This window comes from Dama dama, chromosome 14 (assembly GCF_033118175.1).
Source record: "Dama dama isolate Ldn47 chromosome 14, ASM3311817v1, whole genome shotgun sequence".
NCBI lineage: Eukaryota > Metazoa > Chordata > Mammalia > Artiodactyla > Cervidae > Dama > Dama dama.
Genome location: NC_083694.1, coordinates 36,122,306 through 36,241,521, shown reverse-complemented (window position 1 = coordinate 36,241,521; position 119,216 = coordinate 36,122,306). Strand labels below are relative to the sequence as shown.

General features: G+C 40.6%; 1 protein-coding gene, 1 long non-coding RNA gene and 1 other non-coding gene across 5 annotated transcripts; 1 reads left to right on the top strand and 2 right to left on the bottom strand.

Annotated features, from left to right (window-relative positions):
- Positions 1-38,987: 38,987 nt before the first annotated feature.
- LOC133069139 (uncharacterized) lies at positions 38,988-116,318 on the top strand. Of its 2 annotated transcripts, none has more exons than XR_009695784.1 (3): positions 38,988-39,130; positions 65,558-65,921; positions 116,067-116,318. It is a non-coding gene; the product is annotated as an uncharacterized LOC133069139 (long non-coding RNA). The 2 variants fall into 2 exon arrangements; XR_009695785.1 differs by lacking the exon at positions 38,988-39,130 and adding an exon at positions 65,239-65,318.
- Positions 69,767-109,355, bottom strand: FMO4 (flavin containing dimethylaniline monoxygenase 4). 2 transcript variants are annotated; one of them, XM_061160302.1, is made up of 9 exons: positions 109,100-109,355; positions 105,172-105,311; positions 100,671-100,859; positions 99,887-100,049; positions 86,768-86,910; positions 85,446-85,645; positions 84,007-84,359; positions 81,335-81,404; positions 69,767-74,514 (listed from the first exon to the last, which is right to left on the bottom strand). In XM_061160302.1, exons 2-9 carry the CDS (start codon positions 105,301-105,303, stop codon positions 74,109-74,111), a joined length of 1,656 nt encoding a protein of 551 aa, XP_061016285.1. In that variant the 5' UTR covers positions 105,304-105,311; positions 109,100-109,355; the 3' UTR covers positions 69,767-74,108. The 2 variants fall into 2 exon arrangements, with proteins under 2 accessions (XP_061016285.1, XP_061016286.1); XM_061160303.1 differs by having other exon boundaries at positions 74,372-74,620.
- On the bottom strand, positions 69,831-69,937 carry LOC133069780 (U6 spliceosomal RNA). Its single transcript, XR_009695993.1, has one exon. It is a non-coding gene; the product is annotated as a U6 spliceosomal RNA (small nuclear RNA).
- Positions 116,319-119,216: the final 2,898 nt, after the last annotated feature.

Genomic DNA, 119,216 nt, shown 5'->3' with positions numbered 1-119,216 from the left:
GTTCAGTTCAGTCTCTCAGTCGTGTCCGACTCTTTGTGACCCCATGAATCGCAGCACGCCAGGCCTACCTGTCCATCACAAACTCCCAGAGTTCACTCAGACTCATGCCCATTGAGTCAGTGATGCCATCCAGCCATCTCATCCTCTGTCATCCCCTTCTCCTCCTGCCCCCAATCCCTCCAAGCATCAGGGTCTTTTCCAACGAGTCAACTCTTCACATGAGGTGGCCAAAGTATTGGAGTTTCAGCTTCAGCATCAGTCCTTCCAATGAACACCCAGGACTTATCTCCTTCAGAATGGACTGGTTGGATCTCCTTGAAGTCCAAGGGACTCTCAGGAGTCTTCTCCAACACCACAGTTCAAAAGCCTCAATTTTTCAGCACTCAGCTTTTTTCACAGTCCAACTCTCACATCCATACATGACCACTGGAAAAACCATAGCCTTGACCAGATGGACCTTTGTTGACAAAGTAATGTCTCTGCTTTTTAATATGCTGTCTAGGTTGGTCATAACTTTCCTTCCAAGGAATAAGCGTCTTTTAATTTCATGGCTGCAGTCACCATCTGCAGTGATTTTGGAGCCCCAAAACTAAAGTCTGACACTGTTTCCACTGTCTCCCCATCTATTTCCAATGAGGTGCTGGGACCAGATGCCATGATCTTAGTTTTCTGACTGTTGAGCTTTAAGCCAACTTTTTCACTCTCCTCTTACACTTTCATCAAGAGCCTTTTTAGTTCCTCTTCACTTTCTGCCATAAGGGTGGTGTCATCTGCTTATCTGAGGTTATTGATACTTCTCCCGGCAATCTTAATTCCTGCTTATCCTTCTTCCAGCCCAGCGTTTCTCATGATGTACCCTCCACATAAGTTAAATGAGCAGGGTGACAATATACAGCCTTGACATACTCCTTTTCCTATTTGGAAACAGTCTGTTGTTCCAGGTCCAGTTCTAACTGTTGCTTCCTGACCTGCATAAAGGTTTCTCAAGAGGCAGGTCAGGTGGTCTGGTTTTCCCAACTCCTTCAGAATTTTCCACAGTTTATTGTGATCCACACAGTTGAAGGCTTTGGTGTAGTCAATAAAACAGAAATAGATGTTTTTCTGGAACTCTCTTGCTTTTTCGATGATCCAGTGGATGTTGGCAATTTGATCTCTGGTTCCTCTGCCTTTTCTAAAACCAGCTTGAACATCTGGAAGTTCACAGTTCATGTATTGCTGAAGTCTGGCTTGGAGAATTTTGAGCATTACTTTACTAGCGTGTGAGATGAGTGCAACTGTATGGTAGTTTGAGCATTCTTTGGGATTGCCTTTCTTAGGGATTGGAATGAAAATGGATCTTTTCCAGTCCAGTGGCCACTGCTGAGTTTTCCAAATTTGCTAGCATATTGAGTGCAGCACTTTCACAGCATCATCTTTGAGGATTTGAAATAGCTCAACTTAAATTCCATCACATCCACTAGCTTTGTTTGTAGTGATGCTTCCTAAGGCCCACTTGACTTCACATTTCAGGATGTCTGGCTTTAGGTGAGTGATCACACCATTGTGATTATCTGGGTCATGAAGATCTTTTGTTGAATGTCAGGAGGTATTTCTGTGAGGCCAGGGTTTATGATTTCAGTCTATTTACCATTCGAGGGGTAAAAATAATGCAGTTTTCTTATCGCTGTTTTTTGGCTGAGTAGGATTGTTGGTGGCTGCTTGGGGTGGAATGGGGTGAGGTCACACAGATCAGAATTCAGTCAGCATCTGTCTAGGTCATACAATACAAGTTGCAAGATAGAAGAGACTAGACCTTATCTGTACAAGAGGGATGAGATCAAAGGTTCTTTAGGAAAGTTAAATGAAATCATACATGTAAAAAAAAAAAAGAGAGACTAGACCAGTAGATCTTGGGTGTGGTTAGAACTCAGAGAGTTGCTGATTTCCACAATCCTGACTTATTCATTCATCAAATACATGTCTGTGTGTGTGTGTGTGTGTGTGTGTGTGTGTGTGTGTGTAAAACATTTGTAGGGTGTTTATAGCCCTGGTGGTCCAGTGGCTAAGACTCCACCCTCACAATGCAGGGAACCTGGGACCTGGGACCTGGGTTTGATCCCTAGTCAGGGAACTAGATACCACATGCCACAATTAAGACCCAGCGTAGCCAAATAAATGTTAAAAAAAAATTATATAAAGTAACTGTATATAGAGTGATATTCTGGGCCGTGATTCTCACACACTCTTGGTGCTGGTCACAGAAAAAGCATCTGAGGAACTTAAGATCACAAATTCTTGGGTCTCACACTTTGGGATTTGTGATAAAGGGCTGGGGGTTCCTGGGGATTCATGTTTTTAAAAAATTATTTCTGTGATTCTGATGTAGTGTTCTAAGAAAGCAAATATACCGAAGGCATTATTCCTATTCACAAAGATGACTGAGAAAGGAGCATAGCTGTAATAAGAAAACCTTAGTCAAGCCACATCAGTTTTTTAAAAAAATTTATTCAGTTAGTTGTTTTTGGCTGTGCTTGGCCTTCGTTGCTGTGTGCAGACTTTTTCTAGTTGCAGCGAGCGGGGACTAGTCTTCATCGTGGTGGTTTCTCTTATTGTAGAGCACAGGCTCTAGAGTTCATGGGCTTTAGTAGTTGCAGCTCCTGGACTCTAGAGCACAGGCTCAGTAGTTGTGGCACATGGGCTGAGTTGCTCCACAGCATGTGAGACCGCCCCACCAGGGAAGCCCAAGCCATATCAGTTCTTGTTGGTTGGTTGGTTGGTTTGATTTTGGCTCTGGGTAATATAAATTGTTTTGCCCATATCATCCCTCCTGCAAAATTCAGCCTACAGCTTCAGAGAGAGGCCAAGTGCTATTATTGTTTTATTCATATTACTGTTGGGAGTAAAGGTGTGCTGCCAGACTGATAGGTGGGCTGATGGAATCTGTTTATATATAAGCTGGTATGTGATTAGAAGCATACATGATAATGTAAAGTCTACTTAGGTCTAGTGAATTCTAGGTCAGGAAAAGATGAAGCAGAATTGTCTGGAGAGGTCTGACATTCTTACTGAGTAGACTTTCTATCCAGAAGAATTAGTGTAAAAATAAATGTTGACAGGTACCTTCATATCAGTGTCCAGAAAATGCCCCCATTATCACCTACCCCGTGGACAGTCCTCTGACTTTCCTGAAATTTGGGAGTGGGGTTGAAGTAGAGATGCTTCAGTCTCCATCCACACAGATGCAAATTCAGCACGAACCCTGAATATGAATGTATACATTGGGGACAGCAGAAAAAGTGCTGAGTGCAGAGCGAAACATGTATGAGAAAAAACTTTTCTCCTACTTGGCTCTAGAATGTGAAGTAACACATATCAGTTGCGTTTTACATAATCAGGAATTTAATAGTTACTATGTTGAAAAAGTTTGGTTCCAGTGTTAAACCCAGTCAGCAGGTATTCTTGAGCACCTTCTGTGGATGGAGGGGTCTTCCAACGGAAGTAAAATGCTGATACTTTGGCTCTAAAGTTTACTCAGAGCCAAAGTTTTTTTTTTTTTTACAAGCTATCTCAAAATTTCTGTTATTAGCTCTGCTTTTAGTATGGACGGTATTGTGACCTCTCACCCAATTACCATTAATTTTTTGTGACATTTTTACATTTCTAGGTGTGAATATTTTGAGGGTGTTTTGTGCTCTCTCTCTGAGGCAGATAGTTGAGTCATAGGACAGATTATTAATACAAGACTTTCCAAGTGACTAAGTAACACTTCATCCAAGGTCGTGGATACAGAGTCTGACAACCACCCTGATTTAGCTTTCAATGTATCTTTTGGTCAGAATTTTCCACCTCAACCTAAAATATTTTTTCCCTGAAATAAAAGTGTGATTAAACATATTAAACTGATTTTGAGTTAAAATATCAGGAAGAAGCATAACTAAAAATAACAGGATATGATTAATGGTTTTGATTCATAGACTATTTTTATCTTCTTCTGGAATCTGAGTGTCCAGATTTATATTTGCAGAGCAGTACAAGAAAAAAAAAATGAGATTGCAGTCTTTAGTTTTGAAGTTCTTTTCTTCTGAATTCTTAGCCTTATTGAAAGCTTATCAAGCCTTATTGAAAGACTTGCAATCTTGATTCATTCTTGAAAACTTCCATACAGCTAAATTTCTCCTCAACTAGATGTTAGCCTTTTAAGGGTTTATTGTTAATTTTAAGGGGTATGATAATATTACTGTGAAACCATGCAATTCAAATTGGGACCTGAACCCATGGTTTTTTAACTGAGATCACACACCTGGTTTCACTACTTAAAGCTCAGTTGATGTCTCATTGCAGAAAGAATTCAGTGAGAGACTAAGTGATAAGTAAGAAATGGATTTATTTAGAGAGAAACACACTCCATAGAGTGTGGGCCATCTCAGAAAGTGAGAAGTCTCGAAATATGGCTTTGTTAGTTTTTATGGACTGGGTAATTTCATAGGTTAATGATGGGAGGGTTATTCCAACTGTTTTGGGGAAGGGGCAGAGATTTACAGGAATTGGGCTGCCATGCATTTTTTTTTTTTAAATCACCCGTTTTTTGATCTCTGATGGTTATACTTGGAATGTCTTGGCAATGGTGGGTGTGTCACTTAACTTATGCTAATGTATTATAATGAATTTATAATGAGGCTCAAGGTCCACTGCAAGTCAGATTTTCTGCCATTTTGGACCTAGTTGGTTCTAACCAGTTTTTTTCATGTCCTGTGTTTATGTCGGGCTTCCCTGGTGGCTCAGGGGTAATGAATCTGCCTGCAGTGCAGGAACCGCAGGAGATTCCAGTTTGATTCCTGGGTTGGGAAGATCCCCTGGAAGAGGGCATGGCAACCCACGTAAGTATTCTTGCCTGGAGAATCCCAGGGACAGAGGAGTCTGGCGGGCTGTAGGCCATAGGGTTGCAAAGAGTCCGACATGACTGAAGTGACTTAGCCTGCATGCATGCATTTTTATGTCATTCTTTTAAAGGTTGTTCCTTGCCCCCTTCTCTCCTGTTTCTTTTCTTAAAAAAAAAAAAAAAAAATTTATTTATTTATTTATTTTTGGCTGCACTGGGTCTTCATTGCTTCAAGGGCTTTTCTCTAGTTGCAGAGAGTGGGGGCTACTCTCTAGTTGCTATATGAGGGCTTCTCATTGCAGTGGCTTCTCTTTTTGCAGAGTATGGGCTCTAGGGCACATGGGCTTCAGTAATTGCAGTTCCTGGGCTCTAGAGCCCAGACCCAATAGTTGTGGCACAGGGGCTTAGTTGCTCTGTGGCATATGGGATCTTCCCAGACTAGGGATCATATCCGTGTCTCCTGCGTTGGCAGGTGGATTCTTTAACAATGAGCCACCAAGGAAGCCGCTTTCTGTTTCAGTTGTGGTTATGTTGTTCAAAAATCCTCATCTGTTATAGATACATATAGAAATACTTATAAATAGAATGATACAATGTCTCAGTGTTGCTTTAAAAATATTCTAGCCAAACAAAGCAAAAGAAAAAAAAAAACAATACATATTGTAATAAGAATGGCAGAATGTCAATAATTATTTAAGGTGGTGATGGATACATAGACATACATTGTATTCTCTTTTCATTAATTTTTAAAAATTTCCACAATAAAAAAATTTTTAAGGTTTTTCTCAGTGACACATTCTATGTCATATTCTTGCTTTTCCCTATTTTAGAAATCTTTCTTTTGGCAAACCTTCTTCCAAAAGAACAGCTAGAATATAAACATCATGAGAATGACCCTTCCCATCCTTTTTTCATGAATATAAATTTAGCACATTTACTGGATAACTTATGCTTGGTGCAGTTGCTGCTGAGGTTAGGGGATTCAAAAGGAGCACGTGATCTGGCTACTGAGAGCAAGTCACATTTCTGATCTTCAGTTTCATTTTTGGAAAACGAGCAAACTAAACTGGATGATCTCAATAATCCCCTTCCAGTTCGAAGTGTCTTTGAATCTAGCTTCTTGGGAATAATGACCCTAGTGATCTTTTGGTTGAGAGTGTAAACAATTAGATTTCATATACATCTGCATTTAATAAAGGTGATTTGGAACCAGGTGCCTGATCCTTCATCTGATGATAGGATACCCTTCATAGCAGTCCTTTCCCTGCCAGTCACCCTTTATTTTCTCTTCCGATGCTCATTTCTTTTCAAGGATAATATGGGTTTTTCAGCATTCAAGAACCTACCCTACAATATTTATGTTACTTAGATGAATCTTTGGAATTAGCTGGCAATAAATATTTATTTATAGTAGAAGATGACCTAGTTGTTGCCACGTAATTTATGTTCTAGCTTCCAAAATTCATGACATTCTAAAATATATTAAAACTTTTTATAATTTAATTTAGCCAAGTTTTTTTTTTTTTAATAAGGGTTAACACTTTCTCAAACTTAATATGATTATTTTCCTTACCTGCAAAGAGTGAGATCAGGATGCAGTAACATCCTGGTATTAGGACACTGGGAAAACTTAAAACTTCAATTTTACATACTATGAAAAGAACAAATGACAAGGGTATCCTGAAGAAATGAATTCACAGTAAGTGTGGAAAATGTGTTTAGCAGAAGCATGTGGTTTACAGGGTGATAGCTTATGGTGAACAATGTTGGATTCATGATCTCTGAAGAAGATTTAGCTTTGGGACCAGGGACCAGGCTTGATCACTTAAGAACTTTTGTGTAGCAGAGTTTTATTAAAGTGAAAAAGGGGCAGAGAAAGCTTCTGACATAGACATCAGAAGGGGGACGGAGAGTGCCCTCCTCACTAGTGTTAGCAAGGGAGTTATATACTTTTTAAATTAGTTATTACAATAAATCAAAAGAATGGCTCAAGGTTGTAAAGATATTACTAGACCCACTCCCATAACTTACATTTTAAGATAACAGGATTAGCCAAAAGGTTTTCAGGAAGGAGAAACTGTCCTCAAGCAGGTTACATTGTTGTTATATAATCCTTAGTACAGAGTTTAAGCTGAGTTGTTTGTTGTGTAATCATCAGTTCCAGGCTTAAAAAAAAAACCCTTTTATGTGACTAGGAATGTAGAGAAAACAACAACAACCACCTTTGTCCTTTTCTTCTTGTTGAGAATTCCAGACCCCTGTCTCCTTGAGACCTCCCAGACCCCTTTCTCCTCCTTGGGGGCCCTGGACTTCTTATCAACCTGCCTAGGAATTAACTGTCTCAAGAGTCATAAGTTTCTATGGAGAATTCAGAAGTTAACTATATATATTACATATATATATATATATATATGTAATATATATATTTGTCACCACAGAAAAAGATAAACCAATTCCCACAAACCATGTTTTCTTTGAAGTTTTCCAGAGTAAATCAGAATTGTTTGTCTTTGTATTCTTTGGTTGGGTTTTGTTGGTATTATTACATATAATAAACACTTCTTTTAAATACTGTCCAAATAGTATTTTACTGGAGAGGATTAGAGATATATTTTGCAACCAACATGACTAAGTATGTGTCCTTTTACAATCTTTTTCTGGGAGCTAGGAATACAGAATGCAACTGTATGCCTTGGTTAACATTTTTATTTGCAGAAAATGTGCAGCTGGGCTGACAGGAATAAACTTAGGTAAGTTGGTAACTTCAGTTTTCCTCTGTTTTACAAATGAAAGAAAATGCCTGTTTGTTTATTTTTATAGATCTTTCACCCATTGTTCCTTTTTTTCTGCAAACATTTATGAAATCCTTTCTATGTGTCAAGTTTTAGGGATTTAAAGAAGTGCAGATGGGGTTGTGGTAGAGAGGAGGTTCTGACTTTCCAGTCATGAAGAAAGTTATAGGGCTTCCCTAGTGGGCCAGTGGTTGAGACTCCACCCTTCCACTGCAGGGGGCACAGGTTTGATCTCTAATCAAGGAACTAAGATTCTACATGCCCAGAGATGCAACAACAACAAAAAAAGCCATGAATTGTAAGACAGAGCTGTGTACCAATGCCTTTCCAATCAGCGGCTCATAGTTCTGTTTCTCTCCTCAGCTCTGTAATTGTATTTCCAATTTTTATTTGGATATTTTTCTAGCTAATGATTGCTAACAATTAATATTGAGCTTTATGTACATTTTCTCTTTAAATTCTCCTAAGAAACCATTAAGATGAGTTCTCCCTGCTTTGTGATAAGAAAATAAAGGTTTAGAACAGTAAAGTAAGTGGCTGAACCTTGGATTCAAATTAAGTCTGTTTGATGGCAAGCATCCATGCTTTTTTGCCATCATCACTCTGCTTTTACCAGGATCCCAATCCCAAATGTCTGTTGGAATGAGGGTCCAGTTCAGACTGTGGAGAGTTGGGGAACTCCTGCTACATTAAGTGGTGGGAGCTGTTGATGGGTTCTATTCAACTGAGGCCAGACAGAAATGTAGTTTTGATGTAACAGTTGTCCTGATCTTTTGAAAGAAGCTGAATGTAGATCTTTAAAAAAAAAAAAATAAGACCTCCCAGCTATCAAATAATGTTATTTAATTACACACACATTTAAAATAATGTGAGGGTCAAAATATGTCTACAGGCACCGAAGCCTCAGCATTTCTGCAGCTATAGGCATCTCTTCAAAACCTGTTCATGCTCCTGTCCTTATCTCAGTAATGGCACCTCTTGCCACAGAATGTGCTGGATTCAAAACTGAAGTTGTTTCTGGCTCCTTTTTCTCCTTCATTCCACATTTCCAACCACCGATACATCTCTCAAATCTGATGCTCCTCTCTACTCCCACCCGCAACTGTCACACTACTGTCTTGGTCACATTCTTATTTCTGTCTGGACTGTGGCAGTATTTCTTACCTGGACATCCCTACTTCTAATCTCTATTCCCTGCAGAACTGCCAGTTAGCTTAAAAAAAAAACAAACAAACAAATCTGTTTTGCTCCCAATAAGAGAAAGAATGGATTGTTAAAAAGATAATTTGGGGGAAATTGGCTCATTATATGGGGAAAATTAAAACCTACTTTCACCTAACACCATATAAAAGAATGGACTATGGATGGATGCTATGACCAGTGCGTTCTCTTGGCAAAACTCTATTAGCCTTTGCCCTGCTTCATTCCGTACTCCAAGGCCAAATTTGCCTGTTACTCCAGGTGTTTCTTGACTTCCCACTTTTGCATTCCAGTCCCCTATAATGAAAAGGACATCTTTTTTGGGTGTTAGTTCTAAAAGGTCTGGTAGGTTTTCATAGAACCGTTCAACTTCAGCTTCTTCAACATTACTGGTTGGGGCATAGACTTGATTACCATGATATCGAATGGTTTGCCTTGGAAATGAACAGAGATCATTCTGTCATTTTTGAGACTGCATCCAAGTACTGCATTTAGGACTCTTTTGTTGACCATGATGGCTACGCCATTTCTTCTAAGGGATTCCTGCCCACAGTAGTAGATATAATGGTCATCTGAGTTAAATTCACTCATTCCAGTCCATTTTAGTTTGCTGATTCCTAAAATGCTGACGTTCAATCTTGCCATCTCCTGTTTGACCACATCCAATTTGCCTTGATTCATGGACCTAACATTCCAGGTTCCTCTGCAATATTGCTTATGTCACCAGTCCCATCCACAACTGGGTATTGTTTTTGCTTTGGCTCCATCCCTTCATTCTTTCTGGAGTTATTTCTCCATTGATCTCCAGTAGCATATTGGGCACCAACTGACCTGGGGAGTTCCTCTTTCAGTATCCTATCATTTTGCCTTCTTATGCTGTTCATGGGGTTCTCAAGGCAAGAATACTGAAGTGGTTTGCCATTCCCTTCTCTAGTGGACCACATTCTGTCAGACCTCTCCACCATGACCCGACCGTCTTGGGTGGCCCCTACAGCATGGCTTAGTTTCACTGAGTTAGACAAGCTGTGGTCCTATGATCAGATTGGCTAGTTTTCTGTGATTATGGTTTCAGTGTGTCTGCCCTCTGATGCCCTCTCGCAACACCTACTGTCTTATTTGGGTTTCTCTTACCTTGGACTTAGGGCGTTAGAAAGCATTACTACGAACAAAGCTAGTGGATGTGATGGAATTCCAGTTGAGCTATTTCAAATCCTGAAAGTTGATGCTGTGAAAGTGCTGCACTCAATATGCCAGCAAATTTGGAAAACTCAGCAGTGGCCACAGGACTGGAAAAGGTCCATTTTCATTCCAATCCCTAAGAAAGGCAATCCCAAAGACTGCTCAAACTACCATACAGTTGCACTCATCTCACAGGCTAGTAAAGTAATGCTCAAAATTCTCCAAGCCAGACTTCAGCAATACGTGAACCGTGAACTTCCAGATGTCCAAGCTGGTTTTAAAAAAGGCAGAGGAACCAGAGATCAAATTGCCAATATCTGCTAGATCATCGAAAAAGCAAGAGAGTTCCAGAAAAACATCTATTTCTGTTTTATTGACTACACCAAAGCCTTCAACTGTGTGGATCACAATAAACTGTGGGAAATTCTGAAGGAGATGGGAATACCAGACCACCTGACCTGCCTCTTGAGAAACCTTTATGCAGGTCAGGAAGCAACAGTTAGAACTGGACCTGGAACAACAGACTGTTTCCAAATAGGAAAAGGAGTATGTCAAGGCTGTATATTGTCACCCTGCTTATTTAACTTATGTGGAGAGTACATCATGAGAAACGCTGGGCTGGAAGAAGCACAAGCTGGAATCAAGATTGCCGGGCGAAATATCAATAACCTCAGATAAGCAGATGACACCACCCTTATGGCAGAAAGTGAAGAGGAACTAAAAAGGCTCTTGATGAAAGTGTAAGAGGAGAGTGAAAAAGTTGGCTTAAAGCTTAACATTCAGAAAGCTAAGATCATGGCATCTGGTCCCAGCACCTCATTGGAAATAGATGGGGAGACAGTGGAAACAGTGTCAGACTTTAGTTTTGGGGCTCCAAAATCACTGCAGATGGTGACTGCAGCCATGAAATTAAAAGACGCTTATTCCTTGGAAGGAAAGTTATGACCAACCTAGATAGCATATTAAAAAGCAGAGACATTACTTTGTCAACAAAGGTCCATCTGGTCAAGGCTATGGTTTTTCCAGTGGTCATGTATGGATGTGAGAGTTGGACTGTGAAGAAAGCTGAGCGCCAAAAAATTGAGGCTTTTGAACTGTGGTGTTGGAGAAGACTCTTGAGAGTCCCTTGGACTTCAAGGAGATCCAACCAGTCCATCCTGAAGGAGATAAGTCCTGGGTGTTCATTGGAAGGACTGATGCTGAAGCTGAAACTCCAATATTTTGGCCACCTCATGCAAAGAGTTGACTTGTTGGAAAAGACCCTGATGCTTGGAGGGATTGGGGGCAGGAGGAGAAGGGAACGACGGAGGATGAGATGGCTGGATGGCATCACCGACTCAATGGGCATGGCTTTGGGTAGAGTCCAGGAGTTGGTGATGGACAGGGAGGCCTGGCGTGCTGCAGTTCATGGGGTCGCAAAGAGTCGGACATGACTGAGTGACTGAACTGAACTGATGGATGGATGAAAAATCTAAAAGTAAAGGTTAAATGGCAAAGTTAATAGAAGAACATGTAGGTAAATAAATTTGTGATTTCAGGTCAGAAAGGACTTTTTTAAATAAAAGCTTCAACTGTAAGAAAAAAAATTAATAAATGTGATTGTATCAAAACTGAGTAGTTCTATAAATGATGTTAACAAAGGAAAGAATAGGAAGAAGTATTTGTGATGTCTAAACCTACTTGAGGACAGTAGAATGTAGACTATTTTGAAAGTATTCTTACAAAAGACCAGCAGCCCCAATGGGAAAAAATGGCTAAGAATTAAAAAAAAAAAAAGGCCAAAGATGTTTACAGAAGAGGAAACTTGAAAAACTAATCAGTTTATGCAGAGAAGCTGGTTGTTCATAGTCAGAGAAATGCAAATAAAAACAGGAATGAAATATCAGTTTATACCAAATAAAGTGGCAAACACTAGAAAGTGTAGGCAAGGGGGGTGAATCTTTTTTTTTAAGGGGAGGAAATTTACCCTCATTCATTACTGGTGAAAGTGTAGCCTAGTGTAGCTTACTTTGGAGAGCAGCCTGGCATGATTTAGTCAAATTAAGTATATGCATGTTGTACAGCAGAAACTTAACACAACATTGTAAAAAAACTATACTCCAATTTAAAAATTTTAAAAATATTAATTTCAGGGGAAAAAGTATATGCATATCCTGTGACCAGTAATTCTGCTCTTGAGTATGTTTTTAGGGTTTTTTGGGGCAGTGGGGTGGGCGTGCAGCATGTGGGATCTTCCCCAACCAGGGATAGAACTATTTCCCCCTGCGTAGCAAGCATGGAGTCCTAACCACTGGACCACCAGAGAAGTCCCAGCTCTTGAGTATATATTCTGAAGGAATTCTCATACAGATGTATGAAGGACACATAAGGGGACTTTTCATTGTAGCTTTTTTTTGGTATGGTAGTAAGAAGTTGGATGTTTATCATCTGAAGAGTGGGTAGTAAAATGTAATGACTGCACACCCTTATGTACTATATAGCAATTACAGTAAACAGATTAGATATACACAGAGCCATATGGATACATTTTAAAACCATAATGTTTAGTTAAAAAATGCTAAAAATGGCAGCAAAAAAAAAACAAACAAACAAACAAAACAAACCCACTAAGAATGAACTATGTGACAAACTATCATTTACATAAATTAAAAGTGTGCACATATTGTAAGAACACATAAAACAAAAAAATACTGTTAGAGCTTCCTTGGTGGTCCAGGGGTTAAGAAGTCAGTGCCAGTGCAGGGGAGTTGGGTTCAATCCCTGATTGGGGAAGATTTGAAAGGCTGCTTGGCAGCTGAGCCTGTGCTCCACAACTATTTCATAATGATCTGGCCCTAAGGTCTGCCTCTTCTACTTCTCCCTGAAATTCTTGCCATTTCTGAGTACACCTTTCCTGTTGCTCCTGTCTTGATAGTTGAGTTCAGTTCAGTCGCTCAGTCCTGTCTCAGACTCCTTGTGACCCCATGGACTGCAGCACTCCAGGCTTCCCTGTCCATCACCAACTCCTGGAGCTTACTCAGACTCATCCTCTGTCATCCCCTTCTCCTCCTACCTTCAGTCTTTCCCAGCATCAGGGTCTCTTCCAGTGAGTCAGTTCTTCGCATCAGGTGGCCCAAGTATTGGAGTTTCAGCTTCAGCATCAGTCCTTCCAGTGAATATTCAGGATTGATTTTCTTTAAGATGGACTGGTTGGATCTCCTTGCAGTCCAAGGGGCTCTCAAGAGTCTTCTCCAACACCACAGTTCAAAAGCATCAATTCTTCCATGCTCAGCTTTCTTTATAGTCCAACTATCACATCCATACATGACCACTGGAAAAACCATAGCTTTGACTAGACGGACCTTTGTTGGCAAAGTAATGTCTCTGCTTTTTAATATGCTGTCTAGGTTGGTCAAAACTTTTCTTCCAAGGAGTAAGTGTCTTTTAATTTCATGGCTGCAGTCACCATCTGCAGTGATTTTGGAGCCCCCCAAAATAAAGTCAGCCACTGTTTCCACTGTCTCCTCATCTATTTGCCATGAAGTGATGGGACTGGATGCCATGATCTTAGTTCTCTGAATGTTGAGTTTTAAGTCAACTTTTTCACTCTCCTCTTTCACTTTCAAGAGGCTCTTTAGTTCTTCGCTTTCTGCCATAAGGGTGGTGTCATCTGCATATATGAACTTATTGATATTTCTTGATATTTGACCCTCATCAAATTCTGTTGTGATAATTTGTTTACATATTTGTCTTTCCTGTTAGTCTGTGAGCTTCTAAAGATCCCAAGGGCATATAAATTAATAGATTGTGCTTTTAATCCTCAGGAATATTACAGGTTGTCAGATGATACTTCTGTTCAACCATTTATTGAAAAGTTTCTAAATGTTTGTTGAATTAAGTAATTAATCAGTGAATTACCAAATCCAGCCACAACCTTGAGAAAATAAACCTGTATCCAATCAAACCTCTAATGTCTTCTGGAATTGAATATTGCTGTGGGGTAATCTGGGGCTGGAATTCCATCACATCCACTAGCTTTGTTTGTAGTAATGCTTTCTAAGGCCCACTTGACTTCATATTCCAGGATCTCTGGCTCTAGGTGAGTGATCACACCATTGTGATTATCTGGGTTGTGAAGATCTTTTTTGTACAGTTCTTCTGTGTATTCTTGCCACCTCTTCTTAATATCTTCTGGTTCTGTTAGGTCCATACCATTTCTGTCCTTTATTGAGCCCATTTTGGCATGAAATGTTCCCTTGGTATCTCTAATTTTCTTGAAGAGATCTCTAGTCTCTCCCATTCTGGTGTTTTCCTCTATTTCTTTGCATTGATCGCTGAGGAAGGCTTTCTTATCTCTCCTGGCTATTCTTTGGAACTCTGCATTCAAATGGGGATATCTTTCCTTTTTTCCTTTGCTTTTTGCTTCTTTTTGTTTCACAGCTATTTATAAGGCCTCCTCAGACAACCATTTTGTCTTTTTGCATTTCTTTTCCATGGGGATGGTCTTGATCCCTGTCTCCTGTACAATGTCACGAACCTCCATCCATAGTTCATCAGGCACTCTGTCTATCAGATCTAGTCCCTTATATCTATTTCTCACTTCCACTGTATAGTCATAAGGGATTTGATTTAGGTCATACCTGAACGGTCTAGTGGTTATCCCTACTTTCTTCAGTTTAGGTCTGAATTTGGCAATAAGGAGTTCATGATCTGAGCCACAGTCAACTCCCGGTCTTGTTTTTGCTGACTGTATAGAGCTTCTCCATCTTTGGCTGCAAAGAATGTAATAAATCTGATTTCAGTGTTGACCATCTGGTGATGTCCATGTGTAGAGTCTTCTCTAGAACAAAGCTAGTGGATGTGATGGAATTCCAGTTGAGCTATTTCAAATCCTCAAAGATGATGCTGTGAAAGTGCTGCACTCAATATGCCAGCAAATTTGGAAAACTCAGCAGTGGCCACTGGACTGGAAAAGGTTCGTTTTCATTCCAATCCCTAAGAAAGGCAATCCCAAAGAATTCTCAAACTACTGCACAATTGCACTCATCTCACACGCTAGTAAGGTAATGCTCAAAATTCTCCAAGCCAGGCTTCACAAAACGTGAACCGAGAACTTCCAGATGTTCAAGCTGGTTTTAGAAAAGGCAGAGGAACCAGAGATCAAATTGCCAACATCCACTGGATCATCGAAAAAGCAAGAGAGTTGCAGAAAAGCATCTGTTTCTGTTTTATTGACTGCGCCAAAGCCATCGACTGTGTGAATCACAATAAACTGTGGAAAATTCTGAAGGAGATGGGAATACCAGACCACCTGACCTGCCTCTTGAGAAACCTTTATGCAGGTCAGGAAGCAACAGTTAGAACTGGACCTGGAACAACAGACTGTTTCCAAATAGGAAAAGGAGTATGTCAAAGCTTTATATTGTCACCCTGCTTATTTAACTTATATGCATCATGAGAAACGCTGGGCTGGAAGAAGCACAAGCTGGAATCAAGATTGCCGGGCGAAATATCAATAACCTCAGATATGCAGATGACACCACCCTTATGGCAGAAAGTGAAGAGGAACTAAAAAGGCTCTTGATGAAAGTGTAAGAGGAGAGTGAAAAAGTTGGCTTAAAGCTTAACATTCAGAAAACTAAGATCATGGCATCTGGTCCCATCACCTCATTGGAAATAGATGGGGAGACAGTGGAAACAGTGTCAGACTTTAGTTTTTGGGGCTCCAAAATCACTGCAGATGGTGACTGCAGCCATGAAATTAAAAGATGCTTACTCCTTGGAAGGAAAGTTATGACCAACCTAGATAGCATATTAAAAAGCAGAGACATTACTTTGCCAACAAAGGTCCGTCTGGTCAAGGTATGGTTTTTCCAGTGGTCATGTATGGATGTGAGAGTTGGCCTGTGAAGAAAGCTGAGCACCGAAGAATTGATGCTTTTGAACTGTGGTGTTGGAGAAGACTCTTGAGAGTCCCTTGGACTTCAAGGAGATCCAACCAGTCCATCCTGAAGGAGATCAGTCCTGGGTGTTCATTGGAAGGACTGATGCTGAAGCTGAAACTCCAATATTTTGGCCACCTCATGCAAAGAGTTGACTTGTTGGAAAAGACCCTGATGCTTGGAGGGATTGGGGGCCGGAGGAGAAGGGAACGACGGAGGATGAGATGGCTAGATGGCATCACCAACTCGATGGATATGAGTTTGAGTGAACTCTGGGAGTTTGTGATGGACAGGGAGGCCTGGCGTGCTGCAGTTCATGGGGTCGCAAAGAGTCGGACACTACTGAGCGACTAAACTGAACTGAATCTGGGACTACCCTGACTTGTTTCTCCTTTATAAATGGTTTAATCTTTTGCCTCACTGTAGAGTTTTTTTATTTATATTTCAGCCCAGTAACTTTTCTAGGATATGCTTGTGAAATCTGTATTTCGTAGCAAGACAAGAAAAATGTAAAGAAAAAAAATTTACCTGCCCTTTGGCCTTCTCTCTTCTCTCACTGTGCATTGTGTGTCTGTATTAAGGAACATCAACCTCACTTCCCCATCAGCGGGAATACCTGCTCAACTATGAAAGAACAGTATTCTTTTAGCCTCAATAAGGCATCTCCTTGAAGGGAACTGTCCTCTGTTGTTGGTGGGAATGTGAATTGGTTCAGCCACTATGAAGAATAGTATGGAGTTTCCTTAAAAAAAGCTAAAAATAATGCCAGGATATGGCCTGGCAGTCCCACTCCTGGGCATGTATATGGAGAAAAATATGGCCTGAAAGGATATATGCATCCCAGTGTTGGCTGCAGCACAGTTTACAGTAGCTAATACATGAAAGCAACCTAAATGCCCATCAACTGAAAAATGAATAAAGCAGAATATTGCACAGCCATTAAAGAAATGTCATTTGCAGCAACATGGATGGACCCAGAGATTGTCATACTGAAGTACGTCAGACAGAGAAGCAGAAACATTGTATGACCTGGAATCTAAAAAGACATGGTATAAATGAGCTACTTACAAAACAGAAACAAACTCAGAGAACAAACTTATGGTTGCCAGGGGGAGGAGGGGAGGAATATGGGGAAGGGATAGTGAGGGAGTTTGAGATAGACAGGTAAACAGTGTTATATTTGAAATGGCTAACCAGCAAGGACCTACTGTATAGCACAGGGAACTCTGCTCTGTGTTATGTGGAGCCTGGATAGGAGGGGATTTTGGGGGGAATGGATATATGTGTGTATGTATGGCTGAGCCCCTTTACTGTCCACTGAAACTATCACAACATTGTGGCTATACTCAAATACAAAATAAAAATGTTCTTTAAAAAATAAGGCATCTCCTTAAAGGTAACATTACTTACATGGTACTTAAATCTGGATTATGCAGACTCTCAATAATACATCATTTGATGTACAGCCCCCATCTCAAAAAACTTTTTAAACTATACTATGACTTCTAGTGGGCAGAGTTCTCAGAGCTTTCTGAGATGTTCTTCCTAGGTTATACTCCTCAACTTCGACTCAAATAACATTTTCCATTTCTTTTTTAGATTGACTGATTTATTTTTTATCACCAGCTTTTTTGGATGAATTTTCTCTGGTATTTTGTATGTTCTTCCAAAATGTACATCTATGTCCCCATGTGTAAAGTTTTCTTGGATATCTTTATTTTTTATAACATTATTTTGATTCTCTTCTTCAAGGTTTTAAATTATGTGTATGTTGATGCTTCTTTGTTTCCTGTATAATTTGCCTTCCTTTAAAATCTTTATTTCACTTAAAAAAAAAATTCAGTATTTATTTGGCTGTGCTGGGTTTTAGTTGTGACATGTGGGATCTAGTTTCCTGACCAGGGATTAAACCCAGGTCCCCAACATTGGGAGCACAGAGTCCTATTCACTGGACCCCCAGGGACGTCCCTTTATTTCACTTTTCTTATTGTTATACTCTGTGATACTTAGTTTTCCTTCTGTGTCTACTCTTTTTTTGGTTACTCTATATTGTCCTCATCTCTTTTGGGTTTACTTTTTTCCTGTACTTCTTTCAGTTCATATTTTAATCTCCTATTATAGTCTCATCATCTCTTTCCAGAATTCTTGTTTTTCTACTTTGTGTCTTCCAGAGATGCAATTACTTCATTAAGATTTCTTAAGTTAATGGTGAAAATTTTGGTTAGTTTCATGTTTCTCGATAGCTATTTTTCTCCTGGTTGGTATGATTTGCCCATTGGTGAGTTTGTAATGTTTTTACATTAAAAAAATTATTTGTATCAGTGCTGGGCCAGAAAATTTTTTATTGCCTAATAATGAATGAGTTAGGTTTTCTTAAACCATCTTTTTGCATACTGTTGCACAGCAAGAGAAGTAGGTCAGGGTGGTCTTTCATGCTTTATAACCAAAGGTTCTTTCCTCCTCTGTTGGTACAAAAACATACTGCTCCCAAAGATTTGAATTAGCTGTGTGATTTTTGGGTAGTCCCTCCACCTCTACTTCTCTGGACCATACGGTGTCCAGGAGGGCTTCTATTAGAGCCTTGATCATCCAGATTTCCACAACTCTTTTAGCAAAGAAGTGATATTGCCTCTAAGCTGCAAAGTGAGTTCCTCACCTTCAGAAAGTGAATTTTTTTTTTTTTTTACTTGTTGGTTGCACTGGGTCTTTGTTGCTTCACATGGGCTTTCTCTAGTTGCAGTTCGTGAAGGCTATTCTCTAGTTGAATTGCACAGGCTTCTGACTGCGGTGGCTTCTTTTGTTGTGGAGCACAGGCTCTATGCACTTGGGTTTAGTAATTGCGGAGCATGGGCTTTAGTTGCTTCTTAGTTTGTGGAATCTCTTCCAGACTGGGGATAGAACCTGTGTTCCCTGCATTTGCAGGCAGATTGTTATCCACTCGATTACCAGGGAAGTCCAGAAAGTTAATTTTTTTCCCTGCTGTTTTCTGAACTCTGTTATAAGGGTCTGTGCAGCTATCCACTGCAGAACTTTTTCATCCTCCTAGGCTTCATCTCTGTTAACCTGTTAAACACTAATTCTCCATCTTCCTCTTGCCCCAAAGGAAGATGTTCTACTGTTCTACTTACTGTCTCTAAAGTTGACTACCCTGGGTAATAAGTGAAATCATACAGTATTTGTTCTTCTGTGTCTGGCTTGTTTCTGCCATCTTGTAGCATGTATCAAGTTCATTCCTTTTTAAGGCTGAATAATATTTCATTGTGTGTATATGCCACATTCTGTTAATCCATTCATTCTTTGACAGATATTTGGGTTGTTTCCAATTTGGGGCACTGTGGATAATGCTGCTATGAACATCTGCTGCTGCTGCTGCTGCTGCTAAGTCGCTTCAGTCGTGTCCGACTCTGTGCGACCCCATAGACGACAGCCCACCAGGCTCTGCCGTCCCCGGGATTCTCCAGGCAAGAACACTGGAGTGGGTTGCCATTTCCTTCTCCAGTGCATGAAAGTGAAATGAACATCTATGTATACAAATTATATATTTGTTTTTATGTTTTATTATTGTTTTCTTTTTTTGGGGTATGTTTTCCAGGAGGTTTAGGATGCTAATTTACACAGCTATGATTATTCTGGAAGTCTCTTGGAAGCTACTATTGGGCTTCTCTTGTGGCTCAGCTGATAAAGAATCTGCCTGCAATGAGGGAAACCTGGGTTTGATCCCTGGATTTGGAAGATCCCCTGGAGAAGGAGAGACTACCCACCTGGTATTCTGGCTTGAAGAATTCCATGGACTTATAGTCCATGGGGTCACAAAGAGTCAGATATGACTGAGTGACTTTCACTTCACTTGGAAGCTACATTTAAAAATAAATATTTCAGATATTCTTATGATCAGGCATGCTTTTACCATTTCCATCTGAATGAAATGAAACAAAAATAATATCAGGGATAGTCTCTGAGAAGAGAAGGAACACTCAGAAATTTGGGTGAGATTGGGAACAGAAGAAGCATTGATGGCAAAAGAGAGGACTGGTGCTTGTGAGCGGGCTCCATGCAGATAAACCAATTGTTCCTATCAAACACTGTCTGCTGGGGCAGCTCCTGCTTCTGTGAGTCTCTAAGCAAGCAGAGAGAGGGTGAGATAGATGGATTAAAATTGCCCAATTCCATTTCCGGGCTGACTGTACCTACGGAAAATCCCTATTTGGCTCTGCTTTCAAGAATGCCAAGCTTAGCTCAGCACTTCCTCTGTACATCTGCTGACGCTTGTATTTTGGACTGGAGGTAATCCAGTCTATGTCAGAGTAACTGTTGGTTCTTAGTTTTAACATCATAATTAAAAAACTTGTGAAGTTTTCCAAGAGTTGGCATCTAGCCTGAACTCACTCTTGTATATCTTTCAGATTAGCATGAAAAGAATATTATGAGTCCCCCAAGGGAAAACCTTGATGATGTAAGCAATTTGTAGTCTTGGGAGTATCTCTGAAGCAGTTGTTAATGAACTGCTGTTCAAACTCCATAAACCAATGTGGTAGCAACTCAGGTAAAAGCAGATTGGGATTTTATGGCTGGCAGGGAGACACTCAGGTGGCTTTCTAGAGGGAGAAAAAACATTTCACTAGTTGCTGACATATTTTTATTTACTCAGCAAATATTTATTGAGCTCCTATTATGTTTTAGGTGCAGTAGATAAAGCAGGAAATGATGAAAAAAATGCTCCTGAGCTTTAATTCTGGTGTGGGAAACAGATAATAAACAAGGGAACAAATATAAAGAGGTTTTCAGACAGAGTACAAAGCACCCAGTGGACCTAATTAAATACTTAATAGGGGTTGATTAAAGATATTGCAAGAATTCTTAAACTGTAGGTCCAATAGTTTATTTCAATTATGTTTTATGTATATAATTTACAAACAAAGAAAGTGAAGTCGCTCAGTTGTGTCTGACTCTTTGCAACCCCATGGCCTGTAGCCTGCCAGGCTCCTCTGTCCATGGGATTTTCCAGGCAAGAATACTGGAGTGGGTTGCCATTTCCTTTTCCAGGGGATATTCCAGATCCATGGATCAAACCCAGGTCTCCCGCATTGCAGGCAGACTCTTAACTGTTGGAGCAACCAGGGAAGAATCTAATTTAGAAACAAATATTCCTGAAAAAAATTACTTTGCAAAGTAAGATCTTCCTCTTTCTTAATGACTGAGAAAACATGAAGATTTATATGTAAAGAGAGCTAACCATATCAGTTAATAATAGGGTTAAGTGCAAACTGGCTAGTACAGATTCTAAGTGCCAAGACATTTCACATAAGCACCAAGGTTTTCCTTGGTTTTGGAGTCTCACAGTTTGGAAGCTTTTGCATCCTCAAGCAGGTTTCTAACTTCACCCACAATTTCTTAAATTGGCTTATCCACTTGTTCACTTTCTTCAATATTTTCCCTCAGAAGGGTGTGGGAGGTGAGAGGAGGTGGATGATGTTATTATGTACCGCTCCCTGTGGGCTGCATGTATATAAAAATGGCATGCTGAAATTGTTAGGGTAGTGCTTGTTGTGTCTAACTGGGGATGGCAGTGGTTGAATTTTTTTTTTTTTTTAAGGAAAATGTAGAAAGAAAGATCTCTTGATATTAGGGTGCCTTGATGTCCTTACCCTTCAGTGGAAAACTGTAATGCTACTCCGGGATTTGACAGACCCCTTCAGGAGCGAAACATTGGTCATTCTGACTCTGAATGTGTTTTAATTCTTTTTGATAATTCTGCACAAATTACTTTCCTGAAATATTTAAGTTGAAAGAATGATTAATGTTCAGGAACACTGCCTGAAAGATTAGAAAGGAACTCATCACTACAGATTAGAAGCATAAGAGATTAAATTGGTGTTGTATCAAAGCGTAAAAATCATTAAATTAGGTGAGATGTCACCATTGAGTCTAGACTATTCATGTATAGGTGATTTTTTTTTTCTCTAGATGACTTTTGAACATGAATGAAATTCCTCTTTTAATTATGTCCATGTCTAATATTTGTAATTTCAATCTTTAAAAAAATAGATGTGTCACTTCCAAGTTGGCTCCCTTTCTGAAGAAACATTTAGAAAATAGGATACTATATCCAAATTTTTAATCCAAATTAGCAAATAGACTTCACTTTTATGGTGCTCAATTTTATGTCAAACAAAGAGAAGCTCGCTTTTCTTATGAAAGAATTTACAAATAAGAGAAAGCATACCTATTATTCAGCTAAGTATTGTCTGGTGAGTGTGTCATTATCTGTCTATATCATGAAGTCCCAAAAGCATAAGGCAAATAACTGTACACAGATTTCTGTCCTTGATGGACTGAAGCAATTAGCCTGAAAACTATTTTAGGACTACTTCACAGACTTGTTTATAAGGACTTTTTTTTTCCATTGAGGGGACCTGGGAAAAGCTGTTGACAGCAGAGATGATTAAAGTTTTTCAGTCAATTTTTTAAAAAAATCAGAAGAGTAAAAGAATCCTTCTTTACACAGACTAAAGCCTATTAATTATGTTGATAGTTAAAAATCAAGCTTAAAATTTTCACTTTCAACATAGCTTTTAAAATATGATTTTAAAAAATTGGTACATACAGTTTTTCTTTTCACTTATTTGTAAGTGCTGGTGGACATTGAGCTCATCAAAATTGACTTTTGCTTCTTTAGTTGATAAAAATTAATAAAATTAACTTTTTTGAAATTGTGTTATATCCTTCAATACCGTTAGCACATTGCTTGAACATGTAATCTTTGCTTTTTCACTAGTTGTTTTATAATTGCAAGACAGTAAACCAAATTAGAGATGTCTTGAGGTAAATAGTAAATTATATTTATATAAGGGATAGATTGCTTATTATAACAGAAGTTTATAATCTATGAAACAGTGCTCTGAGGATTCTCTACTATATTACTTTGGAGATTTTCCTCCTGAAAGAGTTGAGAATACTTTTAAGAATTGGGATATTCTTAAAATGGGTCATTACTGGGGACAAAATTATATCATTAAGAAATAATTAGAAAATATGTTTGGTATACTAGGAAATCTCATAATTTTGATGGCATGATTGTTAATACAAATGTCCTGGAAATCTTTTGAATAATTATGAACCTAAAATGTGCATACTGATGATCTACTCCATAAGTGTATGGCTTCCCCCCACGCCCCTTCTTCTCTTCTTCCCTTCCTTTCTCTTCTTCCTCTTTTGTCTTCTCAACTCCACAGCATTGAAATCATTTAGTCATTCGTTCAGCATGTTCTTTCTGAGTCTCTATGTCAGGCACCATTCTAGGCTTTGGAAATACAGCTGTGAATGAAATTTACAAAGCAGGAGATAGCATTGATAATTTTGGGACAACTACAAATAAGTGGCCTGAGCTCTTAAGAGATGTCAAGGTAAAGAAAGGCAAAAAAAAAAAAAAGACTGAGGAGCTGTTCCAGATTAAAGGGGACTAAAGTTACATGACTACTAAATGCAATGCATAAACCTAGATTGAGTCCTGGATTAGGAAAAAAAAAAGTTATCAAAAACAGTATTGGAATAATTGATGCTACTTGAATATGGACTGTGAATTAGACAATTGTTCAGTTGCCCAGTTATGTCTGACTCTTTGCAACTGCATGGGCTGTGGCATGCCAGTCTTCCCTGTCCCTCACCATCTCCCAGAGTTTGCCCAAGTTCATGTCCATTGCATCGGTGATGCCATCCAGCCATCTCATCCTCTGGTGCCCTCTTCTCCTTCTGCCCTCAATCTTTCCCAGCAGCAGGGACTTTTCCCCATGAGTTGGCTGTTCATCTCAGGTGACCAAAATAGTGGAGCTTCAGCTTCAGCATCAATCCTTCCAATGAATATTCAGAGTTGATTTCCCTTAGGATTGACTGGTTTGATCTTTCTGTCCAGGGGCCTCTCAGGAGTCTTCTCCAGCACCACAGTTTGAAGGCATCAGTTCTTTGGCACTCTGCCTCTTTACGGTCCAACTCTCACAGCCATATGTGACCACTGGGAAGACCATAACGTTGATTATATGGACCTTTGTCAGCAGAGTAATGTCTCTGCTTTTCAACACACTGTCTAGGTTTATAATAGCTTTCCTGCCAAGATGCAGTCGTCTTCTGATTTCATGGCTGCAGTCACCATCTGCAGTAATTTTAGAGCCCAAGAAGAGGAAATCTGTCAATACTTCCACCTTTCCCCCTCCTCTATTTACTATGGGTGTAATGGGGCCAGATGCCATGATCTTAGTTTTTTTAATATTTAGTTTTAAGTCAGCTCTTTCACTCTCTTCCTTCACCCTTATCAAGAGGCTCTTTTAAGTTTCTTTTTGCTTTCTGCCATTAGAGTGTTATCATTTGCATATCTGAGGTTGTTGATGTTTCTTCTGCCTATCTTGATTCCTTCCTGTAACTCATCCAGCCCATCACTTCTCATGATTTGCTCAGCATATAGGTTAAACAAACAGGGTGACATCAAACAGCCCTGTCGTACTCCTTTCCCAATCCTGAACCAATCAGTTGTTCCATACTGGGTTCTAACTGCTGCTTCTTGACCCACATACAGGTTTCTCAGGAGGCAGGTAAGATGGTCTGGTATTCCCATCTCTCTAGGAGCTTTCCACAATTATGATCCATAAACCCCTTCACGGATCACTGTCTTATTGTTGCGAAGGGGCTTGGGTAACTCAATGAAGCTATGAGCTGTGCTGTGTAGGGCCCCCTAAGATGGACAGGTCATAGTGGAGAGTTCTGACAAATCGTGATCCACTGGAGGGGGAATGGCAAGCCACCCCAGTATATTTGCCATGAGAACCTCATGAACTGTATGAAAAGACAGAATTAGACAATAGGATTGCATAAATGTTTAGTTTTGAGATTTGGGTACTTATATGTATCATAGTTCTATATATGTATACAAAATATATATAATGAACACATGATATATAGCTAAATATATATTTATCATGTATTTTCTATATATCATATAGAATGTATTCTTTAAATTTATATATGTATATAGATATGTATATAGAAGCGCATATGTGAGCAAGAGCAAGAGAAAGGTGAAGACAATGGGATCAAAGGGATAAATGTAAATAATTGGTGAAATTAGCTAAATAATATACTGGAATTTCTCAATCTGTCCTTGCAACTTTTCTATAAATTTAAGTTGTATCAAAATAATGGGCTTCCCTGCTGGCTCAGACAGTAAAGAGCCCGCCTGCAATGCGGGAGACCTGGGTTCGATCCCTGGGTTGGGAAGAGCCCCTGGAGGAGGGCATGGCAGCCCACTCCAGTATTCTTGCCTTTCCCATGGACAGGGGAACCTGGCAGGCTGTAGTCCCTGGGGTCACAAAGAGTCAGACGTGACATAACGACTAAGCACAGCACAGAACTTAAAATTTCCTGGTCTAGTGGAACTTACCTTTGTGTGTAAGTGGGTGGGTGAGGTGGGGTGCTGTGTTGGATACCCTTTAACTTCCGACAACTACAGATTATTTGCTTTTTCCAGAATGACGTATAGTTAGAATTATGCCATATGTAGTTTTTTCAGACTAGCTTCTTTCACTTAGAAATATGCATTTAAATTTGCTTCATGATTTTGTGTGGTTTGATATCTCAATTCTTTTTTTTCATTGAATACTTTTTCATTGTACACATATACTACAGTTTATCCAGTCACCTACTGAAGAATGTCTTGGTTGCTTCCAATTTTGGTCAACATGAATAAAGCTGTTATAAACATACATGTGCAGGTTTTTGTGTGGACAGAAGTTTTCAACTCACTCATTCATTTGGGTATTTGCTGGTATTGTTTAAGTCTGTATTTAGCTTTGGGGCTTCCCTGGTAGCTCAGACAGTAAAGAATCTGCCTGCAATGGGGAAGACCCAGGTTCAGTTTCTGGGTTGGGAAGATTCCCTGGAGAAGGAAATCGCAACCCACTCCAATATTCTTGCCTGGAGAATTCCATGGACAGAATTCCTGGCAGGCTACAGTCCATAGGGTCGAAAAGAATCGGACACAAGTGAGCAACTAACACTGTCACTGTAGGTTTAGCTTTATAAGAAGCTGCCAAACTGCCTTCCCAAGTGGCTGTACCATCTTACATTTCCACCAGCAATGAATGAGAGTTCTTCCTCACCAGCATTTGGTGGTGGTAGTTTTTTAGGATTTTAGCAGATGTGTCATAGTATCTCACTGTTTTAATTTGCATTTCCTTTTTGACATACGTTGTTGAGCATCTTTTCATTTTCTTGTGTGCCATTTGTGTATCTTCTTTGGAAAGGTGTCTGTTCAGATCTTTTGCCCACTTTGTTCAGATATTTTGTTCACTTGAGGGCTGAAGTTTTAAATAGTGTGGTTGGAGAAGGTTTCACTAAGACTTCTAAATAAAGATCTGAAAGAGGTGAGGGCGTGAGTTGTTTGTAACTCTAAAGAAAGATCATTCCAGGAAGCAGGATAAACAGCTACCTACAAGGGCCCTAAATAAAGTATGTGCTTGGTATGTACTAGAAGAGCAGGAGGCCAGTGTGGCATTAGGGGGAGGCCCAGGGAGAGATGAGGAGATATGGCCAAAGAGGCAGATATGTACGAGTGGTGTGGAGGGCGGCATCCAGCTCATGTGGTCTTGTGCATCGTTAGTACTTTGCTTTTTTATTCTGAGTGAAATGGAAAATCAGAGGATCTTGAGTAGAAATTGATGTGATCTGACTTGTTTAATTGGATCATTCTGGTTGCCATGGTGAAAACAGACCAAAGGCCTTCAGATGCAAAAGCAAAGAGACTGGTTAAGAGACTGTTGCCAGAATTAGTTGGGAGGTGATGGTGACTAAGCCTGGGGTGCTATTGATGGAAAGAATGACAATATTGGATTCTGCATATATTTGGAAAATAAGGGATTTATTAAAGGATTGGATGTGCGAGAGAACGAAGGAGGTCAGGGATAGTTCTTTTAAAAGATAAACTATGACATATTAAAATATTTATATTTATCTGAGCAAACACTGATTTTAATCAGGCAGTGCCGAACGGGAAGTGGTTAGGAGTGCTCCACCGGCAAGAATTAGGGGCAAAATTTTTTATAGAGGCAACAAGGAAGCAAAGCAAGGGAATGATTTGGATGACTTTGACTTAAAGAAAGTGAAAGTGAAATCACTCAGTCGTGTCGGACTCTTTGCGACCCCATGGACTGTAGCCTACCAGGCTCGTCTGTCCATGGGGTTCTCCAGGCAAGAATACTGGAGTGGGTTGCCATTTCCTTCTCCAGGGGATCTTCCCAACCCAGGGATCTAAACCCAGGTCTCCCGCATTGCAGGCAGACGCTTTACCCTCTAAACCACCAGGGAAGCCCAACTTTGACTTAAGGGATGTATTATTTGGGAAACAGCTAGTTGGCAGTTTGTGATTGGTTGTTGTTCTTAGCCCTGAGGCGTTTACAAGATTGACTCTTGATTAGGTTTGCATGCACAGGCTATCCAGGCATTAGCTTCACCTCAGACTTATTGTTTGGTTATTTTAACAGTTCCAAGTTTGTTTTGTTTGTTTTTTTTCCCTAATCAACTGAAAGAATGGCATCAATCAGTCATCTTAGGTCCAGGACTTCTTTTCTTCCTCTTTATTCCTGCTCTCCATTCTCATTACTTATTTATCTCTCATTGGCATCCACCAGTATGCTTGAGACTTAAATATTATTAGAGTGTTTTAAATTTACATTGTTACAGCACTGTCAATTTTACTCTGTTTTTTACCTGTTTCTTGATAGACACTATGTCTTAAGAGCTTACCAGCTGAATATATCTGGTTCATTAATTCTGACTGCTGCCTAGTTTTCTGCTGAATGAATACATCACACCTGATAGAGTTGGCGCCTTGTCTACTAGCCACCAGGTGGCTTCCAACTCTGTGCTGTTGCAAAAATGCTGAGATGCACATTCTCTTACAAATTCCCACATAAAGACCTGTTTGCATGTTCTGCCGGGTATATTCCCAGGAGTGTGTTGCTGGGATGTATTTAGTTGTGTAACTACTGGTAATAAACTCTCCAGTGTGGCTGCATCAGCTAATAGTTGCAGTAGCATTTGAGAGTGGGGCTTTCCAGATAGTGCTAGTGGTTAAAAAAACTGCCTGCCGATGCAAGAGACGCAAGTTTGATTCTTGGGTCAGGAGGATCCCCTGGAGAAGTGCATGGCAACCTACTCCAGTATTCTTCCCTGGAGAATCCCATGGACAGAGGAGCCTGGCAGGCTAGAGTCCATAGGGTCACAAAGAGTCAGACATGACTGATGTGATCTAGGACAGCACAACACACGACATTTGAGAGTAACCTTCCCCTGCATTCTTACCAGCTTTTTCTTTTTTTGGCCACACCATGCGCGGCTTGTGGGATTTCAGTTCCTCGACCAGAGGTTGAACCCAAGCCCTCGGCAGAGAGAGTGTGGAGTCCTAACCACTGGACTGTCAGGAAATTCCTATCAATTCTTGATATTAAATTTAAAGTTTTTTAAAAACTGCTATCTCATTGTTATTTTACCCTGCATGTTCAATTAATAGAGATTTTGAGCATCTTTTCATAGATTTCTTTTTAGACTTTACGATTCCTTCTTTTGTGATTTGCATATTCTAATTCTTCCTCCAATTTGCTATTGAATTTCCTGCTTCTTACTTGTTGATATACAGAAATTCTCTATCTTCCTACATACTAATTCCTTGCGTTTTAGAGGTGGCAAACATATTCTTCTAAGCTGCCATTTGTCCATTAATTTTGTCAATAATGCCCTTCTTTGAAAAGAAATTCTATTTTTATATACTGAAATCCACAGATTCTCCCCCATCCTTGATGATTTGTGGTTTTTAGAGTTTTCTTACTAACTCCCTCATTTCAAGGTCAGAAAAACATTATTCTATAATTTTCTATCTTTATTGGTTTCCATTTCAGATTAAAGCATCTAATCTACTACAGTTAGCATTTCTATGTAGTATGAGGTATGAGTCTGACTGTATTTTTATCCCTATAGTGAGTCAGCTCTCCTAGAATGATTTTCTAAATAATTTATCTTTTCTTTGTTGGTTAGAGATATCACTACTATCATATAGAAAGTTTCCATATACATGTGGGTCTGTTTCTGGATTTCTGTTTTATTCCATTGATCCATTTGTCTATTCTTATGCCAGTATTACATTATTTTTGTTGCTGTGGCTTTGTAATATGTCAGTATCTGGTAAGAGAGGTCCTCCATCTTTGTTCTTTTTCAAAATTGCCATAGCTACTTGTGTCTTGGCTATTCTTTGTACTTTTTTAGAATCAATTTGTCACATTCCTCTCAAAATTGTGCTGGAAATTTTGACTGAAAATATATCAAATGTATATGTAATTTTTAGAAGAACTTACACATTTTTACTGGTGAACTGTTCTTTATGAACGTTGTATTCTTTCTTTTCTGGCCTTTTATGCTTTAATAGGATTTGTAGGACATTTTTAGGACTCTTGGGTATGGAATTCATTAGAGACGTAGTTAGAGATATATTTACACAAGTGTGGTGAGTATTTAAAAACTACATGTTCAATAATAGAGGAATGGTTAAATACATTGAAAATAGTTTAATGTGTTCATTCATAGAAAATTACATCAATAAAAACCATACTTTACAGAATTTTGCTGTTTTATGTAAAGCAATTATTCTTCAATAAAAAATAATTTAAAAAAACTGCTATTGGTTGACAATTGAATAAAAAGATTGTGTTGCAAAACCCACCCACCCAAAACAGAACACCATACTTTCAAAGAATCTTTAATGACATGAGAAAATGTTCTTGCTAAATATTACATCATTAGTCAGTGACATTGTAGGGATTTAAATTGTCTGTATTATGTGTTTCTGAGTATGTCCTAAATTTTCTAAAATGAACAGGCTTTACTTTTGCACTTTTTTTTTTCCTTTTGAAAAGTTGTTGAAAGCAAATAAGGTTTGCATTTGCCATCTGACTGTACAGTAACGTTGGGAAAATGGCTTCTGACTCATCTGATGAGCTCATCAAGTAAGAAAGGATAACTCATATGCAGACTTCCTAGCTCGACTGTCAGCTTGCTCCATCTGCTGGGACTTCTCATACTTTGTCAGACTACCTGACTCAGCTATGTGTGAGTAAATGTAATTTCACACATTTGCTCTTTCATGTAGCAAATATTTAATAATCTGCTGCTATGTGCAAAGCACTCTATTAGAACCATTAAAGAAAAGGGATGCATTAAATAGCTTTAGCCCTGAAGGGACTTAGCATGGCATATAAAGATCAAGAATTTGCCAGAGTTTCATGTCTACCTTTTGTGTTAACTCTTAATTCTTCTGTGCTCCAGGCATCCCAGACTTTTTTCACTTTTCTCCTACTGTTCCCTGACTTAGGATGCTTTCCCCTCCTTATTCACCTATAAAAATGCTACTTATTTCTCACTGGTCTGAAAGGACTTCCATGATCCTCTTACTTCCTCTAACATTCCACCAGCACTTTAGTAAAGCACAGACTTGGCACACTTTGTGTGTGTGTGTGTGTGTGTGTGTGTGTGTTTTAAAGCAAAAGTTTAAAAAATCATATATTTATTTTTGGCTGCACTGTGTCTTCGTGGCAGCATGTGGGCTTTCTCTGGTTGCAGTGAGTGGGGGCTCCTCTCTAATTGTGGTGCGTGGGCTTCTTACTGCGGTGTCTTGTCTTGTTGCAGAGCACAGGCTCTAGGGCTCAGGGGCTCAGTAGTTGTAGTGCATGGGCTTAGTTGCCCCATGGCATGTGGGATCTTCCCAGACCAGGGATCAAACCTGTGTCCCCTGCATTGGCAGGAGGATTCTTAACTGCTGGGCCACCATCGAACTCCAAAGCAAAAGTTTTTCCAAAAACAAAGATAGAGGCAAGATTGTTGTTTGCATTAAGTACAGTATCTCTGGTCTTAGGGGCCAGGAAAGATGGAAATTTAAGCAGCTGTGTTTTAGAACAACAACTCTGTAACATTTTTTCCTTGTGATGTTGGTCAGCAGATAGGAAGAAGAGGGAAAATTGTCCTGGTAATCTTGAGCAAGTATAGGACCTCATTAGCAACAGACCACCTGTGACTATTTTTATTTAAAAATTTCTATCAAAAAGATTGTCTAATGTCACTGAGTCTGAGGAGATATTTATAGAGACTTGAGGGAAGCAACAGATCTTGGTAACTTAGAGACTAGAAAGAGTGAATCCATCAGGAGCTGAATAGACAGGGCTTGTGGGTGTCCCTGGAGACCTTGTCCTGGGCTCCATCCACTTGGAGAAAGTGTTTTATTCTGATTCCCACAGTGTACCTTCCAGTCACCATGCTTTGCTCCCCAGGGCTTTGTTCGCCTGTGGAGATGCCTCTTTGGACTTTTCAGACAGGAGATGTATAGGTTCCAGCTGGCCATGTGAGCAGAGTGGATTCAGCTCAGTCTCATCCAGCACTGTACCCCCTTCTTCCACACGGAGGGGTGAGTGAAGGAAATGTTTCTTCCATACTTCTGTCTCCTGGGATGTGAAGTTGAAGTCCTTCCCACCTTCTTCCGCTATGGAAATGTGGAATGCCTTCTAACAATCATCTTAAATGGTTCTTACAACTACTTGGCAGTATTCTTACCATCCTTTTATAAATCTGTGAGAAACTGGAGACAATAAGGATTGATTGATCACTTTGGAATTTTGGGTGAAAAGAGCAGAAAAGAGTTTGAGGTGCAAACTTTTTTTTTTTTTAAACTTTTTTTTTTTTTTAAAGTAGAGACTTGTTTATATAAACAGAGAGAGCTTGTTTCTCTTGAGTGTGTATCAGAGTCACCTGGAGGGCTTGTTAAAACACAGATTGCTGATTATACTCACAGTTTCTGATTCAGTAGGTCTAGGATGGAGCAGGAAAATTTGCATTTTCAACAAATTCCCATGTGATGCTCTTTCTGTTGGGCCCACACTCCAAGAACCACTCATATGTAGGCTAAGGAAGAGGTCGGCAAAATATGGCACATCACCTGTTTTTGTATCACTCATGAGTTAACAGTGGTTTTTACATTTATAAATGGTTGAAAAAAATCCAAAGAATAATATTGCATGTGAAACATGAAATTCAAATTTCATTGTCCATAAATAAAGTTTTATTGAAACACAGCTCTGCTATGCATTTTGTATGGTTGAAGGCTCCTTTCATGCTAAAAGAGCAGAGTTGAGTAGCTGTGACAGAGACTGTATGGCCTGCAAAACCTAGACTATTTACTATCTAGTCGTTTTTTTTTCTTCTTACTATCTAGTCCTTTACAGAAAAAGTTTGCTGTCCTCCCATCCTGGCCAGGAGTCAGTTGTGATGAAGAGGTTAGTAATAAAGGAAAGAGGTAGCTGACTGAAGGGGCAGCATCCTGCTTGAGGCAAGAGGGAATGCAGTTAAGAAAGAAGGATGTCTCATCTTCTGAAATTGGAGGGAAGTGAGGATTAGAGTGAATTTCGGTAAAATTATAGATGTGCCGATTGGTTGAGCTTGATAAACATCAATTGCTGGAAGTGAGGAGAAAGGAGAATTGATAAAATTTGCTAAGGTTTAGAATAACATTTAAGGGGAAATAAGAAAAATCACAGGAGACCCAGTTGAGAATGAAGATCATTAATTTTTAGTGGCTCCACTCATATATTGTGTATCATTCTATCCAATTTTGCCTATTGTCCCAATGTATTAGTAGCAGAGAAGATAATCATAGACACAGAAGATAATCCAGAAGGTAAAGATGTGTGCCTTGAAATTAGTGATTTCATGAAAGAATTGTGCATATGATAAATTACATGAGTATCACTCACGGTAAATAGGGAAAAAATGGAACCAGTGACAGACTTTATTTTCTTGGCTCGAAAATCGCTGCAGACAATGACTGCATCCATGCAATTAAAAGACACTTGCTCCTTGGAAGAAAAGCTATGACAAACCTAGCATATTAAAAGTCTGAGACATTACTTTGCTGATGAATGTCCATATAGTCAAAGGTATGGTTTTTCCAGTAGTCATGTACAGATGTGAGAGTTGGACCATAAAGAAGGTTGAGAGCTGAAGGATTTATGCTTTCAAACTGTGGTGCTGGAGAAGACTCTTGAGAATCCCTTGGACTGCAATGAGATCAAACCAGTCAATCCTAAAGGAAATCAGTCCTGAATATTCATTAGAAGGACTGATGCTAAAGCTGAAGTCCAATACTTTGGCAACCTGATGTGAAGAGCTGACTCATTGGAAAAGACCCTGATGTTAGGAAAGCTTGAAGGCAGAAGGAGAAGGGGATGACAGAGGATGAGATGGTTGGATGGCAACACTGACTTAATGGACGTGAGCTCCGGGAGATGGTGAAGGACAGGGGAGCCTGGCATGCTGCAGCTCATGGGGTCACAAAGAGTTGGACATGACTTAGCATCCGAACAACAAGGGGTTCCAGGTTCTTGTGAAGCAGTAACTATTGAGGGAGGGAGGTGATCCAAGTGTATAAGGTGAGTCAGGAGGTTGAGGCCATTTTATAGTGACTGGGAAGCTGCAGGACAATCTTGGGGGAACAAAGGTAGGTGCTATCACTATTCCCTAAAGGTTCCAAGAGAGAGCAAGGGGCTTGGACTAGGTTGGAAGTTCCCAGTGTGGGAGGAAGGATTCAGGGAATAAATGAAGGGTGGGGAGTAGGAGTGGCAGTGACAGTAGAAACCCTGTCTTCCCCACTATATTAACAGGTTGTTGTGGCCCAGAGGAAAATACATTTTTACACAGTCACAAACTAGAACAGTAGAGAATGATGATTATTATTGTATTTAATTTGTATCTAAAATTTTATCATGGCTAATAGAAAAATATGAGGTTTTTGCTCACTCTCTTGTATGGGAGAGGGTAAGAAGGAGGTTTACTTCTAGCTTTTAGAATTAAGGTTTTAATACTGATAATAGCCAACATTTTAGTGAATCATAAAGAATTTATTGAAGGCCTAGTGCTTTGTAATAAAAAGTAATTTTTTTTGCTAATTATTCCCTAGACATAAGGTATCGTACAATATTGGATTGCATACATTAGACCAAAATGATCTCTTCTTCAAACTTTTATAATTCTGGAGACTTTCTGCAACTTTTATATAAGTGAAGAAATTTGCTTACAAGTCATTACAAATAACTTGTTCTTTTTCTTCATGAGAAGTACAAAGGGACTATTACTGAAATGCAATAGGATAAATATGAAGCAAAAAGAAGTTTAAAATGTTGACTTATTTTACTCATAGATGCTAAAATTAGAATATTGAGAAGGCTGAACTTTTCTGCCATAGTATTTTTTAAACAGTGATTTATGAAGCAGTTTACTTAAAATATTATGTGTAATCATAATTGTACATCTTAATGCATTTTGCTAAACGCACACACCAGTGTACCCATCACCTGGCTAAGGTATGGAACATTGTACTGGGGAAGATTCTTGTCTGCCCTTTTCATTTAGTTCCTCTAAAAAGCAATCATTATTCTGATTTCCAGATCATTGATTAGCTTTGCTTGTTCTTGAACTTTATAATTGACATCTTGCAATAGGTAAAAATAATAATAGCCAACATTTTTGAGCCATCACTATTGTCAGGTGCCACATTTAATTATTCATATTGCAGAACTCAAGTAGGTACTCCTATATCATTTTAGAGATGAGAAACTGAGGTTTAGTAAGATATTGACAGCTTGGCAGTGGTAAGTCAACACTCCAACACTGACCTATGGGTTTCCAAAGACTGTGCTCCTAACCACTAAGGTCTATTGCTTCCTTATGGCTTGTACATCAAGGGCTTCTGTACACATCCTGCCTCAGGTGAGGTTTCATAGAAGGCACTCTGGCTTGGGACGCAGGTTTTCGTTGAGGTCGCAAAGAAGAGAAACTGGGACTGACTTGACACAAGTTCTAGTTAGCTTTGCCGTGAGAGGACCAAGTCCCCTTGGGCATGGAAAATGAGCCAGGAGGAGGAAATTTGAGGATTTTGAGAGGAAATGAGAAAACCCCAGGTTATAATTTGCTGAGGGGTGGTTTGTCCTTTCTGCAAACAGTGTTCCCGTAAACACATCTAGGGGCCCTCTACCTTCATCATGTCAGATTCTTTCCCCCATATACACATCCCAAATAATGGTCCAGGGCATTATGTATAAATTTAACATGGTGTAACCTTATACTGGGCTGGAAGAAGCACAAGCTGGAATCTAGATTGCCAGGAGAAATATAAATAACCTCAGATATGCAAATAACACCACCCTTATGGCAGAAAGTGAAGAGGAACTAAAAAGGCTCTTGATGAAAGTGAAAGAGGAGAGTGAAAAAGTTGGCTTAAAGCTCAACATTCAGAAAACTAAGATCGTGGCATCTGGTCCCATCACTTCATGGGAAATAGATGGGGAAACAGTGGCTGACTTTATTTTTTTGGGATCCAAAATCACTGCAGATGGTGGTTGCAGCCATGAAATTAAAAGATGCTTACTCCTTGGAAGGAAAGTTATGACCAACCTAGATAGCATATTAAAAAGCAGAGACATTACTTTGCCAACAAAGGTCCATCTAATCAAGGCTATGGTTTTTCCAGTGGTCATGTATGGATGTGAGAGTTGGACTTTGAAGAAAGCTGAGCGTTGAAGAATTGATGCTTTTGAACTGTGGTGTTGAAGAAGACTCTTGAGAGTCCCTTGGACTGCAAGGAGATCCAGCCAGTCCATCCTAAAGGAGATCAGTCCTGCGTGTTCATTGGAAGGACTGATGCTGAAGCTGAAACTCCAATACTTTGGCCACCTCATGCGAAGAGTTGACTCATTGGAAAAGACTCTGACACTGGGAGGGATCGGGGGCAGGAGAAGGGGACAACAGAGGATGAGATGGCTGGATGGCATCACCGACTCAATGGACATGCGTTTGAGTAAACTCTGGGAGTTGGTGATGGATAGGGAGGCCTGGCGTGATGCGATTCATGGGGTCACAAAGAGTTGGACACGACTGAGCGACTGAACTGAACTGAACTGGTTATGTGAAATGGGAAGGCATTGAAGGTTTTTAAATAGGAGTTTAAATTTTTTTTTTAGGAGTTTAAATTTTTACATTTAAAAACAATTACTCTGGAAGGCCGAAAGAGAAGCACCTCAACATTTCTTGTAACCAACTGCTTTCTGATCCTCTGTGACCCAGGGGTAAGGAGGGAGAGGAAAAAAGAGTTCACCACCTCTTCCCTTTCACCAACCCCTTCGTTAAAGTTCCAAGAGTTCCCTGAATGCTTCTCTTTTTGCTCACTTCAGCAACTTTACCTGACCCATCCTGGAATGCCAGTCAAATTACCTTCATTGAGCCTCATCAGGGCCCTTTGGACCTTACCAGAAAGATCACTGCAAAGAAAAGTGTTTTAAGTCGCTTCAGCCATGTCTGACTCTTTGTGACAGTATGGCCTGTAGCCCACCAGGCTCTTCGGTCCTTGGGATTCTCCAGGGAAGACTACTGGAGTGGGTTGCCATTTCCTCCTCCAGGGGATCTTTTTGACCTAGGGATTGAACCCCCATCTCCTGCACTGGCACACGGGTTCTTTATCTCTAGCAGCACCTGGGAAGCCTGCAAAGAAAAGTTAGGCCTTTGTAATGATGTATCACTGAGTAATATCCTGTATCAGTAATTCTAATAAGGGCACAGGTGCACTGGAAGTGGTGCATAGTGCTTCAGTGGAGACAAAAGTGGGAATTTTGCTCACAGGTAGTTGGCGAAGTTTTTAATTTTTTTGGAGATGTTTCTCTATCTTAGTAATGACTCCTCTGGGTAAACACAGCAATAACAATAAAAGCCAACACACATATGTACTCCTTATCTCATGATCTTCACTATATTTCAAGCCCTTAATCCTCATTTAGGCACTATTATTGCCCTATTTTGTAGATAAAGAAATGGAGGCACAGGTTTGTTTTATGACTTGCCCAAGGTCCAAAGATTATAAATACTCTTGATCACTATGTCATTCAGAGAATATGTCAATATCAAACAAGTTTAAAAATATATGCATGTATATATATTTATGGACTTCTCTTGTGGCTTAGCTGGTAAAGAATCCGCCTGCAATGTGGGAGACCTGGGTTCGATCCCTGGGTTGGGAAGATCCTCTGGAGAAGGGAAAGGCTACCCACTCCAGTATTCTTGCCTGGAGAATTCCATGGATTGTATAGTTCACAGGGTCTCAAAGAGTCGGACACAACTGAGCAACTTTCACTCACTCACTCATATATATTTATATGGGAATAGATTCTTAAAAAGAGTGGATATATGTATATGTGTAACTGATTCACTTTGCTCTACAGAAGAAACTAATGTAACATTGTAAATCAACTGCACTCCAATAAAAATTAATTATAAGTATATACTACATAATTTAATTATATATATACATATATAGTGATAAGAACACTTAACTTTAGTATATGTGCTGCTGAAGCGAGCACAAGAACACTTAACATGTCATCTTACTCTTAACACATTTTTAGTGTACAGTACAATATTGCTACCTATTAGGCACAGTGTTGTACAGATCTTGAGAACTCAATCCTCATGTATAACTGGAATTTTATACCCATTGACCAGCAACTGATTTCCCCTTCCCCTAGCTCCTGGTAATCATGGTTTTTTCATTTCATAAGTTTAACTATTTTAGATACCTCATGTAAATGAAATTGCACAGTATGTGTACCCCTGTAGAATCCCAGGGACGGGGGAGCCTGGTGGGCTGCCATCTATGGGGTTGCACAGAGTCGGACACAACTGAAGCGACTTAGCAGCAGCAGCAGCAGCAGCTGGCTTACTTAACTTAGCAAAATGTCTTCAGGGTTCATCCATGTTGTTGCATATGACAAGATTCTTTCCTTTTTAAGGCTATATAATGTTCCATTGTGTGTGTGTATCACATTTTAGAAAATCATTTGTCTGTCAATGGTCATTTTACTTGTCTCCACAATTTGGCTATTGTGGATAGTGCTGCAGTGAACTTAGAGTGCTAATATCTCCTCAAGATTCTGATTTGGTCAAGAGTTACATGAAAAGATCCTCAGCATCTCTAATCATCTGGGAATTGCAATCAAAACCACAAAGCACCTCACACCTATTAGAATGGCTGTTATCAAAAACTAACAAGTAGGACTTCCCTGATGGTACAATGGATAGGAATACATCTGCCAATGCAGGGGACATGAGTTTGATCCCTGGTCCGAGAAGATTCCACATGCCTTGGAGTAACTAAGCCCGTGCACCACAGCTACTGAAGCCCAAGTGCTGCAGCTACTGAAGCCCATGCTTCTAGAGCCTGTGCTGCAGCAACAAGAGAAGCCAATGCAATGAGAAGCCTGTGTACCGCAAGGGACAGTAGCCACCACTCACTGCCACTAGAGAAAAGTTCATGGACAGTAATGAAGATCCAGTGCAATCAAAAGTAATAAATAGATAACAAGTGTTAAAAGATTAAACTGAGTTATCCAAAGACCATAAACAAACAACCAGAAAAAAGAAAAACCAAAAAACCCCTTAAGATAAGTGTTGGCCAGGCTGTGGAGAAATTGGAACACTTGTGCACTGTTGGTGAAAATGCAAAATGGTGCAGCCACTGTGCAAAACAGCATGGAGGGTCCTCAAAAAATTGAAAATAGGACTACCATATGATCCAGCAACCTCACTTCCAGGATTTTGTTCAAGGGAGTTATTTTAAGGTGAGTTTAATTCTGTCCAACTCTCTATTGCTTTAACCATCTGGGTGGAGCTATTTCAGCATTTCTCACCCCATTTCCTTTTATGGGAAACAGCAGAAACAAAGCAGAGAAGTCACAAGTTCTTTAGTCACATAATAAGAATGGACCACGTCAGAGTGAAACGTTGTGTTAAAATACTGGATGAACTGGAAAGTTATGCAGTAGTTTTAGGAGAAATTAATGTCCTGGACAGACATTGGCTTGTTTTCAGTCAATTGTCTCTGGCTCTTATCATAATTACTTCCTGTTTCTCTTTCACTCTCAGTTACCTGAGGTGAGTTGCTCAGATAACTTAGAATTTCGCCTTTACTACCAAAAGGCTCAAGTCAGGAATGAAAGAAACCTGAAAGAGCCTTCAAAAGGAGATCAGCTGCTGAAACTTACAACTTTATCGAAGGAAAGGTAAGTAATAAAATACCATTGAGATAATCAGTGCTGCATTGTCTGAGCAATCCCACTCTGGGTTTTCTCCCACTAGTCACGTACAAAGGTTCCATAGTCAGTGATCACTACTATACTGATAGTGATTATGGTCACAACAAAACCCACTCAGTCTTTCTGCTGGCTGTTGCTGTGAGGTGGTAGAGTTGGACTAAAGCCACTTGTACAAATTAACAATTTTAACTTCTTGACATAACTTTAGAACTGGAATGGAAGGAGTTTTATAAATCACCTAGGTAAAATGATTGTCTTAGCTTGGGCTGCTATAAAATATTACTGTAGTTTGGGAAGTTTAGGCAACATTTACTTCTCACAGCTTTGGAGGTTGGGAAGTCCAAGATAAAGACATCTGTCACACCTGTCAGTGATCTGATGATGACCCTCTTTCTGGTTTGGAGACCACCGTCTTCTTGTATCAGAGAGGGGTAGGGGAGGAGGGGAGGAACCAGAGGGAGAGAGAGAAGAATCTCTTCTTATAAAGGCATTAATCCCATTATGAGGGAACCACCTTCATGACCTAATTACCTCCCAAATTAAAAAGATTTTTGAAAGTTTATTAGTGGATTCCTGTTTTTGTTTAGTTTGCCATGAAGCTTGTGGGATCTTAGTTCCCCGACCAAGGATTGAACTGGGCCCTCTACAGTGAGAGCATGGAGTCCTGACCACTGGACTGTTAGGGAACTCCCCGGATTCTTGTTTTAAATGAGACCTTTAACATACCCTTAATATACAAAGTCCACAATTCAGTTTGCCTGACTTTCCTTCCATCTCCTGAACAGCCTACTGAGGCACATGCACCAAACACAGTAGGAGGACTTCTAATTTAGTTTAAATCTCTCATTATACAAATGATAAGAGTGAGGATCAGGGAAGGGCAATAGTTTGTCTAAAATTATTTAGATTATTAGTGGCAAAGTTGAGGCCATGCACTTGGATGTTTCAGCTCAGTTCAGTCGCCCAATTGTGTCCAACTCTTTGCGACCCCATGGACTGCGGCAGGCCAGGCTTCCCTGTCCATCACCAACATCCAGACCTTGCTGAAACTCATGTTCACGGAATTGGTAATGCCATCCAACCATCTCATCCTCTATCATCCCCTTCTCCTCATGCCTTCACTATTTCCCAGCACCAGAGTCTTTCCCAATGAGTCTGTTCTTCGCATCACATTAGGTGGCCAAAGTATTGGAGTTTCAGCTTTAGCATCAGTCCTTCCAATGAATATTTAGGACTGATTTCCTTTAAGATTGACTGGTTGGATTTCTTTGCAGTCCAGGGGACTCTGAAAAGTCTTCTCCAACACCATAGTTCAAAAGCATCAATTCTTCAGCACCCAGCTTTCTTTATAGTCTCAACTGTCACATCCATATGTGACTACTGGAAAAACCATAGCTTTGACTAGATGGATCTTTGTTGGCAAAGTAATGTCTATGCTTTTTAATATGCTGTCTAGGTTGGTCATAGCTTTTCTTCCAAGGAGCAAGCATCTTTTAATTTCATGGCTGCAGTCACCATTGCAGTGATTTTGGAGTCCCACAAAATAAAGTCTCTTACTGTTTCCATTGTTTCCCCATCTGTTTGCCATGAAGTGGTGGAACTGGATGCCATAATCTTAGTTGTTTGAATGTTGAGTTTTAAGACAGCTTTTCACTCTCCTCTTTCACTTTCATCAAGAGGCTCTTCAGTTCCTCTTCACTTTTTGCCATAAGAGTGATGTCATCTGCATATCTGAGGTTATTGATATTTCTCCTGGCAATCTTGATTCCAGCTTGTGCTTCATCCAGCCTGGCATTTCACATGATGTACTGTGCATTTAAGTTAAATAAGCAGAGTGACAATATACAGCCTTGACATACTCCTTTCACAATTTGGAACCAGTCTGTTCCATTTCCAGTTCTAACTGTTGCTTCTTGACTTGCATACAGATTTCTCAGGAGGCAGGTCAGGTGGTCTGGTATTCCCATCTCTTGAAGAATTTTCCACAGTTTGTTGTGATCTACACAGTCAAAGGCTTTGCATAATCAATAAAGCAGAAGTAGATGATTTTCTGGAACTCTCTTGCTTTTTCTATGATCTAACAGATGTTGAAAATTTTATCTCTGGTTCCTCTGCCTTTTCTAAATCCAGCTTGTATTTGTCGAAGTTTACGTTTCACTTACTGTTTTAGCCTGGCTTGGAGAATTTTGAGCATTATTTTGCTATCATGTGAGATGAGTGCAGTTGTGCAGTAGTTTTGAACATTCTTTAGCATTGCCTTTCTTTGGGATTGGAATGAAAACTGACCTTTTCCAGTCCTGTGGCCACTGCTGAGTTTTTCAAATTTGCTGGCATATTGAGTGTAGCACTTTCACAGCATCATCTTTTAGGATTTGAAATAGCTCAACTGGAATTTCATCGCCTCCACTAGCTTTGTTTGTAGTGATGCTTCCTAAGGCCCACCTGACTTTGCATTCCAGGATGTCTGGCTCTAGGTGAGTGATCACATCATTGTGGTTATCTGGGTCACGAAGACCTTTTCTGTATAGTTCTGTGTATTCGTGCCACCTCTTCTTAATATCTTCTGCTTCTGTTAGGTCCATACCATTGCTCTTGAATGTTTAGGGAAGGATATGTCTATTCTTCTAGTTATCACAGTCAACAGTATTGGAATCATCCTGTATTCTTTTCCTTTTTCACACTACATATCATCAAGTGCCTTCAAAATATATCTGGAATCAGATAATGTCTCCCTTCTACTGGGCTGCAACTTTGATCCTAGTTATTATCATTCCTCTTCTGCAATGGCATCTGGGAAATGGAATTGTTGTTGTTCAGTTGCTAAGTCACATCAGTCTCTTTGTGACATCGTGGACTGCAGCAAATCAGGCTCTTCTGTCCTCCACTATCTCCCAGAGTTTTGTCCAATTCGTGTTCATTGAGTCAGTAATGAGAAATGGAATATTTCCTGCCATATCAGTAAGCAAGGATGTCACCATTATCAGCAATTGCAGCCCTCCAATGTGAACTGGTGAGCCCTAAGGGAGGTCAAGAAGGAGAATACCTGCTGTCTAACAGCCACCAGACTACAGCCACTCTGTACGGTGAGTCCTGAGGAAAGGAAGTTCAGGATGTGAAAACACAGGACACTGGCCCCAGATAGCTGAGATTCATATAAAAGGAATGATTTCAGTGAGCCCAGACTCTTGCATCCTTCCATACATAGAAGAGTGCTAATAAATTCCTTAACTTAAGATATCTGGTTTTCTTTAATTAACAATAATCTTTTGAAAAGGAAAAGGAGGTGGCAGAGGATGTGATGGTTAGAAAACATCATCGACTCAGTAAGACATAAATTTGAGCAAACTCCAGGGAATAGTGGAGGACAGAGGAGCTTTGGTTGCAAAGAGTTGGACTCAATTTAGCGACTGAAGGACAACAGGAACACAACAACAACAGATCTTTTGATGTTCAGACTACCTGCTCTTTGTTGCAAAACTTCTATATAACCTGGTTCCTCCCCTTGCCTCCTTGGAGCAGTTCTCTCATGGCTACTTGAGATGCTGTCTCCTGCTTGAAGTCCTAAAAATTCCCACCAAATAAAATAAAACTCTCAACTTTTAGGTTGTGAATATTTTTTAAGTCGACATATCCTAACTCATCTCTCTGCTCCTGTTTCTATCTACTGTTGACACTCTATCCCCCACTTTACTGGCTTTACTTAACACAGCAACTAAATTGATCTTTTTAAAAACAGTGTATTTAGATGGCCAGTGGGCATATGAAAAGATACTCAATATCACTAATTACTAGAGAAAAACTACAGTGAAGTATCACCTCACATTGGTCAGAAAGGCCATGTATATGTGGTATGTAAAAAGTTCACAGAAAATAAATGCTGAGAAGGAGGCGGAGAAAAGGGGAACTTCCTACACTGTTGGTAGGAATGTAAATTGGTTGGCTCTTGGTTTGGTTGTGGAATCACCAAGAGCAATGACAACAGTTGTGCTAAAAAGGAACATAGAAAATCCAAGGCTTCCAATCTTTGGAGAACAAGGGTGGGAGATGGGAGGTTGGTGGATGGTTGTAAAATAAAGAGTTAATGGATTTTGGAGTCTAATGGTGTGCTCTTTAAAGAGCTGAATTTTTGTTGGCACAGGGAGGGGAATTGGTTTTTACATGAGAATGAAGAACAAGGATACTTATACCGTCTCCAGACATTGCGATATGTTGAATGTGGGAAAAAATACTCACTTGGAAAGGATCCAGAGGCAGCAGTATATTCACAGAGGCTACTGGGAAGCACGGGGTAGGGAACACTCAGAGAATTGTTTGAGAAAAAAGAGTTTGATGGGAGTTCCATAGGAACTCCCTGGGTCGGGAAGATCCCCTGGAGAAGGAAATGGCACCCCACTCCAGTATTCTTGCCTGGAAAATCCCATGGACGGAGGAGCCTGGTAGGCTACAGTCCATGGGGTCGCAAAGAGTCGGACACGACTGAGTGACTTCACTTTCACTTTCAAGGTAAACAGAGAGGTGAGGCACGTGGACATTTGTCCAGGGGAACTCTAGGGAAAAGGTGAGCTTTATCAGTTCATTTATAACCTCTTGCTCTGGTTTGGATTCCTAGATGGTTTCCAGTGGTAAGGCTGTGGGAGGAACAATCTTACCAGGAGCTGGAAACAAATATTCCATAACCCTCCAGCTTCCTCCTGGTATTATTTCTAGCCTGGATATCCTGATGCCTTACCATCCTGATCACCCTCTACTGGTTACGTTTTACTTTATCAGCATCATTGTTAGAATGTGCTTTTTAGAACTGAATATGATATTCTGAAAGTGGGCTGGGAAGTACAGAGTGCCCTTAACTTGTAACCTTCTTTGATTTAGGTGCTATTGTTACATTCATCCACTTGTTTGCATTTCTCACCTCATAATGAATAATCATCCTGGGACAGTTTTTTTTCCCCCTCAGAAACTGCTGTTGTGCCTAATTCTTCCTACAACTCTATATTTATAGAATCATATAGTTTTTTTTTTTTTGTAAATTAAGTCATTTTTAAGTAAAATTACACCTACACATTTTAAATGAGCAAAATAGATCTATAAACCTTTCTTTGAAACAGTAAGACCCACTCTGTCTTCTGTATCACCCTTCCCCAGAGGCCACCAGGCTCAAGGCTTTTAGTCAATTTACTTTGTATTTGTCTCCAAATCACGTGTTCCTTAATAGTGTTTCAGTTTTAGGTATTTTCTTTTGAATTTCCATCATGGAAGGGCTTTCTTTCACCTCCCTCTCCTCTGCACACACTTCCATCTCTCCATCCTCCCAATATTCTTTCAGTTTGGTTGCATCAATATTCATTGTTTGGTATTATGACTGTAAGTGCTACTCACAGCTTTATCATGTTGTGTACTGTGATGACTTTCTGTATAAAATGTATTTTCATGCATTTCAAATTTGCCTTTTCTGCGCAGGGCTGTGGGGACATTGATTTTGTATATTTTATTGCCAACCTGTAACCAAACCCTTCTCCCAGCTGTGTAACCTTCTCTCGGTATTCAAGCACATTGCTGCTGCTGCTGCTGCTGCTAAGTCGCTTCAGTCGTGTCCGACTCTGTGTGACCCCATAGACGGCAGCCCACCAGGCTCCATAGTCCCTGGGATTCTCCAGGCAAGAACACTGGAGTGGGTTGCCATTTCCTTCTCCATGTAGAATCATATAGTTTTTAAGCAAGATGAGTACAAGGTATCATTCAATCTAACACATTTGATACATGAGAAACAGAATTCTAGTTAGAATAAGTGGTGAGCATGATTTCATACATTTTAATCAAATACTGTACTGGTTTACAAAAATAAAGGATTAATGAAATCATGTGCAACTAATCTTAGTTTATTAATAGGAGTGTGAGTCCAAATCTCCTCCTCTTGGACAAGTTTAGACGGCTCTGTAGGGGGAGGGGGTGTTCTCGTGGCGGGGGTTTACCTTTGCCTAGTGGGATTTACCTGCAATCTTTATTTATTTATTTTTTAAATCTTTTGTCCATACCACATGGCATGTGGGATCTTAGTTCCCCAACCAGGGATTGAACCCATGAGTCCCCTGCATTGGCCGCTCAGAATCTTAACTGCTGGACCACCAGGGAATCCCCTACCTATAGTCTTGATAGCTCAGTTATGTGACTTGGAATCAGGGCAACTGATGCAGCTACTTTATGGAAGCTGAATTGCCTTGGCATTTTGATTATTTCCTTTACCCTCTTAGCCCTTTTATTTGAAAGATAAAATGGCTGTTAGACGTCCTGAATTTCATCCTGTCCTTTAAAAATTGCCCCACTCAACAAAGTACTTCTTTTTTCACTTATTGTGACTTCTAGTTTATATTTCTATCAGGGACACTGAGTATTTTCCCTGTGGCCTACTCTGACCCACCTAATCTGACCTGATCTATTCAGCAGATTTGGCTAAAGCCTGCTGCTTATATTAATAATTGCTGCTTGTGTAATAACAAACCAACTTACACACTGCACCTATAGATGTCACCTATCTTTAATAACACAAAATAAGAAAACATGCATAAAATGGATTTATTTGGAGCCTATGCCAGCAATAAATAATAATCATTAAAAAGTAACACTTTCTAATTACAGTTTGAAATTAAATTGAACATTTGATTGTGGTAGGAGGATGGAAATTTTCGCCAAATTGTTGGCAATGCAGGCTGGCTTAGTGAGCCTGCCTTTTGTTGTACAAGATGAACAACAACAAATTAGAAGTTATCTAAATTATTAAAGATCAACTTCTTAAACACCACAGCTGTAGGATAATTCATGTGCTTTGGTTTATTGAAAATCAACATTGCTTCCTCTAATTTCTCTCTAGAGAAATCAGATAAAATCCACTCTCTTAATCGTCTCCTTGCTACACAAGGATGACAACATACTTATCTCATCCCCATAGTCCTAGTCCTTCCATCTGTTCCCTTTGAGCTGGTATGGTACAATGGTTGAGAACTTACACTCTGGAATCAGCTGGACTGAATTGGAACCATGTCCATGCCATATACTAGTTTTAAGTTACTTCTTTGAACGTCAGTTTTCTGTAAAAGGGGGACAATGAGACTTATTTAATGGTGGTGGTGGTTTAGTCACTAAGTTGTGTCCGACTCTTGTGACCCCATGGACTGTAATCCACCAGGCACCTCTGTCCGTGGGATTTCCCAGGCAAGAATACTGGAGTGGGTTGCCATTTCCTCCTCCAGGGAATCTTCCCAACCCAGGGATCAAACCTGCATCACCTGCATTGCAGGTGGATTCTTTTACTACTGAGCCACCAGGGAAGTCCACTTATTTAATAGGATTGTTCTAAATATTAGTGAGAATTAATGTATAACAGGATGCTGACTGGTACATGCAAAGAAATTGCTCAGTAAATACTATTTTGATTTCATGGAATTTGAGAAGCAGGTATTTAGTAAATTGCTCTTGTTTGAATGAGAACATTAGAAGGACAAACTAAAAATCCTCACTCTTATTTTCTTAGGGTTATATCCATAGAGGAAGACCAAGTCAGGAAATCAACTCTGAGTCTTTTCCTGACTGATCACATGTTCACACAGCACAGCCGCAAGTAAGCAAAATGTGTGGTGTAAATCTCCTTCCTCTAGGATATTCAAGCCTTGTGGAATAATAGTTTCTCATTTGTAGCAGTTATTTGTATTTTAGCCCTATTTAGAGGTCCCTTCTGGTAGGCCTTAAAATGTTGTCTATTCTATTTTTTAAAGGTCACTTCTTCATTCCTCACAGATTATAGACCTTTAATTCATCAGTTGTTAAGTCTAAAATTCTTGCCAGTAAGTCTGTTCCTGGACAAATTCCATTTGGAATCTCTTAGGTAAATAGTTTATAGGACAAGCAGGAGAAAATTTTGCACTGCTCTTCCATTATTGACCATCGTCTTACTCAAGTATCACCTTGTGATGAAATCTCTTAAAAACAGCATAAAATTATGTGCAGCTCTTATTGATCTTTCCTTGGCTTTTGTCTCTGTGGTCAGGAATCTATTCTTAACTACTTAGCTGCATATAGTCCTCGGAACTACTGAAGCTAATGTAGAACTTTTACTTTAAGAGCATCAGGAGAATCTAGGTCAATAGATAATTTAATTCAGTTGGAAGTAAAATATAGTGTGATGTAGTTTATATTGTGATACAGTCTGATGATTTGTATTGAAAGAAATACAAATGAAGGAAGGAAAAAAGAAAGTGAAAGTCACTCAGTCGTGTCTGAATCTTTGCGACCGCATGGACCAAACAATCCATGGAGTTCTCCAGGCCAGAATACTGGAGTGGGTAGCCTTACCCTCCTCCAGGGGACCTTCCCAACCCAGGGATCAAACTCAGGCCTCCCACACTGCAGGCAGATTCTTTACCAGCTGAGCCACCAAGGAAGCCCATATGCCCTCCTTTTAAAGTAGCTCTTCCATAATATCTCAACATCCTGTCCCTTTGAGCTGGGTACATGATCCCTTGCTTGCTAAGGAGATAAGCACACCTATATGCTGATATCATGATTTTATTATCAGAAATAACTGTAATTCTTATTGTGAAAAAAAAACCTTAGATCAACTTTAGAGAATCTGGCTTCACTTGTGTATTTATGAAAACTTAGTATATTAAAGGTAATATTTCAAATCAAAGGGGAATAATGCAGTATTGAATAAATGCAATTGAGAATATCAGTCATTATTTAGAAAAAGAAAAAAGTTTATTTTTATCTCACAGCATACTATAAAATAAGTTTCAAATTGTTTAGAGGATTAAGCTTAAGAAACTCTACTATGATGCACTCAAATAAAACAAAGATTATTTTAGTAATTTGGGAGAGAGAAAGGTACAAGCAAGACCCCAAACCCAGAAGCTACAAAGAAACAGATAAACAAAAGTCCTCCTGTAAAATTAAATGTTTTCATGATGAAAGTTATCATAAAAAAAAAGATAGAAAAACTGGTAGAAAAAAATATGTGCAACATATGTAACAGGCAAGAGGATAATCATAAAAGAGTTCCTATAACCATTAATTATTAAGCAAACAGGAAACAATAGGAATTATGAAACCACAAAGGAAGAAATACAAATGGCTTCTTTACTTAAAAAGTTGCTAAAGGTTCTGCACCCAGTTCCGATGTATGGGACCAATTCCAATGTGTATGGAAAGGGACTTTTTCACACTAGCACCAACTAGCAATTCTCTGACACTAGCTGGGTGTAAAATTCGATTCAACCTGACACTGTCTACACAGAGACAGCATCAGATTCTAAGGTAAGAACTCAGTCCCACAAGACTGACCCCAACTTCAGATGCCAATCACAAGTCCCAGGTTGTTGCCTGTCTGACCAACTGGTTATAAATTATAGATATCAGAGGTTCCCATAGACCCCCTCCGTCGGTTTGATTAATTTGCTAGAATGGCATATTTTACCTACTGGATTATCAGTTTAGTATATAAAAGGATATAGCTCAGGAACAGTCAGATGGAAAACATACATAGGGCAAGGTGTGTGGGAAGGGTGTGGAGCATCCATGTCCTCCCTCTCCAGGTGAACTACTCTCCCTGAATCTCCACATGCTCACCAACCCGGAAGCTCTCTAAACCACCTCTTTCTGGGTTTTATGGAGGCCTTATTACAGAGGCATGCTTGATTACCTCATTGGGCATTTGTGACTATTTCAACCTCTAGCTCTTTATTCTTCCTGGAAATTAGGGGGTGGGACTGAACTTTCCACTTCTCTATTCAAGGTTGGTTCCCTTGGCAGCTAGCCTCCATCCACAGGTGATTTCCAGATGCCATCTTGTTACCTGAAAACTGGCTTGATCTTTTGGTGGATGATAAGCCAAAAGACACAACCAAGTCAAAAAGGAGGAGAAGGAAGGATTTATTACTTATAGCAACTAAGGACAACACCTGGGATCTTTCCTAAAGTAGTGTCTTCTTTTTTTCTTTCTGCCACATCCTAATTATTGAAAATCCTAAAGTCCACCTCAGCCAGTTGGGAGGTGGGGGTGGTAAGTCCTACTAATCTTTTTTTTTTTAATGTTAACATTTTAAAATGTTCTACTATTTTAAAAAGTAAGTTGCAATGCACGGGCTTCTCATTGTGTTGGCTTCTCTTGTTGGGGCGCGTGGGCTCTAGGGTGTGTGGGCTTCAGTGGTTGCAGCTCCTGGGCTCCAGAGCCCAAGCTTAATAGTTATGGTGCATGGGCTTCATTGCTCTGAGACATGTGGGGTCTTCCAAGATCAAGATCGAACCCATGTCTTCTGCATTGGCAGGTGGATTCTTTACCACTGAGCTACCAGGGAAAACCCCCGACTGTTATCTTTTGGAGTTTGCAGTGAGTATCTGGAACATCCTGAGATATGAAATAGATGTCTATTACTACTGGAATATGGTAGGAAAAAGAAAAAAAAGCAGACATCACTTTCAGAAATATTCCTGCTGTTCTCTTACTTACTGCAAGTAATAATCCTTCCTTCTCCTGCCCTTTGGTTTGGTTGTGTTACCCAAAAACTGGGTTTGATTCTTGGTGGGTGTCAAAAGACAAAACCAAGCCAGAGACTGAAAGAAGGAAAGATTTATTATTGCTTGCAGCAAATAGACAACACTGGGCATCTTTCCCAAAGCAGTGTCTCCCCAACAGCGAAGCTGGGGAAGTTTTAAATTAAGGGTACTTGCATATTCATCAAGGGGCTTGAGCAGCAGAGAATTCAGCATAGAATCCGAGCAAAGGTTGACAGAGTCCAAGCTTTAGTTGATTGAAGTCATTAGAGTCAGAAAGTGTCAACATCATCACCCCGTAGGTTCCAGTTGATCTGTAGGTTGAGCACTTTAGGCTAATCTTTACCTTTGGAACAACACAGATATACAATCTTTGCTATTGTTACTTCTCTTGTCTGATAACAGTTTTGTTTCTTTATTCTTTCATTCCCCTAATTTCATTAGTTCCAAGTTGGGAAAGGAGTATGTCAAGGCTATATATTATCACCCTGCTTATTATATGCAGAGTACATGTGAAATGCAGGGCTGGATGAAGCACAAGCTGGGATCAAGATTGCCGGGGGAAATATCAATAACCTCAATATGCAGATGACACCACCCTTGTGGCAGAAAGTGAAGACGAGCTAAAGAGCCTCTTGATGAAAGTGAAAGAGGAGGGTGAAAAGCTGTCTTAAAACTCAACATTCAAAAAACGAAGATCATGGCACCTGGTCACATCACTTTATGGCAAATAGATGGGGAAACAATGGAAACAGTGACAGAATTTATTTTCTTGAGCTCCAAAATCACTGCAGATGGTGACTGCAGCCATGAAATTAAAAGATGCTTGTTCCTTGGAAGAAAAACTATGACCAACCTAGACATCATATTAAAAAGCAGAGACATTACTATGTCGACAAAGGTCCATCTAGTCAAAGCTGTGGTTTTTCCAGTAGTTGTCTATGGATATGAGAGTTGGACTATAAAGAAATCTGAGTGCCAAAGAATTGATGCTTTTGAACTGTGGTGTTCAACTGTGGTGAGAAGACTCTTCAGAGTCCCTTGGACTGCAAGGAGATCAAACCAGTCAATCCTAAAGAAATCAGTCCTGAATATTCACTGGAAGAACTGATGCTGAAGCTGAAATTCCAATACTTTGGCCACCTGATGTGAAGAAACAACTCACTGGAAAAGACTGTGATGCTAGGAAAGATTGAAGGTGGGAGGAGAAGGGGATGACAGAGGATGAGTTGGTTGGATGGCATCACCAACTCGATGGACATGAGTTTGAGCAAACTCTGGGAGTTAATGATGGACAGGGAAGCCTGGCGTGCTGCAGTCCATGGAGTCATAAAGAATCGGACACGACTGAGCAACTAAACTGAACTGAAGGTCATTAGTTAATGAGATCTGTTTAAGGGCAAGCGTTGTGGCCAAACTTAGATCACAGAATGGCTTAAGGCCCAAAAGGGCTTCTCTCTCTTTTTTTTTTTTTTTAAGATAAAACAGGGCAATTATCTGTTTCATGTTTCATGGTACATAATGGATAACAGAGTTTCCTTCAAGACCATAGTGAAACAGGAAAAAGGGCTTCTCTTATGTCAAGTAAGCTATGCCTGATTCTCTTTCTCCAGGGACTCCCTACCCTATCTGCTTAGTTGTGTCTTTTGACTTGACACCCACCAAGATTGAACCCAATTTTAAGGTAATAGCAGCATTAACATAAACCCAGTTATGGTGAAAAAGGTCTTGCTGTGAGTAACAAGACCACCCATTTCACCTTATGGTCTGAAGTAGTTTCAGGAACTGAGGACAGGAGACCAAATATTATGACAAAAGTTTCTGCCAATGCTATTACTGTTGAGGAAATTCTAACAGTTATGGCAGCTGTGAGTCAGGAACCATGGATGAAAACCAAATATACTATAAGAGAAATATATTTTGGTCATCTGAGTGATCTGTAGCGGGGCAAAATCTGCCACCCCAAAATGTCTCCTTGACATGAAGATTATTTGAAACTGAAAACAATCAAGACTGAGAAGATTCAGGAAGAAGTTATGAGTTTTCCTCTGTCTAAAGAATTTAGATAGGGGCTTCCCTGGTGTCTCAGTGGTAAAAGAATCCACTTGCAATGCAGGAGATGCCGGTTTGATTCCTGGATCAGGAAGATCCCCCGGAGAAGAAAATGGCAATCCACTCCATTATTCTCACTTGGGAAATCCTATGGACAGAGGAGCCTGGTAGGCTACAGTCCATGGGGTTATAAAAAAGTCAGACATGATTTAGCAACTAAACAACAAAAACAACACCTCAACCCCAAGAATTCAGATAGAGGGCCTCTTTCAAGAAGAGAGCTATCACCATAGACAACTATGGTATGAACTAAGTGTGTAGACAGGGAGAAATCTAGCAAAGTTTGTTAAATTCTTCTCTGTTTTCATCTCCATACCAATTGTCTTCCTCCCCTTTGAGGTCTCAAGTCATCACCCCCAACACCCACTTTTGTCCTTGACTGAGGATGCTATTTAAGGTGAGAGTTTCAGCAATTTTGGCAAGTTACTCAGCTTTTTTGAGTCTACGTCATATATATATAGAGTATTAAACTTTTGTTTGGTTTTCTCCTGTTAAAGTGTTTCATATCAATTTAATTTTTAGACCAGTCAAAAAGAACCTAGAAGGGGAAAGGAAAATTTCTTCCTCCGTGAGAGTCCAAATATATATTTCTTATAAATCATAATATTGCAGTTTTTCAGCCAAGAATAATAGAAATGTGAATAAAAATTTGGTTTTTCATGTTAATTTCCAAATTATAGGATATAGACATTATATAAAGGAGTCAATAAAAAAAAGATTGATACATCTAGATTTAGCAAGGGTTTAAGGGACAGGACCCTGAAAAGAGTTTGATAGTATCTATCAGCTTTATCTGTTGGTCTAGCAATTCTGCTTTTAAGAATCTATCTTTTAAAATTATTTTTCATAACAATTTAAATAATTTTTCTGAACTTTGTGAAAGTTCACAAACATCTCAAAAGTAGTTAAATTCAACTCCTGATTTCCTGCTCTTAAATCTTATTTTTATTGTGTCTCCTTTGTATCAGAAAGTAGTGTCTCTGTTGAATCTATTTTCATGCTAGAAAATTAGAATTAAAATACCTGCTCCTTCTAATTATCTAATGCATCACCACGTCCTGTGAATTGTATCTTCAAAACATTACAGAGTTCAGGCTAGTACTGCTCAACACATGGCAGGCCAACCAATGGAGAGGTGAAGTGTTGGGGCAAGGAATAACGACTTTATTGGGAAAGCCAGCAGACCAATATTTTTATAGCAGACTAATGCTGTAAAGAACCATCTTGTCTGTGTTTCGATGCTAGTTTCTTTTACAGTACACAGATGGGTGGAAGGGTGAGGAAGTAAAGTGAAAAGGCAGTAAGCTGCTGCAGATATTTCCTGGTTCTGACCATACTCCAGAGGAGATGTGCTAGTCTTTCCTGCAGCTGTGTACAGGTGGGCCTGGTCAGGGTGTTTTTTGTGAGCTAAGCAAAGGTGTTTTAGAGTAACACTCAGACATGGTGGCAGGGTTCCCAGAGATGGATCTTAATGTATGTTTTAAGCTATAGGCAATCTTCCTTTTGTGATTAGCTTGCAGCAAAGGCAATAGAGTATAGTGGTCAAGGTAAAAGAAACATCCAACATGGAGTCAGACTTGTTCTTCCCTATATAAAAAATGTATCTAATGACCAACATGCACATGAAAAGATGTTCAACATCACTAACAGAGAAATGCAAATCTAAACTACAGTGAGGGCTTCCCTGGTGGCTCAGTGGTAAAGAATCTGCCTGCTAATTCCGGAGACACGGGTTCCATCCCTGATCAGGGAAGATCTCACATGCTGCAGAGCAACTAAGCCCATGTGCCCCAACTGTTAAACCTCTGCTCTGGAGCCCAGGAACTGCAACTGCTGAAGCTCTCATGCCCTAGAGCCCATGCTCCCCAACAAGAGAAGCCACTGCAGTGAGAAGCCTGAGCACCGAAAACTAAAGGGTAGCCTCCACTCACCACAGCTAGAGAAAACCCCGTGCAGCCACAAAGACCCAGCACAACCAGAAATAAAATAAACAAATAAATTTTGAGAGAAAAGAAAACCACAATCAGATATCACCTCACACCCATCAGATTGGCCATTATTAAAAAGTGTACAAATAACAAATGCTGGAGAGTGTGTGGAGAAAAGGGAACTCTCCTGCACTGTTGGTGAAAGTGTAAATTGGTATAGCCACTATGGAAAAAAATATGAAGTTTCCTCAGAAAGCTAAGAATAGAGTTGCCAAGATGGTAAAGAATCTGCCCACAGTGCAGGAGACCTGGGTTTGATCCCTGGGTTGGGAAGATCCCCTGGAGAGGGGTACGGCAACCCACTCCAATATTCTTGCCTGGAGAATCCCATGGACAGAGAAACCTGGTGGGCTACAGTCCTTGGGATCACACAGAGTTCAACATGACTGAAGCGACTTACTTTAACTTTACTATGATCCAGCAATCCCACTCCTGGGCAAATATCCAGACAAAAATATAATTAAAAATGAAACATGCACCCTAGTGTTCATAGCAGCACTATTCACAGTAGCCAAGATATGGAAGCAATCTGTCAAAGCCGACCTATTGACAGATGAATGGCTAAAGAAAATGAAGTGTTAGACAAATATTATATGATACTGCTTACATGTGGAAGCTAAAAGTACACAAATTTACAAAACAGAAGCAGATTCACAGACATAGAAAAGAAATTTATGGTTACCACAGGGAAGAGGAAAGGGGGAAGGATAAATAAGGAGTATGGGATTCACTGATACACAGTACTATATATAAAACAGCAAGGATTTACTGTAAAGCACAGGGAACTGTATTCAGTATCTTATGATAACCAGTTTACATGATATTTTAAATCAACTACAGTTACACTGAAAATAAATAAATATTAAACATCATTATTCATTGAGCCTCTTGATGAAAGTGAAAGAGGAGAGTGAAAAAGTTGGCTTAAAGCTCAACATTCAGAAAACTAAGATCATGGAATCCGGTCTCATCACTTCGTGGCAAATAGATGGGGAAACAGGGGAAAGAGTGGCTGACTTTATTTTTCTGGGCTCCAAAATCACTGCAGTTGGTGATTGCAGCCATGAAATTAAAATATGCTTACTCCTTGGAAGGAAAGTGATGACCAACCTAGATAGCATATTGAAAAGCAAAGACATTACTTTGTCAACAAAGGTCTGTCTAGTCAAGGCTATTGTTTTTCCAGTGATCATGTATGGATGTGAGAGTTGGACTATAAAGAAATCTGAGCGCCGAAGAATTGATGCCAACTCCTGAAGCTGGTGATAGACAGGAAGGCCTGGCGTGCTGCGGTTCATGGGGTCGCAAAGAGTTGGACACGACTGAGCGATTGAACTGAACTGAACTAATTCATTAGGGAAACACAAATTAAAACCACAAAAGATATTAATACTATTACATACCCAGTAGAATGAGTAAGACTAAAAAATAAAAAAGTCAGACTGTCCACAAAAAAATTAATCAGTCAATTTAAGAAAGAAATGGAAAATTTATTCTAACCAAATTGAGAATGATAACCCAGGAAGAAGTCTTTCAGAAAGCTGAGGACTGTTCTGCCCATTAAAGATCTAAGCACAGTTATATAGGTTTTTGAGATAGAGGGCTGTACCTTAAATGATATATTCTTGACAGATTACACAGTCTGGATCTACAGGTACAAAGTAGTGGCATGGGTCACTGTGGCCTCTTAAGATAAAGGAAGGTTATCTCCTAAGTGGTTGTGACCCTTGATGAGATTAAGAAGGGATATTATCTCCTAAGGAGGTCTGGTCAATGCAGAGGCATGATACCTATGAAACGGGAGGAAGGTGGCTGAACCGGCAAAGAAAAATTTTATGTTTCAATTTTTCCTATCTTGCCATAAAATATGAACTTTATTTCATCAAAGAATAGCAAGTGTTGATGAAGATACAGAGAAACTGAAAGTCACATGTATTTCTGATGGGAATGGAAAATCATGCAGCCACTTGGCAGTTTCTTAAAGTAGTTAAACAGAAACTTGCCATAGGACCATGCAGTTCTACCTCTCTACTTCAGAGAAATAAAACATATTACGAGACTAAGATTAATGAGTTTTCACAGCATTCTTATTCATAATAGACACCGCCTGCAGATAATCCAAATGTCTGTTGACTGTGAATTGATACACCTGTTATATGCACACATTTGAATGCTATTGAGCAATAAAAAAGAACAAGCTACAATGACGTCGCTGAATCTCAAAAACTGTGCTAGATGAAATAAGCCAGACACAGAAGTCTACATATCATATGATTCTATTTATATAAATCTTCTAGAAAAGAGAAAACTGTGGAGACAGTCACTGAAGCTCAACAGGATTCTTTGGGGACCTCCTGGGTAAAAAAAGCCCCTCTGTGTCCCCCATTTCTTATTTGTAGAAAAAGGCTTTAGTCTCTTAGGCCTTCCCTGAGTTCCAAAGAGCAGACTCTTCAGAGCAGTTACTAATTAGAGAAATGAGTGAATGTGAAAACAAAGGAAAAGCAGTCAAGCAAGAAAAGTAATGACAGTTTAAACAATAGTTCAGAGATAAAGCAGAGTCTAGTTTCTCCTCAGGGGATATACAGAACAACCTGACGCATGTCTTTGAGTTGTTCTACAGAAACTAAAGCCCCTAATGCAGGTGGAAGATAGAGTAGGGTAGACCCCAGACTGGTTGGAACCAGAAGGAAAATGATTAAGATTTTTGAAACATCACCCGTTACTTCACCACTAGCCAATCAGAAATCCATAAGCTGATCCTGTACCCTACCACCCTCAACCCCAGTGTTGCCTTTAGAAACTCTTCCCTGAAAGCCTCTCGGGAGTTTGGGTCTTTTGAGCATGAACTGCCCGTTCTCCTTACTTGGTCCCCTGCCTTACACTATGCTTTTCTTCACTATGATCCAGCATCAGTAGATTGGCTTTGCTGTGCATAAGTTAGGTTCAGTAACAATATCAGATTAGTAGTGGCCTCAGATAGGGGTGGGAACAAATGGGTGCAGATGGGCACAAGTGAACTTTTGGATGATTGCAGTAATGGTTGCACAACTGTATAAATGTAATAAAATTCACCAAACTGTATGCTTACAATGGATTAATTGTATGGTGGATCAATTATACCTTAATACGTCTGTTCGTTGTTCAGTTGGTAGGTCGCATCCAACTCTTTGTGACCCCATGGACTGCAGCACACCAGGCTTCCCTGTCCTTCACCATCTCCCAGAGCTTGCTCAAACTCATATCCATCAAGTCGGTGATGCCATCCAACCATCTCATCCTCTGTCATCCCCTTCTCCTCCTGCCTTCAACTTTCCCAGCATCAGGGTCTTTTCCAGTGAGTTGGCTCTTCGCATCAGGTGACCAAAGTATTGGAGCATCAACTTCAGCATCAGTCCTTCCAATGAATATCAGGGTTGATATCCTTTAGGGTTGACTGGTTTGATCTCCTTGCTGTCCAAGGGACTCTCAAGAGTCTTCTCACCACAGTTGAACACCACAGTTCAAAAGCATCAATTCTTTGGCACTCAACCTTCTTTTTGTCACAACTGTCACATCTGTACATGAGTACTGGAAAAACCATAGCTTGGACTAGATGGACCTTTGTCGGCAAAGTAAAGAAACCTTTTTAGTATTAAAAAATAATTATTTATTTTTGGCTGTGCTGGGTCTTCGTTGCTTTGAGAGGACTTTCTCTAGTTGTGGTGGGCCACAGCTACTCTTCATTGCCGTGCATGGGCTTCTCATTGTGGTAGCTTCTCTTGTTGCACCACACAGGCTATAGGCATGCGGGCTTCAGTAGTTGCAGCAGGCAGGCTCAGTAGTTGTGGCACATGAGCTTAGTTGCTCTGCAGCATGTGGAATCTTCTCAGACCCGTGCCCCCTGCATTGGCAGGTGGATTCGTTTTTGTTTGTTTAATTGGAGGCTAATTACTTTATAATACTGTGGTGGGTTTTGCCATACATTCACATGAATCAGCCATGGGTGTGCATGTGTTCCCCATCCTGACCCTCCCTCCCACCTCCCTCCCCATCCCATCTCTCAGAGTCATCCCAGTGCACCAGCCATCAGGTGGATTCTTATCCACTGCACCATCAAGGAAGTCCAGTCACTTACCATGATAAAAGCAATATCCTTCCCATGGCCTGTAAGGTCTTGCTTTGTTTGGTTTGTTTGGCTTTACCTCCCGGCCAATTACCTTGCTTACTAATTTCCAGCAGCACTATACCATCTTCTGCCTCAAGGACTTCCTGCCTGCTGGCCTTTGCCTGAGATGCCCTTAATCCTCTAGTCTTTAGCTGGAGAGTTATTACTAATCCTTTACATTTTAGTTTAAATGTCACTTCGTCAGATAGCTTCCCTGATAACATTCTGTCACAGTTTAAATTAGGTCACTCTGTCATTTTCCTTTTATTAGACTGCTCCTTCAAAACCTTTCAGTCTGTAGTCACATATTAACTTATGATTTATTTAATTTCTATCTCTCCACTTGAATGTAAGCTCTAAAAGGGCAGGAACTACACCTATTTTGTATATCACTTGTATATCATTTTCAGGAAGTATGTTCTAGTGTTAAATCAATTCATATGAAATGAACAGATTAGTTCATTTAATTACCCAGGATTACCTATTGCAACTGTAATATCTTGAAGGGTTCACTGCAAAATGCACTGCTAAATTTAAAGTAAAAACATTTCATTGAAATTTTCTTTTTCTCATTTTACCAGTTGGGCAATTGGTAATATGAGCAAGAAGGGTTTTTTTTTTTTGGGGCTAAAGTTATTGCAGGTATAGAGGACTGAGTTCTCAGAGTTGTGTAAATGTTTCTGTATACACTGGCAGAGTTGATTGTCAAAGTGCAGAGAGATACTCCCTTAATTGGCCACATATCTGTAAGGAGCTAAACCCTTGCCAAAAGATCATTTGAGAGGAAAATAATATTCAGGGAAGATTTCTAAAGGATAGGTAGTCCTTCCAGACTATCTGGTGCCTCTGACACGTACTTGGCTATTTTGGTCCCTCCTAAAATTACTTTTAGTGACTTATGCCATCAACTAATACAACAACATTATAAGAAATGCTCCTCCTGAATTTATCACAGAAATGCAGTGTTCTGTATTATCCAGTGCTTTTCTTTGAACGAGAACCCACTGTCCTTTGGGGGCTTCAAACGTGAATATCCACCTACCTCCTGGGCATCTCCATTTGGATGCAGAACTAGGGATGAGAGTGAGCTGATTGAGTATAACGTTTTTACGCAGAATCCTTTTCTGTGTAATCCTTTGAATTAGTAGGAATGAGTGGCCTCTAAATTTTTTGCTGTCGTTCAGGTGTTAAGTCGTGTCTGACTCTTTGCGACCCCATGGACCACAGCACACCAGGCTTCTCTGTCCTCCACTATCTCCCGGCATTTCGGGAAATTCATGTCCATTAAGCTGTCTAACCATCACATCCTCTGCTGTCACCTTCTCCTATTGTCCTTCTCCTCCTGCTGTCGCCGTCAGTCTTTCCCAGCATCAGGGTGTTTTCCAGTGAGTCAACTCTTCCCATCAGGTGGCTAAAGTATTGGAGCTTCAACTTCAACAACAATCCTTCCAATGAATATTCAGGGTTGATTTCCTTTAGGATTGACTGGTTCGATCTCCTTGCTGTCCAAGAGACTCTCCAAGAGTCTTCTCCAGGGTATAATAGTCTCTCAATAAAATATTACTGTGTACCTCAATATATAAAACAGATAAAAAAAGCAGGGGTGTGGGTTGAGTTGGGGGGAAGCCATGTTTTAATTTTTCCTCCCACCCAGTTATCTTTGATCTCCTGAAGGAGATTACAGGAAAGTTAAAAACCACTGACCTAGTCCAATCCCTTCATTTGGGACAGTTGTGGCTTTCACTAAAAAACAAGCATATAGTTCATTTAATGGAATGCAAACATAGCAAGTGACCTTTCAGAAAACTATAGGGGAAAATGTCCTCAAATACTTAGCAGACATTAATACAGTATACAGTGACAGGAGGCTGCCCAGGATTAGCAGTATGTGAGCTGGACCTAACAATGGTCCAGGGGACTCACCAAATGTGCTCTGGCTTGTTTGGCAATCCTGTCTCCTGAAGGGTGACTTTTCTTTCTTTTTTTTTCAAAAGTCTGACTTTTCATATTTCACCCCAAATGTTCTTTTTTTTTAAATTTTTATTTTATATTGGAGCATACTTGATTAATAATATTGTGTTAGTTTCAGGGGTACAGCACATGATTGAAATATAAATACATATTTATTCTTTTTCAATTTCTCTTCCTATTTAGGTTATTACAGAATATTGACCAGTGTTCTCTGTACTATACAATAGGTCCTTGTTGGTTATCTGTTGATATTTTCAATATAGCAGTGTCACTTTTGAAGGCTTCTCTAAAAATTGAGTCACCAGTTTGTTAATGTATTCATGTTTTGGGTGGGGCGTCTCAAAGTTTCTCATAGGATTATTTTATTTATTTATTTATTTTTGGCCTCACTGGATCTTTGTTGCCGGGTGCGGGCTTTCTCTAGTTGTGATCAATTGGGGCTACTCTTCCTTTGGTTTATGGGCTTCTCATTGCGGTGGCTTCTCTTGTTGCAGAGCATGGGTTCTAGGTGAGTGGGTTCAGTAGTTGTGGCTCACAGGCTCAGCTGCCCCGAGGCATGCGGGATCTTAGTTCACCCCTGACCAGGGATCAAACCCATGTCCCCTGCACTGGCAGACGGGTTCTTAACCACTGGACCAGCAGGGAAGTCCTTCCATAGAAGTATTAACATATTAATATTACTAAGTCTGGGCAGCCCTGGGTGCTGAGCAAAATACTTCTGTGAGGTTTGGGAGAGAAGGAACATATGGCAGCAAAGCCCTCACATGGCCCAGTTTTTCTGAAGTCTCCTAATTTATCTCAGAAATTAATGTAAATACTGTATTCTGTTCCATAAATTGTCCACATTTATTTTAATATCAAAACAATGTTTTATATTATTTGGCACTTAAGTTATTAATATCCTACATCTTTCTCTATCCTACCATGTTGTTGTTTAGTTGCTAAGTTGTGTCCGACTCTTTGAGACCCTATGGACTGCAGCCTGCCAGGCTCCTCTGTTTGTGGGATTTCCCAGGCAAGAATACTGGAGTGGGTTGCCATTTCCTTCTCCATTATCCTACCATACTTCAACTCTAATCTTTGAAAAAATTAATACTTCTAAAAGATGTGCAGTTCTTACTAAGATGACTGGTGCTCTCCAATCGGTAAATACAACAATTAAATCTCCGCTATTTCCCTCCATCGTGGTTGCCTTTGATACAGTTGATTTTGCTCATCTTCTGAAGTACTCTTTTTCTCTGGTTCTCTGAGACATTGTATTTATCTCCTCTAGAGGACTCTGCACTGAGCCCTAGTCTCTTCCCTTCTCTCTTTCTTGTCTCTTCTTTTCTATTTAATTCTCTGTAGGTTATTTTATTCAAAATTTTGGCTTCAAATACTTGTTTTTTAACAAGCTAATGGATTCCTATTTGTATCTCTAACCTTGATTTCTCCCCTGAGCTATGGGCTCCTATACTGAACTATTTATGTGATATATTTTCACTGTTATTTTTAACAGCTGCTCAAAACTCACATATCTAAAACAACTCCACCGTGCCTCACTTTGAGGCTTTTTTCATTCATGCTGAATGAAATGAATGGGCTTTTCCACTGGGTCTTCAGTTGAGGGAGGAGAGGTTGTATTATTTCTTTAATCATGTTGGGGAGGAAAAATTTCCTCTACTCCTTTAGGTCCTTCTGCCTGATATGAGAATTACACTGAGATGAGACAGATACACAGAAGAAAATCAAACAAAAGTTTAATAACATAGATACACGGGAGAGACCCAGGAAAACTGAGTAACTCATCAAAATGGCTGAAGCCCTCACATTAAATACCATCTTCAGCTGAAATCCAAACAGGATTGAAGTAGTAGTTTGAGACTTTAAACAGGATACTAAAGTAGCAGTTTGAGGAGGAAGGCAATTGACATGGAGATGGAAAAGACAATGTTTGGTAAACAGATGTTTGCTGGGCCAGGCAGAGACAGCGGGACACCGAGTGGGCTCTGATATCTGGGCCCTGCCAAGTCTCCCCCACCACCCCAGCCCATGTATTTTGTAGACGTCTCTGGTGATAGCTCAGTTCCAGGAACAGACCCTTTATCTACTTTTTAAGCAACTAAGGGAGAGGTAAAAACAAAAACTTCCTGAGACTTCTGTTTCTTAAAAATGAGCAGCCTAAAATAATCTTCATGCCAAAGAGACCCATTTTGGGGTGGCAAACTTTACTTCCCCACAATAATTTAATCATGCTTAATCTCTTCTGAAAGTCCTGTTATTCAGATGTTAAATTTCCTAGATGGGTCCTTACATTTCCTTTGCTTTTGTATTGTCCATCATTTTATTTTTCAGCCCCACTTTCTGTGAGAATTCTATTGTTTTTCTTACAGTAATATTGTGTTCTTGTTTCACAGGCCCAATACTATCTTATCTCTCAGAGAACATGGATTATAATTTTTTTTTTTTAATTATTTTTTTTTTTTTTTTCCAGTGGGTTTTGTCATACATTGATATGAATCAGCCATGGATTTACATGTATTCCCAATCCCGATCCCCCCTCCCACCTCCCTCTCCACCCGATTCCTCTGGGTCTTCCCAGTGCACCAGGCCGGAGCACTTGTCTCGTGCATCCCACCTGGGCTGGTGATCTGTTTCACCATAGATAGCATACATGCTGTTCTTTTGAAATATCCCACCCTCACATTCTCCCACAAAGTTCAAAAGTCTGTTCTGTATTTCTGTGTCTCTTTTTCTGTTCTGCATATAGGGTTATCGTTATCACCTTTCTAAATTCCATATACATGTGTCAGTATGCTGTAATGTTCTTTATCTTTCTGGCTTACTTCACTCTGTATAATGGGCTCCAGCTTCATCCATCTCATTAGGACTGGTTCAAATGAATTCTTTTTAATGGCTGAGTAATATTCCATGGTGTATATGTACCACAGCTTCCTTATCCATTCATCTGCTGATGGGCATCTAGGTTGCTTCCATGTCCTGGCTATTATAAACAGTGCTGCGATGAACATTGGGGTGCACGTGTCTCTTTCAGATCTGGTTTCCTCAGTGTGTATGCCCAGAAGTGGGATTGCTGGGTCATATGGCAGTTCTATTTCCAGTTTTTTAAGAAATCTCCACACTGTTTTCCATAGCGGCTGTACTAGTTTGCATTCCCACCAACAGTGTAAGAGGGTTCCCTTTTCTCCACACCCTCTCCAGCATTTATTGCTTGTAGACTTTTGGATAGCAGCCATCCTGACTGGCGTGTAATGGTACCTCATTGTGGTTTTGATTTGCATTTCTCTAATAATGAGTGATGTTGAGCATCTTTTCATGTGTTTGTTAGCCATCTGTATGTCTTCTTTGGAGAAATGTCTGTTTAGTTCTTTGGCCCATTTTTTGATTGGGTCATTTATTTTTCTGGAATTGAGCTTCAGGAGTTGCTTGTATATTTTTGAGATTAATCCTTTGTCTGTTTCTTCATTTGCTATTATTTTCTCCCAATCTGAGGGCTGTCTTTTCTATTGTTTTTCTTACAGTAATATTGTGTTCTTGTTTCACAGGCCCAATACTATCTTATCTCTCAGAGAACATGGATTATAATTTTTTTTTGGCCTTGCCCCTTAGCGTGTGGGATGTCAGTTCCCTGACCAGGAACTGAACCCAGACCCTCAGCATTGAGAGTGAGGAATCCTACCCACTGGACTTCCAGGGCATTACCTCGATTATAATCCTTTTGATGTTAACTCATACATTATTTTTATTCCTCCAGGTTCTTTTCTTCTGTGTTTGTTTTGGTCCCTGCCTTCTGTATGAGATGATTTCCTGAAACGTATATTGGCCCTTGTCTTTTGTTCACATTTCAGAGAACAGAACCGAACTGTTAATTTGTGACTTTGTATGCTTGTGCAGGACTTCTCTACTAGTAGGACTGATCAGGATGTGATCAGGCTGGAATTTTAGGATCTCCATTTTTTTTGCTGAGGTCCCCTGAAAGTTAGAATCCAGATGTTTTTTGCTAAAGCCATTCCAGAGAAGTAAGTGCTACACTTATGAAGGGCAGGAAGATGGGATCTGGGGCTTCTCCTTCAGAATACAGACTTTACCTCACCTGGTTTTATCTACTTGCCCCATCCCTGTCCTTTGCCATGCTAGATGCCTTTATGTTAATTTAAGATATAAACTTTCTCTACTTTGTTAGTCAGTTACTTACCTTCCATATGCTTTTTGTGTTGTGTGTGTGAGTATGTGTGTTTGTCTTTCTGGTTGCACTGTGCTGCATGTGGGATCTTAAGTTCTCCAACCAGGGATTGAACCAATCCCTGCAGTAGAAACACAGTCTTAACCACTGGACCACCAGGGAAGACTCTTCCATGTGCTTTTTTTTTTTTTTTTTTTTTAATGAATAGTTTTTTAGAATTTAGATCTTTATTATTATTATTATTTTTTTTTATTTTTGGCTGCCAGATCTTTGTTGCTGTGCGAAGGCTTTCTTTAGTTTGGTGCATGGGGCTACCCTCTAGTTGCAGGGCTTGGGCTTCTCATTGCGGGTGCATGGGCTTCAGTAGTTGCGGCTCGTGGCTCTAGAGCTCAGGCTCAGTACTTGTGGCACCTGGCTTAATTGCCTGGCTGGATGTGGAATCTTTCTGGAACAGGGATCAAATTCATGTCCCCTGTGTTGGCAGGCAGATTCTTTAACCACTGGACCACTAGGGAAGGCCCTTCCATATGCTTTTTATTTGCTGAAAATGTGATGACATTGCCCATCTGCTGTGGTCTTTTTTTCCCCTTTATTGTTGTTTTAAAAAGATGAAATAAAAGTTATCACGTGTTCTGCCATGTTTAACCAGAAGTTTTAAAAAGACATTTTTTATACAACACGCTAGAAAATACTTCAAAATAAGTGTTTCTTTTCTTGGGGGATATGCTTAGTTTAACTAAGTTGCTTTTGAATAGTGGAGATAATAATTTTGAATATGGAAAAATACTTCTAGTTATGAATGAAAATTATCTCTCTGGAACAAAGTCAAGCTGAGTAAATGTTGATCTTAATCTGTAACTTGGATAGAAGGCATTTTGTATGAATAGTGGTAAGAAATGTTGGACCTAAGCAAAGAGACTGCCAGATATTTCTCCAGCAGAGATGAATTTGTCTGGGGTCATTGTGCGCGCATGTGTGCTCAGTCCCTTTAGTCCTGTCCGACTCTTTGAGACCCTGTGGACTTTAGCCCACCAGGTTCCTCTGTCCATGAGATTCTCCAGGAAAGAATATTAGATTGGGTTGCCATTTCCTTCTCCAGGGGATCTTCCAGACCCAGGGATCAACCACGTCTCTTGTGTCTCCTGCACCAGCGGATTCTTTACCACTAGCACCACCAGAAGCCCAGCAGAAAATGACAATTCTGGGTTTGCAACCATGGTAAGCCACGTGAAGGTTCCCACATGGCAAGGGAGGAAGAACATTTTTATAGTGGGGAGAAGGGCAATAGTAAAAGAGAGTCCATGGCTTTTCATTACCAGTCCTTATCGGGGAAGAAGAGAAGTCTTTCTTCTTCCTGTTGAGTTCTGCTATAATCGAAGGACAAGAGAGCCCCCTTTCCTGGTTTTTTGACTCTATTTAATTAAATGTTCTATTTATTAATTTTTTATTTTTTACAGAAATATATGAAGAGGAGAAGGAAGTTGGATGTGGACTCAAGTTCCAAAGTGGACTCTGGAGAACTGTCTGAATTACAGAGACATTACAAGTGACTGCCATTCAGAAAGTTTGCCACTATCCTGGCATTTCTCTAACCATCAGAAAATTCTTTACTTCCAAAGAGGATTGATTTGACCAACTTTGCACCAAAATATCTAGAGGAGGACTGAGCATCTGTTAGAGGAGAAATAACTACATACAATTTGGCCAAGGGACAAAAAACTCAGTTCTGTCCTATCCATTCATCCATGCATCTATCAATCCATTCACCTATCCATCTTCAGTTGTTTGGTTGCTTGATTCATTCAACAGATACTTATTGAGGTGAGTGCCTTTTTTTTGCTACCAGATTTGAACTAGATGCTGAGGAAGTAATGGGGAGCAAAACAGATACATTCTCTGTCTTTCTGGCACTTACAGTCTAATCATGTGATAGAGGTTAATTAACTAATAGTTATAAATGTGTAATTAAAAATTGTGAGAAGAGTTCTGAACTAAAGGCACACAGTACTATGAGGAAAAATAATAGGAGACTTGACTTAACTTGGGAGTCAGGGCATCTCCCCTGATGAAGAAGTGTTTAAAGTGAGATATGAAAGAGGAGAAAGAATTGCAGAGGTGGAGAATAGGAGGAGAAAGAGCCAGCTCAGATAGCAGTGTGAGGGCCAATTGTATATATATTTCCAACTCTGTGTTCAGGTTGATGGGTTGAAACCAGTCATGGTGGGAGTGTTTATACTGTAAGAATCTGCACACACTACACTTTCTTTAGACATTTGCCAGCATCCCCTTGGGAGAAGGGGAAGGTGATGTATGTACTTACTGTCTACTAGGACTCAGACACTATGTTAAATGCAGGATGTATTATTTCCTATAGCACCAACAGTAACATTCTGTAGAAGAAATATTTATCCTCATTTCATGAACACAGAGTAGACCTTAGAGAAAAAGAGTGAATTTCCCCAAATTGTTGAGCTAGAAAGTGGCAATTGTTGTTCACTTGATAAGTCATGTCTGACTCTTTCAATCCCATGGACTGTAGTACGCCAGGCTCCTCTGTCCTCCAATATCTCCCAGAGTTTGCTAAAATTCATGTCCATTGAGTTGGTGGGCATGAACATATATGAGCTCAGGTCTGGCTTTGAAGTTCATGTCCCTTTCCTCATATCATGCTGCCCATGACCTGAGCAGTAGTAGGTGCCAAGAAAGCACTCCCTTACCAGATTTCATTGTGAAAAAGACTTACTTAGATGAGTTCTCACCAATGGCTCACTCACTTCTACGATGTGAAAGTGTGATTTTCAGAAGTTAAAAACATAACCTTTTTTTTTTTGACAGATGTAAACTATGAACCCATGTCAAAACTTTAATTATCTCATTAATTGGTGAGGGAATCAGTATGTAAAGCTGGTTCAAAGAGCATTTAAAGAACTGAGTATTTATAGGCAGTTTAATAAAGAAAGGTTAGAATAAATTACTTAGGTTAGAAACAAAACTGATTCATGTTTAAGCAGGGCATTAGGCCATAGCCTTTGGGATTATCTCTTTTGCTAGAGAGGGATCATTTGCATCTTTATTAAACACAAATCTACAAGTTAACTTTATAGAGTCTGAGTCTCTAATAGTTAATTAGAACATTCAGACTTCTCTTAGAAAATAAAATAATCCTTGAGAGGATTGTTAAACAATGCTTCAATGTGACATTGAAAGGACAGGCAGGTATCATTTTGGCCTTGTTACCTTCTTTTGTGTGATTTTGCTTAAGAAGTGTGAGCAGGAAACTTTTGCTGTATCCTGTGTACCTGTGGTGTTCTAACTTTTGCGTGGTACAAAGTATGACAAGGTTCAGGGCATGCTAGCCCAAAATATGGCGCCTAGGCATATTGAATGGGCTTCCCTGGTGGCTTAGATGGTAAAGAATCCACCTGCAATGCTGGAGACCTGAGTTCAATCTCTGGGTTAGGAAGATCCCCTGAAGAAAGGCATGGCAACTCACTCCAGTTCTCTTGCCTGGAGAATCCCCATGGACAGAGGAGCCTGGCGGGCTACATTCCATGGGGTTGCAAAGAGTTGGACATAACTGAGCGACTAAGCATATTGAATATCTTAAGCTGAAAGAGTTTGAGACAACAGTAGGAGCAGAAAAGTCACTATGACACTCACTAGTCTCCATGTGAAAGGTACCCTCCCTGTACCAGAAGGAAGGAAGATATTCTTATCACCAGAAATAGGAAATTTTGGGTTGAGAAATCTTTACAAACCATGTCAAACTAACCCTTGCCTTCCCAGTTACATTTTCACCATTTATTACCCCAGCCCAAACCCCTCTGCCTTGTCAAGTCTTCACAAATGTATTGTTTCTTTGTCCAAAATGTATGAAAGCATCTTGCTCTGATCACTTCTTTGGATTTTCATTCTTCATTCTTTTGCTCTTTCTCCATTTTTCAGACTTATTGTTTGGAATCACAGAAGCAAATCAACTTCATTATTTATATCATGTTTCATTTTCAATCAAAAGGAAATTTCTCAGTTTGTCTTTACATCTTATATACTCATATTGAGTCCTAAATGATTTTTAGCTGCTTTCAGAAACCAAATTTCCTCTCAAAAGATGATTCAGGCTAGGAATTCCCTGGTGGTTTAGTGGTTAGGACTAGTTGCTTTCACTGACAGGGCCAGGGTTTGATCTCTAGTCAGGGAACTAAGATCCCACAAGTTGTGCAATGCAACCAAAACAAAATAACCACCCCCCCCAAAAAAAAATAAAATAAAAAGATTTAGGCTTTAGTATAGTTCAGGCTGTAATTCAACATGTTCCTTCCAAACCACTGATGGAAAGACTGGGCGCCCTCTGCTGATTGGCCCCAGAAAACTGTTACTGTGGTTGACTGGTTTTCTGTCTTTCAAGTTACTGGTGTTCTTAAAGGTTATTGGGAGTGATTTAATTCTTCCACGTGACTCTAAAGAGCTGCCTCTTCCTGTCTTCCTTCTTGGTTGCTCCTCTTCTCTGCTTTTGTCTGTTACTGTTTGTCTGCTGCCAGTGAACCATTACATCTGATTATTTGCCAACTGTTCACTTGCCAGGTACCTGAAAGTTAACTGAAGGTGGCTGAGGGAGGCCGGACTGCCTGGGATGGGTAAAGTGAGGTCAGCTGAGTGCAGTGGATTGTGTGAGCGTGAATATAGTTCCGTTTCTGTCCTACAGAGCGAATAGTAGGTGCTCTGATTACTACCTGCCTGGAGACTCAGTGCTGACTTGAAGAGCTACAGTGAGCTCAATGTGGAGAGGGTGTTAGAACTTGTATGCATAAGAGGAGTCCAAGAAAATGTTTTGGGACTTATTTATTTCCTCTTACGTTATTATACGTATGTACTGATATTAAACTAGAAAATGCAATCTCTGAAACTTAGTCCTGGAGGAAGCATAAGCTGGAATCAAGATTGCCGGGAGAAATATCAATAACCTCAGATATGCAGATGACACCACCTTTATGGCAGAAGGTGAAGAGGAACTAAAAAGATTCTTGATGAAAGTCAAAGAGGACAGTGAAAAAGTTGGCTTAAAGCTCAACATTCAGAAAACTAAGATCATGGCATCTGGTCCCATCACTTCATGGCAAATAGATGGGGAAACAGTGGAAACAGTGGCTCACTTTATTTTTCTGGGCTCCAAAATCACTGCAGATGGCGATTGCAGCCATGAAATTAAAAGATGCTTACTCCTTGGAAGGAAAGTTATGACCAACCTAGATAGCATATTAAAAAGCAGAGACATTACTTTGTCAACAAAGGTCCGTCTAGTCAAGGCTATGGTTTTTCCAGTGGTCATGTATGGATGTGAGAGTTGGACTATAAAGAAAGCTGAGCACTGAAGAATTGATGCTTTTGAACTGTGGTGTTGGAGAAGACTCTTTTTTTAAATTTTTTCATTTATTTTTATTAGTTGAAAGCTAATTACTTTACAATATTGTAGTGGTTTTTGCCATACATTGACATAAATCAGCCATGGATTTACATGTGTTCCCCATCCCAATCCCCCCTCCCGCCTCCCTCCCCATCCCATCCCTCTGGGTCTTCCCAGTGCACCAGCCCTGAGCACTTGTCTCATGCATCCAACCTGGGCTGGTGATCTGTTTCACCCTTGATAGTATACTTGTTTCAATGCTGTTCTCTCAGAACATCCCACCCTCGCCTTCTCCCAGAGTCCCAAAGTCTGTTCTGTATATCTGTGTCAAAGATATGGAACGCTTCACGAATTTGCATGTCATCCTTGCGCAGGGGCCATGCTAATCTTCTCTGTATCGTTCCAATTTTAGTATATGTGCTGCCAAAGCGAGCACTGGAGAAGACTCTTGAGAGTCCCTTGGACTGCAAGGAGATCCACCCAATCCATCCTAATGGAGATCAGTCCTGGGTGTTCATTGGAAGGACTAATGTTGAAGTTGAAACTTCAATACTTTGGCCACCTGATGCAAAGAGCTGAATCATTTGAAAAGACCCTGATGCTGGGAAAGATTGAGGGCAGGAGGAGAAGGGAATGACAGAGGATGAGATGGTTGGATGGCATCACTGACTCAATGGACATGGGTTTGGGTGGACTCTGGGAGTTGGTGATGGACAGGGAGGCCTGGCTTGCTGCGGTTCATGGGGTTGCAAAGAGTCAGACACGACTGAGTGACTGAACTGAACTGAACTGAAGCTTAGTCCTTTCAAAAAAGAGACTTCCCCTACACTTGAAAAATTTCTTTTGGGGGAGATAAATCTTCAGAAATTGTATAACAGAAGTATCTTATTGTAATGCTGAGCTTTGAGCACATTTTATTGTTGAACAAGAGACTTTTACAGCTGGTTTATTTTTTATTTCCTTGAAAGAACTTAGGAAATGTGGTTTGCCTCCTAATGCTTCTTTAATATTGTCAATTTCATTTAAATTATACTTTTATGTTTAAAAATATGAATTATATAATAAGTGGTAAAAATTAAAATGACTTTAATAATATTTCTAAATGTTATGGGACTATGAATCACCCTTGGGACCTGTGTTTCATTGTCAGTCGAGGAGGTGGATGGACACCGAGCTGCTGCTCTGAGGGTCATCTTAGGTCTTCACAATTTCTCCTGTCCTTTCACTGACCCTACCCAGGACTGTACTGTGCAGCAGATCACTTCTCCATTGTCAAGGGCTTTATAGTTAATGATATTGTTTAAGAATCATTAGGACCAGGTGGCCTCTATGCTAATAGTCCCCAAACAATAAGGAAAACCTTCCTTGATGTATTCTAGTACTCATGAGACTAGTTAACTTGTTCAAAAATCTTAACTTAGCAATGCATGTCCTGTTTCCAAGGACATATGCTCATAGCCTAGGTAAACTGTAAAAGTGTTCCAAGACCCCTTTGGTGGTATGGAGTGCAGCTGTGAACACTTCGGGATCATTGTCTGCTTGATCCAGATCCCACCCTGTGAGTAAGCTGCCTTGTAATATGTGATCCAGTGATTACATGGAGGTGTCCACCTCATTTTTCAGTCTCAAGATACCTTCTCAGTTTGGTGGGCACTTTTTGTTCCTTCCATCCTCCAACTACACTGCTCCTATTAGTTAGTTTTAGTTGGTTTTGAAGATCTGAAATCAGGTGCTTCTTTGACCAGGGCTCGTTGTCACTAAAACCCTAGAGACACATCAACAAGTTATGTCAGGAGGTCCACTGTTAATGATGGAGAATAATTCTTCCTTTGGTATTACTGGCTTGCTGCATCCTGGAAGGTCTGTGTAAAAAGCATGTGAGTGGTACCATGGTGATGGCAGCGATGGTGGTGGCAATGGCCTCAGGTCTTGGGGGGAGAGGGGAACACAAGGACAAAAGAGGGATCCTAGTTGGAAGGTGCTACCAGGTGGTCCACAGACAGCTGAGGCCATACTCTCTGATTAGGCAACAGGGAATAGAGCCAGGCCACAGGTTTCCAATCCTTTAATTCAGAGAATTTAAAATGTCCTCAAACTCTTCAGCTGTTAATAGTTAATTTACTATGTAAGTAACACCCTATATTGTCTCACTTCATGTTTACTTTTGAGGTAGGTAATATTCTTGTCGCCTCATTTTCCAGATGAGGACACTTGAGACTCACAGCGGCTAAGTAACTTGATCAAAGCTTCACAGTTAATGGCAGAGCTGGGATTATAATCCAGGTTGAATTCTAGAGTTAGCACTTTCCATCAGTACTCCTGGCTCCCAGTTGCTGATCAGTTGTATATATTCTGACTGCCACATGGATTGTCTTATAAAATTATATGTTGGTGGACGGTCCTTGTTCATTTGCAGAGCTGAAGTAGTCTGAAGTAATTTATCAAGTTGGCAGAAGAAAAGAATGTGGGTAGAAGAGAGACAAGGAATGTCAGCCAGTGAAGCTACTGTTTAGTCATCAAATATTTATTTTGCAGTATTTTTATCAGGCAGTGTTTTAGCTGGACAAGATGATGGTTCCTCTCAAGAACCCCCATTTATTAGGAGATGGACACAAAAAGAAAATTACATTAATGTTATAGTAAGAACAGAACAATGATGGAGTAGTATGTGAGATGGCAGTCATGAAAAATGAAAGAAAGTGGAAGTGTTAGTTACTCAGTCATGTCCAACTCTTCTGCAACCCCATGATCTGTAGCGCACCAGGTTCCTCTGTCCATGGAATTCTCCAGGCAAGAATACTGGAGTGAGTTGCCATGCCCTTCTCCTGAGAATCTTCCCAATCCAGGAATTGAACCTGGATCTCCTGCATTGCGAGCAGATTCTTCACCATCCCTGAGCCACCAGGGAAGCCCAGTCATTATGTAGTGGCAGTCAACTCTGCTTTGGGGACTCAGAGAAGGCTTCACAAAGGGAGATAATCAAGCTCACCCTGGAAAGACAGTCAGGTGTGAATTTGCATAGCTGGAAAAGGCAACAGCTTATGCCAAAGTGAGGAGGTATGAGGGCTAGATGGTAGGATTTTGAAGAGGAGGGGTGGTTACAGTCCAGGATTCCGGTGACCTGGGCAAATGGACTCAGCTCAGGAAGAGTCTCCTCTTCAAGACTAAGGAATTTATTATCTCTAATCCAGCGAGAAACTTTGCAGGATTTTTAAACTGGAAAGCAACATGTCTGCTCTGGATCCTTTCTGGTTGTCCTTCCACATACACACTCCATCACCTTTGCTCTGCACTGTGGCCTAGCAGGCTGACCTCCACAGGAAACATCAGTTGGTGTATCATATCCTAAGATTGCCATAGCAAAGTGGGTGGCTTATTCTTTCACAATTCTGGAGTCTAGGAGTCTGGACTTGTTGTTGGTGGGGCTTTTTCCTCTGTGGATTTTGAGAGAGAATCTGTTCTGTGTCTCTTTCAGTGTTTGCTTGCTTGGCGATCCTTGGTTTGTAGATGCATCATTCCAACTTCTGCCTGACTTCACATGGTATTCTCCACTGTAACTGTGTCTCTGTGTCTTAGCCTCTCTCTCTTTTTAAAAAAATTTATTTATTTGGCTGCACTGGGTCTTAGTTGCAGCATGCGAGATCTTCAGTTGAGGCATATGGGATCTAATTCCCTGACCAGGGATCGAACCTGGGCCCCCTGCATTGGGAGCCTGGACTCTAACTAGTCACTAGATCACCAGGAAGTAGCTTTATCCTCTTTTTATAAGGATCCTCTTTTTATATTTGATCTAGCTCACCCTATTTCAGTATGATCTCAACTTATGTACATTTGCAAAGATCTTATTTTCGTATATTTGCAAAGATCCTATTTCCAAGTAAGTTACCTCTGGCAACATTCACAGGTACCAGAGGTTAGAACTTGACTATATTTTGGGGGGAATGAATGCAATTAAATCCACAATAGTCAGTAACCTTGCCTTCTGAATTTTAGTTGGGTTAGGCCATTGAGAAGCATGGGCAGAAGATCAGAGGGAGGGAAGAACGTAAGATTAGGCAATGAATTTCCCTAGTTCTGTACTTTTGGGGTCACCATGGACTGCCTTCAGTGGTGAGCTGGAGATCACAGCTCTTGAGAGGTGGTCCTCTCCACATAACCTCGCTCTCTTATTCATATTTGTTCTCCCTTTGCCTCTTTAGAAAAACTATGGATGGTAAAAGCATCTCATGGTTACTAGTCTGGGAGTATTTCATTCTACTTATGATTTCCCTACCCTCTGCTCAAACCATTGGACATAATCTTTATATAAAGTTTCCACAAATTACCTAATTTGAGTTCTGTCTTGTTCCTATTAAGATCTTGATGGAAACAATGACAGTATTTTTTATTTTAGAACAATTGCTTAGGTAAAGGAGGCAAGAAAGGAGGTACTGAGACTTCAGAGGAAGATAGAACGATAATTCAGGTAAGAGATGATTAGACCTAAACTTGGATTATACCAGCTGTGATGGAGAGGAGAGGGGAAACACAAGATATTTGGGAACAGAATTAATATGACTGGGGCCAATCCTCATCACCCATCAGATTTACCCTCACCAAATACTTATTCAGTAAGCGGATATTCTGTCCTGTAGTTTTTCTGGCGCCAATTTCAAAAAAAGGGAAGATTTGTAGATCAGCAGAAGGGAAGCAAGCAGTATAGGTGCCCCCCAGGCTTTCAAATAATGTGACACAGAGGCAGGTTTGAAGGAACCAGGAACGGTTCGAGTTTTTAGGGGTTTCAGTGTCCTGTCCCACTGGGTCAAGATGGCATTTCGGGCTCCATCCCATTTCCCGGGGCCCATTAGGCGATACTGGTAAGGAGTACATGGTCCAAAGAAAACTTCCCACGCTAGTCTGGGATCCTTGATGAACAGAAGTGGGACATTGGGCTTTACGCCTATGAAGGAAGCAAGGTCATCCAGGTAGGAAATGTAGTCAAGTTTGTCTACACCGGGATCTTTCATCAAACCCCTGAGAGGGAAAAAGATGGATCACTTGATGTTCAAGTTATGAGTTTTCCCACCTCCCGCCATTTTGTTTCTTTCCATTGGAGTCAAACCATGTTGGGAATGTTTTCCTATGTTGGAGAGAAAAAAATAAAAGGAGTTTATTTGCATAGGGTATTTGTGAGTGTAATTAATTTTGTTAAAGGAAATGGCAGAAGAAGACGATTGGAAGTGGAGCTTTAAATAATGTTTCTGGTTCTTGAATTTGATATGAGGGTAAAATCAGATCAGTCCAGATACCTCAGTTATTGAACAAATAAATATGATCAGAAAGCATCACATATATAACCACCTGAATTATTTTTATTGATGTTAATTGTGAGTCGAGAGGATCATACTTGGTGCAGCAGAACTGAACATGACACAGATGTAAGTACAGTTGACCCCTGAATAATGAGGGAGTTGGGGTATCAACCCCCCATATAGTTGAAAATCTAAGTGAAACTTGACTCCCCTCAAACTTAACTACTAATAAATTATTAGTAAACTAAAGGCCATACTGATAGCATAAGCAGGTTAACACATATTTTGTATGTTATATGACCCTATACTGTATTCTTAGAGTAAACTGAGAAAAGAAAATGATATTAAGAAAACCATAAGGAAGAGAAAATATATTTACAGTACCATACTGTACTCATCAATCCCATAAATTTATGTTGTCTGTTTATAAGATGAATTATCTATTGGTACCTACATCAATATTGTCTTATATGATACAAAACACTGTAGATGTTATTTGTATTCCTAACGCTGGACATCAAAAGTGAAAAGATAATGTGAAAAAGAAATTCATATTTATTTACAAGTATAATGAATTATACATTGATAATGAAGAAGCAGTAGCAATATGATTATTTCATGGAAGCCTGGCCTACATAATAATGAATGAATCATTATAAAATTTTTATGGTATATGGTATTATAGTCATATTCATAGTACAGTATTGGAAATATTGTTGCATTAAAAAAACCCACTTACCTGTGATGATGAACTCTTTCTCCAAATATGAAAGAAGGAGGCATATTGTACAGTAATATAATTCTTTGAAATCAAAGTTAGAAACCAATAAGAAAGCTAACACATTATTAATTTTATATTACTGTAAATGTCACTCACCTTATGCCTATGCAAGGATGGGCTATCCACTCCCTACAAGTCTTACGCATGAAGTTCTATATGAGAAATACTTAAGCAGTGATGACGATGATGACACAAAGACTTCTCATTCAGTTCTTGCTGTGCAGGTTTAGATTTTCACAGAAGACACATACACAACAGATAAATCTATTAACAGTGGGGCATGATGATTATTTACTATTCTTTAAGAGGAAGTGGATCATCATAAAGGTCTTTATCCTTGTCGTCTTCGCATTGAGTAGGCAGAGGAGGAGGAAGATAAGGGGTTGATCTTGCTGTCTCAGGGTGGCAGAGGGAGAAGAGGTGAGGAGGTGGAAGGGGAGGCTGGAGAGACAGGCACGTGTCGTGTAAGTTTATGGAAATACACTATACTTTCTGTCTGACTTTTTTGCTTTTTCACTTCTTTTAAAAATGTTTTTATATGATACCAATTTTTCTTCCATCATTTGCTTAAGTTTCAGTGCCTGTATCATAGAAGGGTCCATGCTGTAAAAGAAGTCAAAATCAGTCTTAAATAACTGGAATCCTTTTGCCAGATTGTCTGATGTCAATTTGCTTTCTGGCACTGCTTCTCCTATGTCTTCTTCTTCAGCCTCTTGCCCTGGTTTGGAAGCACTCATCCCCCTATCAAATTGTCTTCTGTTAACTCCTCTGGCGTGGGGTCTATTAGCTCTTGAATTTCTCCAAGATCCTTATCTTGAAACCCTTCACTCCCCACCTTTTTTTCCCCCCTCCCATGTCTACAGTTTCTTTCATGATTTCCTTGACTGGCTCTATTGTAAACCCTGTGAAGTCACACACAACATCTGGACATGGTTTTCTCCGGCAGGAATTTAATGTTTCAGGCTTGGTGGCTTTCACAACTTTTTCTATAACAACGATGGCATCTTCAATGGTGTAATCCTTCCAGGCTTTCATGATATTCTCTTTATTGGGATTCTCTTCCATCGCACTGACAATCATTTCCATAGAGCACTTCAGACGCTTTGTGTTCTGGGTGGCCAGGGGATTATCCAATATCAAAAGAACTTTCAAAGACAGTCACTTATTGCCAAGGTGCTTTATGATTTTAGGGACAGAGCAGTGAAGGAACTGGGTTTAATCCAGAAAAAGGGTTGTCATTGTCCAGGCTTTCTTGTTGTACAATGAAAAGACTGGTAGCTGGTATTTATCTTTTCCCTTAAAGGCTGGGGGGGGGGGGGGGGTTAGCAGTTTTACAGTTAAGGGCAGTCCTGACTGTGAACCTATCCGCTAGAGAAAGGAATGGCAACCTACTCCAGTATTCTTGTCTGGAGAACTCCATGGACAGAGAAGCCTGGCGGGCTATATAGCCCATTGGTCACAAAGAGTCAGACACGACTGAATAACTAACGTGACCATAAACCCGACTGTATTTACACATGAATGTAGAGTTAGCCTATGCTTTCCTGCCTTAAATTCTCATGTTCAGTTTTCCTCTTTAATAATAAATGTCCTTTGTGGCACTCTGCTATCCGCCATCCCTAGGATAGGGCACTCTTGTCTGCATTAAACGCCGTTTCAGGCAGATATCCTTTTTCTCCAGTGACTGTCTTAACGGCATCCTGGAACGCTGTCTGCTTCCTCTTGGTCAACAGAAGCTGCTCTTCCTTGACTTTTTTTTTTTTAAAGACCCTGCTTTCTAAAATCAGGAAACCATCCTTCTCTAGCATTAAGTACTTCTCCATGTTTCTTTTGCTTTCAGTTGTCATATAATGACTTCACTATTTTTCAAATCTATAAAAGTCTATAAGTATGCCTTTCCTATAGCAATCCTGCACACACATAAAAGCTGCATTTTCAACACAAGATGAAAAAGTATTTCACAAAAAGTGCAAGATTTTCATGCCTGCTGGCACAGGTACAGTGATGGCTTCACAAATTTTCTTTTTTATAATGGTCCTTATGCTGAATTCATTTATTGTGAAATGACAGACAACTGCAGCTGCAGACCTCAGTCTATAGTACATGTCAAGCAATTCAACTTTTTCTTATAAATTTGGGACTTTTTTCTGCTTCTTGGGAGCACTTCCAGCATCACTAGTGGCACTCTAATGGGTCCTGTGTTGTGATTCAAGGTTTACATTATTGCACTAATCACGATGAAAAATACATGAGAAATGTGAGAGATCATTTTTTACTGTGATATGAAATTTGCTGGAGAGGTGAACTGTTCATGCAGAGATGATTAGGGTCATATGACATATTAAGCAGATATGTGAAACACCTGAGCTCAATCACAATAGCAACAGAAGGTAGCCATGAAATTACTGCAGTACTGCTACAGTTAAATTTATGCTGTTATGATTTAACACTGCATCTTTACACTGTTTGGGTTTCCCATGTGGCTCAGTGGTAAAGAGTCTGCCTGCCAATGCAGAAAACACGGGTTTGATCGCTGGATTGAGAAGATCCCCTAGAAGAGGAAATGACAACCCACTCCAGTATTCTTGCTGGGATTATCCCATGGACAGAGGAGCCTGGAGGGATGCAGTCTGTGGGGTCACAGAGTCAGACACGACTGAGTGAGCACACATGCATGCTTTACACTTATTTATATTTCTCTTGCTTGTGAATGCACAATGTAGGATCTGTGTTTCTGTGTGCAAGTTTTGATAAATTTTAAATTTTATAATAGATTTTTATATATTTGATGGCAGTAAATGATAAAATAGACTAATATCTACCTATATTTTGCACATTCATGACATATCTAACTTTTTCTTAATTTTTTCAATTTTCTAGGCTTTGTGATTTATCTGCAAGTGTTTTCAAATTGTCACAAACCTCCCAATATATTAAAAAAAAATCTGCATATAAGTGGATCCATGCATTCAAACCTGTATTGTTCAAGGGCCAAATGTATAGTGTATAGGAAGGTTCTATCCCTATCTATTTCTGTTATTAGTAAATTTTCATGATGTGCCAATGTCATTCTTTCACTTATTCATTCATTCCTTTAATCAGTCAATCAGCCCTAAGTGTCTGTCACATGACAGGCATTATCCTAGGTGTTAGGAGTCCAACAGTGAGTAAAACAAAGTCTTTGCTGTCAAGGAACTTAACATTCCAACAGGGCAGAGCAGCAGGCTGTGAAAAACCCAGCCAGGGACTTTCCTGCTGGTCAGTAGTTAAGAGTCAATGCTCCCACTATAGGGGGCATGGGTTCTATTCCTGGTTAGGTAACTAAGATCCTGTATGCCACTTGGCACAGTGAAAAACAAATAAAAAAAGCAACAACAAAACCCCAGCCAAACAGATATAGAATACATCAAGTAGTAAGAGGAATTATGAAGACTTACAAAGACAGGTAAAGGGGAGAGGCAACGATGAGACTGGGTGAGTTGCCATTTCATGCAGTGTTCTTAGAGAAGGCTTCTCTCTGATGAGAGGATATTTGAACAGAGTGAGCCAACAGGTATGGGGTAGGGGGCAGAACATTCCAGGCAGAGGAGACAGTAAGTGCAAAGGTTCTGGGGCATGCCTGAAACCCAGGGAGCTGTCTGGAGTGACTGGAGTAGTGTGGGAAAGTTGGGAGAACAGGAGACAATGAGGGCATAGAGGGAGCTGTTGTCTGGATGGGTGCAGAGCTGCAGGGAAGTTTCTGGGAGTGAAATGGGAAGCAGAGGGTTTTCAACAGAAGAGCAATGTGACATTGTTCACTCTTGTGTGGAGTCAAGAGGAGACCGTAGAAGAGAAGAGACGAGGCACAGAGACAAGATAAGAGGTGACCGCAAGTGTCCTGGTGAGAGACCACGGTGGCCTGTTCTGGGGTGGTTAGTAGCCAGGGTAGTGAGAGGGGTCTGGATTCTGAATTTATCTGAGGGTAAGAGTTAACAGTATTTGCTGAGGATGTGAAAGAAAAAGAGGAAAAAAGATCACTCCAAGGTTTTTGACTGCTCAACTGGAGTAAGTAGCCATCGACCAAGAAGGGGAAAGCCTCAGAGTAGCCCATGTGCTGGTGGAGGTTGAGGGTTAGTTTCTAGACATGTTAAATTGGAGATACCAGGACTTCCCTGGTGGTCCAGTGGTTAAGAATCCACCTTGCACTTGGGTTCAATCCCTGGTCCGGGAACTATGATACCACGAGTCACAGAGAATCAAAGCCCACGTGCCACAACAAAAGATCTCATATGATGCAGTGAAGATCCTGTGTGCCACAATGAAGACCTGAGGCAGCTAAATACATAGTAAATTTTTTTTCTTTTAAGTTTGAGATACCTATTACATATCTTAAGTGGAGATACCTAGAGGGAGTTGGTTTAGGATTTGGAATTCCAAGGAGCTATCTGGGTTAGAGACCCAAGTTTGGGAGCCATGAGTACATGACGTTATTTAAAGCCACAGGCCTGGTGAGGTTACCCACTAGTGTTAACAGGAGTAAGAAGAGGTCTGAGGATTAAGGTTGGGGTTCACCAATTTTTAGGAGTGAGGAAGAGGACATACTTGTAAATATAGAGAAAGAACAGCCTGAGAAGTAGAAGAACAAAGAGAACAGGGTTTTGGGGCCAAGCCTCTTGATGAAAGTGAAAGAGGAGAGTGAAAAAGTTGGCCTAAAGCTTAACATTCAGAAAACTAAGATCATGGCATCTGGTCCCATCACCTCATGGGAAATAGATGGGGAAACAGTGGAAACAGTGTCAGACTTTATTTTTTGGGCTCCAAAATCACTGCAGATGGTGACTGCAGCCATGAAATTAAAAGACGCTTACTCCTTGGAAGGAAAGTTATGACCAACCTAGACAGCATATTAAAAAGCAGAGACATTACTTTGCCAACAAAGGTCCATCTGGTCAAGGCTATGGTTTTTCCAGTGGTCATGTATGGATGTGAGAGTTGGACTGTGAAGAAAGCTGAGCGTCGAAGAATTGATGCTTTTGAACTGTGGTGTTGGAGAAGACTCTTGAGAGTCCCTTGGACTGCAAGGAGATCCAACCAGTCCATCCTAAAGGAGATCAGTCCTGGGTGTCCATTGGACGGACTGATGCTGAAGCTGAAACTCCAATACTTTGGCCACCTCATGTGAAGAGCTGACTCATTGGAAAAGACCCTGATGCTGGGAGTGGTTGGGGGCAGGAGGAGAAGGGGACGACAGAGGATGAGATGGCTGGATGGCATCACCGACTCGATGGGCATGAGTTTGAGTAAACTCCAAGAGTTGATGATGGACAGGGAGGCCTGGCATGCTGCGATTCATGGGGTCGCAAAGAGTCGGACATGACTGAGCGAATGAACTGAACTGAACTGAACTGAAACAAAGGATTGCAATTGTCTACGGCCAGGTTCTGTGTTCTGCTGAGGCGACCTGATGCCCCCACCAGGCACATCATCTAAAGCCAAAAATCAAATTTTTTTTTTGACTGCACTGTGTGGCATGCAGGGATCTCAGTTCCCTGACCAGAGACTGAACTCATGCCCCCCTGCAGTGAAAGGATGGAGTCTTAACCACTGGACCACAAATCTAGTGGGTGGAAGAGTTAGAACTAAAAATATATTCTTCTGGCTCATAATGCAATTATTTCCAACCTGCCTCACTGCTTCCCTAGGAGTGGTTTTTATACTGAAAAAAATGTTTTGTAGTGGAATATAATGGTAAATTTTCCCTGTAGCAGGCTATTTTTCATACCTTTCTATGAGCTGCTCCTTCTTCATAGCCTCAGCCATCAGTTTTTGAGATGGTGGTATCTTACAGAGTCCTGTGAGAAAAGCCAGAAACAACACCAAAGTCACATGTGGCTCTTCCTTTGAGTTCTCTTCCCCCTCATTTCTGGCCTCCCACTGCTTCAACCTCAGAACATGTGATTGAAAAAGCTTAGAATGGGATTGGGGCTTTCCCAAGGTGGTAAAGAATCTGCTTGCAATGCAGGAGCTGCAAGAGATGTGGGTTTGACCCCTGGGTCGGAAGATTCCCTGGAGGAAGCCATGGCAACCCTCTTCGTGGACAGAAGGCCTAGCAGGCTATAGTCCCTGGGATTGCAAAGAGTCAGACACACCTGAGCGACTTAGCACAGCACACAGTACAGAGTGGGAATAGAGTACAGAGGATAATTTTCTGGAGGTAAAATCCCTCTCTGAACTCACTTAACCAGGGTACTTACTAATGTACATGAGAAAGCTCTGACTTAGCCCTGGAGTGTACTTGCCGCTGGGATCATTGTATCCTGTATAAAGCTGTAAAGACTCTACTTGGTGGTACCCACATTTCCCTTGCAGGGTCTCTGGAGAGGCATGCAATCACTACTGTGGTGTGATCTAATGAAGTTTTGTTTTGTCAGCTCTATCATTCTCATAAGCATTTTTGAGCTCATTATAAAACACTTAAAAAACCCAGGTAATATAATTTAAAAAGACACATGTGCCCCAGTGTTCACTGCAGCAGTATTTATAATAGGTAGGACACAGAAGCAAACTAGATGTCCATTGACAGATGAATGGATAAAGAAGTTGTGGTACATATATACAATGGAATATTACCCAGCCATGAAAAGGAATGAATTTGCATCAATTCTAGTGAGGTGCATGTGTGCATGATAAGTTGCTTTAGTCATGTCTGACTCTTGTGACCCTTGGACTGTAGGCCACCAGGCTCCTCTATCCAAAGGATTCTCCAGGCAAGAATACTGGAGTGGGTTGCCATGCCTTCCTCCAGGGGATCATCCCAACCCAGGTGGATGAACCTGAAACCTGTTATACAGAGTGAAGTAAGTCAGAAAGAGAGAAACAAATATTGTATATTAACTCATATATATGGAATCTAGAAAAATGGTACTGATGAACCTATTTGTGGAGTAGGAATAGAGACACATAGAGAACAGACTTGTGGACAAAGCAGGGGAAGAGGGTGGGACGGATTGAGAGAATAGCACTGAAACATATATATTACCATATGTAAAACAGATTGCTAGTGGGAATTTGCTAGTGGGAACTGGCACTCATCTTGGTGCTCTGCGACAACCTAGCAGGGTGGAATGGGGTTGGGGGGGTGGGAGGGAGGCTCAGGAGGGAGAGAATATATGTATCCTTATGACTGACTCATGGTGTTGTATGGCAGAAACCAACACAACATTGTAAAGCAATTATTCTCCAATTAAAAAAATAATTAACCCCCCCCAAAACCCAGGTACTTGAGTCTTCTGTGTTTTTAATATAATTGGAAAATGCTGTAAAAGCACTTTAATTTGCCTTAAATAAACATTTGGATAATTTAATAAAAGACCATGGAATTTTTAGTGTAATACAAATAAATGAGATTCCTAATCACCTTCTCCTCCCTTCACTCCACCTCCTGCCACCACCCCATTAAAATACCATATCTGTCAATTTAGGAGAACATTTTAAAGTATAGTTGATATACACTACATTTGTGCAGCGTGAGAGAAGTCGGTAGTACTTAATACTGTATTATATGCTATTTATAAATTATTGGTGATTTTTATTCATTAAGGGCAAAATTCTGCTAAAGGACAAATTGTTGACTCAACTGTGATTATTGTTTATATTTTTACAAATGTAATAATACAAATCCAATGCTTTACAATGCTTACGTATGTAAAACTTGCCCTGGAGAGGTATGATAATAATAGTAAAAGAATGACAGCTGTCAGTTAATGAGCATTTACTCTGTGCCAAGTACTGTGTTAACTGCTCTGTAGACATTATTCATTTTACAAAACCCTTATGAAAGAGGTTTTATTATTCCCACTTTAACAAAGGGGCTGAGATTTAAAGAGGTTCTTGCAAAGCTAATGAGTTGGGATTGGACTGGGATTGGACTCTGGTAGCCCTGACTCTGTCACCTGTGTTCTGACAGCCATCAGCCCAGGGTCTACAGTGTTTATATGGGCATTTCTTGAAAGTCACTATCTTCTTAGACACCAACTTTATTCACAGTGTATATTACTCCCAATATCTTTCTTAAGAAGCCATATAAAACTCTACTGCTAGTGATAAATGGAAAGATAGGAGTAAACAGACTAGACTAGACTTGATTCAACTACAGCAGAATAAAATAGGATCCTGAGTACTCCCTCAGCGACTCTGAGAAGTGTGATTATTCTGTTGTTCAGATTTATCCTATCCACAGAGTCAAATCCTCTTTTTCCACTCACTTTCCCCACTCACATTAGTGATATAAGCACAGTCACTATAATATTACATACATACAAAATTAATTCTTCATTAAATTTTTTTTTGGACATTTTATGGTACTTTAGCTCACATTTGTTGGATTTTAGATAAATCTCAAGGGACTGATTTCAAGACTCAGTTCACAATGGGCTTTAAGTAGAGTCCAGGTACCTTTGAATACTCTTGTGGCCCATCGTGCTTGGAGCTCTGTGCCTGCTAAGATGGATCCTGTAAGGCTGATGAAGCCAATCATAGCTAATGTTGTCTTCTCTAGGTTTGAGGGAAAGACCAGCTTATATAGGAATATCTTCTTTGTACAAAGGGTTTTGAGAGGTTCTTCAAAAAAGGGAAAAGAATATGTGTATCCTGTAGTGAAGATCACAACATCAATGTTTTCTTCCACTGTCCCGTCTTCAAAGACAGCAGAGGTTTCTGTGAACTCCTTCACGCTGGTTTTAATAGTGACTGTCCCACAGAGGATACAGGTTGGCAGCTCATCATTCACAATCTTTTTTGGTTTTTTCCTTTGACACAGAGGAGAAAATTATTCACTGTAGCTATATTTATGAGACACTCATCAAATGATTTATTTAGTCAGTTCAAAATAATTACCTGCCAAGTCAAGGGAGTAAATTGACTAATGTCTAATTGTCTATTCTCAAGTTGTCACTTGCTGTTTCTATAACAAGTTTTGTTTTCCTGCTCCCAGTAGAAGGCATGTAGAAATTGACTAAACCTATTTTTTCCTGTGCGGTTTAAAATTCTCTCTCCCTTGGAATTAATTTCTGGAGCAATGTCAGGATCAAGTATATGACAATCCATTTGATAATCAGTTTTGGATCTCACATCACCCAGGCCTCAAAGATTGACATTTGGCAAAGAGGAAATTGCAAAAAACTTTTTGGATTAAAAAATTTGTATCTATTTACTAATGGATTTTCATTGTGAACATATTTTCATTTATGAACATTTTCATATTTTCATTATGAGCATCATTCTACCTAATTGCAGCAGACAAGATGTCTATAAAATTTATATATTGAATCATTCATTGTTATTCACTTATTTCATAAGTGAAAGCCATCTTACCAAAGAAAAAATATTTGGGTCAAGCATTTAATAAAAATCACAACTTTATATGCATTTCCAAGGTTTTCTTTTTTCTTGCCAGTGTGTAGGTCTATACAGATGTATATCAAAATATATAATTCTGGGAATTCCTTTTGGCAATTCATACTTCTAATCATTCAGCGAGTGTGGACATTTATTAAAGGTTAGTGAGAGCTGGCCATCTGTGCTCACTGGTGCTGTTATTTACTTGTGAATGGTAGCCAACCTGAGAACACTCAAGGCCAATTTAATACTGATTTTCAAACTGGAAATAAAGTTTCCATCCTTCTTTCTTCATTTACTAGTCTGCTACCAGACAGAGAATACTCCTATTTCAAGACCTTCTGTGGTACTGATGGACATTGTCTTAAGAAAATAAGCTTAGAAAAGGATAAACAAAGGCGAAGTCACAATTATTGGACATTTTAACTTCTGAATTAAAGAGAATGAGAAATATTGATTAAATAACTTTACCATTAAGTAAAAATATAATTAAATACCCCTTAGTAATACTTAGTCCGTAATTCGCATGGTCAAATCTTTTATTGAGGCGCCTCTCTTGAATCCACTTCAGAATACAGGAGGGCAGAACTTGTGCAATAAAATTGTGGTGTCTTCTTAAAACCATCATATTAAATGGGTAGCCCCCATCTGAAGAGCGGTTCATAACCCAGGTACCAGTTCTAGTACTGAGAAGTACCTAAAAATAAGGCAAGAAGGCTAAATACATGTACATCATTTTGTAGTATTTTTCTTCAATATATTTCAAATGGTCTTATAACATTCTGGTCTTATAACAACAGAGGACTAGTGAATTTGTACACAGATCTACAAATGACTGGGCTTCCCTGGTGGCTCAGTTGGTAAAGAATCTGCCTGCAATGCAGGAGACCCGGATTTGATCGCTGGGTCAGGCAGATCCCCTGGAGAAGGGAACGGCAGCCTGCTCCAGGGTTCTTACCTGGAGAATTCCATGGACAAAGGAGCCTGGTGGTGTACAGTCCATGGGGTTGCAAAGCGTAGGACATGACTGAATGATTAACACTACCTACAAATGACTAGTTATTCCAACTGCTGTCATTGTTTTCATAATCACTCTGACTAATCTATGTATCAGTTAAATATTCTCATCATGTTTAAAGAATAGTAGATATGTGCTGTTTATCTGGCAATTTTTTACATAAATAATATGGAATTTAAAGTGAGTTTTGAGATAGCAATTTTAGCTGAATTAAATAAAAATCTACTATTTCCACATCTATCATTGTCCTATAACTTACGATAAAGTGGAATAGATTTCTGATTGGTGAACCTATGCTTGGGATTTCTAAAATCATTATGTATACATCTTGGGCAAAGTAAGAGGTGCTTTTACCTCAAAACAAAGTATAAATCTGACTCCTAATTGAAGAGATGTTCAGAAAACAAACTCCCCTTTCTCTTTGTATGTGGGAGTTTTTCCAGAATTACTGAGAGTATGTAAAAGAAAGATAGTTGATGTGGGCGGAGCAATTTGCCCATTTGACCTTGTTCCAGGAGCTCCTCTGAAAAATACCTAGTGGTTTGGCATCCATATAGTTTTCCTCGACCCTTCTTGGAGATGGTTCAGTTCTGTAAAGCATGCATCACGAAAGGCTTTACGGATTTTCAAGATTTTCTTTTCCCATTTACCCTGTTTCCACATAATTTAGCAAATGTGGAATTCAGCAGTTCCACATAATTTCCACATATTTTGGCCAGTGTGTTTTATACCCTTGAATACCACCTTCCGGACCCCAGAAGTGATGCTAGGGGTGGGAGTGCAGATTCAGAGATGGTGTACCTGAGCTGCGGTTCGACTGAGCTCCACGGCAATGTCTCCTCCAGTGTTTCCAAGACCAATCACTAAGACGCGTTTGCCCTGAAAGCCTGCTGGGATCTTGTACTCTTGGCTGTGTAGGATCTGGCCTTTAAACTTATGGATTCCTGAGGGGAAGGAGGGATCAGAAATATCTAGAGTTATAACTCCTTTAGTTGGCAGGCATAGGATCTTTGGGAAAAGGGACATCTCAGAAGCATGGCAGCCCTTTGCTTCCGTTGCCAATTGCCGGAAGTAGAATCAGTGTACCATCTGTAAGCCCAGATATTGGTATAGGACAACATGCCTTATTAAAAACATAGGAGAACTTATATTTCTGTGTGTTCCATTTTAAAGCAAATACTTAGGGAAATCAAGCTTACTGTAGACGATAATAAGAAACATCTCATGCATGACCCTGAACATCCTAGACAAGAAGCATTGGGTTGGCCAAGTTCATTTGGGTTTTTCTGGATGATTATATGGAAAAACCCACACAAACTTACTGGACAACCCAATAAATTGTTGATGCTTTATTTTACCCAACAGTATATTCTATCAGAATGTGATTTATGAATACATTAATAACATATTTACAGATTGAATTAGAATTCCTTTTTTGCAAAAAGAAATTTTGTAGCATGTTTTCATGTAAATAATTATTCTTGTTATTTAGGCTTGTTACTTAGTGCTTATTTTACTTTGTGTTTTATTACACACTTATTGAACTTTCCAGGTGGCTCAGTGGTAAAGAATCCACCTGCCAACTTGGGTTCAATCCCTGGGTTGGAAAGATCCCTGGAGTAGAAAATGGCAACCCACTCCAGTATTCTTGCCTGGGAAATCTCATAGAAAGAGGAGCCTGGTTTGCTGCAGTTCACGGTGTTGCAAAGAGTTGAAAGCCTGCTGGGATCTTGTACTCTTGGCTGTGTAGGATCTGGCCTTGAAACTTATGGATTCCTGGGGGGAAGGAGGGATCAGAAATATCTAGAGTTATAAATCCTTTAGTTGGCAGGCATAGGATCTTTGGGAAAAGGGGCATCTTAGAAACAGGGCAGCTGTTTGCTTCCGCAAACCTAGAGAAGACAACAACTGAGCATGTATGCATACACTTACTTTTTTATTATACTATATGCTTATTTATAACTTTATTCTTTTGTTATTTATATTTATATCTCTCACTGATCTTTCAAGCTCCAAATACTGTCAATAGAAGTATCACTATTATAATATTTATATACTGTATATGAAAAGGGCTACCAAATATTTCTTCTCATGATCTTTTTTTTTTGGTAGTTATCTTAGTGGCATCTATAACAGACATAAGCTGTGGGTTCATACAAAACTAAGAATTGTAGTAACAGTGGAAGCAGAGCTATTTACAGTGGTGGCTGTCACTGGCAAAGTCCATTAACAATTCCCAAGAAATAAAAGTAGAATCTGAGTAATAAAGTCTAACCTTTTTCTTTTCCTGTGTACTTAGTCTAGTTTCCCTTGATTAAAGGATATCCTGTGCAGAGGCCTTGTACTCAGCATTTCAGACTAGAGTTCCTAGTGTGAAAAGGCTGCGCCTCATCCTTTAGCTCAGCAGAACATGTGCAGAAGTGCTGTGTGGGATGCCTCAATTCGAGATGGTGGCAGGGTGCCATGGGCAGAGATGCTGCACCTGGCACTACGATCTGGAGCCATGAGCAGCATGGCTGTGCCTGACCCTTAAGAACTCCACACTCTTTCCCACTGATGAGGTACCTATAAAGCAGCCCCAGAGTCGGCCTGTTGGGGAAAGCTGTTCTTGAGAGCACAATCTCACACATCTCCATTCTCTGATGAGAGAATAAAACTTAACTTTTACTTTTGATCTGACTTGGTTTCATTCTTATTGGCTTGAATGATTTGGGGCAGGAATACTGTTGGGGACTGACTCAAAAGGGTCAGTTTAACCCCCAGTTAGATCGGAGTCCATGCCATTTTGACGCCTCCCATTTTAGTCTTTTGAGGAATCCATTAACAGTTTGGTGCTGGTTCCAAATTTCCTGAAATGGAAGTCTTAGTAATAGTTGTAGTCTTTTTATGTCAAATAATGTAGAATTTGTGTGCCAACAAATCACTTCAACTGCTCCCCTTGATAGTTTGAAACAAATCCAAAACAGAACATCTAAGTTATGGGGAACCAAATGTCTGCCATACGAAAGGACAGCTCATTAGGGTGCAGCAGAACTGGAAGCTTCTGGGTATCACCCCCTAACTCAGGAATGTTTCTGTAGGAAAGAAACCTGTCCATTGGAAAAAGATTAGGGAAATCAATCAAGAGTCAACAGAAAACCTTTGGCCTTCCTTCAGGTGCTTCAGGTAATGCCTCCAAATCTATACTACCACTTATCCTGAGTCATGGGAAGGGAATGCCAAACAAAAGAAGAATGATGGGGACAGGAAGCTGCTAAACTGGCTCCCCAGCTGACCCCAGGAGCCCCAGTGGACATTCGACAGAGGGAGAAAGCCTGTCAAATTCTTAGCTGACACTGGTGCTACCTACTCAGTTCTGAACATCAAATCAGGAACACTCAGTCACAAGACATGTAGAATTATGGGGCTATCAGGGAAGGCCCATGAATGGGTATTCATAGGACCATCAGAGTGTAAAGTGGGCAAACATAGGCTCATCCACTCCTTTCTGTATGTTCCCACACACGCTATACTCCTGCCAGGAAGGGATATCTTAATAAATTGGGGGCTACTATACACCTAATGGGAAACAAATTGGAGATTGGCGTCCTCTTAGACAAAGGGCACAAGATGATAATGTTAATAATGGCTGATGACAAACCTTCCCAGACAGAGCAAGTTAATCTCCTTGGAATAAATCTGAGATCTGAGCCCAGGGATGGGTGGGATAAACTGCAGGAGCCAGTTCCATGATAATCCATCTAAAATGTGTATATAAATGGCCCAATAGAAAACAGTACCCCCTCCATTGGGAAGTCTTGTTGGGTACTGCCCTGTCACATGGCCTAACTGTCCAGGGCCTTATTAGAACATGCCTAGCAGCATATAATACCTCCATTCTCCTCATAAAGACACCCAATGGGAATTAACATATGGTACAGGACCCCAGGGCCATCAGTGAAGCCGCTGAGGATATACATCTAGTAGACTCTAATACTACACACTGCTGGTTACTCTACTGTCCCCTGGGACCTGGAAGTCTGCATCAGATTTAAAAGATGCTTTACATGTATTGAAAACAATAATACCGCTGGGCAGTCCTGCCTTAAAGGGTCAAAAATTCCTCCACCATCTTCAGTCTTTAACTAAAGACTTAAAAGATCTATACCTGGAGGAGGGAACCCTCCTTCAATGTAGACAAAATTCTGATCGTCAGCCCTACTGAAGAGGCCTCCGATGAAAATACTGTAACCACCCTGAACCACCTGGGGGATAAAGGATATAAGGTATCCAAGAAAAAGGCTCAAATACCACACACTAGGGTGACCTACCTAGGCTTCATTCTTACAGAAGGTGAGAGAAGTGTAGAAGGCATTGGCAGCCTTGCCCCTCCTAAAACTAGAAGACAGCTTAGGGGTTTGTCCGGGGATGGCTGGGTTTTGCCACGTCTAGATTCCTAACTGTGGTCTAATAGCTGGGACTCAATAAAAAATTAAAAAGAAAGGATGATGATTTTTTTGAATGCATTTCAGAATGTGAAAAGACCTTTCAAGAACTGAAAATGCAATTACTTCAGGCCCCTGTTCTGGGTCTCCAAAATTTAGCTAAACTCTTTGAGCTTTACATTCATAAGATAAAGGGAATCATCTTTGGGGTATTTGCTCAAAAACTGGGGACCCCTTACTCAGGTAGTTGCTGATGTTTCTAAACAATTAGATAAAACTGCTAAGAGGTGGCTTCCTTGCCTCCCAGAAGTTGCAGTTACTACAACCTGGCCAAAGAAAGCTGAGAAGTTAACATTTGGTCAGCCGATCACTATATGAATTCCATACCAGATTCAGACTTTGGCTAGTTCCCAGAAAGTCAATTCAAGTTCAGGCTATGCTTTTAGACAATCCAGTGGTTACCATAAAAAATGGACAGGCTAAATCCTGCTACCCACAGAAACAGGGCCCCTGGAGCATGATTACATAGAAGCCACACAGACATGATCTATTCCAGTTGCCCTGACCTAGGAAATGAGCCTCTTCCACATACCAAAGAGGAATGATTCATGGACGGGAGCAGTTTTACGAGAGAAGGAAAAAGCCTGGCAGGATAGGCAGAGATCTCCCAGGCCTATGTCTTAGAGGCAAGAAGCCTACCCCAGGGACTTCTGTCAAAAAGGCCTTGCTGGAGCCTTTGGGATAGGGAAGATCTTCGGTGTTCACACAGAATCCCAGGATGTGTACACCACCCTACACATAGGGGGCTATTTGGAAGGAAAGAGGCATGTCTGCTGCAGAGAATAAACAGGTGAAAATGGCTTAAGCATATTGAAGCAGTACAACTTCCAAAAAATGTGGCAGTGATTCACTGTAGAGGTCATCAAGAGAAGAATGCAGAGGTAATAAAGGGAAACAACAAGACGAGTGCAATTGCCCAAAGGGTGGCCCCAGAACCAGTAACCTGACAACTATTCCCCCCACATCCCCTTAACTCAAAGCCCAGATCCATCCAATGATTCCTCAATCTGCACAAACGAAGAATTAGACACACCTGGAAATGGCAATTCACTAGAGATCTAGGAGGACACGGGTGGCTAGGTAATGAACACAGGCAATAGTTCTTTTCCCAAACTGCAGCTTGTCAAACCATCAGCGGGCTTGTACTATGGGTACATAAGGAACTCACTGCTGCTGCTGCTGCTAGGTCGCTTCAGCCGTGTCCGACTCTGTGCAACCCCATACATGGCAGCCCACCAGGCTCTGCCGTCCCTGGGATTCTCCAGGCAAGAACACTGGAGTGGGTTGCCATTTCCTTCTCCAATGCATGAAAGTGAAAAGTGAAAGTGAAGTCGTTCAGTCGTGTCCGACTCTTAGCGACCCCATGGTCTACAGCCTACCTCCTACCTATAGGCTCCTCCATCCATGGGATTTTCCAGGCAAGACTACTGGAGTGGGGTGCCATTGCCTTCTCTGAAGGAACTCACTATGGGTATATAATTGGTTTTCTGAGTTCATGGTCACTTCTGGCGCGAGAAGTATACTCAGTCAGATAGGTGAGACCTGCTCGATCTGCACAATGAACAACCCCAACACCAGACCCCTCAGAGGTCCCCAGATAAGGCCTGTTCAGACCAGAGGAACATATCCTGGGGAAGACTGGCAGGCTGATTTCACTGTCATGCTAGGCACTCTGCCCAGCAATTTCAGGTATCTCTTGGTGCAAGTAGACTCTTTTTCTGGGTGGATAGAAGCATTATTAGGGCTCCCCAGGTGGCACTAGTGGTAAAGAATCCGCCTGCCAATGCAGGAGGCACAAGAGATGTGGGTTCGATCACTGGGTCAGGAAGGTCCCCTGGAGTAGGAAATGGCAGCCTGCTCCAGTATTCTTATCTGGAAAATTCCATGGACAGAAGAGCCTGGCGGCCTTCAGTCCCCGGGCCTGCAAAGAGTCAGACATGTCTGAGCAACTGAGCATACACACACAGAAGCATTATTAACAGAAATAATTCCCAGGTTTGGGCTCCCAGGGTCCTTTCTAAGCAATAATGATCCAGTACTTGTGTCTCAAATGATGAAAGGGATAATGAGTGTCGTGGGCAGACCCTGCTTTTAGCTTGGAGGCCTTAATTGTTGGAGAGAGTAGAAAGATCTAAACAGAGCTTGAAATGGGCCTTAGCCAAGCTGTGTCAGGAAGCTCAAGGAAACTGGATTAGGTAGCTTCCAATTGCCTCACTCCCTGTGTGGTTAGCCCCAAGGGATAAGTTAGAGTTAAGTGCATTTGAACTTTTGTGTGGTAGACCCACCCACTACCTCCCACCCCCCACCCCCCAAGCCCCAGAGAAGGGAAAACTTAACTTGAAATGGAACAACTCAAGTATGCCCTCCAGGGAGGTAACTAGGTGATTATCCCACCCATCGACCTGGCTCTCTACCCATTCTGGTTAAGAGACTGGGTGCACCTAAAAACCTGGAAAACTAGCAGCCTGCAAGACCAGCTCAGTCCTAAGTCGAAGAGACCCCACTTGGTGATCCTAACACCCACACTCTGCCCTGAAGTTGCAGGGTATCACCCTGTGGGCACATCACCCTTGAGTGAAGAGGTTCCCAAGCCTCAACCTGTGGAAGGACACCCTGGGGCAACAGACCCCCCCCTCCCCCCACTACTCAATTGAACCTCTCTCTGACCTGAAGCTTCTCTTCCAGAAAACAACAAAGTGTGACCAGGAAAACTCAGGCCACAGCAGTGAGCCTCCACATTGGGGGATGCTTGCCTACAGGCAAAAAGACCTAGATACTTGCATTTTAAGGAAAAATTTGCTCTTGCTAATACTTGGGCCATGTATGTTCAATTGTCTGGTGTCCTCTGTCTCCAAAAGGTTAGAAAAATTGCCGCTCAGTGATACAAACAGTTAGGGTTGAGGCCTGGTGACCATCAGCACATCTAAAGGCAGCTGGGAAGAAGCTCTGGTCCTCCACTTTGGGGTTGTGAGGGTGCCTGGAATTAACAGGAAGCAATCACAGAAGACAGATCTGAGCCCCTAATGCCTCTCAAGGATGAGGAACAGGACAAAAGACAGAGGAGGGATGTGTGGTTGGCAGAGCCCATTCTGGGTGATAAAGTCTAATCTTGTTTTCTTCTCCTTTATGCTTAGTCTAGTATCACTTGCTCACAGGGTGCCACATGCAGATGCCTCACACCTGGCCCTTTGGACCCAAGTTCCTAGTATGAAACGGGTTTCCCCAGTGCCTCAGATAGTAAAGAATCTGCCTGCAATGTGGGATACCCCATTTCCATCCCTGGGTCCAGAAGATACCTTGGAGGAGGGCATGGCAACCCACTCCAGTATTCTTGCCTAAAGAATCCCATGGCCAGAGGAGCCTGGTGGGCTACGGTCCATGGGGTCACACAGAGTTGGACACTAGTGAGTGGCTAACACACTCCTAAACTGCAGATTCCTCAGCACCGGGGTGTTTGCAGAAGCGTGTGCACATCACTGAATTAAAAATGTTGGGGGTGGTGGGCCTGGTGCAGGAACGCTGCTCCGCCCTGCAATCTGGAGCTGGAGCCTGAACATCATGCCTGCACCTGTCTGGTGAGAACTCTGCCCCCTCCCCACTACAGAACACTACAAAGCAGCCCTGCCCACGGTCGTTCCTGGAGAGCTATTCTCTAGAGCCAGATTGCACTCCTCTCCATTCTCCAATCAAAGAGTAAAGCCTCCTGTGCTACTGAACTGAATTTGGTCTCTAGGCTCCAAGCAACCACCAGGCAGGAGGACCCTTCTTGGGGACCAGCTAGAAAGGGTCAGTGGTCACAGATGCAGCAATGGAAATTATGAGAGGTGGCAGAGGGAACAACAGCCATGGGCCCAGCGACCTTCAGACTCATTGATCGGTGAGATGACAAAGAATCAGAAAGGGGGCTCTGCACTTTAGAGGACTCCTCAGCCTCTCACCCTAACACTTCAAGTACTTTTGCAATTTTCATGTAAAAAGATGAAACTGTCTCCTTACCTTATCATTCTCCAGTCACTGATGCATTCATTTACTCAATTACATTTGTTGAAGAGCTACTATATAAAACACAGTGTTTTAATTGGGAGTCTTTGCCTGCTGAGGACCCCAAAGCTGAAAACGAAATGCAATAGTTGCCACATTTCTAGGGCCCTGCTAAAACAGCTAGGCAGAATTTGCAAAGAAGGTGTATGCAGACCAGTTCTGTGATCCTTAGCCCCTTACTCACTTTCAAGGATTGAGTAGAAGTGGCCAGAGGTTGGAAATAGGAGACTTTCAGGAAAGGATTTAAAGTGCTGTTGCATTTTCGGTCCCCTTGACATGAAGCCAGATTTGAGGGGCTTCCGGGAGACCTCTGTGTGACCTCGACCCTTGGAATCTATGGAGCACATAGAGACTGGTGTGCGACCCAGGCTTGACAGGTTGTGACAGCAGTTGCCTGCAAGGGGTGGTGGAAAAACTTGCTGCGCTGGTAGCAAGTTTTTCATTTAACTGCTGACAGTGTGGAATGCATGCTTCATGTGGACCAGATGAAAGCTATGTAGGAGAGAGCCTGTCTGATGACAGTTTAAAGGGACTTTGCACATGGTAGCCATCTGGACTGGCAATGAGACCTTAACCTAGCTTGTATGGTGGTGACCTGGGGAGGAGCTAGGGTTGAAGGACTTGTCAACTGGGCAGCCCCAGAGTGCTTGGTCTATTAACAGGGGCTGCACTGAGAGATCCCTAGTAGTGGGACTGGTTAGTCTCTGGAGCAGAGCCTTGGAGAGAACCCACAAAGCATGGATCCTAAACACCCCTGAGGCCTGAAAGAACTAGCACCTCATTGGTGCCAGTCAATAAAGAACTTTCCTACCCCTGTACTTCTTCATGTCCTTCCCCTGACTTCAATTCTGGAAGTGCCAGAGACTGGAGCAGGTGGGCAAAGGACTTGCAGGAGGAAGAAAGTCAGAGAGGAACAGAGAGCAACAGTCAGAGGAAGACAGTAGCCAAGCACACCATCTCTCTCCCACGGCCGCAGTCAGCGCAGAGCAGGCACCGGCTGAGGAAGGGGGGAAACCTCACCATTACAGGTAACTGCACGTTTTTACGATTACACCACATAGAATATTTCAGTTATAAAAATGAGAAGTTGGGGGGATTCCTTGGAGGTCCAGTGGTTAGGACTCTGTGCTTCCACTACAGCGGACACGGGTTTGATCCCTGCCCCTAGTTAAGGAACTAAGAGTCTGCATGCTGTGTGGCATAGACAAAAAAAAAAAGATGATAGAGGATTGTTTATTATTTGAGAGTGAGCAGAAAATTGGTGGGAATGGCCTGCACTTGCAACCAAGGGCAGGAGAAGGACAAGCCCCACAGATGAGTCCTGCAGGCCCATCACGAGACAAAACACAATTGGTTAACAACTGTACCTTACATGACCTATACTTTCAACATTGTACAACTCAAGGTACTGTTTCCTGTTTTAGGCTTAGGAGATGTGAGGATAAAAGGCAGTCTCTAAACTCAAGGAGTGCATCCTTGAGCAAGAAATAGGTAAATAGACAATAGCTAACTAAGATTTATTCAGCCCTTACTAGCAAGTCCCAGACACTCTGCTAAGGACTTTATATATGTTAATTAATTTAAACCTCACAGCAACCTTACAAGGTGAACAATATGATGATTCAGTTTTACTAATGCTGCGAAAAAGGCACAGAGAGGTTAAGCAACTTGCCAAGGCCATATAGTGGGTAGCAGTGCCTGGAGAAGTCAGGTCATCTGCCCCTGGAGCTCAGCGGACAAGCATGCTACTACACTGTTTCACAGAACAGGAGGTGTTACAGTGGCTCTAATGGGGCATCGGCCTGGACTGAACCAGGGCAGGCATCCTGGAGGAGGCGAACTTTTTTCCCCAAAGAATGCCATTAGAAAGATGATTAGGAATTTGAAAAGGGAAGCACTAGAGAGTTTCAAGAAGAGGGAAAAGCCTGTGCCCCAAATGCTTTAGAGAGTGGGGCTTCAAGCCATTTACTGGGGTTTGGCTGGAGAGAAGCTTGCTGAAGGTTTGACTTTGGTTCATAGATTTTGTATGTACCTAACACAATGCTTTTCAAATAATAGATTCTCCAAAATTGCCTATTTGAGTAGGGCACCCAAGAAAAAGTGTAGCATGCATAGGTAATTCTGAAGCAATGATTATGTCAATAATGCATTGCCCTTCCCTCCAAAGGCATCTACTTGGTAAATCAAAACTACTAATTCAGAAAAAGGGGGTCTGCTGAGGGATGTAAGGCTTGGCTTGCCTTGTCACCAAATATCTCTGGAGTACTTTGCTACTGTGGTTTATTCACCTTATCCTTATCCCCCTAATGTTATATGTTGGAAAATGCTTCGCGACTACCTTAGGAGAAGGAAGACCAGGCATTTGAAGTCCGTGTACACCACTGACAAAGTTCAATGACATTTGTTAATACTTGATTAAATATAACTAGGCATTTGTGATCATTAATCTGTAACTAATGATTACCACTGATGTATGTTTAAAGAGTCACTCTTACACAACTTCTGAGTGTGGGAGAGAGAAGAGTGATGAGACGTGACCTGCAGAATGGGACTTTGTGCTCCCTGTACTGTAATTCCCGTGTGGGCTCTGGGAGGATACAGCTCTCTGAGGTTATAACTTAACTAAGAGGGAGAAACACTTCTTAATCTAGGGAATCACATGTTTCTTTCAGGCAATTTTCAGATAGTGGATAATAACTTACAAAAAGGGTCATGATTCATAACAGTAGTAGCTGTTGTTTACAGAGAGTTTATTGTGGGCTCTGTATTATAGTGTTTTATTTTTAAATTTTGTTTATAAAAATTTTTATTGGAGTATAGTTGCTTTACAATGTTGTTAGTTTCTACCTTACAGCTAAGTGAATCAGCTACGTCATGTCATGTGAAAGTTGCTCAGCTGCCCCATGAACTGTAGCCCGCCAGGCTTCTCTGTCCATGGAACTTCCCAGGCAAGAATACTGGAGTGGGCTGCCATGCCTTCCTCTGGGGATCTTCCTGACCCAGGGATAGAACCCATGTCTCTTACGTCTCCTGTACCGGCAGGCGGGTTCTTTACCACTAGTGTCACCTGGGAAGCCCAAATCAGCTACACATATACATATACCCCTCCTTTTTGGATTTCCTTCCCATTTAAGTCACCACAGAGCATAGAGGAAGAGGAGAGTTCCCCGAGCTAAGCAGTAGGTTCTCATTAGTTATCTATTTTATATATAGTATCAATAGTGTATATATGTTGATTTCAATCTCCCAATTCATCCCACCCCCTTTTTCCCCCTTGGCATTTTAAAATATCTAAAACAAGAGCAACCACAGTAATAAAGCAAGCCAATGTTCTGGGAAACAATCATGTTTGGCATATAATGTTTTGAAGGACCCAAGAAGGAGCCAAAATTATTTATTAGATTTTAGGGTCTCATGGTTGTATTAGTCTAGCCCAAGTATGAGGAGGCCTTGTTGTATCAGTGTCAAATCTTAGAATCTGCACACAGGAAACAGATTTACATTCTGTTTCTGCCTGCCATTCACCAACTATGTGCAATATTTTGGGTTATTTTTTCTTTTTTTTTTTGGGTTATTTTTTCCTTTGGGGCTATATTTCATAGTCTTTCACATTTAATCCTCATCAATATTCTGAAATGGGAATTTGCATTTCCACTTTGCTGAGGCTTAGACAGGTTATGTTTATCCAAGATTATGCAAATAGCACCAGGGTCTGGATCCAGAACTTTGTTCATAACCATTATGCTAAATGCTACTTATCCAGGGCCATTGTCTGCAGGGAACCATTGTTATTATTGTTTGGTCGCTGAGTTGTGTCTGACTCAGCAAACCGAACTTCCCAGAAACCTTACACCATATCCAATCACCAAGGTGCCTCACTCTGGCAGCATGGAGGAAATTGGGATTATCTGTCCTGCTGTCCCATGTAACAGACTCTTCTAAAGTCTGGTCATAAACCAACCCCCCTTCAGGATCAGTCTCTAAAATCAGTATGTGTGAGTTTCTTCCTTCACCAATATCTGGGTTTTAGGGCAAAACAGAGGGGGACCTCAATATTTCTATTATAATAATTCCTCCGCTACCTCTTTGAGGTCATTAAAGTTTTCCCCATAGAAACATTGTTATGAGTCAGTTATATATTCCTTTAGTACCAGGTGATTGTCTGTTTAGCCTCTAGATTAATAGCAAGCCTGAAGCTGGCCCACCATTTACAACATTGCTTCTTTGCAAAATTATATATTGAAGTCTCCCTTGATCCCTAACACATTTAAAAAATAGAATATCTTGTTAATTTGAGATTAGGTTCATCAGATTTATTTCATTTTTTATTGGCTAAGATTTGTAAACTTTGTTCTTTACATCTTCCTTTCTTAACAGTTCTTTTCATTCCCCAGAGAAGTTTCAAAAATTCATACTCCACTGCCTTTAGAGCCATTTATAAGTAACAGAAGAAGAGTAGCTTTACTACATTTTAGTAATCCTCATTTGACCTCAAAAGATGGAGTTTTGCCAATTGTGAGTATATTAAAAAGAATGTGCTATTGAATCAAAAGCATTTACAAAGGGGAATTTCTAAAACTGCTTTGTGTGGATAGTTTAAGAGTGGATGGATTATTATTGTGACGATTTTTTAAAAAAATTAATTAATTTTATTTTTGCCTGCGCTGGATCTTCATTGCTGCTGGTGGGCTTTCTCTAGTTGCGGTGAGAGTGGCTACTATCTGATGCAGTGCACAGGCATCTCATTGCGGTGGTTTCACTTGTTGTGGAGCCTGGGCTCTAGATGCATGGGCTTTAGTAGTTGTGGTCTGTGGGCTTTTAGTTGCCCTACAGCACATGGGATATTCCTGGAGCAGGGAGCAAATCCATTCCCCTGCATTGGCAGGCAGATTCCCAACCACTGGACCACTAGGGAAGTCTGTAAAAGATTATCTTGAAGGGTGACAATATTTCTTTATGTGTATAATTTCTGGGCTAGTTCCTAAAAAAGAATTCTGTCAAATTTCCTTCTACTGTCACTTCCTTTAACTTATTGAATTTCAGTTCACTTCTGATTCAAATGACCTGTAATTTAATGATAAAATTCAAAGCCTATCCTTTTTCATGACAGATCTGAGGGTTTTGAGCCCTATGTGATCACTAAACTTGAATCAGACAGGCATGATAAAACTTAAATGATAACATCAGCATTTATATTTATAAGTACATAATAAACCCTGATACCTGTATCGTGCTTCAGTCTTTCAAAGTTATTTGGTACATATTATTTCTGAGGGTGAACATAAAGTTGTCTAGAATCATGAGAAAGTATTTCCGATTACAAATCAGTAACTTCCAGTAGAACCCGGAAGAGCGGGCATGACTCTTTCTACTCTCAGCAGGAGAAATGACTCACCAGGAAATGACTCGAGAGGTAAACGAGGATTCAGGAAGTGTCCAGTGCAAACCATGATAGCATCAAAGACAGCTCTGTCCTGCCTCCCCTCTGTCTCTGTGACAACATCCCATTGACCAGTTTCAGAGTAGTCAGGATGCTGTGTTATGCTGCGCACGGTGGTCTGAAAGCAAAAGACAGACACTCGTTTTCCACCAGTCATCTTGGGACTTCATGCAATGACTGTATGGTAACCGTGTTTGTTATTTCAAGTGGGTCAAGTGAGTCTCATGTTAGAAGGCCTTTCAATATTGCTTTATCTTCTCCCTAGAGAAGTTAAATAACTTGTGCAAAGTCTCAAAAGTGGTCATAAAGATTAGGACCCAAAAGATCAGAATGACTGCACTGCAAGGAAGAAACATTCAGTTTTTATTTCCAGTGAGAAGATGAGTTAAAATACTGAATGTTGGAAAAATTTAGGAAAATGAGTTTTGACCCATTATAATTTCTGTGGTTCAGACTTCTAGTTATTTCTTTCTAATGGGTTTCATGAACAAAATCCATTTTTCCTTTCTTCTGAAAAAAATTCTAAATTTCATCCTGAATGAGACTTTGGATTTAGAGAAGGAACCAGGAAATTCAGTATTTTAGTGACTTCAGTAAAACATGAACAGCAGGATTATTATCTGCCTTATTCATATAGAGAGAAAATTAGGAAGAAGTTTTCTTAGGCATCCCATTTCAATTAGATTGGTGAATCGGCCAGCCCCTATTCATTGACCTTCCATAACCCAAGCCATCTTACCTTAAACCGAATGTATTTCAGAAGGTCAAAGTACTCAGCAAACTCTTGGAGGTAGTTCCAAAATTTTTCTTGGTTCATGAAATTAGGATAATCTTCTTGGAAAGGGAAGTCGCTGTAACATGACATTTCTTTGCAGACATTTGTCACTAGCGACTTGTAGACCCTAGTCATCCCATCTTCAGAAGTTTCCTGTGTAAAAGCACAGTTAACTTGATGGGGTGGGCTGAGGGGGATAGGAGGAAGAGAACAGAGATCACCAGCAGCTAGCATTCCATGTGTAATTCCAAAGAGTTTCTGGAAAATTTAGCATTGGATCCCCTTGCTATAGATATCAAAAATCACTGGTGGGGTTGGAATTGTTAAATATAATATCTTCGTCAAACTACAAAGAAGCTAACAAAATTTAACAGGGCTCTGCAGGACTAACACTGTCTTTAAACAGTTCCATGATCGTGGGCCCATGGTCCATCTTGCTTATCTTCTTCTTCCCTTGCCATGATTACTCCCTCCTCTTGGGCTCTGGGCCTCTTCTTCTTGCCTTTGCTTTTAAGGAATTCCTCACAAAGTTTTCTAGTTATTGTTTATGTATATATTCAATCACTCTCTCTTTATTGAGTCCTTCCCATCCACACTTAAAATATTGAAGACTCAAAATTTCAAAACAATCCCCCCCTTTCAACTTATATTGAAGGAGGAAACAGAACAGGCTCCATCTTGAAAGCAGGACTCCATCTTGGGCCGGACTGTGGACTCTGAGCTATATGCCCAGTATCTATGGAAACGACATACCAGCTGGAAAACCAGACCCCCAGATGGAAGAGCCCCAGGGCTCACACCTAGACTCTCCATGCCTAAAAGAATACCCTAATTATCTGTGAAACTGAATAGAATCATAAATTCTATTATACTTATTGGGGTATGACCACAGGCCTATTGATAATTGTCTACTGTTAACTACCTAGGCTTAAGGCATATGGATGATGGGTTAACTTTGATTGTATCTTTCTTTTCCTTTATTCAGACTAGTTTCAGGGAATTTGGGGAGGTGGGTTTGGGCACATATACTTAGGGTATATAAAGTTTTCACAAAAACCGGTCAGGGTCCTTGGCTAAGAGGAGACTCTGCCTTGGGCCCACCAGTGTAATAAACTGCACTCCACTACTGTATTGTCCTTCTGAGTGAATTTGTTTCCTGGAATGTGTGGCTACAACAATATCCTCTTACAACCATGTCTCTCTCTGTCTCATTTCAATCTTCAGGAAGGGGTCATCACACACTGACAGCCTCTGTTTTCTCCTGGACTCCTCAACTCCTTGTCTAATCTTGGTCTTTGCCACCCAAAAACAAAACAAAAAGACCTATATTAAAGACACTAATGAACTTGTTCAAAGCTAATCTCCATTTCTTCTTCAAGTCTCTTTCTTTGCCATAATATTCTCTAAGAAGCTTTCCATAACCCTATAGATCTTCACAAGGTAGCTGTTGTACCTGCTGCCCCAACCTAGTACCCTGTACTTTGAGCACAGAATTGATTACACTGCATTGCAAAGATCTGTTTACAGTTTCTGTTCCCCACTAGATTCTAAGGAGGGTTGGGGCCTGGTCTATCTTGTTCCCTGTGTGTCCTGGGAGAGGGATATCACAAATACTTGAATGAATGAAAATGAATATTACCATTGCATTTTTGGAAAAAAAATATGTGTATGACTAAAAGAAATTACATCAAAATTTAAATAGTGCTAATTATTTAGTGCTCATGAGTATTGATATTATATTTAATTTATATTTTTTCTTTTCTTTTTTTTTTTTGGCCATGCCTCATGGCATATGGGATCTTAGTTTCCCAACCAGGGAATGAACCCATGCCCCTTGCAGTGGAAGTGTGAAGTTGGAATCACTGGACTGCCAGGGAAGTCCTGTATTTTTCTTTTAACGAATATTATTTTTTATTTTTAATTTTTTTTATTGGGGTATAGTTGCTTTACAATGTTGTGTCAGTTTCTGCTGCACAACAAACCGAATCAGTCATATATACACACACACCCACTCTTCTCTCGATTTCCTTCCCATTTAGGTCATTACAGAACATTGAGTAGAGTTCTCTGTGCTATACAGTAGCAATATTATTTTCTAAAATTAGTTTATATCACTGTATAATAGGAGAAGGAAACCAAGCCAACCATAGGGTCAAATAGCAGAAGGTACACAAACCAGACCGAATATTTTTTTCCATACTGACATTTGGTGGCTTGATGAGGCCCACAGTACACCAGAAAAAAATTTTTTTTTCCTCTAGTACACTATGGGCTTCCCTGGTGGCTTAGAAAATTCTTTCCCTGGTGGTAAAGAATCTGCCTGCAATGTGGGAGAACTGAGTTCGATCCCTGGGTTGGAAAGATCCCCTGGAGGAGGGCATGGCAACCCACTCCAGTATTCTTGACTGGAGAATCCCCATGGACAGAGGAGCCTGGCGGGCTACAGTCCATAGGGTCACAAAGAGTCAGACATGACTGAGTGACTAAGCACAGCACAGTACACTATAATCCTAGAGGTGTGGTCATTTACATACATTTGCTTATTCTGTTTTCTTCATCATCCATCCAAGACTGGCAAATGCCACTTCCTCCATGCAGTCTTCCCTCATTCATACCAGTGTGAAATACCTCCCCAGCCCTGAGCTCCTGCTAAATGCTGCTCTTCTCTCCCCCCTGAAGCATTTACTATTTGGGCCTCCATCTTTTGACACCTTATACCCTACCAGGGGCAGATCCCTTTATTCCCACTGAAGACCCTAGTATTCCCAGTAACCAGGACCAATTCTGGCCAGAGGCATGTGTGAGAGGGTAGCAGGCAGGAAGGCTAGGGGTCTCCAAATGGAGGAAATAGGCTGTAAATGTCAGACGTCTTTTATCTCTCTTAAGCGGCAGGAGGAAACAAACTACATGTGACAGATTTTTTCCCTTTCTCTATACAAAATTGAAAGGAGATTTCCTTTAAAATTCTGTGTTGCCATGACAACACCTGGTTCCACCTGAACTTAACTTTTTTCAAACCTTGAGCTAACCAATGCAGTTTTTCTTATGGAAATATTTTTCTTAAGTTATGTTAATGAACTATATTTACCCTAGACTCTGTCTTTCTTCAAGTCAGTTTGCCTAAGGCTCAGAACCTACGTGAACAAACCAGTATGTTTTATTCATGCAAATGTTCTCTTAAGCTATGTTAATGAGACTATGTATTTGCCTGGAAACCTGCCTTTCTTCAAGATTCACGCCAATCCTTTTATGGCCTGGGACAACTCACCTTGTGCCAATGTTATCTCAAAATGCATGTTGTGGGTGAGGGGCCTGGTGCCAGTCTCTGAGTTTTGAGACATTTCCTTTCTCTAACTAGCAACGTGCTAGTAGCTATATAACTTCCTGCTAAAGACTAGCAGGGGGACATGCTTTCTTCCCCCTTCTGATGTCTATGTCAGAAGCTTTCTCTCTTTCTTTTATACTTTAATAAAACTTTATCACACAAAAGCTCTGAGCAATCAAGCCTCGTCACTGGCCCCGGATTGAATTCCTCTCCTCTGAAGGCCAGGAATCTCGGCGTCTTTCACGGCTCAGCAACAACCTTTCATATGGCATTTAGCCATTTCCAGCCCTACTTCCTGATGCTCAAGTCACCTACTGGCTGGCTGAACCTCGAGCATATGCCCTAGGCTGCACATTCCACTCTTAAGAAGAGAAATAGTGCCTGGGTTCTTCTTCTGATAATGTAAAAACCACCCCCTAGACCTAACAAGGTCTGGATTCTAGCCTTTTCCCTTGCCAATTCTCTTCCAAAAGACATGAAAAATGCCTTGGGGCTGGGGCTCCACCCCCTGATGCCAACTTCTGTCCTTCTTAAGGTGCCATCTGCTTCACATTCACCAATGAGATTCAGCTTACCTAACGTGACACTCTGCTACTTTGTCTTAGAATGTTCATGGTCCAGAAATCATCGTAACTTCCAATCCTATGTTTGTGTATCAGACTTAACTCTTTCTTCCTCTTTCCTCCAAATTCTCTTGTCCCTACCCTGCCAATTCTCCAAGTGCATCACCTATCTGGCTGCATCCTGCATGGGGTCAGCAGGACACCATACACAAAGTTGTGATGCTGCAATGAGCTGCTCCCTTAATGATCACCATGTGTGCATGCTCAGTCATGTCCATCTCTTTTGAGACCCCATGGACTCCACTGTCCACCGGGCTCCAGCCCATCAGGCTCCTCTGTCCATGGGATTTCCCAGGCAGAATACTGGCATGGGTTGCCATTTCCTTCTCTGGGGGATCTTCCCTGACCCAGGGATTGAACCCTCATCTCTTTCTTTGGTAAGCGGATTCTTTACCACTGAGCAACCAGGGAAGCACTTAATGATCACCAAGATAGACTACAGCCACCGTGCGTGGGCAGGGACAAAGCAAATGGCCAGATTATGGTTGGTGGAGGTGGGAGGGTATGAACTACGCACAGTAAACTTCCACAGTCCGCCGATGTCACTACTTCTTTCAAAGCAGATGGGCTCCAGGTCTTCATCTAAGCAGCATTTGATGGAGGACAGGCCACTCACACCAGCTCCGATCACAGCAACTCGCTTGGCCATGCTGTGTTCTGTATGATACAGATTAAGCAGAGCTTCTTTATATGACAAGGAGCCCTTGTCACAGAATTCAACATTCACAATGATATAGATACCCTCCTTTTGTCTCTGAGCTGAGGCAGAATCATATTTTGGCTAAATATGAAGGCTCTGAAATCAGACTGTTTCAGTTTGGATGCTGGCTTCATTTATTTACAGTATGATCTTGGGCTAGTTGTTTATTCTTTCTGTGCCTCAGTTTTCTCATCAGTACAATGAGAGTGGAAATAATAATGCCTATCTAAAATAGGCATTGTCCTGAAATTAAATGACTGAGATATGTTGGAAAGGTTGTAGAAGTGTGTCTGCTACATAGTAAGTACTCAGTTAAATTTTGCTCTTATTATTATCTAGTTTAGCCAAGACCTAGCACCAAATATTTAATCAGCATTCATTTCCCACTTCTCAAATGACTCCTTCCTTTCCTCTCTTCTTTCTGGAAAAGGCAGCTCACACAGATAAAATTTATCAACATTTGGGAACACATAGATAGACACACCTGTTGCTTCCTTTGGATTGAGGAGTAAAAGGTCTTCATCCCCTTAAGATTTTATATTCCCTCAGTATTAAAAACACTTTGCTATCACCTAACCCTTCTAAAATCCTAGGAACTACAGACTTTTGAACTCTGTGGGAGAATGTGAGGGTGGGATATTTCAAAAGAACAGCATGTATACTATCTATGGTGAAACAGATCACCAGCCCAGGTGGGATGCATGAGACAAGTGCTCCGGCCTGGTGCACTGGGAAGACCCAGAGGAATCGGGTGGAGAGGGAGGTGGGAGCGGGGATCGGGATGGGGAATACGTGTAAATCCATGGCTGATTCATATCAATGTATGACAAAACCCACTGAAATGTTGTGAAGTAATTAGCCTCCAACTAATAAAAAAAAAAAAAAAAAGAAAAAGAAAAAAAAAAATCCTAGGAACTGCAACCAGCAAAAATGTTCATTTTTATTCAAAGCATCTAAAGTCCTAAAGAGTAGCTAGTCATGGGTCATGTCCTGCCAGCAAAAAAGATACTACATGAATTGAGGGGAAGTTCTTAACTTTGAACAATGAAAGCTTAACTGACCGTAATACAGAACTAAGTCCCCAAGGAAATCCATATGGCATATTCTAGAGACCAAGATGAGATCACATGGAAATGGGGATGTTATCCTTGTCAGGAAAGATTGGAGGAAGCATGAAGGTGTTATGACAGTTTATATCAGGTTTTAAAATTGTAGTTTTGGGCTTCTGCAGGTATCAACATACATTTTTTTTTTTTTATCAGATGGGTTAATACTAAGTTAATTCCAGCGAATCAGGTTTGTCACATGGAGGGCTTTGAAGTGTCAGGTGGACTCAGGTGTAACTGCTGAGTTTTTGAACATGACTTAAGGCCAGTCTGCTAGTAAGACGCTGAGTCGAGAGAGACTCTAGATATCTGAGTATGAGTCTGGATGTGCACATCTCACTGGGGTGAGAGTCTGAAGTGTCCCGTGATTCCTGCTACTGAGCCTCTTCCCTCATTTGAGCTCAGGTTTGCTGCCATGCTTTCTGGTTGGGTTTGCGGTGGGGGGGTTTATCCTCAGGGCTTTACAGTTTCTCTCTAGCCAAATCAGAGCCCCCAGGCACAAGAAGAGTGTCAGTAAAGGAGATGGTTGGGGGAAATGGGCTCTGGATTGGTTGGTTTGGATTCAAAAAGTCACCCTCCCAGGAGGGCAGTTTACTACCTCAAGGAGCTGGCTAAGCCAGGGAGCAGCAGTCCCTTAGGCATCAGCAAAGCCTTAACTGTCAAAGCATCAAAATATAGAAAATAAAGAGGTATGGTTAATACAAGTGAGAAAGGGGAAAGCGCTAGGAAGAAAATAAAAAATAAAAGGACCCCTAGGCACAAAGACAAAGGGAGTTAGTGACTTTACAGAGGGCAGAAGAAGACTTCTGAGCCCTTGGACCCCTCAGACTTACCTGGTTCCAGAGGGACTTGCAGGAGGGCTTTTCCAGGCTTGCCTGTTTCAAAATCTTACTTGCCGTCCTTCCCTTTGCAAGGTTGAGAACTTTCTGCCTGGCTTCATTATTTACAACAAAATTTACACTCTTCCCTCCCTGAGACTTTTGGTTTATTTAGGAGTCTCTTTTTGATTTTGGAAGAGTTGGGTAGTCTGCAGTAAGAATGGACCCTGGAGGCAGCAAAACTGGGTTTGAACTCTGTCTCTGCAACTGATGAGCCATGCGCCCCCCAAACAACCCACTTACACACTTCAAGATGTACTGTTTGCAAATAAGAAACACAGTCACATGGAAGGATTGTTTGAGTCTGAAACTGTGATAATAATTACACAAAACTGCCTAGCACCAAATATTTACTCAGAATTCATTTCCCACCTCCCTAACTATTCCCTCCTTTCCTCTCTTCTTTCTGGAGAAGACATCTCACACAGATAAAATTCATCAGCAAGTTTGGAAACACATAGGCAAACACACCTATGGCTTCCTTTGGTCTAGATAGCTAGTAAAAGGTTTAGATAGCTTTTAATCAGAAACAAATGGCCTCCCCCGATAAGAACACATACATTTCCAGGGCACGAGGGAGAAGTCTGGAATTGGCAGATCTCACTGTGCTCTGTTTTTGCAATAATAATATGAAAGAAATAGTTGTTAAGTGATCTGGTTAAAATGCAAAATGTGCTGCAGTGAATAGACTGGTAGCAAATTAATTCACTCCACACGTGTACTCTATGTAACTCTACGGGCAGATACTGAGCCAAGTTTTGGGGCCCCCAGAATGATTAAGAATCAGTGACTGAATAACAGTAATAAACACAGACCCAGTGACTATCCACAAGAAGATGCCACTGTATAGACAAAGGCTGACACACATGATATCAGGCAATATGTCTTGTAATAGCAGCATGCTCTGGGTACAAATGCTTGAAGACACTCTTGGGCTGCTTAGCTATGCCTGGAGACCTAGCTAGAGATACATACTGGGCTGTGTTTTTCCTGAGCAAAAACACCCAAGTGCCAAATAATTGATGCCCCAAATAGATGTAAATTGAAAGGCAGGGGAGAATACTGCAGGCCTGATGGGTCAGGAGGACAGAAGGTGTGCTAAGCTCTTTGCAAACTGTAAGAATGTGCTATAAACGTAAGGTCCATTGTAGGTCAAAGGTTGCTGATATTTCGTTTCTTAATAGAAAAAGCCCTAATCTACTGAGTTGGATTTTTGAACAAGAAGACCCTATCCCATACCTGACACACCATAAAATGTAGCAGTCATTTTTGAGACATGGAGAGACTTGGATGATTAGCAAATCATACAGTTGATTATGATTTATATGAGTTTGGACTTCAATCTGTTTATATTTCTTATTATATCACTCTAACAGTGTTCTTCCTTTGCTACCGTATTTCCAAATGTGACACTTGTGGAATATTTTGTGTTTCTCAATGACAGGCAATTCCATCTCATCCAAAAGATGAAATCAGAAAGGAGCCTGGAATCACAGACAGTCCCACAGTTCTGTTATTCTCACCGCATCTTCCTTCCGGGTGGCTTCTCCCTTTCATAACTTTGTTTCTTTAAGAAGTTCCTTTGCTTCCTGGTTTTCGCCCTAATTCTGCTGCCTTAACCCTAATCAAGAGACTCTCCAAAGAGAGGATCACACTTATCTCTAAGGAGTGCACTCACTTACCAAGGGGAATATTTACCCTCTGTGAAAGCAGCTTCTGGCAACATTTCCCCATTAAAAGAAAAAAATCCAGGAAACTTACCTTGCTGGCACAGAGCAGGTACTTTTACAAATTATTTCTCAAAGCCAATAGCCAATGACAGTGTTTGTCTTTAAAACAAAACAAAAAAAATTCCAAACGCAAACTCTTTGCTCTAAAAGAAAATAAAAAATAAAGGAATGCTGACTTTAATCAAAGTGCTCTTGGTTTAAAACAAAAACCTGCCGTTTTTCCTGTCATGCTGATGACAGCTGAAAATATACTCGCTGAGGGAAAAGAAAGTTGTGTAGGGCACCAGTTGAAACTTCCGTGATCTCGAGGGAGGGCTCAATGACGAATTAGAAGAGAGTTGTCGGATTGGAAAGCCACAAGCGAGTTCTGCCCCTTTCCCCCACCCTCCTAAACGTCACAGTTCCGACGGAGCTCTAAACTTAAACGGAGCACGTGGTGAGCGACTGCTCTTCTCACGGTAGCCTTTAGAGGGCGCCAAATCAGCCCAAACCGCAATCCCCAGTGAATCGGGCGTTCTGCTTAACTAAATTCTGACTCTTGAATTAGTCTCTTGAACTATTATAGGAGCTGTCCATAGGAGAAGGCCAATTAGGTGACTATTGTGTCATCAAGTTCTCCCAAGTAGGGTTAGTTCCCTAACCCCAAAAGTGTGATTTCAAAATTCAGGACTTATAAGGAATTTAAGCAGCTTCGTCTTTTCAGAAAAGGTCAGCAGAGGGAGCAGGTAACACATATTTGAAAAAGCTTAAAATTGGTTTTATATGTTAGCCTAGGGCACAAGAAGAGAAATAATTACAGAAGCACTGGCAATAAGAGAATAATAGAATCCTAAACACCTTCCACTGAGTGCCTGGAATTCAGTGTCAAAGACCATCTTAGCCTCACTTAACATTTTCTAGCCCAGTGGCGCAAATGCGCCAGGAATCCTGATTCCAGGAATCAGGAAGGTAACCTAAATGAGGGAGGAGGGCCTGGACAAGATCTGACTGGAAAGCACTTCCCCCATGTATTAGGTTTAACTAAATGGCGTTATTTGAGAGCATAAGCCCCAAAATTGCAAGGTTTTTAGATTCCTTTTAATAGAAACTACAAACTCAAATTTTTGTATAAAATCTTCTGTTGGCAACAAACTAATTTTTATTTTGAAAAATATTAAGCCCAGAGGAAAGTTGAAAAAACAATTTGATTAATGTGCATCAACATATCCCTCACCCGTTTCACCAACTAGCAACCTCTTAACACATTGGCATTTTCTTCATCTCTCTTTCTCTTTCTCTACACACATGTACCCAAGAGACACACACACACATACACCTAAACACACACATCTGAAAGTCATCTTCAAACATCAGGATGCCATCAGAATATTTCAGCATATATTTCACAAAAGTAAGGGCATTTTCCCACAGAGTCATTATCATTACCACATCTAAGTCAATATAACTTCAGTATCATCCAACATACAGTCCACTTTCAAATTTCTCCAGTTATTCCCAAAAATGTTCTCATCCAGTGGTGTACTGGAGCTGGTATGCACAAAGGGAATATGTATGTCTTCCAAGTTCAGTGATAGCTTGGCATTACGCATAGTAATGCTTGACAAAATAGCTTGACATTGTTCACAGTGGGGATGTTTACATCATGGAAACTGGCAAACAGTACAAATTTGGGATGTCCCCCACCCCCAGCCATTTGTTAAATATTTACCCTCTCATTTTTGGCAAATGGTTTTATTGAGGCCTAATTGATATACAAAAAAACCCTGTATATATTTAATGTATATAATTTGATGAATTTGGACATATGCGTGCATCTGTGAAACCATCACAGCTCAAGGTAATAAACACATTCATCCTCCAGAAGTTTCCTCATGGACCTTTGTTTGTTTTTGGTTAAGAATATTTGACATGAGATATACCCACTTGCTGCTGTGCTGTGTTCAGTCACAAAGTAGTGTCCAACTCTTTGTAACCCCATGGACTGTAGCCTACTAGGCTTCTCTGTCTATGGGATTTTCCAGGCAAAAATGCTGAAGTGGGTTGTCATTTCTTCCTAGAGGAGATCTTCCCAACCCAGGGATTGAAACCGAGTCTCCTGCACTGGCAGGCAGATTCTTTACTATTGAGCCAGCTGGGAAGCCGTACACCCTCTTAACAAATCTTTAACAAATTTTTGAAATGCACAATACACTATTGTTGACTCTTGGCATTACATTGAACAGCAGATCTCCAGAATTTATTCATCTTGCATAACTGAAAGTTTATATCCATTGAACAACAACTCTCCATTTCCCTCTCCCTCTAGTCTCTGGCAAGCACCATTCCACTGTTTCCTTCTATAAATTTAACTATTTTGAGTACCTCATATAAATAGAATAATACAGATTTGTATTTTTGTGACTGGCTTATTTCACTTACAATAATGTCTCCAGGTTCATTAATGCTGTCCCATATCACACAATTTCTTTTCTTTTTTAAGAGCTGAATGATATTATACTGTATGTATATACCACATCTCTTTATTCATTCATCTGTCCATGGACATTTAGGTTGTTCCCATATCTTGACTATTGTCAATAATGCTGCAGTGAACCTGGTAATGCAAATATCTTTTTGAGATCCTGATTTCAATTCTTTTGTACAAATACCCAGAGGTAGGATTGCTGGATCATACGGTACTTCTCGTTTTAAACTTTTTGAGGAACCTCCATACTATTTTCCATAGCAGCTGCACTATTTTACATCCCCACCTACTGTGTAGAAGGGTTCTGATTTCTTCACATCCTAACACTTGTTATCTTTTATTTTGCTTTTGATAACAACAATCTTAACAGGTGTGATGTGATATCTCACTGTGGTTTTGATTCACATTCCCTTGATAATTAGTGAAACTGAATACTTTTTAATGTACCCATTGGTTATTTGTATATCTTCTTTAGAGAAATGTCCATTCAAGCTCTTTGCCCACTTTTGAATTGGGTTATTTGTATTTTTATTGAGTTGTAGAAGTCCCTTGTGTATTTTGGATGTTAACCCCTTATCAGATGTACGGGCAATGTTTTCTCATTCTGTAGGTTCTCTTTTCATTCTGTTGTTTCTTTTGCTGCTCAGAGACTTTTAATTTGATGAAATCTTGCCTGTCTATTTTGTTTTTGTGCCTTTGAGCCTTTGTGTCATATTCATCATTAAGAACAACATCAAAAAAACAAACAAACAAAAAGAACAACATCAAGAAGCTTTTTCAATATGTTATCTCTTAAGAGTTTTATAGTTTCAGTTCTTACATGTAAGTATTTAATACATTTTGAATTGATTTTTTAGCATGGTGTAAGAGAATGGTCCAGTTTTATTAGCATGTGAATATCCGATTTTCCCAACACCATCTGTTGAAGAGACTGTCCTTTACCCTTTCTGTGATCTTGGCAGCTTTATAAAAGATCTACTAACTATATATGTGTGGGTTTATTTCTGGGCTGTCTATTCTGCTACGTTGCTCTGTATGTCTGTCTTTATGCTAGTATCATACTGTTCTAATCACTATAGCTCTGTTTATTATTAATAGTTTTAACTTTTTTGTGGAGTATTTAAAGGTTTTCTATATGCAAATTGTGTCATTTGCAAACAGAGATAATTTACTTCTTCCTTTATGATTTGAATACTTTATTTTTGTTGTCTAATTACTCCAGCTAGAACATTCAGTGTGATGTTGAATCTAAGTGGCAAGAGTGAACATTCTTGTCTTGTTTTTCCCAATTGAGTATGATGTTAGCTGTGGACTTGTCATATATGACCTTTACCATGTTGAAGTAAATTCCTTTTACATCTAGTTTGTTGAGAGTTTTAATCATGAAACTGTTGAATTCTGTCAAATGATTTTTCTTTATCTATTAAGATGATCATGTGATTTTTATCCTTCATTTTGTTAATGTGGTATATCACATTAATTGACTTGCATACATTGAACCACATACCACTCTTTATGGTTATATTTCTCCTGATTAAAGAGTCAGTCAAAGTTTATAAGTTACATTTAGCTATTAAATCTCTTTAGTTTGTCCTATTTCATAACAGTTTTCCATCCTCCAAAGGGTCTAGTTTAAGAATGATCAACATTATCGAGTTTGCTACTACTGAAACTAATCTCCTAAAATAGACTTTTACTTAGTTTTCTTGCTTCCAATTGCTCACCTATAAACTGTTCTTCAGAACTATCTTTCTAAATCATAAATCAGATCTTTTTTTTTTTTTTTTCTGTTAGTCACTCAGTTGTTTCTGACTCTTTGTGACACCATGGACTGTAGCCTGCCAGACTCCTCTGTCCATGGGATTCTCCAGGCAAGAATATTGGAGTGGGTCGCCATTCTCTTCTCCAAGGGATCTTCCTGACCCAGGGAAAGAACCTGGATCTTGCGCATTCCATGCAGATTCTTTACCATAGTTTGAGCCACCACAGAAGCCCTCTGATGTATAAAAGTGTTTGCTGAAAGAGTTGTGTGGTTTAGGAGGGTTTTTAAAATCAGGAATTGTAAGGCATATTTGTGTACTGTGGCAAATAACCAAGTAAAGAGGAAAACTCAACAATTTGGAAGAGAAGTTGGTGGAAATCTGTCAAAGTTATCTGATAATTGCTACTATTTTTTTTTCCTCTGAGAGTGAGGTGAGAAGGAAGTGGCAGAGATTTGTGGTAAGAGGAGATGATATAAAATAGTCAATTAAGAAATGAGATTGGGAAGTGAAGGAATTAAAGAAATCTACCAGGGTTTGGGGGACAGTAGGATAGGCGTGGGAGAAGGCAATGGCATCCCACTCCAGTACTCTTGCCTGGAAAATACCATGGATGGAGGAACCTGGTAGGCTGCAGTCTGTGGGATCAGGAAGAGTCTGACACGACTGAGCGACTTCACTTTCACTTTTCACTTCCATGCATTGGAGAAGAAAATGGCAACCCACTCCAGTGTTCTTGCCTGGAGAATCCCAGGGATGGCAGAGCCTGGTCGGCTGCCGTCTATGGGGTCGCAAGGAGTCGGACACGACTGAAGCGACTTAGCAGCAGCAGCAGCAGCAGCAGGATAGGCATGAGTTGAAGAGTGATCAGTTAGGAAGCTGAATGTTTCTCCTCTATCTAAGATGAAGTGCTCAGGTGGGGTTTGAAGTCAGAGAAGAGTTGGATTTTGGCCAGAGTTCGAGTCCTACTATGCGAGTGTGAATGAATGAGAGAGAGAAGACAGTGGAGCTGAGAGTATGCAAATGTGATGTTACAGAATTATGAGCTCTAAACTGGGTAATGAAAGAGATGAGAAAACAAAGGGAGCCTGGTGAAAGATGGTGGAAGGTTTGGATTGGAAGTCCAAGGAGTTTGAAGGGAATGTCACATTAGAAGAGTTAACTGGAAGAATATGATGATGTTGGTGGAGAGTGGTATGTTTGTAATTCAGATAGTGGAGAATTACACTTGTTGAGAGTAGTATAGCCAAGACCTTCACTGTTTAATACAATAGCCACTAGCCACATATAACTTTCTAATGTGTTCTTAATTTCTGCAAGTGTTAATCACGTAGTTGTGTCCAACTCTTTGCGACTATGTGGACGATAGCCCACTTGGTTCCACTGTCCGTGGAATTCTCCAGGCAAGAATACTGGAGTGGGCTGCCATTCCCTTTACCAGGGGATCTTCCTGACCCAGGGATCAAACCCAGGTCTCCTGCATTGCAGGCAGATTCTTTACTGTTTGAGCCACCAAGGAAGCCTATAGCTTTCTACATTTACATATAAATCAACATTAAGTTAAAATTTCATTTTTCTTTGGCACTAGCCACATTTCAAGTGCTTAACAGGCACACGTGGCTAGTGGCTGCTGCACTAGAGTGAAGATTGAATTTTTCCATAACGGCAGAAAAGTCAAGTGGACAGCATTGGTTTTGCATATGAACGTAGTACTAGGCGGGCTTCCCTGGTGGCTGAGCGGCAAAGAATCTGCCTGCAGTGCAAGAGCTGCAGCTGAACCAGCAGGTTTGATCCCTGGGTCGCGAAGATCCCCTGGAGGAGGTCATGGCAACCCACTCCAGTATTCTTGCCTGGAGAATCACATGGACAGAGGAGCCTAGAGCACTACAGTCCATGGGGTCGCAAAGACTGAAGTGACTTAGCAGGCACGCAGGTATAGTAGTAGGTGACTGAGACAGGTGGAGGATAAGATCGTTAGAGGGAGCTAGGTTAAGGAGCTGATTGGACATGGTGTGGAAGGACGGTATATCTGATTTTGAAATCACTGAGAATTATGACAGGAGTCATGGGAAAGAGAGAGAAATTGAGTCAGAGGTTGATTCACAGCTTCTCCATGCTGCTCTGAGCCTCTTGGAGACAGCTGACCTCACCCCCAGCTCTGTGTGTGGGTCTTTTAATCAAAGGAGAATCCCATCCCCCTAGCACATGATGAGAAGGAGGCTTTGATGCAGTTTATGTGTGAGGACTTGAAACATGAGGAGGGATGCACTGGAGATTTTCATTTGTTTCTACAGTGCAAAGGGAAGCTGATGTAGCAGAGACTCTTAAATACAGTGGAACGAATAAGAGAAAATTTTATTTCTCTGCCATGCAACCATTTGCCCACTCTAGGCTGGTAAGGCGGCTTTCCTGCCTGAGTCACTTGGAGAAACTTTTGCCTTCTATCTTGTTATTCTGTCCTCTCTGAGGACTTTGGTTGAAACTGGGTTGCTGCCATGACCATGATACAGCTCTCAGAAAGGAGAAAGTGAGGAAGTGCACAGTAAGCAATTCCCTTTTAAGTAATTGAAGGAGAAACCACACACATAATTTCCATTCACAAGAAAATGATCACATAGCCACACTGGCTGCAAGAAAGACAGGGAAAGATTGCCCCTAGTTAGGCAGCCATGTGGCCAGGAAGAAGGGGTAAACAGACTTTTAAAGTACAAGTTGCTGTCTGCCTCATTCTGCTTCTGAAGGAAATCTGAAGGCAATTCTCTCTTTTTCTACAGGTTGTAGTCTGGAATTGCAGCAGCTGTTCTCTTAGTGTGCTGAGGATGAGCTGAGTCAAGGCAGAAGGGCAGAGCCAAGAAAACTGGAGAAATAGCACTGGAGCCTCTGGATTGGGCAATCCCGAAGCCCATGTTACCTCTGGACTCCAGGTAGATGAGCCACTGTTTTCTTGTTATGCCGGCTGGAGTTGAGTTTCTGTTTCTTGCAGTTAGGATGCACCCCAGTTTATTTAACCATTCCACTGTTGACACTATTTCTCCTTGTCATTGTTACAAGCAATGCAATAAACATCTTTGTACACATGACCATTTCTATAGGATAGAGTCTAAGATGTGTCATTGCTGTGACAAAGAATATGTGCATTTAACATTTTGGTGAACACTACCAAGTTTCCCCAACCTATGTTTAATAACGTTTACGTTTCACAATCACCACCCTCCTCTAATGTTCTGAGATGTCTCCTTTTGTTTAGATTTTGTAGGATAGCTTTTACAGGAGAGAATTTCGGTGATGTGTTCTCCTCTGCTGATGTTGAGGCTTAGATTCTTTAAAAAATTTTTTTAAAAATTTTATTCTTTTATTTTTGGCTGTGTGGGTCTTTGTAACTTTTTTTGTGTGGCTTTCTCTGGTTGTGATGAGCAGGGGCTACTCTTTATTGTGGTACACAGGGGTTAATAGCTGCCTGTTGCTCTGGCTAAGCCATGAGAAAATCACCATGGGAAAAGAATAAAAGCAATATTTAGCAATAGAGCATAATCCAGATAAAAGCACATCAGGTTGATGCGCTGGGATTGTCATGCCCTGCTAAGCTAAGGAAAAACATAGTGTGGACCTTGGAATGCCAGGTCAGCACAAGTCCAGAACACTGCTTATGCACACACTAAGATGTTTTCCCAAGGCATATGTGGATCTATGACCTCCAGCTAGGTGATAGCTCTTGTACGAGAAAATAACAAAGATAGTTTAAAGTAATCAATAAAATGGGAGTCGTGAGCAGGGACGCAGGAGGCTGACTTCATCGTAACACAACAGATACTTTCTGCTTGCCAAGACACTAAATAAAAGTGATGTGGCTCTGAGGAACAGGGCTCTTGACCCAAGAGGTCTTGAGACGCCCGGTCCCATCTTTAAAACTTTAATTCTGTCTCCAGTTTCTTTTTCCCAAACTGCGCGTCAACCACTTTTGATCCCTAGCTGCTGTGCTGGCTGCAGCAAGTGGTGCCCAACATGGGGCTCGAAAGTGAAGGATCTCGAAACTGAAGTGAAGGAGAACCTGAAGTGAAGGAGAGTGAAACTGAAGCTGAAATTTTGGCTCACGATCCTGGAGAAGAGTGGGGTGAGGCCTCTGAAAATCCCCCTTTGTGGTAAATAGCACTCTCTCATTGAAACCCGGGTTAAATATGGGAAATTCAGAAAGCTCGGAACAATACCGGCCGTATATATGCCTTTTAAGGCAGCTTTTGAAAGCAGGGGGAACAAAAATAAGTGAGGGCCGGCTATTGGAGCTTTTACAAACCATTGAGAAACATTGCTATGGTTCCCTTCTCTGGGTACTTTAGATTTAGGAACATGGAAGAAGGTAGGTAGTAAATTAGAGAAACTTCTTTGCAAGGGAGTGCCCTTGCCTGTATCTATCTGGTCAATTTGGACATTGATAAAATCTATTTTAGAACCTCTTCAGACACCAGAAAGCTCAGAAGGGAGTAAGGATGAAGGTGCTGCTGCTGCTGCTAAGTCACTTCAGTCGTGTCCGACTCTGCGACCCCACAGACAGCAGCCCACCAGGCTCCCCCATCCCTGGGATTCTCCAGGCAAGAACACTGGAGTGGGTTGCCATTTCCTTCTCCAATGCAAGAAAGTGAAAAGTGAAAGTGAAGTCTCTCAGTCGTGTCTGACTCTTAGTGACCCCATGGACTGCAGCCTACCAGGCTCCTCCGTCTATGGGATTTTCCAGGCAAGAGTACTAGAGTGGGTTGCCATTGCCTTCTCCAAGGATGAAGGTAAAACCCCATCAAAGGCAGAACCTGAATATGGAAAGCCTGAGGGGATAGAACAAAAAACACAGGAGACTCTCAAAGCTACAGTTCCTTCTGCACCTTTGGGGAGGAAGAATTTCCTTTACCTCCTCTTCCTACCCCTCCTGTCTTAACCGCTGGAGTGACTCAAGCTTTTCCTTCCTTACAACAGACAGCAGTTCTGTCACCCCTCCAGAAAGATATTTATCAGACTTGACAGGAGGGTGACTTGGAGGCTATGACTATGACATTTCCAATGACAATACGTGAATGAATAGCTCCTGGGAAAGATCCTAATAATCCTAATGGAGTGTATGAGGCTGTACACAAACAGATTCCCTTCACAATACCAAAGGAACTTAAGCAAGCTATTCAAAATTATAGAGTAAATTCTCCTTTTACCTTGGAAATTGTGCAGGGACTAGCTGAGGGTTCCCATTTGATTATGGTGGTTCATGACCAAGCCAGACAGATCCCCATCTCTTTAGGTCAATTGATAGGGAGTGGAAATTGGGGGAGAACTCAAGATCAAGTGCTTATGGAAGATCAGGCTATAAAACAGGTGAGGCGATACTGCATAAGAGCCTGGGAGAAAATAGAGGTTAAAGGACAGGCTTTCTTTAAGAGAAGACCTCACATCCCCGGAGAGACTATCCCTGCTGGGACAACACCTTATCAGACAGGCTACCCCTGTCATCAGAGCCAATTTGAACACTCTCTGGTTTAAATTTTAGCTATGAAACTATGACTACGAAAAGGAGAGATGACATTTTTGATACTGAGTGGCCATGATATTCTTTAGACTCTGGAGAAAACTGGTTAAAATGAAGTCTTTCTGAAATTGCAAAACTGGTTCTTCTTGCATGTGCAATTAAGAAAAAGCTGGCTTGTTAAAATACTTTTTTGGAGCTCCAGTTCTGCCTGAGAAACAAAAACAGGCCTGGGAAAAAACCTAAAGTTAACTCTTATCTTGTCCTTGGGATACACAGCCCATTCTATCTGGAACTCCAGCCATGAACAAATTGGTAGAACTCAAACCAAGATAAAAAGAAGGGGCAAAAAGACATTTTAAGTATCAAACAAAAAAAAGAGAGACATTTTAAATATCAAGCAGAAAACTATGAAATCTCTGTC

What these genes read in the sequence shown, in the direction of transcription:
- FMO4 (XM_061160302.1), bottom strand. Translation starts at nt 105,303, where the DNA reads ATGGCCAAGCGAGTTGCTGTGATCGGAGCTGGTGTGAGTGGCCTGTCC. An exon ending in GCGGACTGTGGAAGTTTACT is followed by an intron (nt 100,860 to 105,171) that starts GTGCGTAGTTCA and finishes GCTTTTACACAG; the next exon opens with GAAACTTCTGAAGATGGGAT. An exon ending in GGCCACAAGAGTATTCAAAG is followed by an intron (nt 81,405 to 84,006) that starts GTACCTGGACTC and finishes CTTTTCTCACAG; the next exon opens with GACTCTGTAAGATACCACCA.